Here is a 144,179-nt window from a genome sequence, read left to right on the forward strand (position 1 = left end):
ACAGCTAAACCAAACGTTTCCAATGTAAATTTCCACCTTTATATAGTGTAGAAAGGCATCCTGAAGCCTGGAAAGTCATTAATTTGATTGTCCAGTATTTCCTTCATGAGATATTGCAACACTTAGAAAAAGTGTACAGCGCCAGCAGACAATGAATTTTCAGCACTAAAAAAACGTAACTTCATTAACAGCTAAACCAAACGTTTCCAATGTAAATTTCCACATTTATAGAGTGTAAAAAGGCATCCTGAAGCCTGGGAAGTCATTAATTTGATTGTCCAGTATTTCCCTTATGAGATAATGCCTCACATAGCAAATGTGTACAGTGCGAGCTGAAAATGCATTTTCTGCACTAAAAAACCAAACTTTTATAACAGCTAAACCAAACGTTTCCAATGTAAATTTCCACCTTTATATAGTGTAAAAAGACATCCTGAAGCCTGGGCAGTCATTAATTTGATTGTCCAATATTTCCCTTATGAGATAATGCCTCTCATAGCAAATGTGTACAGCGCGAGCTGAAAATGCATTTACAGCACTAAAAAACCAAACTTTTATAACAGCTAAACCAAACGTTTCAAATGTAAATTTCCACCTTTATATAGTGTAGAAAGGCATCCTGAAGCCTGGAAAGTCATTAATTTGATTGTCCAGTATTTCCTTCATGAGATATTGCAACACTTAGAAAAAGTGTACAGCGCCAGCAGACAATGAATTTTCAGCACTAAAAAAAACGAAACTTCATTAACAGCTAAACTAAACGTTTCCAATGTAAATTTCCACCTTTATATAGTGTAAAAAGACATCCTGAAGCCTGGGCAGTCATTAATTTGATTGTCCAATATTTCCCTTATGAGATAATGCCTCTCATTGCAAATGTGTACAGCGCGAGCTGAAAATGCATTTACAGCACGAAAAAAACAAACTTTTATAACAGCTAAACCAAACGTTTCCAATGTAAATTTCCACCTTTATAGAGTGTAAAAAGGCATCCTGAAGCCTGGGAAGTCATTAATTTGATTGTCCAGTATTTCCCTTATGAGATAATGCCTCACATAGCAAATGTGTACAGTGCGAGCTGAAAATGCATTTTAAGCACTAAAAAACCAAACTTTTATAACAGCTAAACCAAACGTTTCCAATGTAGATTTCCACCTTTATATAGTGTAAAAAGACATCCTGAAGCCTGGGCAGTCATTAATTTGATTGTCCAATATTTCCCTTATGAGATAATGCCTCTCATAGCAAATGTGTACAGCGCGAGCTGAAAATGTATTTACAGCACTAAAAAAACAAACTTTTATAACAGCTAAACCAAACGTTTCCAATGTAAATTTCCACCTTTATATAGTGTAGAAAGGCATCCTGAAGCCTGGAAAGTCATAAATTTGATTGTCCAGTATTTCCTTCATGAGATATTGCAACACTTAGAAAAAGTGTACAGCGCCAGCAGACAATGAATTTTCAGCACTAAAAAAACGAAACTTCATTAACAGCTAAACTAAACGTTTCCAATGTATATTTCCACCTTTATATAGTGTAAAAAGACATCCTGAAGCCTGGGCAGTCATTAATTTGATTGTCCAATATTTCCCTTATGAGATAATGCCTCTCATAGCAAATGTGTACAGCGCGAGCTGAAAATGCATTTACAGCACTAAAAAACCAAACTTTTATAACAGCTAAACCAAACGTTTCAAATGTAAATTTCCACCTTTATATAGTGTAGAAAGGCATCCTGAAGCCTGGAAAGTCGTTAATTTGATTGTCCAGTATTTCCTTCATGAGATATTGCAACACTTAGAAAAAGTGTACAGCGCCAGCAGACAATGAATTTTCAGCACTAAAAAAACGAAACTTCATTAACAGCTAAACCAAACGTTTCCAATGTAAATTTCCACATTTATAGAGTGTAAAAAGGCATCCTGAAGCCTGGGAAGTCATTAATTTGATTGTCCAGTATTTCCCTTATGAGATAATGCCTCACATAGCAAATGTGTACAGTGCGAGCTGAAAATGCATTTTCAGCACTAAAAAACCAAACTTTTATAACAGCTAAACCAAACGTTTCCAATGTAAATTTCCACCTTTATATAGTGTAAAAAGACATCCTGAAGCCTGGGCAGTCATTAATTTGATTGTCCAGTATTTCCCTTATGAGATAATGCCTCACATAGCAAATGTGTACAGCGCGAGCTGAAAATGCATTTACAGCACTAAAAAAAACAAACTTTTATAACAGCTAAACTAAACGTTTCCAATGTAAATTTCGACCTTTATATAGTGTAAAAAGACATCCTGAAGCCTGGGCAGTCATTAATTTGATTGTCCAATATTTCCCTTATGAGATAATGCCTCTCATAGCAAATGTGTACAGCGCGAGCTGAAAATGCATTTACAGCACTAAAAAACCAAACTTTTATAACAGCTAAACCAAACGTTTCCAATGTAAATTCCCACCTTTATATAGTGTAGAAAGGCATCATGAAGCCTGGAAAGTCATTAATTTGATTGTCCAGTATTTCCTTCATGAGATATTGCAACACTTAGAAAAAGTGTACAGCGCCAGCAGACAATGAATTTTCAGCACTAAAAAAACGAAACTTCATTAACAGCTAAACCAAACGTTTCCAATGTAAATTTCCACATTTATAGAGTGTAAAAAGGCATCCTGAAGCCTGGGAAGTCATTAATTTGATTGTCCAGTATTTCCCTTATGAGATAATGCCTCACATAGCAAATGTGTACAGTGCGAGCTGAAAATGCATTTTCAGCACTAAAAAACCAAACTTTTATAACAGCTAAACCAAACGTTTCCAATGTAAATTTCCACCTTTATATAGTGTAAAAAGACATCCTGAAGCCTGGGCAGTCATTAATTTGATTGTCCAGTATTTCCCTTATGAGATAATGCCTCACATAGCAAATGTGTACAGTGCGAGCTGAAAATGCATTTTCAGCACTAAAAAAACCAAACTTTTATAACAGCTAAACCAAACGTTTCCAATGTAAATTTCCACCTTTATATAGTGTAAAAAGACATCCTGAAGCCTGGGCAGTCATTAATTTGATTGTCCAATATTTCCCTTATGAGATAATGCCTCTCATAGCAAATGTGTACAGCGCGAGCTGAAAATGCATTTACAGCACTAAAAAAACAAACTTTTATAACAGCTAAACCAAACGTTTCCAATGTACATTTCCACCTTTATATAGTGTAGAAAGGCATCCTGAAGCCTGGAAAGTCATTAATTTGATTGTCCAGTATTTCCTTCATGAGATATTGCAACACTTAGAAAAAGTGTACAGCGCCAGCAGACAATGAATTTTCAGCACTAAAAAAACGAAACTTCATTAACAGCTAAACCAAACGTTTCCAATGTAAATTTCCACATTTATAGAGTGTAAAAAGGCATCCTGAAGCCTGGGAAGTCATTAATTTGATTGTCCAGTATTTCCCTTATGAGATAATGCCTCACATAGCAAATGTGTACAGTGCGAGCTGAAAATGCATTTACAGCACTAAAAAACCAAACTTTTATAACAGCTAAACCAAACGTTTCCAATGTAAATTTCCACCTTTATCTAGTGTAGAAAGGCATCCTGAAGCCTGGAAAGTCATTGATTTGATTGTCCAGTATTTCCTTCATGAGATATTGCAACACTTAGAAAAAGTGTACAGCGCCAGCAGACAATGAATTTTCAGCACTAAAAAAACGAAACTTCATTAACAGCTAAACTAAACGTTTCCAATGTAAATTTCCACCTTTATATAGAGTAAAAAGACATCCTGAAGCCTGGGCAGTCATTAATTTGATTGTCCAATATTTCCCTTATGAGATAATGCCTCTCATAGCAAATGTGTACAGCGCGAGCTGAAAATGCATTTACAGCACTAAAAAACCAAACTTTTATAACAGCTAAACCAAACGTTTCCAATGTAAATTTCCACCTTTATATAGTGTAAAAGGACATCCTGAAGCCTGGGCAGTCATTAATTTGATTGTCCAGTATTTCCCTTATGAGATAATGCCTCACATAGCAAATGTGTACAGCGCGAGCTGAAAATGCATTTACAGCACTAAAAAACCAAACTTTTATAACAGCTAAACCAAACGTTTCCAATGTAAATTTCCACCTTTATATAGTGTAAAAAGACATCCTGAAGCCTGGGCAGTCATTAATTTGATTGTCCAATATTTCCCTTATGAGATAATGCCTCTCATAGCAAATGTGTACAGCGCGAGCTGAAAATGCATTTACAGCACTAAAAAACCAAACTTTTATAACAGCTAAACCAAACGTTTCAAATGTAAATTTCCACCTTTATATAGTGTAGAAAGGCATCCTGAAGCCTGGAAAGTCATTAATTTGATTGTCCAGTATTTCCTTCATGAGATATTGCAACACTTAGAAAAAGTGTACAGCGCCAGCAGACAATGAATTTTCAGCACTAAAAAAACGAAACTTCATTAACAGCTAAACTAAACGTTTCCAATGTATATTTCCACCTTTATACAGTGTAAAAAGACATCCTGAAGCCTGGGCAGTCATTAATTTGATTGTCCAATATTTCCCTTATGAGATAATGCCTCTCATAGCAAATGTGTACAGCGCGAGCTGAAAATGCATTTACAGCACTAAAAAACCAAACTTTTATAACAGCTAAACCAAACGTTTCAAATGTAAATTTCCACCTTTATATAGTGTAGAAAGGCATCCTGAAGCCTGGAAAGTCATTAATTTGATTGTCCAGTATTTCCTTCATGAGATATTGCAACACTTAGAAAAAGTGTACAGCGCCAGCAGACAATGAATTTTCAGCACTAAAAAAACGAAACTTCATTAACAGCTAAACCAAACGTTTCCAATGTAAATTTCCACATTTATAGAGTGTAAAAAGGCATCCTGAAGCCTGGGAAGTCATTAATTTGATTGTCCAGTATTTCCCTTATGAGATAATGCCTCACATAGCAAATGTGTACAGTGCGAGCTGAAAATACATTTTCAGCACTAAAAAAACGAAACTTCATTAACAGCTAAACTAAACGTTTCCAATGTAAATTTCCACCCTTATATAGTGTAAAAAGACATCCTGAAGCCTGGGCAGTCATTAATTTGATTGTCCAATATTTCCCTTATGAGATAATGCCTCTCATAGCAAATGTGTACAGCGCGAGCTGAAAATGCATTTACAGCACTAAAAAACCAAACTTTTATAACAGCTAAACCAAACGTTTCCAATGTAAATTTCCACCTTTATATAGTGTAGAAAGGCATCCTGAAGCCTGGAAAGTCATTAATTTGATTGTCCAATATTTCCCTTATGAGATAATGCCTCTCATAGCAAATGTGTACAGCGCGAGCTGAAAATGCATTTACAGCACTAAAAAACCAAACTTTTATAACAGCTAAACCAAACGTTTCCAATGTAAATTTCCACCTTTATATAGTGTAGAAAGGCATCCTGAAGCCTGGAAAGTCATTAATTTGATTGTCCAGTATTTCCTTCATGAGATATTGCAACACTTAGAAAAAGTGTACAGCGCCAGCAGACAATGAATTTTCAGCACTAAAAAAAACGAAACTTCATTAACAGCTAAACCAAACGTTTCCAATGTAAATTTCCACCTTTATATAGTGTAGAAAGGCATCCTGAAGCCTGGAAAGTCATTAATTTGATTGTCCAGTATTTCCTTCATGAGATATTGCAACACTTAGAAAAAGTGTACAGCGCCAGCAGACAATGAATTTTCAGCACTAAAAAAACGAAACTTCATTAACAGCTAAACCAAACGTTTCCAATGTAAATTTCCACATTTATAGAGTGTAAAAAGGCATCCTGAAGCCTGGGAAGTCATTAATTTGATTGTCCAGTATTTCCTTCATGAGATAATGCCTCACATAGCAAATGTGTACAGTGCGAGCTGAGAATGCATTTTCAGCACTAAAAAAACCAAACTTTTATAACAGCTAAACCAAACGTTTCCAATGTAAATTTCCATCTTTATATAGTGTAAAAAGACATCCTGAAGCCTGGGCAGTCATTAATTTGATTGTCCAATATTTCCCTTATGAGATAATGCCTCTCATAGCAAATGTGTACAGCGCGAGCTTAAAATGCATTTACAGCACTAAAAAACCAAACTTTTATAACAGCTAAACCAAACGTTTCAAATGTAAATTTCCACCTTTATATAGTGTAGAAAGGCATCCTGAAGCCTGGAAAGTCATTAATTTGATTGTCCAGTATTTCCTTCATGAGATATTGCAACACTTAGAAAAAGTGTACAGCGCCAGCAGACAATGAATTTTCAGCACTAAAAAAACGAAACTTCATTAACAGCTAAACCAAACGTTTCCAATGTAAATTTCCACATTTATAGAGTGTAAAAAGGCATCCTGAAGCCTGGGAAGTCATTAATTTGATTGTCCAGTATTTCCTTCATGAGATAATGCCTCACATAGCAAATGTGTACAGTGCGAGCTGAGAATGCATTTTCAGCACTAAAAAAACCAAACTTTTATAACAGCTAAACCAAACGTTTCCAATGTAAATTTCCATCTTTATATAGTGTAAAAAGACATCCTGAAGCCTGGGCAGTCATTAATTTGATTGTCCAATATTTCCCTTATGAGATAATGCCTCTCATAGCAAATGTGTACAGCGCGAGCTTAAAATGCATTTACAGCACTAAAAAACCAAACTTTTATAACAGCTAAACCAAACGTTTCAAATGTAAATTTCCACCTTTATATAGTGTAGAAAGGCATCCTGAAGCCTGGAAAGTCATTAATTTGATTGTCCAGTATTTCCTTCATGAGATATTGCAACACTTAGAAAAAGTGTACAGCGCCAGCAGACAATGAATTTTCAGCACTAAAAAAACGAAACTTCATTAACAGCTAAACTAAACGTTTCCAATGTAAATTTCCACCCTTATATAGTGTAAAAAGACATCCTGAAGCCTGGAAAGTCATTAATTTGATTGTCCAGTATTTCCTTCATGAGATATTGCAACACTTAGAAAAAGTGTACAGCGCCAGCAGACAATGAATTTTCAGCACTAAAAAAACGAAACTTCATTAACAGCTAAACTAAACGTTTCCAATGTAAATTTCCACCCTTATATAGTGTAAAAAGACATCCTGAAGCCTGGGCAGTCATTAATTTGATTGTCCAATATTTCCCTTATGAGATAATGCCTCTCATAGCAAATGTGTACAGTGCGAGCTGAAAATGCATTTACAGCACTAAAAAAACAAACTTTTATAACAGCTAAACCAAACGTTTCCAATGTAAATTTCCACTTTTATATAGTGTAAAAAGACATCCTGAAGCCTGGGCAGTCATTAATTTGATTGTCCAATATTTCCCTTATGAGATAATGCCTCTCATAGCAAATGTGTACAGCGCGAGCTGAAAATGCATTTACAGCACTAAAAAACCAAACTTTTATAACAGAGCTAAACCAAACGTTTCCAATGTAAATTTCCACCTTTATATAGTGTAGAAAGGCATCCTGAAGCCTGGAAAGTCATTAATTTGATTGTCCAGTATTTCCTTCATGAGATATTGCAACACTTAGAAAAAGTGTACAGCGCCAGCAGACAATGAATTTTCAGCACTAAAAAAACGAAACTTCATTAACAGCTAAACCAAACGTTTCCAATGTAAATTTCCACATTTATAGAGTGTAAAAAGGCATCCTGAAGCCTGGGAAGTCATTAATTTGATTGTCCAGTATTTCCCTTATGAGATAATGCCTCACATAGCAAATGTGTACAGTGCGAGCTGAAAATGCATTTACAGCACTAAAAAAACAAACTTTTATAACAGCTAAACCAAACGTTTCCAATGTAAATTCCCACCTTTATATAGTGTAGAAAGGCATCCTGAAGCCTGGAAAGTCATTAATTTGATTGTCCAGTATTTCCTTCATGAGATATTGCAACACTTAGAAAAAGTGTACAGCGCCAGCAGACAATGAATTTTCAGCACTAAAAAAACGAAACTTCATTTTAACAGCTAAACTAAACGTTTCCAATGTAAATTTCCACCTTTATATAGTGTAAAAAGACATCCTGAAGCCTGGGCAGCCATTAATTTGATTGTCCAATATTTCCCTTATGAGATAATGCCTCTCATAGCAAATGTGTACAGCGCGAGCTGAAAATGCATTTACAGCACTAAAAAAACAAACTTTTATAACAGCTAAACCAAACGTTTCCAATGTAAATTTCCACCTTTATATAGTGTAAAAAGACATCCTGAAGCCTGGGCAGTCATTAATTTGATTGTCCAATATTTCCCTTATGAGATAATGCCTCTCATAGCAAATGTGTACAGCGCGAGCTGAAAATGCATTTACAGCACTAAAAAACCAAACTTTTATAACAGCTAAACCAAACGTTTCCAATGTAAATTTCCACCTTTATATAGTGTAGAAAGGCATCCTGAAGCCTGGAAAGTCATTAATTTGATTGTCCAGTATTTCCTTCATGAGATATTGCAACACTTAGAAAAAGTGTACAGCGCCAGCAGACAATGAATTTTCAGCACTAAAAAAACGTAACTTCATTAACAGCTAAACCAAACGTTTCCAATGTAAATTTCCACATTTATAGAGTGTAAAAAGGCATCCTGAAGCCTGGGAAGTCATTAATTTGATTGTCCAGTATTTCCCTTATGAGATAATGCCTCACATAGCAAATGTGTACAGTGCGAGCTGAAAATGCATTTTCTGCACTAAAAAACCAAACTTTTATAACAGCTAAACCAAACGTTTCCAATGTAAATTTCCACCTTTATATAGTGTAAAAAGACATCCTGAAGCCTGGGCAGTCATTAATTTGATTGTCCAATATTTCCCTTATGAGATAATGCCTCTCATAGCAAATGTGTACAGCGCGAGCTGAAAATGCATTTACAGCACTAAAAAACCAAACTTTTATAACAGCTAAACCAAACGTTTCAAATGTAAATTTCCACCTTTATATAGTGTAGAAAGGCATCCTGAAGCCTGGAAAGTCATTAATTTGATTGTCCAGTATTTCCTTCATGAGATATTGCAACACTTAGAAAAAGTGTACAGCGCCAGCAGACAATGAATTTTCAGCACTAAAAAAAACGAAACTTCATTAACAGCTAAACTAAACGTTTCCAATGTAAATTTCCACCTTTATATAGTGTAAAAAGACATCCTGAAGCCTGGGCAGTCATTAATTTGATTGTCCAATATTTCCCTTATGAGATAATGCCTCTCATTGCAAATGTGTACAGCGCGAGCTGAAAATGCATTTACAGCACGAAAAAAACAAACTTTTATAACAGCTAAACCAAACGTTTCCAATGTAAATTTCCACCTTTATAGAGTGTAAAAAGGCATCCTGAAGCCTGGGAAGTCATTAATTTGATTGTCCAGTATTTCCCTTATGAGATAATGCCTCACATAGCAAATGTGTACAGTGCGAGCTGAAAATGCATTTTAAGCACTAAAAAACCAAACTTTTATAACAGCTAAACCAAACGTTTCCAATGTAGATTTCCACCTTTATATAGTGTAAAAAGACATCCTGAAGCCTGGGCAGTCATTAATTTGATTGTCCAATATTTCCCTTATGAGATAATGCCTCTCATAGCAAATGTGTACAGCGCGAGCTGAAAATGTATTTACAGCACTAAAAAAACAAACTTTTATAACAGCTAAACCAAACGTTTCCAATGTAAATTTCCACCTTTATATAGTGTAGAAAGGCATCCTGAAGCCTGGAAAGTCATAAATTTGATTGTCCAGTATTTCCTTCATGAGATATTGCAACACTTAGAAAAAGTGTACAGCGCCAGCAGACAATGAATTTTCAGCACTAAAAAAACGAAACTTCATTAACAGCTAAACTAAACGTTTCCAATGTATATTTCCACCTTTATATAGTGTAAAAAGACATCCTGAAGCCTGGGCAGTCATTAATTTGATTGTCCAATATTTCCCTTATGAGATAATGCCTCTCATAGCAAATGTGTACAGCGCGAGCTGAAAATGCATTTACAGCACTAAAAAACCAAACTTTTATAACAGCTAAACCAAACGTTTCAAATGTAAATTTCCACCTTTATATAGTGTAGAAAGGCATCCTGAAGCCTGGAAAGTCGTTAATTTGATTGTCCAGTATTTCCTTCATGAGATATTGCAACACTTAGAAAAAGTGTACAGCGCCAGCAGACAATGAATTTTCAGCACTAAAAAAACGAAACTTCATTAACAGCTAAACCAAACGTTTCCAATGTAAATTTCCACATTTATAGAGTGTAAAAAGGCATCCTGAAGCCTGGGAAGTCATTAATTTGATTGTCCAGTATTTCCCTTATGAGATAATGCCTCACATAGCAAATGTGTACAGTGCGAGCTGAAAATGCATTTTCAGCACTAAAAAACCAAACTTTTATAACAGCTAAACCAAACGTTTCCAATGTAAATTTCCACCTTTATATAGTGTAAAAAGACATCCTGAAGCCTGGGCAGTCATTAATTTGATTGTCCAGTATTTCCCTTATGAGATAATGCCTCACATAGCAAATGTGTACAGCGCGAGCTGAAAATGCATTTACAGCACTAAAAAAAACAAACTTTTATAACAGCTAAACTAAACGTTTCCAATGTAAATTTCGACCTTTATATAGTGTAAAAAGACATCCTGAAGCCTGGGCAGTCATTAATTTGATTGTCCAATATTTCCCTTATGAGATAATGCCTCTCATAGCAAATGTGTACAGCGCGAGCTGAAAATGCATTTACAGCACTAAAAAACCAAACTTTTATAACAGCTAAACCAAACGTTTCCAATGTAAATTCCCACCTTTATATAGTGTAGAAAGGCATCATGAAGCCTGGAAAGTCATTAATTTGATTGTCCAGTATTTCCTTCATGAGATATTGCAACACTTAGAAAAAGTGTACAGCGCCAGCAGACAATGAATTTTCAGCACTAAAAAAACGAAACTTCATTAACAGCTAAACCAAACGTTTCCAATGTAAATTTCCACATTTATAGAGTGTAAAAAGGCATCCTGAAGCCTGGGAAGTCATTAATTTGATTGTCCAGTATTTCCCTTATGAGATAATGCCTCACATAGCAAATGTGTACAGTGCGAGCTGAAAATGCATTTTCAGCACTAAAAAACCAAACTTTTATAACAGCTAAACCAAACGTTTCCAATGTAAATTTCCACCTTTATATAGTGTAAAAAGACATCCTGAAGCCTGGGCAGTCATTAATTTGATTGTCCAGTATTTCCCTTATGAGATAATGCCTCACATAGCAAATGTGTACAGTGCGAGCTGAAAATGCATTTTCAGCACTAAAAAAACCAAACTTTTATAACAGCTAAACCAAACGTTTCCAATGTAAATTTCCACCTTTATATAGTGTAAAAAGACATCCTGAAGCCTGGGCAGTCATTAATTTGATTGTCCAATATTTCCCTTATGAGATAATGCCTCTCATAGCAAATGTGTACAGCGCGAGCTGAAAATGCATTTACAGCACTAAAAAAACAAACTTTTATAACAGCTAAACCAAACGTTTCCAATGTACATTTCCACCTTTATATAGTGTAGAAAGGCATCCTGAAGCCTGGAAAGTCATTAATTTGATTGTCCAGTATTTCCTTCATGAGATATTGCAACACTTAGAAAAAGTGTACAGCGCCAGCAGACAATGAATTTTCAGCACTAAAAAAACGAAACTTCATTAACAGCTAAACCAAACGTTTCCAATGTAAATTTCCACATTTATAGAGTGTAAAAAGGCATCCTGAAGCCTGGGAAGTCATTAATTTGATTGTCCAGTATTTCCCTTATGAGATAATGCCTCACATAGCAAATGTGTACAGTGCGAGCTGAAAATGCATTTACAGCACTAAAAAACCAAACTTTTATAACTGCTAAACCAAACGTTTCCAATGTAAATTTCCACCTTTATCTAGTGTAGAAAGGCATCCTGAAGCCTGGAAAGTCATTGATTTGATTGTCCAGTATTTCCTTCATGAGATATTGCAACACTTAGAAAAAGTGTACAGCGCCAGCAGACAATGAATTTTCAGCACTAAAAAAACGAAACTTCATTAACAGCTAAACTAAACGTTTCCAATGTAAATTTCCACCTTTATATAGAGTAAAAAGACATCCTGAAGCCTGGGCAGTCATTAATTTGATTGTCCAATATTTCCCTTATGAGATAATGCCTCTCATAGCAAATGTGTACAGCGCGAGCTGAAAATGCATTTACAGCACTAAAAAACCAAACTTTTATAACAGCTAAACCAAACGTTTCCAATGTAAATTTCCACCTTTATATAGTGTAAAAAGACATCCTGAAGCCTGGGCAGTCATTAATTTGATTGTCCAATATTTCCCTTATGAGATAATGCCTCTCATAGCAAATGTGTACAGCGCGAGCTGAAAATGCATTTACAGCACTAAAAAACCAAACTTTTATAACAGCTAAACCAAACGTTTCCAATGTAAATTTTCCACCTTTATATAGTGTAGAAAGGCATCCTGAAGCCTGGAAAGTCATTAATTTGATTGTCCAGTATTTCCTTCATGAGATATTGCAACACTTAGAAAAAGTGTACAGCGCCAGCAGACAATGAATTTTCAGCACTAAAAAAACGAAACTTCATTAACAGCTAAACCAAACGTTTCCAATGTAAATTTCCACATTTATAGAGTGTAAAAAGGCATCCTGAAGCCTGCGAAGTCATTAATTTGATTGTCCAGTATTTCCCTTATGAGATAATGCCTCACATAGCAAATGTGTACAGTGCGAGCTGAAAATGCATTTTCAGCACTAAAAAAACAAACTTTTATAACAGCTAAACCAAACGTTTCCAATGTAAATTTCCACCTTAAAATAGTGTAAAAAGACATCCTGAAGCCTGGGCAGTCATTAATTTGATTGTCCAGTATTTCCCTTATGAGATAATGCCTCACATAGCAAATGTGTACAGCGCGAGCTGAAAATGCATTTACAGCACTAAAAAACCAAACTTTTATAACAGCTAAACCAAACGTTTCCAATGTAAATTTCCACCTTTATATAGTGTAAAAAGACATCCTGAAGCCTGGGCAGTCATTAATTTGATTGTCCAATATTTCCCTTATGAGATAATGCCTCTCATAGCAAATGTGTACAGCGCGAGCTGAAAATGCATTTACAGCACTAAAAAACCAAACTTTTATAACAGCTAAACCAAACGTTTCCAATGTAAGTTCCCACCTTTATATAGTGTAGAAAGGCATCATGAAGCCTGGAAAGTCATTAATTTGATTGTCCAGTATTTCCTTCATGAGATATTGCAACACTTAGAAAAAGTGTACAGCGCCAGCAGACAATGAATTTTCAGCACTAAAAAAACGAAACTTCATTAACAGCTAAACCAAACGTTTCCAATGTAAATTTCCACATTTATAGAGTGTAAAAAGGCATCCTGAAGCCTGGGAAGTCATTAATTTGATTGTCCAGTATTTCCCTTATGAGATAATGCCTCACATAGCAAATGTGTACAGTGCGAGCTGAAAATGCATTTTCAGCACTAAAAAACCAAACTTTTATAACAGCTAAACCAAACGTTTCCAATGTAAATTTCCACCTTTATATAGTGTAAAAAGACATCCTGAAGCCTGGGCAGTCATTAATTTGATTGTCCAGTATTTCCCTTATGAGATAATGCCTCACATAGCAAATGTGTACAGTGCGAGCTGAAAATGCATTTTCAGCACTAAAAAAACCAAACTTTTATAACAGCTAAACCAAACGTTTCCAATGTATATTTCCACCTTTATATAGTGTAAAAAGACATCCTGAAGCCTGGGCAGTCATTAATTTGATTGTCCAATATTTCCCTTATGAGATAATGCCTCTCATAGCAAATGTGTACAGCGCGAGCTGAAAATGCATTTACAGCACTAAAAAAAACAAACTTTTATAACAGCTAAACCAAACGTTTCCAATGTACATTTCCACCTTAATATAGTGTAGAAAGGCATCCTGAAGCCTGGAAAGTCATTAATTTGATTGTCCAGTATTTCCTTCATGAGATATTGCAACACTTAGAAAAAGTGTACAGCGCCAGCAGACAATGAATTTTCAGCACTAAAAAAACGAAACTTCATTAACAGCTAAACCAAACGTTTCCAATGTAAATTTCCACATTTATAGAGTGTAAAAAGGCATCCTGAAGCCTGGGAAGTCATTAATTTGATTGTCCAGTATTTCCCTTATGAGATAATGCCTCACATAGCAAATGTGTACAGTGCGAGCTGAAAATGCATTTACAGCACTAAAAAACCAAACTTTTATAACTGCTAAACCAAACGTTTCCAATGTAAATTTCCACCTTTATCTAGTGTAGAAAGGCATCCTGAAGCCTGGAAAGTCATTGATTTGATTGTCCAGTATTTCCTTCATGAGATATTGCAACACTTAGAAAAAGTGTACAGCGCCAGCAGACAATGAATTTTCAGCACTAAAAAAACGAAACTTCATTAACAGCTAAACTAAACGTTTCCAATGTAAATTTCCACCTTTATATAGAGTAAAAAGACATCCTGAAGCCTGGGCAGTCATTAATTTGATTGTCCAATATTTCCCTTATGAGATAATGCCTCTCATAGCAAATGTGTACAGCGCGAGCTGAAAATGCATTTACAGCACTAAAAAACCAAACTTTTATAACAGCTAAACCAAACGTTTCCAATGTAAATTTCCACCTTTATATAGTGTAAAAAGACATCCTTAAGCCTGGGCAGTCATTAATTTGATTGTCCAATATTTCCCTTATGAGATAATGCCTCTCATAGCAAATGTGTACAGCGCGAGCTGAAAATGCATTTACAGCACTAAAAAACCAAACTTTTATAACAGCTAAACCAAACGTTTCCAATGTACATTTCCACTTTATATAGTGTAGAAAGGCATCCTGAAGCCTGGAAAGTCATTAATTTGATTGTCCAGTATTTCCTTCATGAGATATTGCAACACTTAGAAAAAGTGTACAGCGCCAGCAGACAATGAATTTTCAGCACTAAAAAAACGAAACTTCATTAACAGCTAAACCAAACGTTTCCAATGTAAATTTCCACATTTATAGAGTGTAAAAAGGCATCCTGAAGCCTGCGAAGTCATTAATTTGATTGTCCAGTATTTCCCTTATGAGATAATGCCTCACATAGCAAATGTGTACAGTGCGAGCTGAAAATGCATTTTCAGCACTAAAAAAACAAACTTTTATAACAGCTAAACCAAACGTTTCCAATGTAAATTTCCACCTTTATATAGTGTAAAAAGACATCCTGAAGCCTGGGCAGTCATTAATTTGATTGTCCAGTATTTCCCTTATGAGATAATGCCTCACATAGCAAATGTGTACAGCGCGAGCTGAAAATGCATTTACAGCATTAAAAAACCAAACTTTTATAACAGCTAAACCAAACGTTTCCAATGTAAATTTCCACCTTTATATAGTGTAAAAAGACATCCTGAAGCCTGGGCAGTCATTAATTTGATTGTCCAATATTTCCCTTATGAGATAATGCCTCTCATAGCAAATGTGTACAGCGCGAGCTGAAAATGCATTTACAGCACTAAAAAACCAAACTTTTATAACAGCTAAACCAAACGTTTCCAATGTAAATTTCCACCTTTATATAGTGTAGAAAGGCATCCTGAAGCCTGGAAAGTCATTAATTTGATTGTCCAGTATTTCCTTCATGAGATATTGCAACACTTAGAAAAAGTGTACAGCGCCAGCAGACAATGAATTTTCAGCACTAAAAAAAACGAAACTTCATTAACAGCTAAACTAAACGTTTCCAATGTAAATTTCCACCTTTATATAGTGTAAAAAGACATCCTGAAGCCTGGGCAGTCATTAATTTGATTGTCCAATATTTCCCTTATGAGATAATGCCTCTCATTGCAAATGTGTACAGCGCGAGCTGAAAATGCATTTACAGCACGAAAAAAACAAACTTTTATAACAGCTAAACCAAACGTTTCCAATGTAAATTTCCACCTTTATAGAGTGTAAAAAGGCATCCTGAAGCCTGGGAAGTCATTAATTTGATTGTCCAATATTTCCCTTATGAGATAATGCCTCACATAGCAAATGTGTACAGTGCGAGCTGAAAATGCATTTTAAGCACTAAAAAACCAAACTTTTATAACAGCTAAACCAAACGTTTCCAATGTAAATTTCCACCTTTATATAGTGTAAAAAGACATCCTGAAGCCTGGGCAGTCATTAATTTGATTGTCCAATATTTCCCTTATGAGATAATGCCTCTCATAGCAAATGTGTACAGCGCGAGCTGAAAATGTATTTACAGCACTAAAAAAACAAACTTTTATAACAGCTAAACCAAACGTTTCCAATGTAAATTTCCACCTTTATATAGTGTAGAAAGGCATCCTGAAGCCTGGAAAGTCATAAATTTGATTGTCCAGTATTTCCTTCATGAGATATTGCAACACTTAGAAAAAGTGTACAGCGCCAGCAGACAATGAATTTTCAGCACTAAAAAAACGAAACTTCATTAACAGCTAAACTAAACGTTTCCAATGTATATTTCCACCTTTATATAGTGTAAAAAGACATCCTGAAGCCTGGGCAGTCATTAATTTGATTGTCCAGTATTTCCCTTATGAGATAATGCCTCACATAGCAAATGTGTACAGTGCGAGCTGAAAATGCATTTTCAGCACTAAAAAAACCAAACTTTTATAACAGCTAAACCAAACGTTTCCAATGTACATTTCCACCTTTATATAGTGTAGAAAGGCATCCTGAAGCCTGGAAAGTCATTAATTTGATTGTCCAGTATTTCCTTCATGAGATATTGCAACACTTAGAAAAAGTGTACAGCGCCAGCAGACAATGAATTTTCAGCACTAAAAAAACGAAACTTCATTAACAGCTAAACTAAACGTTTCCAATGTAAATTTCCACCCTTATATAGTGTAAAAAGACATCCTGAAGCCTGGGCAGTCATTAATTTGATTGTCCAATATTTCCCTTATGAGATAATGCCTCTCATAGAAAATGTGTACAGCGCGAGCTGAAAATGCATTTACAGCACTAAAAAACCAAACTTTTATAACAGCTAAACCAAACGTTTCCAATGTACATTTCCACCTTTATATAGTGTAGAAAGGCATCCTGAAGCCTGGAAAGTCATTAATTTGATTGTCCAGTATTTCCTTCATGAGATATTGCAACACTTAGAAAAAGTGTACAGCGCCAGCAGACAATGAATTTTCAGCACTAAAAAAACGAAACTTCATTAACAGCTAAACTAAAAGTTTCCAATGTAAATTTCCACCTTTATATAGTGTAAAAAGACATCCTGAAGCCTAGGCAGCCATTAATTTGATTGTCCAATATTTCCCTTATGAGATAATGCCTCTCATAGCAAATGTGTACAGCGCGAGCTGAAAATGCATTTACAGCACTAAAAAACCAAACTTTTATAACAGCTAAACCAAACGTTTCCAATGTAAATTTCCACCTTTATATAGTGTAAAAAGACATCCTGAGGCCTGGAAAGTCATTAATTTGATTGTCCAGTATTTCCTTCATGAGATATTGCAACACTTAGAAAAAGTGTACAGCGCCAGCAGACAATGAATTTTCAGCACTAAAAAAACGAAAGTTCATTAAAAGCTAAACTAAACGTTTCCAATGTAAATTTCCACCTTTATATAGTGTAAAAAGACATCCTGAAGCCTGGGCAGTCATTAATTTGATTGTCCAATATTTCCCTTATGAGATAATGCCTCTCATTGCAAATGTGTACAGCGCGAGCTGAAAATGCATTTACAGCACGAAAAAAACAAACTTTTATAACAGCTAAACCAAACGTTTCCAATGTAAATTTCCACCTTTATAGAGTGTAAAAAGGCATCCTGAAGCCTGGGAAGTCATTAATTTGATTGTCCAGTATTTCCCTTATGAGATAATGCCTCACATAGCAAATGTGTACAGTGCGAGCTGAAAATGCATTTTAAGCACTAAAAAACCAAACTTTTATAACAGCTAAACCAAACGTTTCCAATGTAAATTTCCACCTTTATATAGTGTAAAAAGACATCCTGAAGCCTGGGCAGTCATTAATTTGATTGTCCAATATTTCCCTTATGAGATAATGCCTCTCATAGCAAATGTGTACAGTGCGAGCTGAAAATGCATTTACAGCACTAAAAAACCAAACTTTTATAACAGCTAAACCAAACGTTTCAAATGTAAATTTCCACCTTTATATAGTGTAGAAAGGCATCCTGAAGCCTGGAAAGTCATTAATTTGATTGTCCAGTATTTCCTTCATGAGATATTGCAACACTTAGAAAAAGTGTACAGCGCCAGCAGACAATGAATTTTCAGCACTAAAAAAACGAAACTTCATTAACAGCTAAACCAAACGTTTCCAATGTAAATTTCCACATTTATAGAGTGTAAAAAGGCATCCTGAAGCCTGGGAAGTCATTAATTTGATTGTCCAGTATTTCCCTTATGAGATAATGCCTCACATAGCAAATGTGTACAGTGCGAGCTGAAAATGCATTTTCAGCACTAAAAAACCAAACTTTTATAACAGCTAAACCAAACGTTTCCAATGTAAATTTCCACCTTTATATAGTGTAAAAAGACATCCTGAAGCCTGGGCAGTCATTAATTTGATTGTCCAATATTTCCCTTATGAGATAATGCCTCTCATAGCAAATGTGTACAGCGCGAGCTGAAAATGCATTTACTGCACTAAAAAACCAAACTTTTATAACAGCTAAACCAAACGTTTCCAATGTAAATTTCTACCTTTATATAGTGTAGAAAGGCATCCTGAAGCCTGGAAAGTCATTAATTTGATTGTCCAGTATTTCCTTCATGAGATATTGCAACACTTAGAAAAAGTGTACAGCGCCAGCAGACAATGAATTTTCAGCACTAAAAAAACGAAACTTCATTAACAGCTAAACTAAACGTTTCCAATGTATATTTCCACCTTTATATAGTGTAAAAAGACATCCTGAAGCCTGGGCAGTCATTAATTTGATTGTCCAATATTTCCCTTATGAGATAATGCCTCTCATAGTAAATGTGTACAGCGCGAGCTGAAAATGCATTTACAGCACTAAAAAACCAAACTTTTATAACAGCTAAACCAAACGTTTCCAATGTACATTTCCACCTTTATATAGTGTAGAAAGGCATCCTGAAGCCTGGAAAGTCATTAATTTGATTGTCCAGTATTTCCCTTATGAGATAATGCCTCACATAGCAAATGTGTACAGTGCGAGCTGAAAATGCATTTTCAGCACTAAAAAACCAAACTTTTATAACAGCTAAACCAAACGTTTCCAATGTAAATTTCCACCCTTATATAGTGTAAAAAGACATCCTGAAGCCTGGGCAGTCATTAATTTGATTGTCCAATATTTCCCTTATGAGATAATGCCTCTCATAGCAAATGTGTACAGCGCGAGCTGAAAATGCATTTACAGCACTAAAAAACCAAACTTTTATAACAGCTAAACCAAACGTTTCCAATGTACATTTCCACCTTTATATAGTGTAGAAAGGCATCCTGAAGCCTGGAAAGTCATTAATTTGATTGTCCAGTATTTCCTTCATGAGATATTGCAACACTTAGAAAAAGTGTACAGCGCCAGCAGACAATGAATTTTCAGCACTAAAAAAACGAAACTTCATTAACAGCTAAACTAAAAGTTTCCAATGTATATTTCCACCTTTATATAGTGTAAAAAGACATCCTGAAGCCTGGGCAGTCATTAATTTGATTGTCCAGTATTTCCTTCATGAGATATTGCAACACTTAGAAAAAGTGTACAGCGCCAGCAGACAATGAATTTTCAGCACTAAAAAAACGAAACTTCATTAACAGCTAAACTAAAAGTTTCTAATGTATATTTCCACCTTTATATAGTGTAAAAAGACATCCTGAGGCCTGGAAAGTCATTAATTTGATTGTCCAGTATTTCCTTCATGAGATATTGCAACACTTAGAAAAAGTGTACAGCCCCAGCAGACAATGAATTTTCAGCACTAAAAAAACGAAACTTCATTAACAGCTAAACTAAAAGTTTCCAATGTAAATTTCCACCTTTATATAGTGTAAAAAGACATCCTGAAGCCTAGGCAGCCATTAATTTGATTGTCCAATATTTCCCTTATGAGATAATGCCTCTCATAGCAAATGTGTACAGCGCGAGCTGAAAATGCATTTACAGCACTAAAAAACCAAACTTTTATAACAGCTAAACCAAACGTTTCCAATGTAAATTTCCACCTTTATATAGTGTAAAAAGACATCCTGAGGCCTGGAAAGTCATTAATTTGATTGTCCAGTATTTCCTTCATGAGATATTGCAACACTTAGAAAAAGTGTACAGCGCCAGCAGACAATGAATTTTCAGCACTAAAAAAACGAAAGTTCATTAAAAGCTAAACTAAACGTTTCCAATGTAAATTTCCACCTTTATATAGTGTAAAAAGACATCCTGAAGCCTGGGCAGTCATTAATTTGATTTTCCAATATTTCCCTTATGAGATAATGCCTCTCATTGCAAATGTGTACAGCGCGAGCTGAAAATGCATTTACAGCACGAAAAAAACAAACTTTTATAACAGCTAAACCAAACGTTTCCAATGTAAATTTCCACCTTTATAGAGTGTAAAAAGGCATCCTGAAGCCTGGGAAGTCATTAATTTGATTGTCCAGTATTTCCCTTATGAGATAATGCCTCACATAGCAAATGTGTACAGTGCGAGCTGAAAATGCATTTTAAGCACTAAAAAAACAAACTTTTATAACAGCTAAACCAAACGTTTCCAATGTAAATTTCCACCTTTATATAGTGTAAAAAGACATCCTGAAGCCTGGGCAGTCATTAATTTGATTGTCCAATATTTCCCTTATGAGATAATGCCTCACATAGCAAATGTGTACAGTGCGAGCTGAAAATGCATTTTCAGCACTAAAAAAACAAACTTTTATAACAGCTAAACCAAACGTTTCCAATGTAAATTTCCACCTTTATATAGTGTAAAAAGACATCCTGAAGCCTGGGCAGTCATTAATTTGATTGTCCAGTATTTCCCTTATGAGATAATGCCTCACATAGCAAATGTGTACAGCGCGAGCTGAAAATGCATTTACAGCACTAAAAAAACAAACTTTTATAACAGCTAAACTAAACGTTTCCAATGTAAATTTCGACCTTTATATAGTGTAAAAAGACATCCTGAAGCCTGGGCAGTCATTAATTTGATTGTCCAATATTTCCCTTATGAGATAATGCCTCTCATAGCAAATGTGTACAGCGCGAGCTGAAAATGCATTTACAGCACTAAAAAACCAAACTTTTATAACAGCTAAACCAAACGTTTCCAATGTAAATTCCCACCTTTATATAGTGTAGAAAGGCATCATGAAGCCTGGAAAGTCATTAATTTGATTGTCCAGTATTTCCTTCATGAGATATTGCAACACTTAGAAAAAGTGTACAGCGCCAGCAGACAATGAATTTTCAGCACTAAAAAAACGAAACTTCATTAACAGCTAAACCAAACGTTTCCAATGTAAATTTCCACATTTATAGAGTGTAAAAAGGCATCCTGAAGCCTGGGAAGTCATTAATTTGATTGTCCAGTATTTCCCTTATGAGATAATGCCTCACATAGCAAATGTGTACAGTGCGAGCTGAAAATGCATTTTCAGCACTAAAAAACCAAACTTTTATAACAGCTAAACCAAACGTTTCCAATGTAAATTTCCACCTTTATATAGTGTAAAAAGACATCCTGAAGCCTGGGCAGTCATTAATTTGATTGTCCAGTATTTCCCTTATGAGATAATGCCTCACATAGCAAATGTGTACAGTGCGAGCTGAAAATGCATTTTCAGCACTAAAAAAACCAAACTTTTATAACAGCTAAACCAAACGTTTCCAATGTAAATTTCCACCTTTATATAGTGTAAAAAGACATCCTGAAGCCTGGGCAGTCATTAATTTGATTGTCCAATATTTCCCTTATGAGATAATGCCTCTCATAGAAAATGTGTACAGCGCGAGCTGAAAATGCATTTACAGCACTAAAAAAACAAACTTTTATAACAGCTAAACCAAACGTTTCCAATGTACATTTCCACCTTTATATAGTGTAGAAAGGCATCCTGAAGCCTGGAAAGTCATTAATTTGATTGTCCAGTATTTCCTTCATGAGATATTGCAACACTTAGAAAAAGTGTACAGCGCCAGCAGACAATGAATTTTCAGCACTAAAAAAACGAAACTTCATTAACAGCTAAACCAAACGTTTCCAATGTAAATTTCCACATTTATAGAGTGTAAAAAGGCATCCTGAAGCCTGGGAAGTCATTAATTTGATTGTCCAGTATTTCCCTTATGAGATAATGCCTCACATAGCAAATGTGTACAGTGCGAGCTGAAAATGCATTTACAGCACTAAAAAACCAAACTTTTATAACTGCTAAACCAAACGTTTCCAATGTAAATTTCCACCTTTATCTAAGTGTAGAAAGGCATCCTGAAGCCTGGAAAGTCATTGATTTGATTGTCCAGTATTTCCTTCATGAGATATTGCAACACTTAGAAAAAGTGTACAGCGCCAGCAGACAATGAATTTTCAGCACTAAAAAGACGAAACTTCATTAACAGCTAAACTAAACGTTTCCAATGTAAATTTCCACCTTTATATAGAGTAAAAAGACATCCTGAAGCCTGGGCAGTCATTAATTTGATTGTCCAATATTTCCCTTATGAGATAATGCCTCTCATAGCAAATGTGTACAGCGCGAGCTGAAAATGCATTTACAGCACTAAAAAACCAAACTTTTATAACAGCTAAACCAAACGTTTCCAATGTAAATTTCCACCTTTATATAGTGTAAAAAGACATCCTGAAGCCTGGGCAGTCATTAATTTGATTGTCCAATATTTCCCTTATGAGATAATGCCTCTCATAGCAAATGTGTACAGCGCGAGCTGAAAATGCATTTACAGCACTAAAAAACCAAACTTTTATAACAGCTAAACCAAACGTTTCCAATGTAAATGTTCCACCTTTATATAGTGTAGAAAGGCATCCTGAAGCCTGGAAAGTCATTAATTTGATTGTCCAGTATTTCCTTCATGAGATATTGCAACACTTAGAAAAAGTGTACAGCGCCAGCAGACAATGAATTTTCAGCACTAAAAAAACGAAACTTCATTAACAGCTAAACCAAACGTTTCCAATGTAAATTTCCACATTTATAGAGTGTAAAAAGGCATCCTGAAGCCTGCGAAGTCATTAATTTGATTGTCCAGTATTTCCCTTATGAGATAATGCCTCACATAGCAAATGTGTACAGTGCGAGCTGAAAATGCATTTTCACAGCACTAAAAAAACAAACTTTTATAACAGCTAAACCAAACGTTTCCAATGTAAATTTCCACCTTTATATAGTGTAAAAAGACATCCTGAAGCCTGGGCAGTCATTAATTTGATTGTCCAGTATTTCCCTTATGAGATAATGCCTCACATAGCAAATGTGTACAGCGCGAGCTGAAAATGCATTTACAGCACTAAAAAACCAAACTTTTATAACAGCTAAACCAAACGTTTCCAATGTAAATTTCCACCTTTATATAGTGTAAAAAGACATCCTGAAGCCTGGGCAGTCATTAATTTGATTCTCCAATATTTCCCTTATGAGATAATGCCTCTCATAGCAAATGTGTACAGCGCGAGCTGAAAATGCATTTACAGCACTAAAAAACCAAACTTTTATAACAGCTAAACCAAACGTTTCCAATGTAAATTTCCACCTTTATATAGTGTAGAAAGGCATCCTGAAGCCTGGAAAGTCATAAATTTGATTGTCCAGTATTTCCTTCATGAGATATTGCAACACTTAGAAAAAGTGTCCAGCGCCAGCAGACAATGAATTTTCAGCACTAAAAAAACGAAACTTCATTAACAGCTAAACTAAACGTTTCCAATGTATATTTCCACCTTTATATAGTGTAAAAAGACATCCTGAAGCCTGGGCAGTCATTAATTTGATTGTCCAATATTTCCCTTATGAGATAATGCCTCTCATAGCAAATGTGTACAGCGCGAGCTGAAAATGCATTTACAGCACTAAAAAACCAAACTTTTATAACAGCTAAACCAAACGTTTCCAATGTACATTTCCACCTTTATATAGTGTAGAAAGGCATCCTGAAGCCTGGAAAGTCATTAATTTGATTGTCCAGTATTTCCTTCATGAGATATTGCAACACTTAGAAAAAGTGTACAGCGCCAGCAGACAATGAATTTTCAGCACTAAAAAAACGAAACTTCATTAACAGCTAAACTAAACGTTTCCAGTGTAAATTTCCACCCTTATATAGTGTAAAAAGACATCCTGAAGCCTGGGCAGTCATTAATTTGATTGTCCAATATTTCCCTTATGAGATAATGCCTCTCATAGCAAATGTGTACAGCGCGAGCTGAAAATGCATTTACAGCACTAAAAAACCAAACTTTTATAACAGCTAAACCAAACGTTTCCAATGTACATTTCCACCTTTATATAGTGTAGAAAGGCATCCTGAAGCCTGGAAAGTCATTAATTTGATTGTCCAGTATTTCCTTCATGAGATATTGCAACACTTAGAAAAAGTGTACAGCGCCAGCAGACAATGAATTTTCAGCACTAAAAAAACGAAACTTCATTAACAGCTAAACTAAAAGTTTCCAATGTAAATTTCCACCTTTATATAGTGTAAAAAGACATCCTGAAGCCTAGGCAGCCATTAATTTGATTGTCCAATATTTCCCTTATGAGATAATGCCTCTCATAGCAAATGTGTACAGCGCGAGCTGAAAATGCATTTACAGCACTAAAAAACCAAACTTTTATAACAGCTAAACCAAACGTTTCCAATGTAAATTTCCACCTTTATATAGTGTAAAAAGACATCCTGAGGCCTGGAAAGTCATTAATTTGATTGTCCAGTATTTCCTTCATGAGATATTGCAACACTTAGAAAAAGTGTACAGCGCCAGCAGACAATGAATTTTCAGCACTAAAAAAACGAAAGTTCATTAAAAGCTAAACTAAACGTTTCCAATGTAAATTTCCACCTTTATATAGTGTAAAAAGACATCCTGAAGCCTGGGCAGTCATTAATTTGATTGTCCAATATTTCCCTTATGAGATAATGCCTCGCATAGCAAATGTGTACAGTGCGAGCTGAAAATGCATTTACAGCACTAAAAAACCAAACTTTTATAACAGCTAAACCAAACGTTTCCAATGTAAATTTCCACCTTTATATAGTGTAAAAAGACATCCTGAAGCCTGGGCAGTCATTAATTTGATTGTCCAATATTTCCCTTATGAGATAATGCCTCTCATAGAAAATGTGTACAGCGCGAGCTGAAAATGCATTTACAGCACTAAAAAAACAAACTTTTATAACAGCTAAACCAAACGTTTCCAATGTACATTTCCACCTTTATATAGTGTAGAAAGGCATCCTGAAGCCTGGAAAGTCATTAATTTGATTGTCCAGTATTTCCTTCATGAGATATTGCAACACTTAGAAAAAGTGTACAGCGCCAGCAGACAATGAATTTTCAGCACTAAAAAAACGAAACTTCATTAACAGCTAAACCAAACGTTTCCAATGTAAATTTCCACATTTATAGAGTGTAAAAAGGCATCCTGAAGCCTGGGAAGTCATTAATTTGATTGTCCAGTATTTCCCTTATGAGATAATGCCTCACATAGCAAATGTGTACAGTGCGAGCTGAAAATGCATTTACAGCACTAAAAAACCAAACTTTTATAACTGCTAAACCAAACGTTTCCAATGTAAATTTCCACCTTTATCTAAGTGTAGAAAGGCATCCTGAAGCCTGGAAAGTCATTGATTTGATTGTCCAGTATTTCCTTCATGAGATATTGCAACACTTAGAAAAAGTGTACAGCGCCAGCAGACAATGAATTTTCAGCACTAAAAAGACGAAACTTCATTAACAGCTAAACTAAACGTTTCCAATGTAAATTTCCACCTTTATATAGAGTAAAAAGACATCCTGAAGCCTGGGCAGTCATTAATTTGATTGTCCAATATTTCCCTTATGAGATAATGCCTCGCATAGCAAATGTGTACAGTGCGAGCTGAAAATGCATTTACAGCACTAAAAAACCAAACTTTTATAACAGCTAAACCAAACGTTTCCAATGTAAATTTCCACCTTTATATAGTGTAAAAAGACATCCTGAAGCCTGGGCAGTCATTAATTTGATTGTCCAATATTTCCCTTATGAGATAATGCCTCTCATAGAAAATGTGTACAGCGCGAGCTGAAAATGCATTTACAGCACTAAAAAAACAAACTTTTATAACAGCTAAACCAAACGTTTCCAATGTACATTTCCACCTTTATATAGTGTAGAAAGGCATCCTGAAGCCTGGAAAGTCATTAATTTGATTGTCCAGTATTTCCTTCATGAGATATTGCAACACTTAGAAAAAGTGTACAGCGCCAGCAGACAATGAATTTTCAGCACTAAAAAAACGAAACTTCATTAACAGCTAAACCAAACGTTTCCAATGTAAATTTCCACATTTATAGAGTGTAAAAAGGCATCCTGAAGCCTGGGAAGTCATTAATTTGATTGTCCAGTATTTCCCTTATGAGATAATGCCTCACATAGCAAATGTGTACAGTGCGAGCTGAAAATGCATTTACAGCACTAAAAAACCAAACTTTTATAACTGCTAAACCAAACGTTTCCAATGTAAATTTCCACCTTTATCTAAGTGTAGAAAGGCATCCTGAAGCCTGGAAAGTCATTGATTTGATTGTCCAGTATTTCCTTCATGAGATATTGCAACACTTAGAAAAAGTGTACAGCGCCAGCAGACAATGAATTTTCAGCACTAAAAAGACGAAACTTCATTAACAGCTAAACTAAACGTTTCCAATGTAAATTTCCACCTTTATATAGAGTAAAAAGACATCCTGAAGCCTGGGCAGTCATTAATTTGATTGTCCAATATTTCCCTTATGAGATAATGCCTCTCATAGCAAATGTGTACAGCGCGAGCTGAAAATGCATTTACAGCACTAAAAAACCAAACTTTTATAACAGCTAAACCAAACGTTTCCAATGTAAATTTCCACCTTTATATAGTGTAAAAAGACATCCTGAAGCCTGGGCAGTCATTAATTTGATTGTCCAATATTTCCCTTATGAGATAATGCCTCTCATAGCAAATGTGTACAGCGCGAGCTGAAAATGCATTTACAGCACTAAAAAACCAAACTTTTATAACAGCTAAACCAAACGTTTCCAATGTAAATGTTCCACCTTTATATAGTGTAGAAAGGCATCCTGAAGCCTGGAAAGTCATTAATTTGATTGTCCAGTATTTCCTTCATGAGATATTGCAACACTTAGAAAAAGTGTACAGCGCCAGCAGACAATGAATTTTCAGCACTAAAAAAACGAAACTTCATTAACAGCTAAACCAAACGTTTCCAATGTAAATTTCCACATTTATAGAGTGTAAAAAGGCATCCTGAAGCCTGCGAAGTCATTAATTTGATTGTCCAGTATTTCCCTTATGAGATAATGCCTCACATAGCAAATGTGTACAGTGCGAGCTGAAAATGCATTTTCACAGCACTAAAAAAACAAACTTTTATAACAGCTAAACCAAACGTTTCCAATGTAAATTTCCACCTTTATATAGTGTAAAAAGACATCCTGAAGCCTGGGCAGTCATTAATTTGATTGTCCAGTATTTCCCTTATGAGATAATGCCTCACATAGCAAATGTGTACAGCGCGAGCTGAAAATGCATTTACAGCACTAAAAAACCAAACTTTTATAACAGCTAAACCAAACGTTTCCAATGTAAATTTCCACCTTTATATAGTGTAAAAAGACATCCTGAAGCCTGGGCAGTCATTAATTTGATTGTCCAATATTTCCCTTATGAGATAATGCCTCTCATAGCAAATGTGTACAGCGCGAGCTGAAAATGCATTTACAGCACTAAAAAACCAAACTTTTATAACAGCTAAACCAAACGTTTCCAATGTAAATTTCCACCTTTATATAGTGTAGAAAGGCATCCTGAAGCCTGGAAAGTCATAAATTTGATTGTCCAGTATTTCCTTCATGAGATATTGCAACACTTAGAAAAAGTGTCCAGCGCCAGCAGACAATGAATTTTCAGCACTAAAAAAACGAAACTTCATTAACAGCTAAACTAAACGTTTCCAATGTATATTTCCACCTTTATATAGTGTAAAAAGACATCCTGAAGCCTGGGCAGTCATTAATTTGATTGTCCAATATTTCCCTTATGAGATAATGCCTCTCATAGCAAATGTGTACAGCGCGAGCTGAAAATGCATTTACAGCACTAAAAAACCAAACTTTTATAACAGCTAAACCAAACGTTTCCAATGTACATTTCCACCTTTATATAGTGTAGAAAGGCATCCTGAAGCCTGGAAAGTCATTAATTTGATTGTCCAGTATTTCCTTCATGAGATATTGCAACACTTAGAAAAAGTGTACAGCGCCAGCAGACAATGAATTTTCAGCACTAAAAAAACGAAACTTCATTAACAGCTAAACTAAACGTTTCCAATGTAAATTTCCACCCTTATATAGTGTAAAAAGACATCCTGAAGCCTGGGCAGTCATTAATTTGATTGTCCAATATTTCCCTTATGAGATAATGCCTCTCATAGCAAATGTGTACAGCGCGAGCTGAAAATGCATTTACAGCACTAAAAAACCAAACTTTTATAACAGCTAAACCAAACGTTTCCAATGTACATTTCCACCTTTATATAGTGTAGAAAGGCATCCTGAAGCCTGGAAAGTCATTAATTTGATTGTCCAGTATTTCCTTCATGAGATATTGCAACACTTAGAAAAAGTGTACAGCGCCAGCAGACAATGAATTTTCAGCACTAAAAAAACGAAACTTCATTAACAGCTAAACTAAAAGTTTCCAATGTAAATTTCCACCTTTATATAGTGTAAAAAGACATCCTGAAGCCTAGGCAGCCATTAATTTGATTGTCCAATATTTCCCTTATGAGATAATGCCTCTCATAGCAAATGTGTACAGCGCGAGCTGAAAATGCATTTACAGCACTAAAAAACCAAACTTTTATAACAGCTAAACCAAACGTTTCCAATGTAAATTTCCACCTTTATATAGTGTAAAAAGACATCCTGAGGCCTGGAAAGTCATTAATTTGATTGTCCAGTATTTCCTTCATGAGATATTGCAACACTTAGAAAAAGTGTACAGCGCCAGCAGACAATGAATTTTCAGCACTAAAAAAACGAAAGTTCATTAAAAGCTAAACTAAACGTTTCCAATGTAAATTTCCACCTTTATATAGTGTAAAAAGACATCCTGAAGCCTGGGCAGTCATTAATTTGATTGTCCAATATTCCCCTTATGAGATAATGCCTCGCATAGCAAATGTGTACAGTGCGAGCTGAAAATGCATTTACAGCACTAAAAAACCAAACTTTTATAACAGCTAAACCAAACGTTTCAAATGTAAATTTCCACCTTTATATAGTGTAGAAAGGCATCCTGAAGCCTGGAAAGTCATTAATTTGATTGTCCAGTATTTCCCTTATGAGATAATGCCTCTCATAGCAAATGTGTACAGCGCGAGCTGAAAATGCATTTACAGCACTAAAAAACCAAACTTTTATAACAGCTAAACCAAACGTTTCCAATGTAAATTTCCACCTTTATATAGTGTAAAAAGACATCCTGAAGCCTGGGCAGTCATTAATTTGATTGTCCAGTATTTCCCTTATGAGATAATGCCTCACATAGCAAATGTGTACAGCGCGAGCTGAAAATGCATTTACAGCACTAAAAAACCAAACTTTTATAACAGCTAAACCAAACGTTTCCAATGTAAATTTCCACCTTTATATAGTGTAAAAAGACATCCTGAAGCCTGGGCAGTCATTAATTTGATTGTCCAATATTTCCCTTATGAGATAATGCCTCTCATAGCAAATGTGTACAGCGCGAGCTGAAAATGCATTTACAGCACTAAAAAACCAAACTTTTATAACAGCTAAACCAAACGTTTCCAATGTAAATTTCCACCTTTATATAGTGTAGAAAGGCATCCTGAAGCCTGGAAAGTCATAAATTTGATTGTCCAGTATTTCCTTCATGAGATATTGCAACACTTAGAAAAAGTGTCCAGCGCCAGCAGACAATGAATTTTCAGCACTAAAAAAACGAAACTTCATTAACAGCTAAACTAAACGTTTCCAATGTATATTTCCACCTTTATATAGTGTAAAAAGACATCCTGAAGCCTGGGCAGTCATTAATTTGATTGTCCAATATTTCCCTTATGAGATAATGCCTCTCATAGCAAATGTGTACAGCGCGAGCTGAAAATGCATTTACAGCACTAAAAAACCAAACTTTTATAACAGCTAAACCAAACGTTTCCAATGTACATTTCCACCTTTATATAGTGTAGAAAGGCATCCTGAAGCCTGGAAAGTCATTAATTTGATTGTCCAGTATTTCCTTCATGAGATATTGCAACACTTAGAAAAAGTGTACAGCGCCAGCAGACAATGAATTTTCAGCACTAAAAAAACGAAACTTCATTAACAGCTAAACTAAACGTTTCCAATGTAAATTTCCACCCTTATATAGTGTAAAAAGACATCCTGAAGCCTGGGCAGTCATTAATTTGATTGTCCAATATTTCCCTTATGAGATAATGCCTCTCATAGCAAATGTGTACAGCGCGAGCTGAAAATGCATTTACAGCACTAAAAAACCAAACTTTTATAACAGCTAAACCAAACGTTTCCAATGTACATTTCCACCTTTATATAGTGTAGAAAGGCATCCTGAAGCCTGGAAAGTCATTAATTTGATTGTCCAGTATTTCCTTCATGAGATATTGCAACACTTAGAAAAAGTGTACAGCGCCAGCAGACAATGAATTTTCAGCACTAAAAAAACGAAACTTCATTAACAGCTAAACTAAAAGTTTCCAATGTAAATTTCCACCTTTATATAGTGTAAAAAGACATCCTGAAGCCTAGGCAGCCATTAATTTGATTGTCCAATATTTCCCTTATGAGATAATGCCTCTCATAGCAAATGTGTACAGCGCGAGCTGAAAATGCATTTACAGCACTAAAAAACCAAACTTTTATAACAGCTAAACCAAACGTTTCCAATGTAAATTTCCACCTTTATATAGTGTAAAAAGACATCCTGAGGCCTGGAAAGTCATTAATTTGATTGTCCAGTATTTCCTTCATGAGATATTGCAACACTTAGAAAAAGTGTACAGCGCCAGCAGACAATGAATTTTCAGCACTAAAAAAACGAAAGTTCATTAAAAGCTAAACTAAACGTTTCCAATGTAAATTTCCACCTTTATATAGTGTAAAAAGACATCCTGAAGCCTGGGCAGTCATTAATTTGATTGTCCAATATTTCCCTTATGAGATAATGCCTCGCATAGCAAATGTGTACAGTGCGAGCTGAAAATGCATTTACAGCACTAAAAAACCAAACTTTTATAACAGCTAAACCAAACGTTTCAAATGTAAATTTCCACCTTTATATAGTGTAGAAAGGCATCCTGAAGCCTGGAAAGTCATTAATTTGATTGTCCAGTATTTCCCTTATGAGATAATGCCTCTCATAGCAAATGTGTACAGCGCGAGCTGAAAATGCATTTACAGCACTAAAAAACCAAACTTTTATAACAGCTAAACCAAACGTTTCCAATGTAAATTTCCACCTTTATATAGTGTAAAAAGACATCCTGAAGCCTGGGCAGTCATTAATTTGATTGTCCAGTATTTCCCTTATGAGATAATGCCTCACATAGCAAATGTGTACAGCGCGAGCTGAAAATGCATTTACAGCGCTAAAAAAACAAACTTTAATAACAGCTAAACTAAACGTTTCCAATGTAAATTTCCACCTTTATATAGTGTAAAAAGACATCCTGAAGCCTGGGCAGTCATTAATTTGATTGTCCAATATTTCCCTTATGAGATAATGCCTCTCATAGCAAATGTGTACAGCGCGAGCTGAAAATGCATTTACTGCACTAAAAAACCAAACTTTTATAACAGCTAAACCAAACGTTTCCAATGTAAATTTCTACCTTTATATAGTGTAGAAAGGCATCCTGAAGCCTGGAAAGTCATTAATTTGATTGTCCAGTATTTCCTTCATGAGATATTGCAACACTTAGAAAAAGTGTACAGCGCCAGCAGACAATGAATTTTCAGCACTAAAAAAACGAAACTTCATTAACAGCTAAACTAAACGTTTCCAATGTATATTTCCACCTTTATATAGTGTAAAAAGACATCCTGAAGCCTGGGCAGTCATTAATTTGATTGTCCAATATTTCCCTTATGAGATAATGCCTCTCATAGTAAATGTGTACAGCGCGAGCTGAAAATGCATTTACAGCACTAAAAAACCAAACTTTTATAACAGCTAAACCAAACGTTTCCAATGTACATTTCCACCTTTATATAGTGTAGAAAGGCATCCTGAAGCCTGGAAAGTCATTAATTTGATTGTCCAGTATTTCCCTTATGAGATAATGCCTCACATAGCAAATGTGTACAGTGCGAGCTGAAAATGCATTTTCAGCACTAAAAAACCAAACTTTTATAACAGCTAAACCAAACGTTTCCAATGTAAATTTCCACCCTTATATAGTGTAAAAAGACATCCTGAAGCCTGGGCAGTCATTAATTTGATTGTCCAATATTTCCCTTATGAGATAATGCCTCTCATAGCAAATGTGTACAGCGCGAGCTGAAAATGCATTTACAGCACTAAAAAACCAAACTTTTATAACAGCTAAACCAAACGTTTCCAATGTACATTTCCACCTTTATATAGTGTAGAAAGGCATCCTGAAGCCTGGAAAGTCATTAATTTGATTGTCCAGTATTTCCTTCATGAGATATTGCAACACTTAGAAAAAGTGTACAGCGCCAGCAGACAATGAATTTTCAGCACTAAAAAAACGAAACTTCATTAACAGCTAAACTAAAAGTTTCCAATGTATATTTCCACCTTTATATAGTGTAAAAAGACATCCTGAAGCCTGGGCAGTCATTAATTTGATTGTCCAGTATTTCCTTCATGAGATATTGCAACACTTAGAAAAAGTGTACAGCGCCAGCAGACAATGAATTTTCAGCACTAAAAAAACGAAACTTCATTAACAGCTAAACTAAAAGTTTCCAATGTATATTTCCACCTTTAGATAGTGTAAAAAGACATCCTGAGGCCTGGAAAGTCATTAATTTGATTGTCCAGTATTTCCTTCATGAGATATTGCAACACTTAGAAAAAGTGTACAGCGCCAGCAGACAATGAATTTTCAAGCACTAAAAAAACGAAAGTTCATTAAAAGCTAAACTAAACGTTTCCAATGTAAATTTCCACCTTTATATAGTGTAAAAAGACATCCTGAAGCCTGGGCAGTCATTAATTTGATTGTCCAATATTTCCCTTATGAGATAATGCCTCTCATTGCAAATGTGTACAGCGCGAGCTGAAAATGCATTTACAGCACTAAAAAACCAAACTTTTATAACAGCTAAACCAAACGTTTCCAATGTAAATTTCCACCTTTATATAGTGTAAAAAGACATCCTGAGGCCTGGAAAGTCATTAATTTGATTGTCCAGTATTTCCTTCATGAGATATTGCAACACTTAGAAAAAGTGTACAGCGCCAGCAGACAATGAATTTTCAAGCACTAAAAAAACGAAAGTTCATTAAAAGCTAAACTAAACGTTTCCAATGTAAATTTCCACCTTTATATAGTGTAAAAAGACATCCTGAAGCCTGGGCAGTCATTAATTTGATTGTCCAATATTTCCCTTATGAGATAATGCCTCTCATTGCAAATGTGTACAGCGCGAGCTGAAAATGCATTTACAGCACTAAAAAACCAAACTTTTATAACAGCTAAACCAAACGTTTCCAATGTAAATTTCCACCTTTATATAGTGTAAAAAGACATCCTGAAGCCTGGGCAGTCATTAATTTGATTGTCCAATATTTCCCTTATGAGATAATGCCTCTCATAGCAAATGTGTACAGCGCGAGCTGAAAATGCATTTACAGCACTAAAAAACCAAACTTTTATAACAGCTAAACCAAACGTTTCCAATGTAAATTTTCCACCTTTATATAGTGTAGAAAGGCATCCTGAAGCCTGGAAAGTCATTAATTTGATTGTCCAGTATTTCCTTCATGAGATATTGCAACACTTAGAAAAAGTGTACAGCGCCAGCAGACAATGAATTTTCAGCACTAAAAAAACGAAACTTCATTAACAGCTAAACCAAACGTTTCCAATGTAAATTTCCACATATATAGAGTGTAAAAAGGCATCCTGAAGCCTGCGAAGTCATTAATTTGATTGTCCAGTATTTCCCTTATGAGATAATGCCTCACATAGCAAATGTGTACAGTGCGAGCTGAAAATGCATTTTCAGCACTAAAAAAACAAACTTTTATAACAGCTAAACCAAACGTTTCCAATGTAAATTTCCACCTTTATATAGTGTAAAAAGACATCCTGAAGCCTGGGCAGTCATTAATTTGATTGTCCAGTATTTCCCTTATGAGATAATGCCTCACATAGCAAATGTGTACAGCGCGAGCTGAAAATGCATTTACAGCACTAAAAAACCAAACTTTTATAACAGCTAAACCAAACGTTTCCAATGTAAATTTCCACCTTTATATAGTGTAAAAAGACATCCTGAAGCCTGGGCAGTCATTAATTTGATTGTCCAATATTTCCCTTATGAGATAATGCCTCTCATAGCAAATGTGTACAGCGCGAGCTGAAAATGCATTTACAGCACTAAAAAACCAAACTTTTATAACAGCTAAACCAAACGTTTCCAATGTAAATTTCCACCTTTATATAGTGTAGAAAGGCATCCTGAAGCCTGGAAAGTCATTAATTTGATTGTCCAGTATTTCCTTCATGAGATATTGCAACACTTAGAAAAAGTGTACAGCGCCAGCAGACAATGAATTTTCAGCACTAAAAAAAACGAAACTTCATTAACAGCTAAACTAAACGTTTCCAATGTAAATTTCCACCTTTATATAGTGTAAAAAGACATCCTGAAGCCTGGGCAGTCATTAATTTGATTGTCCAATATTTCCCTTATGAGATAATGCCTCTCATTGCAAATGTGTACAGCGCGAGCTGAAAATGCATTTACAGCACGAAAAAAACAAACTTTTATAACAGCTAAACCAAACGTTTCCAATGTAAATTTCCACCTTTATAGAGTGTAAAAAGGCATCCTGAAGCCTGGGAAGTCATTAATTTGATTGTCCAGTATTTCCCTTATGAGATAATGCCTCACATAGCAAATGTGTACAGTGCGAGCTGAAAATGCATTTTAAGCACTAAAACACCAAACTTTTATAACAGCTAAACCAAACGTTTCCAATGTAAATTTCCACCTTTATATAGTGTAAAAAGACATCCTGAAGCCTGGGCAGTCATTAATTTGATTGTCCAATATTTCCCTTATGAGATAATGCCTCTCATAGCAAATGTGTACAGCGCGAGCTGAAAATGTATTTACAGCACTAAAAAAACAAACTTTTATAACAGCTAAACCAAACGTTTCCAATGTAAATTTCCACCTTTATATAGTGTAGAAAGGCATCCTGAAGCCTGGAAAGTCATAAATTTGATTGTCCAGTATTTCCTTCATGAGATATTGCAACACTTAGAAAAAGTGTACAGCGCCAGCAGACAATGAATTTTCAGCACTAAAAAAACGAAACTTCATTAACAGCTAAACTAAACGTTTCCAATGTATATTTCCACCTTTATATAGTGTAAAAAGACATCCTGAAGCCTGGGCAGTCATTAATTTGGTTGTCCAATATTTCCCTTATGAGATAATGCCTCTCATAGCAAATGTGTACAGCGCGAGCTGAAAATGCATTTACAGCACTAAAAAACCAAACTTTTATAACAGCTAAACCAAACGTTTCCAATGTACATTTCCACCTTTATATAGTGTAGAAAGGCATCCTGAAGCCTGGAAAGTCATTAATTTGATTGTCCAGTATTTCCTTCATGAGATATTGCAACACTTAGAAAAAGTGTACAGCGCCAGCAGACAATGAATTTTCAGCACTAAAAAAACGAAACTTCATTAACAGCTAAACTAAACGTTTCCAATGTAAATTTCCACCCTTATATAGTGTAAAAAGACATCCTGAAGCCTGGGCAGTCATTAATTTGATTGTCCAATATTTCCCTTATGAGATAATGCCTCTCATAGCAAATGTGTACAGCGCGAGCTGAAAATGCATTTACAGCACTAAAAAACCAAACTTTTATAACAGCTAAATTAAACGTTTCCAATGTACATTTCCACCTTTATATAGTGTAGAAAGGCATCCTGAAGCCTGGAAAGTCATTAATTTGATTGTCCAGTATTTCCTTCATGAGATATTGCAACACTTAGAAAAAGTGTACAGCGCCAGCAGACAATGAATTTTCAGCACTAAAAAAACGAAACTTCATTAACAGCTAAACTAAAAGTTTCCAATGTAAATTTCCACCTTTATATAGTGTAAAAAGACATCCTGAAGCCTAGGCAGCCATTAATTTGATTGTCCAATATTTCCCTTATGAGATAATGCCTCTCATAGCAAATGTGTACAGCGCGAGCTGAAAATGCATTTACAGCACTAAAAAACCAAACTTTTATAACAGCTAAACCAAACGTTTCCAATGTAAATTTCCACCTTTATATAGTGTAAAAAGACATCCTGAGGCCTGGAAAGTCATTAATTTGATTGTCCAGTATTTCCTTCATGAGATATTGCAACACTTAGAAAAAGTGTACAGCGCCAGCAGACAATGAATTTTCAGCACTAAAAAAACGAAAGTTCATTAAAAGCTAAACTAAACGTTTCCAATGTAAATTTCCACCTTTATATAGTGTAAAAAGACATCCTGAAGCCTGGGCAGTCATTAATTTGATTGTCCAATATTTCCCTTATGAGATAATGCCTCTCATAGCAAATGTGTACAGTGCGAGCTGAAAATGCATTTACAGCACTAAAAAACCAAACTTTTATAACAGCTAAACCAAACGTTTCAAATGTAAATTTCCACCTTTATATAGTGTAGAAAGGCATCCTGAAGCCTGGAAAGTCATTAATTTGATTGTCCAGTATTTCCTTCATGAGATATTGCAACACTTAGAAAAAGTGTACAGCGCCAGCAGACAATGAATTTTCAGCACTAAAAAAACGAAACTTCATTAACAGCTAAACCAAACGTTTCCAATGTAAATTTCCACATTTATAGAGTGTAAAAAGGCATCCTGAAGCCTGGGAAGTCATTAATTTGATTGTCCAGTATTTCCCTTATGAGATAATGCCTCACATAGCAAATGTGTACAGTGCGAGCTGAAAATGCATTTTCAGCACTAAAAAACCAAACTTTTATAACAGCTAAACCAAACGTTTCCAATGTAAATTTCCACCTTTATATAGTGTAAAAAGACATCCTGAAGCCTGGGCAGTCATTAATTTGATTGTCCAGTATTTCCCTTATGAGATAATGCCTCACATAGCAAATGTGTACAGCGCGAGCTGAAAATGCATTTACAGCACTAAAAAAACAAACTTTAATAACAGCTAAACTAAACGTTTCCAATGTAAATTTCCACCTTTATATAGTGTAAAAAGACATCCTGAAGCCTGGGCAGTCATTAATTTGATTGTCCAATATTTCCCTTATGAGATAATGCCTCTCATAGCAAATGTGTACAGCGCGAGCTGAAAATGCATTTACTGCACTAAAAAACCAAACTTTTATAACAGCTAAACCAAACGTTTCCAATGTAAATTTCTACCTTTATATAGTGTAGAAAGGCATCCTGAAGCCTGGAAAGTCATTAATTTGATTGTCCAGTATTTCCTTCATGAGATATTGCAACACTTAGAAAAAGTGTACAGCGCCAGCAGACAATGAATTTTCAGCACTAAAAAAACGAAACTTCATTAACAGCTAAACTAAACGTTTCCAATGTATATTTCCACCTTTATATAGTGTAAAAAGACATCCTGAAGCCTGGGCAGTCATTAATTTGATTGTCCAATATTTCCCTTATGAGATAATGCCTCTCATAGTAAATGTGTACAGCGCGAGCTGAAAATGCATTTACAGCACTAAAAAACCAAACTTTTATAACAGCTAAACCAAACGTTTCCAATGTACATTTCCACCTTTATATAGTGTAGAAAGGCATCCTGAAGCCTGGAAAGTCATTAATTTGATTGTCAAGTATTTCCCTTATGAGATAATGCCTCACATAGCAAATGTGTACAGTGCGAGCTGAAAATGCATTTTCAGCACTAAAAAACCAAACTTTTTTAACAGCTAAACCAAACGTTTCCAATGTACATTTCCACCTTTATATAGTGTAGAAAGGCATCCTGAAGCCTGGAAAGTCATTAATTTGATTGTCCAGTATTTCCTTCATGAGATATTGCAACACTTAGAAAAAGTGTACAGCGCCAGCAGACAATGAATTTTCAGCACTAAAAAAACGAAACTTCATTAACAGCTAAACTAAAAGTTTCCAATGTATATTTCCACCTTTATATAGTGTAAAAAGACATCCTGAAGCCTGGGCAGTCATTAATTTGATTGTCCAGTATTTCCTTCATGAGATATTGCAACACTTAGAAAAAGTGTACAGCGCCAGCAGACAATGAATTTTCAGCACTAAAAAAACGAAACTTCATTAACAGCTAAACTAAAAGTTTCCAATGTATATTTCCACCTTTATATAGTGTAAAAAGACATCCTGAGGCCTGGAAAGTCATTAATTTGATTGTCCAGTATTTCCTTCATGAGATATTGCAACACTTAGAAAAAGTGTACAGCGCCAGCAGACAATGAATTTTCAGCACTAAAAAAACGAAACTTCATTAACAGCTAAACTAAAAGTTTCCAATGTAAATTTCCACCTTTATATAGTGTAAAAAGACATCCTGAAGCCTAGGCAGCCATTAATTTGATTGTCCAATATTTCCCTTATGAGATAATGCCTCTCATAGCAAATGTGTACAGCGCGAGCTGAAAATGCATTTACAGCACTAAAAAACCAAACTTTTATAACAGCTAAACCAAACGTTTCCAATGTAAATTTCCACCTTTATATAGTGTAAAAAGACATCCTGAGGCCTGGAAAGTCATTAATTTGATTGTCCAGTATTTCCTTCATGAGATATTGCAACACTTAGAAAAAGTGTACAGCGCCAGCAGACAATGAATTTTCAGCACTAAAAAAACGAAAGTTCATTAAAAGCTAAACTAAACGTTTCCAATGTAAATTTCCACCTTTATATAGTGTAAAAAGACATCCTGAAGCCTGGGCAGTCATTAATTTGATTGTCCAATATTTCCCTTATGAGATAATGCCTCTCATTGCAAATGTGTACAGCGCGAGCTGAAAATGCATTTACAGCACGAAAAAAACAAACTTTTATAACAGCTAAACCAAACGTTTCCAATGTAAATTTCCACCTTTATAGAGTGTAAAAAGGCATCCTGAAGCCTGGGAAGTCATTAATTTGATTGTCCAGTATTTCCCTTATGAGATAATGCCTCACATAGCAAATGTGTACAGTGCGAGCTGAAAATGCATTTTAAGCACTAAAAAACCAAACTTTTATAACAGCTAAACCAAACGTTTCCAATGTAAATTTCCACCTTTATATAGTGTAAAAAGACATCCTGAAGCCTGGGCAGTCATTAATTTGATTGTCCAATATTTCCCTTATGAGATAATGCCTCTCATAGCAAATGTGTACAGCGCGAGCTGAAAATGCATTTACAGCACTAAAAAAACAAACTTTTATAACAGCTAAACCAAACGTTTCAAATGTAAATTTCCACCTTTATATAGTGTAGAAAGGCATCCTGAAGCCTGGAAAGTCATTAATTTGATTGTCCAGTATTTCCTTCATGAGATATTGCAACACTTAGAAAAAGTGTACAGCGCCAGCAGACAATGAATTTTCAGCACTAAAAAAACGAAACTTCATTAACAGCTAAACCAAACGTTTCCAATGTAAATTTCCACATTTATAGAGTGTAAAAAGGCATCCTGAAGCCTGGGAAGTCATTAATTTGATTGTCCAGTATTTCCCTTATGAGATAATGCCTCACATAGCAAATGTGTACAGTGCGAGCTGAAAATGCATTTTCAGCACTAAAAAAACAAACTTTTATAACAGCTAAACCAAACGTTTCCAATGTAAATTTCCACCTTTATATAGTGTAAAAAGACATCCTGAAGCCTGGGCAGTCATTAATTTGATTGTCCAGTATTTCCCTTATGAGATAATGCCTCACATAGCAAATGTGTACAGCGCGAGCTGAAAATGCATTTACAGCACTAAAAAAACAAACTTTTATAACAGCTAAACTAAACGTTTCCAATGTAAATTTCGACCTTTATATAGTGTAAAAAGACATCCTGAAGCCTGGGCAGTCATTAATTTGATTGTCCAATATTTCCCTTATGAGATAATGCCTCTCATAGCAAATGTGTACAGCGCGAGCTGAAAATGCATTTACAGCACTAAAAAACCAAACTTTTATAACAGCTAAACCAAACGTTTCCAATGTAAATTCCCACCTTTATATAGTGTAGAAAGGCATCATGAAGCCTGGAAAGTCATTAATTTGATTGTCCAGTATTTCCTTCATGAGATATTGCAACACTTAGAAAAAGTGTACAGCGCCAGCAGACAATGAATTTTCAGCACTAAAAAAACGAAACTTCATTAACAGCTAAACCAAACCTTTCCAATGTAAATTTCCACATTTATAGAGTGTAAAAAGGCATCCTGAAGCCTGGGAAGTCATTAATTTGATTGTCCAGTATTTCCCTTATGAGATAATGCCTCACATAGCAAATGTGTACAGTGCGAGCTGAAAATGCATTTTCAGCACTAAAAAACCAAACTTTTATAACAGCTAAACCAAACGTTTCCAATGTAAATTTCCACCTTTATATAGTGTAAAAAGACATCCTGAAGCCTGGGCAGTCATTAATTTGATTGTCCAGTATTTCCCTTATGAGATAATGCCTCACATAGCAAATGTGTACAGTGCGAGCTGAAAATGCATTTTCAGCACTAAAAAAACCAAACTTTTATAACAGCTAAACCAAACGTTTCCAATGTACATTTCCACCTTTATATAGTGTAGAAAGGCATCCTGAAGCCTGGAAAGTCATTAATTTGATTGTCCAGTATTTCCTTCATGAGATATTGCAACACTTAGAAAAAGTGTACAGCGCCAGCAGACAATGAATTTTCAGCACTAAAAAAACGAAACATCATTAACAGCTAAACCAAACGTTTCCAATGTAAATTTCCACATTTATAGAGTGTAAAAAGGCATCCTGAAGCCTGGGAAGTCATTAATTTGATTGTCCAGTATTTCCCTTATGAGATAATGCCTCACATAGCAAATGTGTACAGTGCGAGCTGAAAATGCATTTACAGCACTAAAAAACCAAACTTTTATAACTGCTAAACCAAACGTTTCCAATGTAAATTTCCACCTTTATCTAGTGTAGAAAGGCATCCTGAAGCCTGGAAAGTCATTGATTTGATTGTCCAGTATTTCCTTCATGAGATATTGCAACACTTAGAAAAAGTGTACAGCGCCAGCAGACAATGAATTTTCAGCACTAAAAAAACGAAACTTCATTAACAGCTAAACTAAACGTTTCCAATGTAAATTTCCACCTTTATATAGAGTAAAAAGACATCCTGAAGCCTGGGCAGTCATTAATTTGATTGTCCAATATTTCCCTTATGAGATAATGCCTCTCATAGCAAATGTGTACAGCGCGAGCTGAAAATGCATTTACAGCACTAAAAAACCAAACTTTTATAACAGCTAAACCAAACGTTTCCAATGTAAATTTCCACCTTTATATAGTGTAAATAGACATCCTGAAGCCTGGGCAGTCATTAATTTGATTGTCCAATATTTCCCTTATGAGATAATGCCTCTCATAGCAAATGTGTACAGCGCGAGCTGAAAATGCATTTACAGCACTAAAAAACCAAACTTTTATAACAGCTAAACCAAACGTTTCCAATGTAAATTTTCCACCTTTATATAGTGTAGAAAGGCATCCTGAAGCCTGGAAAGTCATTAATTTGATTGTCCAGTATTTCCTTCATGAGATATTGCAACACTTAGAAAAAGTGTACAGCGCCAGCAGACAATGAATTTTCAGCTCTAAAAAAACGAAACTTCATTAACAGCTAAACCAAACGTTTCCAATGTAAATTTCCACATTTATAGAGTGTAAAAAGGCATCCTGAAGCCTGCGAAGTCATTAATTTGATTGTCCAGTATTTCCCTTATGAGATAATGCCTCACATAGCAAATGTGTACAGTGCGAGCTGAAAATGCATTTTCACAGCACTAAAAAAACAAACTTTTATAACAGCTAAACCAAACGTTTCCAATGTAAATTTCCACCTTTATATAGTGTAAAAAGACATCCTGAAGCCTGGGCAGTCATTAATTTGATTGTCCAGTATTTCCCTTATGAGATAATGCCTCACATAGCAAATGTGTACAGCGCGAGCTGAAAATGCATTTACAGCACTAAAAAACCAAACTTTTATAACAGCTAAACCAAACGTTTCCAATGTAAATTTCCACCTTTATATAGTGTAAAAAGACATCCTGAAGCCTGGGCAGTCATTAATTTGTTTGTCCAATATTTCCCTTATGAGATAATGCCTCTCATAGCAAATGTGTACAGCGCGAGCTGAAAATGCATTTACAGCACTAAAAAACCAAACTTTTATAACAGCTAAACCAAACGTTTCCAATGTAAATTTCCACCTTTATATAGTGTAGAAAGGCATCCTGAAGCCTGGAAAGTCATTAATTTGATTGTCCAGTATTTCCTTCATGAGATATTGCAACACTTAGAAAAAGTGTACAGCGCCAGCAGACAATGAATTTTCAGCACTAAAAAAAACGAAACTTCATTAACAGCTAAACTAAACGTTTCCAATGTAAATTTCCACCTTTATCTAGTGTAAAAAGACATCCTGAAGCCTGGGCAGTCATTAATTTGATTGTGTAATATTTCCCTTATGAGATAATGCCTCTCATTGCAAATGTGTACAGCGCGAGCTGAAAATGCATTTACAGCACGAAAAAAACAAACTTTTATAACAGCTAAACCAAACGTTTCCAATGTAAATTTCCACCTTTATAGAGTGTAAAAAGGCATCCTGAAGCCTGGGAAGTCATTAATTTGATTGTCCAGTATTTCCCTTATGAGATAATGCCTCACATAGCAAATGTGTACAGTGCGAGCTGAAAATGCATTTTAAGCACTAAAAAACCAAACTTTTATAACAGCTAAACCAAACGTTTCCAATGTAAATTTCCACCTTTATATAGTGTAAAAAGACATCCTGAAGCCTGGGCAGTCATTAATTTGATTGTCCAATATTTCCCTTATGAGATAATGCCTCTCATAGCAAATGTGTACAGCGCGAGCTGAAAATGTATTTACAGCACTAAAAAAACAAACTTTTATAACAGCTAAACCAAACGTTTCCAATGTAAATTTCAACCTTTATATAGTGTAGAAAGGCATCCTGAAGCCTGGAAAGTCATAAATTTGATTGTCCAGTATTTCCTTCATGAGATATTGCAACACTTAGAAAAAGTGTACAGCGCCAGCAGACAATGAATTTTCAGCACTAAAAAAACGAAACTTCATTAACAGCTAAACTAAACGTTTCCAATGTATATTTCCACCTTTATATAGTGTAAAAAGACATCCTGAAGCCTGGGCAGTCATTAATTTGATTGTCCAATATTTCCCTTATGAGATAATGCCTCTCATAGCAAATGTGTACAGCGCGAGCTGAAAATGCATTTACAGCACTAAAAAACCTAACTTTTATAACAGCTAAACCAAACGTTTCCAATGTACATTTCCACCTTTATATAGTGTAGAAAGGCATCCTGAAGCCTGGAAAGTCATTAATTTGATTGTCCAGTATTTCCTTCATGAGATATTGCAACACTTAGAAAAAGTGTACAGCGCCAGCAGACAATGAATTTTCAGCACTAAAAAAACGAAACTTCCTTAACAGCTAGACTAAACGTTTCCAATGTAAATTTCCACCCTTATATAGTGTAAAAAGACATCCTGAAGCCTGGGCAGTCATTAATTTGATTGTCCAATATTTCCCTTATGAGATAATGCCTCTCATAGCAAATGTGTACAGCGCGAGCTGAAAATGCATTTACAGCACTAAAAAACCAAACTTTTATAACAGCTAAACCAAACGTTTCCAATGTACATTTCCACCTTTATATAGTGTAGAAAGGCATGCTGAAGCCTGGAAAGTCATTAATTTGATTGTCCAGTATTTCCTTCATGAGATATTGCAACACTTAGAAAAAGTGTACAGCGCCAGCAGACAATGAATTTTCAGCACTAAAAAAACGAAACTTCATTAACAGCTAAACTAAAAGTTTCCAATGTAAATTTCCACCTTTATATAGTGTAAAAAGACATCCTGAAGCCTAGGCAGCCATTAATTTGATTGTCCAATATTTCCCTTATGAGATAATGCCTCTCATAGCAAATGTGTACAGCGCGAGCTGAAAATGCATTTACAGCACTAAAAAACCAAACTTTTATAACAGCTAAACCAAACGTTTCCAATGTAAATTTCCACCTTTATATAGTGTAAAAAGACATCCTGAGGCCTGGAAAGTCATTAATTTGATTGTCCAGTATTTCCTTCATGAGATATTGCAACACTTAGAAAAAGTGTACAGCGCCAGCAGACAATGAATTTTCAGCACTAAAAAAACGAAAGTTCATTAAAAGCTAAACTAAACGTTTCCAATGTAAATTTCCACCTTTATATAGTGTAAAAAGACATCCTGAAGCCTGGGCAGTCATTAATTTGATTGTCCAATATTTCCCTTATGAGATAATGCCTCTCATTGCAAATGTGTACAGCGCGAGCTGAAAATGCATTTACAGCACGAAAAAAACAAACTTTTATAACAGCTAAACCAAACGTTTCCAATGTAAATTTCCACCTTTATAGAGTGTAAAAAGGCATCCTGAAGCCTGGGAAGTCATTAATTTGATTGTCCAGTATTTCCCTTATGAGATAATGCCTCACATAGCAAATGTGTACAGTGCGAGCTGAAAATGCATTTTAAGCACTAAAAAACCAAACTTTTATAACAGCTAAACCAAACGTTTCCAATGTAAATTTCCACCTTTATATAGTGTAAAAAGACATCCTGAAGCCTGGGCAGTCATTAATTTGATTGTCCAATATTTCCCTTATGAGATAATGCCTCTCATAGCAAATGTGTACAGTGCGAGCTGAAAATGCATTTACAGCACTAAAAAACCAAACTTTTATAACAGCTAAACCAAACGTTTCCAATGTACATTTCCACCTTTATATAGTGTAGAAAGGCATCCTGAAGTCTGGAAAGTCATTAATTTGATTGTCCAGTATTTCCTTCATGAGATATTGCAACACTTAGAAAAAGTGTACAGCGCCAGCAGACAATGAATTTTCAGCACTAAAAAAAACGAAACTTCATTAACAGCTAAACTAAACGTTTCCAATGTAAATTTCCACCTTTATATAGTGTAAAAAGACATCCTGAAGCCTGGGCAGTCATTAATTTGATTGTCCAATATTTCCCTTATGAGATAATGCCTCTCATTGCAAATGTGTACAGCGCGAGCTGAAAATGCATTTACAGCACGAAAAAAACAAACTTTTATAACAGCTAAACCAAACGTTTCCAATGTAAATTTCCACCTTTATAGAGTGTAAAAAGGCATCCTGAAGCCTGGGAAGTCATTAATTTGATTGTCCAGTATTTCCCTTATGAGATAATGCCTCACATAGCAAATGTGTACAGTGCGAGCTGAAAATGCATTTTAAGCACTAAAAAACCAAACTTTTATAACAGCTAAACCAAACGTTTCCAATGTAAATTTCCACCTTTATATAGTGTAAAAAGACATCCTGAAGCCTGGGCAGTCATTAATTTGATTGTCCAATATTTCCCTTATGAGATAATGCCTCTCATAGCAAATGTGTACAGCGCGAGCTGAAAATGTATTTACAGCACTAAAAAAACAAACTTTTATAACAGCTAAACCAAACGTTTCCAATGTAAATTTCAACCTTTATATAGTGTAGAAAGGCATCCTGAAGCCTGGAAAGTCATAAATTTTATTGTCCAGTATTTCCTTCATGAGATATTGCAACACTTAGAAAAAGTGTACAGCGCCAGCAGACAATGAATTTTCAGCACTAAAAAAACGAAACTTCATTAACAGCTAAACTAAACGTTTCCAATGTATATTTCCACCTTTATATAGTGTAAAAAGACATCCTGAAGCCTGGGCAGTCATTAATTTGATTGTCCAATATTTCCCTTATGAGATAATGCCTCTCATAGCAAATGTGTACAGCGCGAGCTGAAAATGCATTTACAGCACTAAAAAACCAAACTTTTATAACAGCTAAACCAAACGTTTCCAATGTACATTTCCACCTTTATATAGTGTAGAAAGGCATCCTGAAGCCTGGAAAGTCATTAATTTGATTGTCCAGTATTTCCTTCATGAGATATTGCAACACTTAGAAAAAGTGTACAGCGCCAGCAGACAATGAATTTTCAGCACTAAAAAAACGAAACTTCATTAACAGCTAAACTAAACGTTTCCAATGTAAATTTCCACCCTTATATAGTGTAAAAAGACATCCTGAAGCCTGGGCAGTCATTAATTTGATTGTCCAATATTTCCCTTATGAGATAATGCCTCTCATAGCAAATGTGTACAGCGCGAGCTGAAAATGCATTTACAGCACTAAAAAACCAAACTTTTATAACAGCTAAACCAAACGTTTCCAATGTACATTTCCACCTTTATATAGTGTAGAAAGGCATCCTGAAGCCTGGAAAGACATTAATTTGATTGTCCAGTATTTCCTTCATGAGATATTGCAACACTTAGAAAAAGTGTACAGCGCCAGCAGACAATGAATTTTCAGCACTAAAAAAACGAAACTTCATTAACAGCTAAACTAAAAGTTTCCAATGTAAATTTCCACCTTTATATAGTGTAAAAAGACATCCTGAAGCCTAGGCAGCCATTAATTTGATTGTCCAATATTTCCCTTATGAGATAATGCCTCTCATAGCAAATGTGTACAGCGCGAGCTGAAAATGCATTTACAGCACTAAAAAACCAAACTTTTATAACAGCTAAACCAAACGTTTCCAATGTAAATTTCCACCTTTATATAGTGTAAAAAGACATCCTGAGGCCTGGAAAGTCATTAATTTGATTGTCCAGTATTTCCTTCATGAGATATTGCAACACTTAGAAAAAGTGTACAGCGCCAGCAGACAATGAATTTTCAGCACTAAAAAAACGAAAGTTCATTAAAAGCTAAACTAAACGTTTCCAATGTAAATTTCCACCTTTATATAGTGTAAAAAGACATCCTGAAGCCTGGGCAGTCATTAATTTGATTGTCCAATATTTCCCTTATGAGATAATGCCTCTCATTGCAAATGTGTACAGCGCGAGCTGAAAATGCATTTACAGCACGAAAAAAACAAACTTTTATAACAGCTAAACCAAACGTTTCCAATGTAAATTTCCACCTTTATAGAGTGTAAAAAGGCATCCTGAAGCCTGGGAAGTCATTAATTTGATTGTCCAGTATTTCCCTTATGAGATAATGCCTCACATAGCAAATGTGTACAGTGCGAGCTGAAAATGCATTTTAAGCACTAAAAAACCAAACTTTTATAACAGCTAAACCAAACGTTTCCAATGTAAATTTCCACCTTTATATAGTGTAAAAAGACATCCTGAAGCCTGGGCAGTCATTAATTTGATTGTCCAATATTTCCCTTATGAGATAATGCCTCTCATAGCAAATGTGTACAGTGCGAGCTGAAAATGCATTTACAGCACTAAAAAACCAAACTTTTATAACAGCTAAACCAAACGTTTCAAATGTAAATTTCCACCTTTATATAGTGTAGAAAGGCATCCTGAAGCCTGGAAAGTCATTAATTTGATTGTCCAGTATTTCCTTCATGAGATATTGCAACACTTAGAAAAAGTGTACAGCGCCAGCAGACAATGAATTTTCAGCACTAAAAAAACGAAACTTCATTAACAGCTAAACCAAACGTTTCCAATGTAAATTTCCACATTTATAGAGTGTAAAAAGGCATCCTGAAGCCTGGGAAGTCATTAATTTGATTGTCCAGTATTTCCCTTATGAGATAATGCCTCACATAGCAAATGTGTACAGTGCGAGCTGAAAATGCATTTTCAGCACTAAAAAACCAAACTTTTATAACAGCTAAACCAAACGTTTCCAATGTAAATTTCCACCTTTATATAGTGTAAAAAGACATCCTGAAGCCTGGGCAGTCATTAATTTGATTGTCCAGTATTTCCCTTATGAGATAATGCCTCACATAGCAAATGTGTACAGCGCGAGCTGAAAATGCATTTACAGCACTAAAAAAACAAACTTTAATAACAGCTAAACTAAACGTTTCCAATGTAAATTTCCACCTTTATATAGTGTAAAAAGACATCCTGAAGCCTGGGCAGTCATTAATTTGATTGTCCAATATTTCCCTTATGAGATAATGCCTCTCATAGCAAATGTGTACAGCGCGAGCTGAAAATGCATTTACTGCACTAAAAAACCAAACTTTTATAACAGCTAAACCAAACGTTTCCAATGTAAATTTCTACCTTTATATAGTGTAGAAAGGCATCCTGAAGCCTGGAAAGTCATTAATTTGATTGTCCAGTATTTCCTTCATGAGATATTGCAACACTTAGAAAAAGTGTACAGCGCCAGCAGACAATGAATTTTCAGCACTAAAAAAACGAAACTTCATTAACAGCTAAACCAAACGTTTCCAATGTAAATTTCCACATTTATAGAGTGTAAAAAGGCATCCTGAAGCCTGGGAAGTCATTAATTTGATTGTCCAGTATTTCCCTTATGAGATAATGCCTCACATAGCAAATGTGTACAGTGCGAGCTGAAAATGCATTTTCAGCACTAAAAAACCAAAATTTTTATAACAGCTAAACCAAACGTTTCCAATGTAAATTTCCACCTTTATATAGTGTAAAAAGACATCCTGAAGCCTGGGCAGTCATTAATTTGATTGTCCAGTATTTCCCTTATGAGATAATGCCTCACATAGCAAATGTGTACAGCGCCAGCAGACAATGAATTTTCAGCACTAAAAAAACGAAACTTCATTAACAGCTAAACTAAACGTTTCCAATGTAAATTTCCACCCTTATATAGTGTAAAAAGACATCCTGAAGCCTGGGCAGTCATTAATTTGATTGTCCAATATTTCCCTTATGAGATAATGCCTCTCATAGCAAATGTGTACAGCGCGAGCTGAAAATGCATTTACAGCACTAAAAAACCAAACTTTTATAACAGCTAAACCAAACGTTTCCAATGTACATTTCCACCTTTATATAGTGTAGAAAGGCATCCTGAAGCCTGGAAAGTCATTAATTTGATTGTCCAGTATTTCCTTCATGAGATATTGCAACACTTAGAAAAAGTGTACAGCGCCAGCAGACAATGAATTTTCAGCACTAAAAAAACGAAACTTCATTAACAGCTAAACTAAAAGTTTCCAATGTATATTTCCACCTTTATATAGTGTAAAAAGACATCCTGAAGCCTGGGCAGTCATTAATTTGATTGTCCAATATTTCCCTTATGAGATAATGCCTCTCATAGCAAATGTGTACAGCGCGAGCTGAAAATGCATTTACAGCACTAAAAAACCAAACTTTTATAACAGCTAAACCAAACGTTTCCAATGTACATTTCCACCTTTATATAGTGTAGAAAGGCATCCTGAAGCCTGGAAAGTCATTAATTTGATTGTCCAGTATTTCCTTCATGAGATATTGCAACACTTAGAAAAAGTGTACAGCGCCAGCAGACAATGAATTTTCAGCACTAAAAAAACGAAACTTCATTAACAGCTAAACTAAACGTTTCCAATGTAAATTTCCACCCTTATATAGTGTAAAAAGACATCCTGAAGCCTGGGCAGTCATTAATTTGATTGTCCAATATTTCCCTTATGAGATAATGCCTCTCATAGCAAATGTGTACAGCGCGAGCTGAAAATGCATTTACAGCACTAAAAAACCAAACTTTTATAACAGCTAAACCAAACGTTTCCAATGTACATTTCCACCTTTATATAGTGTAGAAAGGCATCCTGAAGCCTGGAAAGTCATTAATTTGATTGTCCAGTATTTCCTTCATGAGATATTGCAACACTTAGAAAAAGTGTACAGCGCCAGCAGACAATGAATTTTCAGCACTAAAAAAAACGAAACTTCATTAACAGCTAAACTAAACGTTTCCAATGTAAATTTCCACCCTTATATAGTGTAAAAGGACATCCTGAAGCCTGGGCAGTCATTAATTTTATTGTCCAATATTTCCCTTATGAGATAATGCCTCTCATAGCAAATGTGTACAGCGCGAGCTGAAAATGCATTTACAGCACTAAAAAACCAAACTTTTATAACAGCTAAACCAAACGTTTCCAATGTACATTTCCACCTTTATATAGTGTAGAAAGGCATCCTGAAGCCTGGAAAGTCATTAATTTGATTGTCCAGTATTTCCTTCATGAGATATTGCAACACTTAGAAAAAGTGTACAGCGCCAGCAGACAATGAATTTTCAGCACTAAAAAAACGAAACTTCATTAACAGCTAAACTAAACGTTTCCAATGTAAATTTCCACCCTTATATAGTGTAAAAAGACATCCTGAAGCCTGGGCAGTCATTAATTTGATTGTCCAATATTTCCCTTATGAGATAATGCCTCTCATAGCAAATGTGTACAGCGCGAGCTGAAAATGCATTTACAGCACTAAAAAACCAAACTTTTATAACAGCTAAACCAAACGTTTCCAATGTAAATTTCCACCTTTATATAGTGTAAAAAGACATCCTGAAGCCTGGGCAGTCATTAATTTGATTGTCCAATATTTCCCTTATGAGATAATGCCTCTCATAGCAAATGTGTACAGTGCGAGCTGAAAATGCATTTACAGCACTAAAAAACCAAACTTTTATAACAGCTAAACCAAACGTTTCAAATGTAAATTTCCACCTTTATATAGTGTAGAAAGGCATCCTGAAGCCTGGAAAGTCATTAATTTGATTGTCCAGTATTTCCTTCATGAGATATTGCAACACTTAGAAAAAGTGTACAGCGCCAGCAGACAATGAATTTTCAGCACTAAAAAAACGAAACTTCATTAACAGCTAAACCAAACGTTTCCAATGTAAATTTCCACATTTATAGAGTGTAAAAAGGCATCCTGAAGCCTGGGAAGTCATTAATTTGATTGTCCAGTATTTCCCTTATGAGATAATGCCTCACATAGCAAATGTGTACAGTGCGAGCTGAAAATGCATTTTCAGCACTAAAAAACCAAACTTTTATAACAGCTAAACCAAACGTTTCCAATGTAAATTTCCACCTTTATATAGTGTAAAAAGACATCCTGAAGCCTGGGCAGTCATTAATTTGATTGTCCAGTATTTCCCTTATGAGATAATGCCTCACATAGCAAATGTGTACAGCGCGAGCTGAAAATGCATTTACAGCACTAAAAAAACAAACTTTAATAACAGCTAAACTAAACGTTTCCAATGTAAATTTCCACCTTTATATAGTGTAAAAAGACATCCTGAAGCCTGGGCAGTCATTAATTTGATTGTCCAATATTTCCCTTATGAGATAATGCCTCTCATAGCAAATGTGTACAGCGCGAGCTGAAAATGCATTTACTGCACTAAAAAACCAAACTTTTATAACAGCTAAACCAAACGTTTCCAATGTAAATTTCTACCTTTGTATAGTGTAGAAAGGCATCCTGAAGCCTGGAAAGTCATTAATTTGATTGTCCAGTATTTCCTTCATGAGATATTGCAACACTTAGAAAAAGTGTACAGCGCCAGCAGACAATGAATTTTCAGCACTAAAAAAACGAAACTTCATTAACAGCTAAACCAAACGTTTCCAATGTAAATTTCCACATTTATAGAGTGTAAAAAGGCATCCTGAAGCCTGGGAAGTCATTAATTTGATTGTCCAGTATTTCCCTTATGAGATAATGCCTCACATAGCAAATGTGTACAGTGCGAGCTGAAAATGCATTTTCAGCACTAAAAAACCAAAATTTTTATAACAGCTAAACCAAACGTTTCCAATGTAAATTTCCACCTTTATATAGTGTAAAAAGACATCCTGAAGCCTGGGCAGTCATTAATTTGATTGTCCAGTATTTCCCTTATGAGATAATGCCTCACATAGCAAATGTGTACAGCGCACGGCAGACAATGAATTTTCAGCACTAAAAAAACGAAACTTCATTAACAGCTAAACTAAACGTTTCCAATGTAAATTTCCACCCTTATATAGTGTAAAAAGACATCCTGAAGCCTGGGCAGTCATTAATTTGATTGTCCAATATTTCCCTTATGAGATAATGCCTCTCATAGCAAATGTGTACAGCGCGAGCTGAAAATGCATTTACAGCACTAAAAAACCAAACTTTTATAACAGCTAAACCAAACGTTTCCAATGTACATTTCCACCTTTATATAGTGTAGAAAGGCATCCTGAAGCCTGGAAAGTCATTAATTTGATTGTCCAGTATTTCCTTCATGAGATATTGCAACACTTAGAAAAAGTGTACAGCGCCAGCAGACAATGAATTTTCAGCACTAAAAAAACGAAACTTCATTAACAGCTAAACTAAAAGTTTCCAATGTATATTTCCACCTTTATACAGTGTAAAAAGACATCCTGAAGCCTGGGCAGTCATTAATTTGATTGTCCAATATTTCCCTTATGAGATAATGCCTCTCATAGCAAATGTGTACAGCGCGAGCTGAAAATGCATTTACAGCACTAAAAAACCAAACTTTTATAACAGCTAAACCAAACGTTTCCAATGTACATTTCCACCTTTATATAGTGTAGAAAGGCATCCTGAAGCCTGGAAAGTCATTAATTTGATTGTCCAGTATTTCCTTCATGAGATATTGCAACACTTAGAAAAAGTGTACAGCGCCAGCAGACAATGAATTTTCAGCACTAAAAAAACGAAACTTCATTAACAGCTAAACTAAACGTTTCCAATGTAAATTTCCACCCTTATATAGTGTAAAAAGACATCCTGAAGCCTGGGCAGTCATTAATTTGATTGTCCAATATTTCCCTTATGAGATAATGCCTCTCATAGCAAATGTGTACAGCGCGAGCTGAAAATGCATTTACAGCACTAAAAAACCAAACTTTTATAACAGCTAAACCAAACGTTTCCAATGTACATTTCCACCTTTATATAGTGTAGAAAGGCATCCTGAAGCCTGGAAAGTCATTAATTTGATTGTCCAGTATTTCCTTCATGAGATATTGCAACACTTAGAAAAAGTGTACAGCGCCAGCAGACAATGAATTTTCAGCACTAAAAAAAACGAAACTTCATTAACAGCTAAACTAAACGTTTCCAATGTAAATTTCCACCCTTATATAGTGTAAAAGGACATCCTGAAGCCTGGGCAGTCATTAATTTTATTGTCCAATATTTCCCTTATGAGATAATGCCTCTCATAGCAAATGTGTACAGCGCGAGCTGAAAATGCATTTACAGCACTAAAAAACCAAACTTTTATAACAGCTAAACCAAACGTTTCCAATGTACATTTCCACCTTTATATAGTGTAGAAAGGCATCCTGAAGCCTGGAAAGTCATTAATTTGATTGTCCAGTATTTCCTTCATGAGATATTGCAACACTTAGAAAAAGTGTACAGCGCCAGCAGACAATGAATTTTCAGCACTAAAAAAACGAAACTTCATTAACAGCTAAACTAAACGTTTCCAATGTAAATTTCCACCCTTATATAGTGTAAAAAGACATCCTGAAGCCTGGGCAGTCATTAATTTGATTGTCCAATATTTCCCTTATGAGATAATGCCTCTCATAGCAAATGTGTACAGCGCGAGCTGAAAATGCATTTACAGCACTAAAAAACCAAACTTTTATAACAGCTAAACCAAACGTTTCCAATGTAAATTTCCACCTTTATAGAGTGTAAAAAGGCATCCTGAAGCCTGGGAAGTCATTAATTTGATTGTCCAGTATTTCCCTTATGAGATAATGCCTCACATAGCAAATGTGTACAGTGCGAGCTGAAAATGCATTTTAAGCACTAAAAAACCAAACCTTTATAACAGCTAAACCAAACGTTTCCAATGTAAATTTCCACCTTTATATAGTGTAAAAAGACATCCTGAAGCCTGGGCAGTCATTAATTTGATTGTCCAGTATTTCCTTCATGAGATATTGCAACACTTAGAAAAAGTGTACAGCGCCAGCAGACAATGAATTTTCAGCACTAAAAAAACGAAACTTCATTAACAGCTAAACCAAACGTTTCCAATGTAAATTTCCACATTTATAGAGTGTAAAAAGGCATCCTGAAGCCTGGGAAGTCATTAATTTGATTGTCCAGTATTTCCCTTATGAGATAATGCCTCACATAGCAAATGTGTACAGTGCGAGCTGAAAATGCATTTTAAGCACTAAAAAACCAAACTTTTATAACAGCTAAACCAAACGTTTCCAATGTAAATTTCCACCTTTATATAGTGTAAAAAGACATCCTGAAGCCTGGGCAGTCATTAATTTGATTGTCCAATATTTCCCTTATGAGATAATGCCTCTCATAGCAAATGTGTACAGCGCGAGCTGAAAATGTATTTACAGCACTAAAAAAACAAACTTTTATAACAGCTAAACCAAACGTTTCCAATGTAAATTTCCACCTTTATATAGTGTAAAAAGACATCCTGAAGCCTGGGCAGTCATTAATTTGATTGTCCAATATTTCCCTTATGAGATAATGCCTCTCATAGCAAATGTGTACAGCGCGAGCTGAAAATGCATTTACAGCACTAAAAAACCAAACTTTTATAACAGCTAAACCAAACGTTTCAAATGTAAATTTCCACCTTTATATAGTGTAGAAAGGCATCCTGAAGCCTGGAAAGTCATTAATTTGATTGTCCAGTATTTCCTTCATGAGATATTGCAACACTTAGAAAAAGTGTACAGCGCCAGCAGACAATGAATTTTCAGCACTAAAAAAACGAAACTTCATTAACAGCTAAACTAAACGTTTCCAATGTATATTTCCACCTTTATATAGTGTAAAAAGACATCCTGAAGCCTGGGCAGTCATTAATTTGATTGTCCAATATTTCCCTTATGAGATAATGCCTCTCATAGCAAATGTGTACAGCGCGAGCTGAAAATGCATTTACAGCACTAAAAAACCAAACTTTTATAACAGCTAAACCAAACGTTTCCAATGTACATTTCCACCTTTATATAGTGTAGAAAGGCATCCTGAAGCCTGGAAAGTCATTAATTTGATTGTCCAGTATTTCCTTCATGAGATATTGCAACACTTAGAAAAAGTGTACAGCGCCAGCAGACAATGAATTTTCAGCACTAAAAAAACGAAACTTCATTAACAGCTAAACTAAACGTTTCCAATGTAAATTTCCACCCTTATATAGTGTAAAAAGACATCCTGAAGCCTGGGCAGTCATTAATTTGATTGTCCAATATTTCCCTTATGAGATAATGCCTCTCATAGCAAATGTGTACAGCGCGAGCTGAAAATGCATTTACAGCACTAAAAAACCAAACTTTTATAACAGCTAAACCAAACGTTTCCAATGTACATTTCCACCTTTATATAGTGTAGAAAGGCATCCTGAAGCCTGGAAAGTCATTAATTTGATTGTCCAGTATTTCCTTCATGAGATATTGCAACACGTAGAAAAAGTGTACAGCGCCCGCAGACAATGAATTTTCAGCACTAAAAAAACGAAACTTCATTAACAGCTAAACTAAAAGTTTCCAATGTAAATTTCCACCTTTATATAGTGTAAAAAGACATCCAGAAGCCTAGGCAGCCATTAATTTGATTATCCAATATTTCCCTTATGAGATAATGCCTCTCATAGCAAATGTGTACAGCGCGAGCTGAAAATGCATTTACAGCACTAAAAAACCAAACTTTTATAACAGCTAAACCAAACGTTTCCAATGTAAATTTCCACCTTTATATAGTGTAAAAAGACATCCTGAGGCCTGGAAAGTCATTAATTTGATTGTCCAGTATTTCCTTCATGAGATATTGCAACACTTAGAAAAAGTGTACAGCGCCAGCAGACAATGAATTTTCAGCACTAAAAAAACGAAAGTTCATTAAAAGCTAAACTAAACGTTTGCAATGTAAATTTCCACCTTTATATAGTGTAAAAAGACATCCTGAAGCCTGGGCAGTCATTAATTTGATTGTCCAATATTTCCCTTATGAGATAATGCCTCTCATTGCAAATGTGTACAGCGCGAGCTGAAAATGCATTTACAGCACGAAAAAAACAAACTTTTATAACAGCTAAACCAAACGTTTCCAATGTAAATTTCCACCTTTATAGAGTGTAAAATGGCATCCTGAAGCCTGGGAAGTCATTAATTTGATTGTCCAGTATTTCCCTTATGAGATAATGCCTCACATAGCAAATGTGTACAGTGCGAGCTGAAAATGCATTTTAAGCACTAAAAAACCAAACTTTTATAACAGCTAAACCAAACGTTTCCAATGTAAATTTCCACCTTTATATAGTGTAAAAAGACATCCTGAAGCCTGGGCAGTCATTAATTTGATTGTCCAATATTTCCCTTATGAGATAATGCCTCTCATAGCAAATGTGTACAGTGCGAGCTGAAAATGCATTTACAGCACTAAAAAACCAAACTTTTATAACAGCTAAACCAAACGTTTCAAATGTAAATTTCCACCTTTATATAGTGTAGAAAGGCATCCTGAAGCCTGGAAAGTCATTAATTTGATTGTCCAGTATTTCCTTCATGAGATATTGCAACACTTAGAAAAAGTGTACAGCGCCAGCAGACAATGAATTTTCAGCACTAAAAAAACGAAACTTCATTAACAGCTAAACCAAACGTTTCCAATGTATATTTCCACCTTTATATAGTGTAAAAAGACATCCTGAAGCCTGGGCAGTCATTAATTTGATTGTCCAATATTTCCCTTATGAGATAATGCCTCTCATAGCAAATGTGTACAGCGCGAGCTGAAAATGCATTTACAGCACTAAAAAACCAAACTTTTATAACAGCTAAACCAAACGTTTCCAATGTACATTTCCACCTTTATATAGTGTAGAAAGGCATCCTGAAGCCTGGAAAGTCATTAATTTGATTGTCCAGTATTTCCTTCATGAGATATTGCAACACTTAGAAAAAGTGTACAGCGCCAGCAGACAATGAATTTTCAGCACTAAAAAAACGAAACTTCATTAACAGCTAAACTAAACGTTTCCAATGTAAATTTCCACCCTTATATAGTGTAAAAAGACATCCTGAAGCCTGGGCAGTCATTAATTTGATTGTCCATTATTTCCCTTATGAGATAATGCCTCTCATAGCAAATGTGTACAGCGCGAGCTGAAAATGCATTTACAGCACTAAAAAACCAAACTTTTATAACAGCTAAACCAAACGTTTCCAATGTACATTTCCACCTTTATATAGTGTAGAAAGGCATCCTGAAGCCTGGAAAGTCATTAATTTGATTGTCCAGTATTTCCTTCATGAGATATTGCAACACTTAGAAAAAGTGTACAGCGCCAGCAGACAATGAATTTTCAGCACTAAAAAAACGAAACTTCATTAACAGCTAAACTAAAAGTTTCCAATGTATATTTCCACCTTTATATAGTGTAAAAAGACATCCTGAAGCCTGGGCAGTCATTAATTTGATTGTCCAATATTTCCCTTATGAGATAATGCCTCTCATAGCAAATGTGTACAGCGCGAGCTGAAAATGCATTTACAGCACTAAAAAACCAAACTTTTATAACAGCTAAACCAAACGTTTCCAATGTACATTTCCACCTTTATACCTGAAGCCTGGAAAGTCATTAATTTGATTGTCCAGTATTTCCTTCATGAGATATTGCAACACTTAGAAAAAGTGTACAGCGCCAGCAGACAATGAATTTTCAGCACTAAAAAAAACGAAACTTCATTAACAGCTAAACTAAACGTTTCCAATGTAAATTTCCACCCTTATATAGTGTAAAAGGACATCCTGAAGCCTGGGCAGTCATTAATTTTATTGTCCAATATTTCCCTTATGAGATAATGCCTCTCATAGCAAATGTGTACAGCGCGAGCTGAAAATGCATTTACAGCACTAAAAAACCAAACTTTTATAACAGCTAAACCAAACGTTTCCAATGTACATTTCCACCTTTATATAGTGTAGAAAGGCATCCTGAAGCCTGGAAAGTCATTAATTTGATTGTCCAGTATTTCCTTCATGAGATATTGCAACACTTAGAAAAAGTGTACAGCGCCAGCAGACAATGAATTTTCAGCACTAAAAAAACGAAACTTCATTAACAGCTAAACTAAACGTTTCCAATGTATATTTCCACCTTTATATAGTGTAAAAAGACATCCTGAAGCCTGGGCAGTCATTAATTTGATTGTCCAATATTTCCCTTATGAGATAATGCCTCTCATAGCAAATGTGTACAGCGCGAGCTGAAAATGCATTTACAGCACTAAAAAACCAAACTTTTATAACAGCTAAACCAAACGTTTCCAATGTACATTTCCACCTTTATATAGTGTAGAAAGGCATCCTGAAGCCTGGAAAGTCATTAATTTGATTGTCCAGTATTTCCTTCATGAGATATTGCAACACTTAGAAAAAGTGTACAGCGCCAGCAGACAATGAATTTTCAGCACTAAAAAAACGAAACTTCATTAACAGCTAAACTAAACGTTTCCAATGTAAATTTCCACCCTTATATAGTGTAAAAAGACATCCTGAAGCCTGGGCAGTCATTAATTTGATTGTCCAATATTTCCCTTATGAGATAATGCCTCTCATAGCAAATGTGTACAGCGCGAGCTGAAAATGCATTTACAGCACTAAAAAACCAAACTTTTATAACAGCTAAACCAAACGTTTCCAATGTACATTTCCACCTTTATATAGTGTAGAAAGGCATCCTGAAGCCTGGAAAGTCATTAATTTGATTGTCCAGTATTTCCTTCATGAGATATTGCAACACTTAGAAAAAGTGTACAGCGCCAGCAGACAATGAATTTTCAGCACTAAAAAAAACGAAACTTCATTAACAGCTAAACTAAACGTTTCCAATGTAAATTTCCACCCTTATATAGTGTAAAAGGACATCCTGAAGCCTGGGCAGTCATTAATTTTATTGTCCAATATTTCCCTTATGAGATAATGCCTCTCATAGCAAATGTGTACAGCGCGAGCTGAAAATGCATTTACAGCACTAAAAAACCAAACTTTTATAACAGCTAAACCAAACGTTTCCAATGTACATTTCCACCTTTATATAGTGTAGAAAGGCATCCTGAAGCCTGGAAAGTCATTAATTTGATTGTCCAGTATTTCCTTCATGAGATATTGCAACACTTAGAAAAAGTGTACAGCGCCAGCAGACAATGAATTTTCAGCACTAAAAAAACGAAACTTCATTAACAGCTAAACTAAACGTTTCCAATGTAAATTTCCACCCTTATATAGTGTAAAAAGACATCCTGAAGCCTGGGCAGTCATTAATTTGATTGTCCAATATTTCCCTTATGAGATAATGCCTCTCATAGCAAATGTGTACAGCGCGAGCTGAAAATGCATTTACAGCACTAAAAAACCAAACTTTTATAACAGCTAAACCAAACGTTTCCAATGTAAATTTCCACCTTTATAGAGTGTAAAAAGGCATCCTGAAGCCTGGGAAGTCATTAATTTGATTGTCCAGTATTTCCCTTATGAGATAATGCCTCACATAGCAAATGTGTACAGTGCGAGCTGAAAATGCATTTTAAGCACTAAAAAACCAAACCTTTATAACAGCTAAACCAAACGTTTCCAATGTAAATTTCCACCTTTATATAGTGTAAAAAGACATCCTGAAGCCTGGGCAGTCATTAATTTGATTGTCCAGTATTTCCTTCATGAGATATTGCAACACTTAGAAAAAGTGTACAGCGCCAGCAGACAATGAATTTTCAGCACTAAAAAAACGAAACTTCATTAACAGCTAAACCAAACGTTTCCAATGTAAATTTCCACATTTATAGAGTGTAAAAAGGCATCCTGAAGCCTGGGAAGTCATTAATTTGATTGTCCAGTATTTCCCTTATGAGATAATGCCTCACATAGCAAATGTGTACAGTGCGAGCTGAAAATGCATTTTAAGCACTAAAAAACCAAACTTTTATAACAGCTAAACCAAACGTTTCCAATGTAAATTTCCACCTTTATATAGTGTAAAAAGACATCCTGAAGCCTGGGCAGTCATTAATTTGATTGTCCAATATTTCCCTTATGAGATAATGCCTCTCATAGCAAATGTGTACAGCGCGAGCTGAAAATGTATTTACAGCACTAAAAAAACAAACTTTTATAACAGCTAAACCAAACGTTTCCAATGTAAATTTCCACCTTTATATAGTGTAAAAAGACATCCTGAAGCCTGGGCAGTCATTAATTTGATTGTCCAATATTTCCCTTATGAGATAATGCCTCTCATAGCAAATGTGTACAGCGCGAGCTGAAAATGCATTTACAGCACTAAAAAACCAAACTTTTATAACAGCTAAACCAAACGTTTCAAATGTAAATTTCCACCTTTATATAGTGTAGAAAGGCATCCTGAAGCCTGGAAAGTCATTAATTTGATTGTCCAGTATTTCCTTCATGAGATATTGCAACACTTAGAAAAAGTGTACAGCGCCAGCAGACAATGAATTTTCAGCACTAAAAAAACGAAACTTCATTAACAGCTAAACTAAACGTTTCCAATGTATATTTCCACCTTTATATAGTGTAAAAAGACATCCTGAAGCCTGGGCAGTCATTAATTTGATTGTCCAATATTTCCCTTATGAGATAATGCCTCTCATAGCAAATGTGTACAGCGCGAGCTGAAAATGCATTTACAGCACTAAAAAACCAAACTTTTATAACAGCTAAACCAAACGTTTCCAATGTACATTTCCACCTTTATATAGTGTAGAAAGGCATCCTGAAGCCTGGAAAGTCATTAATTTGATTGTCCAGTATTTCCTTCATGAGATATTGCAACACTTAGAAAAAGTGTACAGCGCCAGCAGACAATGAATTTTCAGCACTAAAAAAACGAAACTTCATTAACAGCTAAACTAAACGTTTCCAATGTAAATTTCCACCCTTATATAGTGTAAAAAGACATCCTGAAGCCTGGGCAGTCATTAATTTGATTGTCCAATATTTCCCTTATGAGATAATGCCTCTCATAGCAAATGTGTACAGCGCGAGCTGAAAATGCATTTACAGCACTAAAAAACCAAACTTTTATAACAGCTAAACCAAACGTTTCCAATGTACATTTCCACCTTTATATAGTGTAGAAAGGCATCCTGAAGCCTGGAAAGTCATTAATTTGATTGTCCAGTATTTCCTTCATGAGATATTGCAACACGTAGAAAAAGTGTACAGCGCCCGCAGACAATGAATTTTCAGCACTAAAAAAACGAAACTTCATTAACAGCTAAACTAAAAGTTTCCAATGTAAATTTCCACCTTTATATAGTGTAAAAAGACATCCAGAAGCCTAGGCAGCCATTAATTTGATTATCCAATATTTCCCTTATGAGATAATGCCTCTCATAGCAAATGTGTACAGCGCGAGCTGAAAATGCATTTACAGCACTAAAAAACCAAACTTTTATAACAGCTAAACCAAACGTTTCCAATGTAAATTTCCACCTTTATATAGTGTAAAAAGACATCCTGAGGCCTGGAAAGTCATTAATTTGATTGTCCAGTATTTCCTTCATGAGATATTGCAACACTTAGAAAAAGTGTACAGCGCCAGCAGACAATGAATTTTCAGCACTAAAAAAACGAAAGTTCATTAAAAGCTAAACTAAACGTTTGCAATGTAAATTTCCACCTTTATATAGTGTAAAAAGACATCCTGAAGCCTGGGCAGTCATTAATTTGATTGTCCAATATTTCCCTTATGAGATAATGCCTCTCATTGCAAATGTGTACAGCGCGAGCTGAAAATGCATTTACAGCACGAAAAAAACAAACTTTTATAACAGCTAAACCAAACGTTTCCAATGTAAATTTCCACCTTTATAGAGTGTAAAATGGCATCCTGAAGCCTGGGAAGTCATTAATTTGATTGTCCAGTATTTCCCTTATGAGATAATGCCTCACATAGCAAATGTGTACAGTGCGAGCTGAAAATGCATTTTAAGCACTAAAAAACCAAACTTTTATAACAGCTAAACCAAACGTTTCCAATGTAAATTTCCACCTTTATATAGTGTAAAAAGACATCCTGAAGCCTGGGCAGTCATTAATTTGATTGTCCAATATTTCCCTTATGAGATAATGCCTCTCATAGCAAATGTGTACAGTGCGAGCTGAAAATGCATTTACAGCACTAAAAAACCAAACTTTTATAACAGCTAAACCAAACGTTTCAAATGTAAATTTCCACCTTTATATAGTGTAGAAAGGCATCCTGAAGCCTGGAAAGTCATTAATTTGATTGTCCAGTATTTCCTTCATGAGATATTGCAACACTTAGAAAAAGTGTACAGCGCCAGCAGACAATGAATTTTCAGCACTAAAAAAACGAAACTTCATTAACAGCTAAACCAAACGTTTCCAATGTATATTTCCACCTTTATATAGTGTAAAAAGACATCCTGAAGCCTGGGCAGTCATTAATTTGATTGTCCAATATTTCCCTTATGAGATAATGCCTCTCATAGCAAATGTGTACAGCGCGAGCTGAAAATGCATTTACAGCACTAAAAAACCAAACTTTTATAACAGCTAAACCAAACGTTTCCAATGTACATTTCCACCTTTATATAGTGTAGAAAGGCATCCTGAAGCCTGGAAAGTCATTAATTTGATTGTCCAGTATTTCCTTCATGAGATATTGCAACACTTAGAAAAAGTGTACAGCGCCAGCAGACAATGAATTTTCAGCACTAAAAAAACGAAACTTCATTAACAGCTAAACTAAACGTTTCCAATGTAAATTTCCACCCTTATATAGTGTAAAAAGACATCCTGAAGCCTGGGCAGTCATTAATTTGATTGTCCATTATTTCCCTTATGAGATAATGCCTCTCATAGCAAATGTGTACAGCGCGAGCTGAAAATGCATTTACAGCACTAAAAAACCAAACTTTTATAACAGCTAAACCAAACGTTTCCAATGTACATTTCCACCTTTATATAGTGTAGAAAGGCATCCTGAAGCCTGGAAAGTCATTAATTTGATTGTCCAGTATTTCCTTCATGAGATATTGCAACACTTAGAAAAAGTGTACAGCGCCAGCAGACAATGAATTTTCAGCACTAAAAAAACGAAACTTCATTAACAGCTAAACTAAAAGTTTCCAATGTATATTTCCACCTTTATATAGTGTAAAAAGACATCCTGAAGCCTGGGCAGTCATTAATTTGATTGTCCAATATTTCCCTTATGAGATAATGCCTCTCATAGCAAATGTGTACAGCGCGAGCTGAAAATGCATTTACAGCACTAAAAAACCAAACTTTTATAACAGCTAAACCAAACGTTTCCAATGTACATTTCCACCTTTATACCTGAAGCCTGGAAAGTCATTAATTTGATTGTCCAGTATTTCCTTCATGAGATATTGCAACACTTAGAAAAAGTGTACAGCGCCAGCAGACAATGAATTTTCAGCACTAAAAAAAACGAAACTTCATTAACAGCTAAACTAAACGTTTCCAATGTAAATTTCCACCCTTATATAGTGTAAAAGGACATCCTGAAGCCTGGGCAGTCATTAATTTTATTGTCCAATATTTCCCTTATGAGATAATGCCTCTCATAGCAAATGTGTACAGCGCGAGCTGAAAATGCATTTACAGCACTAAAAAACCAAACTTTTATAACAGCTAAACCAAACGTTTCCAATGTACATTTCCACCTTTATATAGTGTAGAAAGGCATCCTGAAGCCTGGAAAGTCATTAATTTGATTGTCCAGTATTTCCTTCATGAGATATTGCAACACTTAGAAAAAGTGTACAGCGCCAGCAGACAATGAATTTTCAGCACTAAAAAAACGAAACTTCATTAACAGCTAAACTAAACGTTTCCAATGTAAATTTCCACCCTTATATAGTGTAAAAAGACATCCTGAAGCCTGGGCAGTCATTAATTTGATTGTCCAATATTTCCCTTATGAGATAATGCCTCTCATAGCAAATGTGTACAGCGCGAGCTGAAAATGCATTTACAGCACTAAAAAACCAAACTTTTATAACAGCTAAACCAAACGTTTCCAATGTAAATTTCCACCTTTATAGAGTGTAAAAAGGCATCCTGAAGCCTGGGAAGTCATTAATTTGATTGTCCAGTATTTCCCTTATGAGATAATGCCTCACATAGCAAATGTGTACAGTGCGAGCTGAAAATGCATTTTAAGCACTAAAAAACCAAACCTTTATAACAGCTAAACCAAACGTTTCCAATGTAAATTTCCACCTTTATATAGTGTAAAAAGACATCCTGAAGCCTGGGCAGTCATTAATTTGATTGTCCAGTATTTCCTTCATGAGATATTGCAACACTTAGAAAAAGTGTACAGCGCCAGCAGACAATGAATTTTCAGCACTAAAAAAACGAAACTTCATTAACAGCTAAACCAAACGTTTCCAATGTAAATTTCCACCTTTATAGAGTGTAAAAAGGCATCCTGAAGCCTGGGAAGTCATTAATTTGATTGTCCAGTATTTCCCTTATGAGATAATGCCTCACATAGCAAATGTGTACAGTGCGAGCTGAAAATGCATTTTAAGCACTAAAAAACCAAACTTTTATAACAGCTAAACCAAACGTTTCCAATGTAAATTTCCACCTTTATATAGTGTAAAAAGACATCCTGAAGCCTGGGCAGTCATTAATTTGATTGTCCAGTATTTCCTTCATGAGATATTGCAACACTTAGAAAAAGTGTACAGCGCCAGCAGACAATGAATTTTCAGCACTAAAAAAACGAAACTTCATTAACAGCTAAACCAAACGTTTCCAATGTAAATTTCCACCTTTATATAGTGTAAAAAGGCATCCTGAAGCCTGGGAAGTCATTAATTTGATTGTCCAGTATTTCCCTTATGAGATAATGCCTCACATAGCAAATGTGTACAGTGCGAGCTGAAAATGCATTTTAAGCACTAAAAAACCAAACTTTTATAACAGCTAAACCAAACGTTTCCAATGTAAATTTCCACCTTTATATAGTGTAAAAAGACATCCTGAAGCCTGGGCAGTCATTAATTTGATTGTCCAATATTTCCCTTCTGAGATAATGCCTCTCATAGCAAATGTGTACAGTGCGAGCTGAAAATGCATTTACAGCACTAAAAAACCAAACTTTTATAACAGCTAAACCAAACGTTTCAAATGTAAATTTCCACCTTTATATAGTGTAGAAAGGCATCCTGAAGCCTGGAAAGTCATTAATTTGATTGTCCAGTATTTCCTTCATGAGATATTGCAACACTTAGAAAAAGTGTACAGCGCCAGCAGACAATGAATTTTCAGCACTAAAAAAACGAAACTTCATTAACAGCTAAACCAAACGTTTCCAATGTAAATTTCCACATTTATAGAGTGTAAAAAGGCATCCTGAAGCCTGGGAAGTCATTAATTTGATTGTCCAGTATTTCCCTTATGAGATAATGCCTCACATAGCAAATGTGTACAGTGCGAGCTGAAAATGCATTTTCAGCACTAAAAAACCAAACTTTTATAACAGCTAAACCAAACGTTTCCAATGTAAATTTCCTCCTTTATATAGTGTAAAAAGACATCCTGAAGCCTGGGCAGTCATTAATTTGATTGTCCAGTATTTCCCTTATGAGATAATGCCTCACATAGCAAATGTGTACAGTGCGAGCTGAAAATGCATTTTCATCACTAAAAAAACCAAACTTTTATAACAGCTAAACCAAACGTTTCCAATGTAAATTTCCACCTTTATATAGTGTAAAAAGACATCCTGAAGCCTGGGCAGTCATTAATTTGATTGTCCAATATTTCCCTTATGAGATAATGCCTCTCATAGCAAATGTGTACAGCGCGAGCTGAAAATGCATTTACAGCACTAAAAAAACTAACTTTTATAACAGCTAAACCAAACGTTTCCAATGTACATTTCCACCTTTATATAGTGTAGAAAGGCATCCTGAAGCCTGGAAAGTCATTAATTTGATTGTCCAGTATTTCCTTCATGAGATATTGCAACACTTAGAAAAAGTGTACAGCGCCAGCAGACAATGAATTTTCAGCACTAAAAAAACGAAACTTCATTAACAGCTAAACCAAACGTTTCCAATGTAAATTTCCACATTTATAGAGTGTAAAAAGGCATCCTGAAGCCTGGGAAGTCATTAATTTGATTGTCCAGTATTTCCCTTATGAGATAATGCCTCACATAGCAAATGTGTACAGTGCGAGCTGAAAATGCATTTACAGCACTAAAAAACCAAACTTTTATAACAGCTAAACCAAACGTTTCCAATGTAAATTTCCACCTTTATATAGTGTAGAAAGGCATCCTGAAGCCTGGAAAGTCATTGATTTGATTGTCCAGTATTTCCTTCATGAGATATTGCAACACTTAGAAAAAGTGTACAGCGCCAGCAGACAATGAATTTTCAGCACTAAAAAAACGAAACTTCATTAACAGCTAAACTAAACGTTTCCAATGTAAATTTCCACCTTTATATAGAGTAAAAAGACATCCTGAAGCCTGGGCAGCCATTAATTTGATTGTCCAATATTTCCCTTATGAGATAATGCCTCTCATAGCAAATGTGTACAGCGCGAGCTGAAAATGCATTTACAGCACTAAAAAACCAAACTTTTATAACAGCTAAACCAAACGTTTCCAATGTAAATTTCCACCTTTATATAGTGTAAAAAGACATCCTGAAGCCTGGACAGTCATTAATTTGATTGTCCAATATTTCCCTTATGAGATAATGCCTCTCATAGCAAATGTGTACAGCGCGTGCTGAAAATGCATTTACAGCACTAAAAAACCAAACTTTTATAACAGCTAAACCAAACGTTTCCAATGTAAATTTCCACCTTTATATAGTGTAGAAAGGCATCCTGAAGCCTGGAAAGTCATTAATTTGATTGTCCAGTATTTCCTTCATGAGATATTGCAACACTTAGAAAAAGTGTACAGCGCCAGCAGACAATGAATTTTCAGCACTAAAAAAAACGAAACTTCATTAACAGCTAAACCAAACGTTTCCAATGTAAATTTCCACATTTATAGAGTGTAAAAAGGCATCCTGAAGCCTGGGAAGTCATTAATTTGATTGTCCAGTATTTCCCTTATGAGATAATGCCTCACATAGCAAATGTGTACAGTGTGAGTTGAAAATGCATTTTCAGCACTAAAAAAACAAACTTTTATAACAGCTAAACCAAACGTTTCCAATGTAAATTTCCACCTTTATATAGTGTAAAAAGACATCCTGAAGCCTGGGCAGTCATTAATTTGATTGTCCAGTATTTCCCTTATGAGATAATGCCTCACATAGCAAATGTGTACAGCGCGAGCTGAAAATGCATTTACAGCACTAAAAAACCAAACTTTTATAACAGCTAAACCAAACGTTTCCAATGTAAATTTCCACCTTTATATTGTGTAAAAAGACATCCTGAAGCCTGGGCAGTCATTAATTTGATTGTCCAATATTTCCCTTATGAGATAATGCCTCTCATAGCAAATGTGTACAGCGCGAGCTGAAAATGCTTTTACAGCACTAAAAAACCAAACTTTTATAACAGCAAAACCAAACGTTTCCAATGTAAATTTCCACCTTTATATAGTGTAGAAAGGCATCCTGAAGCCTGGAAAGTCATTAATTTGATTGTCCAGTATTTCCTTCATGAGATATTGCAACACTTAGAAAAAGTGTACAGCGCCAGCAGACAATGAATTTTCAGCACTAAAAAAAACGAAACTTCATTAACAGCTAAACTAAACGTTTCCAATGTAAATTTCCACCTTTATATAGTGTAAAAAGACATCCTGAAGCCTGGGCAGTCATTAATTTGATTGTCCAATATTTCCCTTATGAGATAATGCCTCTCATTGCAAATGTGTACAGCGCGAGCTGAAAATGCCTTTACAGCACGAAAAAAACAAACTTTTATAACAGCTAAACCAAACGTTTCCAATGTAAATTTCCACCTTTATAGAGTGTAAAAAGGCATCCTGAAGCCTGGGAAGTCATTAATTTGATTGTCCAGTATTTCCCTTATGAGATAATGCCTCACATAGCAAATGTGTACAGTGCGAGCTGAAAATGCATTTTAAGCACTAAAAAACCAAACTTTTATAACAGCTAAACCAAACGTTTCCAATATAAATTTCCACCTTTATATAGTGTAAAAAGACATCCTGAAGCCTGGGCAGTCATTAATTTGATTGTCCAATATTTCCCTTATGAGATAATGCCTCTCATAGCAAATGTGTACAGCGCGAGCTGAAAATGTATTTACAGCACTAAAAAAACAAACTTTTATAACAGCTAAACCAAACGTTTCCAATGTAAATTTCCACCTTTATATAGTGTAGAAAGGCATCCTGAAGCCTGGAAAGTCATAAATTTGATTGTCCAGTATTTCCTTCATGAGATATTGCAACACTTAGAAAAAGTGTACAGCGCCAGCAGACAATGAATTTTCAGCACTAAAAAACGAAACTTCATTAACAGCTAAACTAAACGTTTCCAATGTAAATTTCCACCTTTATATAGTGTAAAAAGACATCCTGAAGCCTGGGCAGTCATTAATTTGATTGTCCAATATTTCCCTTATGAGATAATGCCTCTCATTGCAAATGTGTACAGCGCGAGCTGAAAATGCCTTTACAGCACGAAAAAAACAAACTTTTATAACAGCTAAACCAAACGTTTCCAATGTAAATTTCCACCTTTATAGAGTGTAAAAAGGCATCCTGAAGCCTGGGAAGTCATTAATTTGATTGTCCAGTATTTCCCTTATGAGATAATGCCTCACATAGCAAATGTGTACAGTGCGAGCTGAAAATGCATTTTAAGCACTAAAAAACCAAACTTTTATAACAGCTAAACCAAACGTTTCCAATATAAATTTCCACCTTTATATAGTGTAAAAAGACATCCTGAAGCCTGGGCAGTCATTAATTTGATTGTCCAATATTTCCCTTATGAGATAATGCCTCTCATAGCAAATGTGTACAGCGCGAGCTGAAAATGTATTTACAGCACTAAAAAAACAAACTTTTATAACAGCTAAACCAAACGTTTCCAATGTAAATTTCCACCTTTATATAGTGTAGAAAGGCATCCTGAAGCCTGGAAAGTCATAAATTTGATTGTCCAGTATTTCCTTCATGAGATATTGCAACACTTAGAAAAAGTGTACAGCGCCAGCAGACAATGAATTTTCAGCACTAAAAAACGAAACTTCATTAACAGCTAAACTAAACGTTTCCAATGTAAATTTCCACCCTTATATAGTGTAAAAAGACATCCTGAAGCCTGGGCAGTCATTAATTTGATTGTCCAATATTTCCCTTATGAGATAATGCCTCTCATAGCAAATGTGTACAGCGCGAGCTGAAAATGCATTTACAGCACTAAAAAACCAAACTTTTATAACAGCTAAACCAAACGTTTCCAATGTACATTTCCACCTTTATATAGTGTAGAAAGGCATCCTGAAGCCTGGAAAGTCATTAATTTGATTGTCCAGTATTTCCTTCATGAGATATTGCAACACTTAGAAAAAGTGTACAGCGCCAGCAGACAATGAATTTTCAGCACTAAAAAAACGAACCTTCATTAACAGCTAAACTAAAAGTTTCCAATGTAAATTTCCACCTTTATATTGTGTAAAAAGACATCCTGAAGCCTAGGCAGCCATTAATTTGATTGTCCAATATTTCCCTTATGAGATAATGCCTCTCATAGCAAATGTGTACAGCGCGAGCTGAAAATGCATTTACAGCAATAAAAAACCAAACTTTTATAACAACTAAACCAAACGTTTCCAATGTAAATTTCCACCTTTATATAGTGTAAAAAGACATCCTGAAGCCTGGGCAGTCATTAATTTGATTGTCCAATATTTCCCTTATGAGATAATGCCTCTCATAGCAAATGTGTACAGCGCGAGCTGAAAATGCATTTATTACAGCACTAAAAAACCAAACTTTTATAACAGCTAAACCAAACGTTTCCAATGTAAATTTCCACCTTTATATAGTGTAGAAAGGCATCCTGAAGCCTGGAAAGTCATTAATTTGATTGTCCAGTATTTCCTTCATGAGATATTGCAACACTTAGAAAAAGTGTACAGCGCCAGCAGACAATGAATTTTCAGCACTAAAAAAAACGAAACTTCATTAACAGCTAAACTAAACGTTTCCAATGTAAATTTCCACCTTTATATAGTGTAAAAAGACATCCTGAAGCCTGGGCAGTCATTAATTTGATTGTCCAATATTTCCCTTATGAGATAATGCCTCTCATTACAAATGTGTACAGCGCTAGCTGAAAATGCATTTACAGCACGAAAAAAACAAACTTTTATAACAGCTAAACCAAACGTTTCCAATGTAAATTTCCACCTTTATAGAGTGTAAAAAGGCATCCTGAAGCCTGGGAAGTCATTAATTTGATTGTCCAGTATTTCCCTTATGAGATAATGCCTCACATAGCAAATGTGTACAGTGCGAGCTGAAAATGCATTTTAAGCACTAAAAAACCAAACTTTTATAACAGCTAAACCAAACGTTTCCAATGTAAATTTCCACCTTTATATAGTGTAAAAAGACATCCTGAAGCCTGGGCAGTCATTAATTTGATTGTCCAATATTTCCCTTATGAGATAAATCCTCTCATAGCAAATGTGTACAGCGCGAGCTGAAAATGCATTTACAGCACTAAAAAAACAAACTTTTATAACAGCTAAACCAAACGTTTCAAATGTAAATTTCCACCTTTATATAGTGTAAAAAGACATCCTGAAGCCTGGGCAGTCATTAATTTGATTGTCCAGTATTTCCTTCATGATATATTGCAACACTTAGAAAGAGTGTACAGCGCCAGCAGACAATGAATTTTCAGCACTAAAAAAACGAAACTTCATTAACAGCTAAACCAAACGTTTCCAATGTAAATTTCCACATTTATAGAGTGTAAAAAGGCATCCTGAAGCCTGGGAAGTCATTAATTTGATTGTCCAGTATTTCCCTTATGAGATAATGCCTCTCATAGCAAATGTGTACAGCGCGAGCTGAAAATGCATTTACAGCACTAAAAAACCAAACTTTTATAACAGCTAAACCAAACGTTTCCAATGTACATTTCCACCTTTATATAGTGTAGAAAGTCATCCTGAAGCCTGGAAAGTCATTAATTTGATTGTCCAGTATTTCCTTCATGAGATATTGCAACACTTAGAAAAAGTGTACAGCGCCAGCAGACAATGAATTTTCAGCACTAAAAAACGAAACTTCATTAACAGCTAAACTAAACGTTTCCAATGTAAATTTCCACCTTTATATAGTGTAAAAAGACATCCTGAAGCCTGGGCAGTCATTAATTTGATTGTCCAATATTTCCCTTATGAGATAATGCCTCTCATTGCAAATGTGTACAGCGCGAGCTGAAAATGCCTTTACAGCACGAAAAAAACAAACTTTTATAACAGCTAAACCAAACGTTTCCAATGTAAATTTCCACCTTTATAGAGTGTAAAAAGGCATCCTGAAGCCTGGGAAGTCATTAATTTGATTGTCCAGTATTTCCCTTATGAGATAATGCCTCACATAGCAAATGTGTACAGTGCGAGCTGAAAATGCATTTTAAGCACTAAAAAACCAAACTTTTATAACAGCTAAACCAAACGTTTCCAATATAAATTTCCACCTTTATATAGTGTAAAAAGACATCCTGAAGCCTGGGCAGTCATTAATTTGATTGTCCAATATTTCCCTTATGAGATAATGCCTCTCATAGCAAATGTGTACAGCGCGAGCTGAAAATGTATTTACAGCACTAAAAAAACAAACTTTTATAACAGCTAAACCAAACGTTTCCAATGTAAATTTCCACCTTTATATAGTGTAGAAAGGCATCCTGAAGCCTGGAAAGTCATAAATTTGATTGTCCAGTATTTCCTTCATGAGATATTGCAACACTTAGAAAAAGTGTACAGCGCCAGCAGACAATGAATTTTCAGCACTAAAAAACGAAACTTCATTAACAGCTAAACTAAACGTTTCCAATGTAAATTTCCACCCTTATATAGTGTAAAAAGACATCCTGAAGCCTGGGCAGTCATTAATTTGATTGTCCAATATTTCCCTTATGAGATAATGCCTCTCATAGCAAATGTGTACAGCGCGAGCTGAAAATGCATTTACAGCACTAAAAAACCAAACTTTTATAACAGCTAAACCAAACGTTTCCAATGTACATTTCCACCTTTATATAGTGTAGAAAGGCATCCTGAAGCCTGGAAAGTCATTAATTTGATTGTCCAGTATTTCCTTCATGAGATATTGCAACACTTAGAAAAAGTGTACAGCGCCAGCAGACAATGAATTTTCAGCACTAAAAAAACGAACCTTCATTAACAGCTAAACTAAAAGTTTCCAATGTAAATTTCCACCTTTATATTGTGTAAAAAGACATCCTGAAGCCTAGGCAGCCATTAATTTGATTGTCCAATATTTCCCTTATGAGATAATGCCTCTCATAGCAAATGTGTACAGCGCGAGCTGAAAATGCATTTACAGCAATAAAAAACCAAACTTTTATAACAACTAAACCAAACGTTTCCAATGTAAATTTCCACCTTTATATAGTGTAAAAAGACATCCTGAAGCCTGGGCAGTCATTAATTTGATTGTCCAATATTTCCCTTATGAGATAATGCCTCTCATAGCAAATGTGTACAGCGCGAGCTGAAAATGCATTTATTACAGCACTAAAAAACCAAACTTTTATAACAGCTAAACCAAACGTTTCCAATGTAAATTTCCACCTTTATATAGTGTAGAAAGGCATCCTGAAGCCTGGAAAGTCATTAATTTGATTGTCCAGTATTTCCTTCATGAGATATTGCAACACTTAGAAAAAGTGTACAGCGCCAGCAGACAATGAATTTTCAGCACTAAAAAAACGAAACTTCATTAACAGCTAAACTAAACGTTTCCAATGTAAATTTCCACCTTTATAGAGTGTAAAAAGGCATCCTGAAGCCTGGGAAGTCATTAATTTGATTGTCCAGTATTTCCCTTATGAGATAATGCCTCACATAGCAAATGTGTACAGTGCGAGCTGAAAATGCATTTTCAGCACTAAAAAACCAAACTTTTATAACAGCTAAACCAAACGTTTCCAATGTAAATTTCCTCCTTTATATAGTGTAAAAAGACATCCTGAAGCCTGGGCAGTCATTAATTTGATTGTCCAGTATTTCCCTTATGAGATAATGCCTCACATAGCAAATGTGTACAGTGCGAGCTGAAAATGCATTTTCATCACTAAAAAAACCAAACTTTTATAACAGCTAAACCAAACGTTTCCAATGTAAATTTCCACCTTTATATAGTGTAAAAAGACATCCTGAAGCCTGGGCAGTCATTAATTTGATTGTCCAATATTTCCCTTATGAGATAATGCCTCTCATAGCAAATGTGTACAGCGCGAGCTGAAAATGCATTTACAGCACTAAAAAAACTAACTTTTATAACAGCTAAACCAAACGTTTCCAATGTACATTTCCACCTTTATATAGTGTAGAAAGGCATCCTGAAGCCTGGAAAGTCATTAATTTGATTGTCCAGTATTTCCTTCATGAGATATTGCAACACTTAGAAAAAGTGTACAGCGCCAGCAGACAATGAATTTTCAGCACTAAAAAAACGAAACTTCATTAACAGCTAAACCAAACGTTTCCAATGTAAATTTCCACATTTATAGAGTGTAAAAAGGCATCCTGAAGCCTGGGAAGTCATTAATTTGATTGTCCAGTATTTCCCTTATGAGATAATGCCTCACATAGCAAATGTGTACAGTGCGAGCTGAAAATGCATTTACAGCACTAAAAAACCAAACTTTTATAACAGCTAAACCAAACGTTTCCAATGTAAATTTCCACCTTTATATAGTGTAGAAAGGCATCCTGAAGCCTGGAAAGTCATTGATTTGATTGTCCAGTATTTCCTTCATGAGATATTGCAACACTTAGAAAAAGTGTACAGCGCCAGCAGACAATGAATTTTCAGCACTAAAAAAACGAAACTTCATTAACAGCTAAACTAAACGTTTCCAATGTAAATTTCCACCTTTATATAGAGTAAAAAGACATCCTGAAGCCTGGGCAGCCATTAATTTGATTGTCCAATATTTCCCTTATGAGATAATGCCTCTCATAGCAAATGTGTACAGCGCGAGCTGAAAATGCATTTACAGCACTAAAAAACCAAACTTTTATAACAGCTAAACCAAACGTTTCCAATGTAAATTTCCACCTTTATATAGTGTAAAAAGACATCCTGAAGCCTGGACAGTCATTAATTTGATTGTCCAATATTTCCCTTATGAGATAATGCCTCTCATAGCAAATGTGTACAGCGCGTGCTGAAAATGCATTTACAGCACTAAAAAACCAAACTTTTATAACAGCTAAACCAAACGTTTCCAATGTAAATTTCCACCTTTATATAGTGTAGAAAGGCATCCTGAAGCCTGGAAAGTCATTAATTTGATTGTCCAGTATTTCCTTCATGAGATATTGCAACACTTAGAAAAAGTGTACAGCGCCAGCAGACAATGAATTTTCAGCACTAAAAAAAACGAAACTTCATTAACAGCTAAACCAAACGTTTCCAATGTAAATTTCCACATTTATAGAGTGTAAAAAGGCATCCTGAAGCCTGGGAAGTCATTAATTTGATTGTCCAGTATTTCCCTTATGAGATAATGCCTCACATAGCAAATGTGTACAGTGTGAGTTGAAAATGCATTTTCAGCACTAAAAAAACAAACTTTTATAACAGCTAAACCAAACGTTTCCAATGTAAATTTCCACCTTTATATAGTGTAAAAAGACATCCTGAAGCCTGGGCAGTCATTAATTTGATTGTCCAGTATTTCCCTTATGAGATAATGCCTCACATAGCAAATGTGTACAGCGCGAGCTGAAAATGCATTTACAGCACTAAAAAACCAAACTTTTATAACAGCTAAACCAAACGTTTCCAATGTACATTTCCACCTTTATATAGTGTAGAAAGGCATCCTGAAGCCTGGAAAGTCATTAATTTGATTGTCCAGTATTTCCTTCATGAGATATTGCAACACTTAGAAAAAGTGTACAGCGCCAGCAGACAATGAATTTTCAGCACTAAAAAAACGAACCTTCATTAACAGCTAAACTAAAAGTTTCCAATGTAAATTTCCACCTTTATATTGTGTAAAAAGACATCCTGAAGCCTAGGCAGCCATTAATTTGATTGTCCAATATTTCCCTTATGAGATAATGCCTCTCATAGCAAATGTGTACAGCGCGAGCTGAAAATGCATTTACAGCAATAAAAAACCAAACTTTTATAACAACTAAACCAAACGTTTCCAATGTAAATTTCCACCTTTATATAGTGTAAAAAGACATCCTGAAGCCTGGGCAGTCATTAATTTGATTGTCCAATATTTCCCTTATGAGATAATGCCTCTCATAGCAAATGTGTACAGCGCGAGCTGAAAATGCATTTATTACAGCACTAAAAAACCAAACTTTTATAACAGCTAAACCAAACGTTTCCAATGTAAATTTCCACCTTTATATAGTGTAAAAAGACATCCTGAAGCCTGGGCAGTCATTAATTTGATTGTCCAATATTTCCCTTATGAGATAATGCCTCTCATAGCAAATGTGTACAGCGCGAGCTGAAAATGCATTTACAGCACTAAAAAAACTAACTTTTATAACAGCTAAACCAAACGTTTCCAATGTACATTTCCACCTTTATATAGTGTAGAAAGGCATCCTGAAGCCTGGAAAGTCATTAATTTGATTGTCCAGTATTTCCTTCATGAGATATTGCAACACTTAGAAAAAGTGTACAGCGCCAGCAGACAATGAATTTTCAGCACTAAAAAAACGAAACTTCATTAACAGCTAAACCAAACGTTTCCAATGTAAATTTCCACATTTATAGAGTGTAAAAAGGCATCCTGAAGCCTGGGAAGTCATTAATTTGATTGTCCAGTATTTCCCTTATGAGATAATGCCTCACATAGCAAATGTGTACAGTGCGAGCTGAAAATGCATTTACAGCACTAAAAAACCAAACTTTTATAACAGCTAAACCAAACGTTTCCAATGTAAATTTCCACCTTTATATAGTGTAGAAAGGCATCCTGAAGCCTGGAAAGTCATTGATTTGATTGTCCAGTATTTCCTTCATGAGATATTGCAACACTTAGAAAAAGTGTACAGCGCCAGCAGACAATGAATTTTCAGCACTAAAAAAACGAAACTTCATTAACAGCTAAACTAAACGTTTCCAATGTAAATTTCCACCTTTATATAGAGTAAAAAGACATCCTGAAGCCTGGGCAGCCATTAATTTGATTGTCCAATATTTCCCTTATGAGATAATGCCTCTCATAGCAAATGTGTACAGCGCGAGCTGAAAATGCATTTACAGCACTAAAAAACCAAACTTTTATAATAGCTAAACCAAACGTTTCCAATGTAAATTTCCACCTTTATATAGTGTAAAAAGACATCCTGAAGCCTGGACAGTCATTAATTTGATTGTCCAATATTTCCCTTATGAGATAATGCCTCTCATAGCAAATGTGTACAGCGCGTGCTGAAAATGCATTTACAGCACTAAAAAACCAAACTTTTATAACAGCTAAACCAAACGTTTCCAATGTAAATTTCCACCTTTATATAGTGTAGAAAGGCATCCTGAAGCCTGGAAAGTCATTAATTTGATTGTCCAGTATTTCCTTCATGAGATATTGCAACACTTAGAAAAAGTGTACAGCGCCAGCAGACAATGAATTTTCAGCACTAAAAAAAACGAAACTTCATTAACAGCTAAACCAAACGTTTCCAATGTAAATTTCCACATTTATAGAGTGTAAAAAGGCATCCTGAAGCCTGGGAAGTCATTAATTTGATTGTCCAGTATTTCCCTTATGAGATAATGCCTCACATAGCAAATGTGTACAGTGTGAGTTGAAAATGCATTTTCAGCACTAAAAAAACAAACTTTTATAACAGCTAAACCAAACGTTTCCAATGTAAATTTCCACCTTTATATAGTGTAAAAAGACATCCTGAAGCCTGGGCAGTCATTAATTTGATTGTCCAGTATTTCCCTTATGAGATAATGCCTCACATAGCAAATGTGTACAGCGCGAGCTGAAAATGCATTTACAGCACTAAAAAACCAAACTTTTATAACAGCTAAACCAAACGTTTCCAATGTACATTTCCACCTTTATATAGTGTAGAAAGGCATCCTGAAGCCTGGAAAGTCATTAATTTGATTGTCCAGTATTTCCTTCATGAGATATTGCAACACTTAGAAAAAGTGTACAGCGCCAGCAGACAATGAATTTTCAGCACTAAAAAAACGAACCTTCATTAACAGCTAAACTAAAAGTTTCCAATGTAAATTTCCACCTTTATATTGTGTAAAAAGACATCCTGAAGCCTAGGCAGCCATTAATTTGATTGTCCAATATTTCCCTTATGAGATAATGCCTCTCATAGCAAATGTGTACAGCGCGAGCTGAAAATGCATTTACAGCAATAAAAAACCAAACTTTTATAACAACTAAACCAAACGTTTCCAATGTAAATTTCCACCTTTATATAGTGTAAAAAGACATCCTGAAGCCTGGGCAGTCATTAATTTGATTGTCCAATATTTCCCTTATGAGATAATGCCTCTCATAGCAAATGTGTACAGCGCGAGCTGAAAATGCATTTATTACAGCACTAAAAAACCAAACTTTTATAACAGCTAAACCAAACGTTTCCAATGTAAATTTCCACCTTTATATAGTGTAAAAAGACATCCTGAAGCCTGGGCAGTCATTAATTTGATTGTCCAATATTTCCCTTATGAGATAATGCCTCTCATAGCAAATGTGTACAGCGCGAGCTGAAAATGCATTTACAGCACTAAAAAAACTAACTTTTATAACAGCTAAACCAAACGTTTCCAATGTACATTTCCACCTTTATATAGTGTAGAAAGGCATCCTGAAGCCTGGAAAGTCATTAATTTGATTGTCCAGTATTTCCTTCATGAGATATTGCAACACTTAGAAAAAGTGTACAGCGCCAGCAGACAATGAATTTTCAGCACTAAAAAAACGAAACTTCATTAACAGCTAAACCAAACGTTTCCAATGTAAATTTCCACATTTATAGAGTGTAAAAAGGCATCCTGAAGCCTGGGAAGTCATTAATTTGATTGTCCAGTATTTCCCTTATGAGATAATGCCTCACATAGCAAATGTGTACAGTGCGAGCTGAAAATGCATTTACAGCACTAAAAAACCAAACTTTTATAACAGCTAAACCAAACGTTTCCAATGTAAATTTCCACCTTTATATAGTGTAGAAAGGCATCCTGAAGCCTGGAAAGTCATTGATTTGATTGTCCAGTATTTCCTTCATGAGATATTGCAACACTTAGAAAAAGTGTACAGCGCCAGCAGACAATGAATTTTCAGCACTAAAAAAACGAAACTTCATTAACAGCTAAACTAAACGTTTCCAATGTAAATTTCCACCTTTATATAGAGTAAAAAGACATCCTGAAGCCTGGGCAGCCATTAATTTGATTGTCCAATATTTCCCTTATGAGATAATGCCTCTCATAGCAAATGTGTACAGCGCGAGCTGAAAATGCATTTACAGCACTAAAAAACCAAACTTTTATAACAGCTAAACCAAACGTTTCCAATGTAAATTTCCACCTTTATATAGTGTAAAAAGACATCCTGAAGCCTGGACAGTCATTAATTTGATTGTCCAATATTTCCCTTATGAGATAATGCCTCTCATAGCAAATGTGTACAGCGCGTGCTGAAAATGCATTTACAGCACTAAAAAACCAAACTTTTATAACAGCTAAACCAAACGTTTCCAATGTAAATTTCCACCTTTATATAGTGTAGAAAGGCATCCTGAAGCCTGGAAAGTCATTAATTTGATTGTCCAGTATTTCCTTCATGAGATATTGCAACACTTAGAAAAAGTGTACAGCGCCAGCAGACAATGAATTTTCAGCACTAAAAAAAACGAAACTTCATTAACAGCTAAACCAAACGTTTCCAATGTAAATTTCCACATTTATAGAGTGTAAAAAGGCATCCTGAAGCCTGGGAAGTCATTAATTTGATTGTCCAGTATTTCCCTTATGAGATAATGCCTCACATAGCAAATGTGTACAGTGTGAGTTGAAAATGCATTTTCAGCACTAAAAAAACAAACTTTTATAACAGCTAAACCAAACGTTTCCAATGTAAATTTCCACCTTTATATAGTGTAAAAAGACATCCTGAAGCCTGGGCAGTCATTAATTTGATTGTCCAGTATTTCCCTTATGAGATAATGCCTCACATAGCAAATGTGTACAGCGCGAGCTGAAAATGCATTTACAGCACTAAAAAACCAAACTTTTATAACAGCTAAACCAAACGTTTCCAATGTAAATTTCCACCTTTATATTGTGTAAAAAGACATCCTGAAGCCTGGGCAGTCATTAATTTGATTGTCCAGTATTTCCTTCATGAGATATTGCAACACTTAGAAAAAGTGTACAGCGCCAGCAGACAATGAATTTTCAGCACTAAAAAAAACGAAACTTCATTAACAGCTAAACTAAACGTTTCCAATGTAAATTTCCACCTTTATATAGTGTAAAAAGACATCCTGAAGCCTGGGCAGTCATTAATTTGATTGTCCAGTATTTCCCTTATGAGATAATGCCTCTCATTGCAAATGTGTACAGCGCGAGCTGAAAATGCATTTACAGCACGAAAAAAAAATACTTTTATAACAGCTAAACCAAACGTTTCCAATGTAAATTTCCACCTTTATAGAGTGTAAAAAGGCATCCTGAAGCCTGGGAAGTCATTTATTTGATTGTCCAGTATTTCCCTTATGAGATAATGCCTCACATAGAAAATGTGTACAGTGCGAGCTGAAAATGCATTTTAAGCACTAAAAAACCAAACTTTTATAACAGCTAAACCAAACGTTTCCAATGTAAATTTCCACCTTTATATAGTGTAAAAAGACATCCTGAAGCCTGGGCAGTCATTAATTTGATTGTCCAATATTTCCCTTATGAGATAATGCCTCTCATAGCAAATGTGTACAGCGCGAGCTGAAAATGCATTTACAGCACTAAAAAACCAAACTTTTATAACAGCTAAACCAAACGTTTCAAATGTAAATTTCCACCTTTATATAGTGTAGAAAGGCATCCTGAAGCCTGGAAAGTCATTAATTTGATTGTCCAGTATTTCCTTCATGAGATATTGCAACACTTAGAAAAAGTGTACAGCGCCAGCAGACAATGAATTTTCAGCACTAAAAAAACGAAACTTCATTACAGCTAAACCAAACGTTTCCAATGTAAATTTCCACATTTATAGAGTGTAAAAAGGCATCCTGAAGCCTGGGAAGTCATTAATTTGATTGTCCAGTATTTCCCTTATGAGATAATGCCTCACATAGCAAATGTGTACAGTGCGAGCTGAAAATGCATTTTCAGCACTAAAAAACCAAACTTTTATAACAGCTAAACCAAACGTTTCCAATGTAAATTTCCACCTTTATATAGTGTAAAAAGACATCCTGAAGCCTGGGCAGTCATTAATTTGATTGTCCAATATTTCCCTTTTGAGATAATGCCTCTCATAGCAAATGTGTACAGCGCGAGCTGAAAATGCATTTACAGCACTAAAAAACCAAACTTTTATAACAGCTAAACCAAACGTTTCCAATGTAAATTTCCACCTTTATATAGTGTAAAAAGACATCCTGAAGCCTGGGCAGTCATTAATTTGATTGTCCAGTATTTCCCTTATGAGATAATGCCTCACATAGCAAATGTGTACAGCGCGAGCTGAAAATGCATTTACAGCACTAAAAAACCAAACTTTTATAACAGCTAAACCAAACGTTTCCAATGTAAATTTCCACCTTTATATAGTGTAAAAAGACATCCTGAAGCCTGGGCAGTCATTAATTTGATTGTCCAATATTTCCCTTATGAGATAATGCCTCTCATAGCAAATGTGTACAGCGCGAGCTGAAAATGCATTTACAGCACTAAAAAAACAAACTTTTATAACAGCTAAACCAAACGTTTCCAATGTAAATTTCCACCTTTATATAGTGTAGAAAGGCATCCTGAAGCCTGGAAAGTCATTAATTTGATTGTCCAGTATTTCCTTCATGAGATATTGCAACACTTAGAAAAAGTGTACAGCGCCAGCAGACAATGAATTTTCAGCACTAAAAAAACGAAACTTCATTAACAGCTAAACTAAACGTTTCCAATGTATATTTCCACCTTTATATAGTGTAAAAAGACATCCTGAAGCCTGGGCAGTCATTAATTTGATTGTCCAATATTTCCCTTATGAGATAATGCCTCTCATAGCAAATGTGTACAGCGCGAGCTGAAAATGCATTTACAGCACTAAAAAACCAAACTTTTATAACAGCTAAACCAAACGTTTCAAATGTAAATTTCCACCTTTATATAGTGTAGAAAGGCATCCTGAAGCCTGGAAAGTCATTAATTTGATTGTCCAGTATTTCCTTCATGAGATTTTGCAACACTTAGAAAAAGTGTACAGCGCCAGCAGACAATGAATTTTCAGCACTAAAAAAACGAAACTTCATTAACAGCTAAACCAAACGTTTCCAATGTAAATTTCCACATTTATAGAGTGTAAAAAGGCATCCTCAAGCCTGGGAAGTCATTAATTTGATTGTCCAGTATTTCCCTTATGAGATAATGCCTCACATAGCAAATGTGTACAGCGCGAGCTGAAAATGCATTTACAGCACTAAAAAAACTAACTTTTATAACAGCTAAACCAAACGTTTCCAATGTACATTTCCACCTTTATATAGTGTAGAAAGGCATCCTGAAGCCTGGAAAGTCATTAATTTGATTGTCCAGTATTTCCTTCATGAGATATTGCAACACTTAGAAAAAGTGTACAGCGCCAGCAGACAATGAATTTTCAGCACTAAAAAAACGAAACTTCATTAACAGCTAAACTAAACGTTTCCAATGTAAATTTCCACCCTTATATAGTGTAAAAAGACATCCTGAAGCCTGGGCAGTCATTAATTTGATTGTCCAATATTTCCCTTATGAGATAATGCCTCTCATAGCAAATGTGTACAGCGCGAGCTGAAAATGCATTTACAGCACTAAAAAACCAAACTTTTATAACAGCTAAACCAAACGTTTCCAATGTACATTTCCACCTTTATATAGTGTAGAAAGGCATCCTGAAGCCTGGAAAGTCATTAATTTGATTGTCCAGTATTTCCTTCATGAGATATTGCAACACTTAGAAAAAGTGTACAGCGCCAGCAGACAATGAATTTTCAGCACTAAAAAAAACGAAACTTCATTAACAGCTAAACTAAACGTTTCCAATGTAAATTTCCACCCTTATATAGTGTAAAAGGACATCCTGAAGCCTGGGCAGTCATTAATTTTATTGTCCAATATTTCCCTTATGAGATAATGCCTCTCATAGCAAATGTGTACAGCGCGAGCTGAAAATGCATTTACAGCACTAAAAAACCAAACTTTTATAACAGCTAAACCAAACGTTTCCAATGTACATTTCCACCTTTATATAGTGTAGAAAGGCATCCTGAAGCCTGGAAAGTCATTAATTTGATTGTCCAGTATTTCCTTCATGAGATATTGCAACACTTAGAAAAAGTGTACAGCGCCAGCAGACAATGAATTTTCAGCACTAAAAAAACGAAACTTCATTAACAGCTAAACTAAACGTTTCCAATGTAAATTTCCACCCTTATATAGTGTAAAAAGACATCCTGAAGCCTGGGCAGTCATTAATTTGATTGTCCAATATTTCCCTTATGAGATAATGCCTCTCATAGCAAATGTGTACAGCGCGAGCTGAAAATGCATTTACAGCACTAAAAAACCAAACTTTTATAACAGCTAAACCAAACGTTTCCAATGTAAATTTCCACCTTTATATAGTGTAAAAAGACATCCTGAAGCCTGGGCAGTCATTAATTTGATTGTCCAATATTTCCCTTATGAGATAATGCCTCTCATAGCAAATGTGTACAGTGCGAGCTGAAAATGCATTTACAGCACTAAAAAACCAAACTTTTATAACAGCTAAACCAAACGTTTCAAATGTAAATTTCCACCTTTATATAGTGTAGAAAGGCATCCTGAAGCCTGGAAAGTCATTAATTTGATTGTCCAGTATTTCCTTCATGAGATATTGCAACACTTAGAAAAAGTGTACAGCGCCAGCAGACAATGAATTTTCAGCACTAAAAAAACGAAACTTCATTAACAGCTAAACCAAACGTTTCCAATGTAAATTTCCACATTTATAGAGTGTAAAAAGGCATCCTGAAGCCTGGGAAGTCATTAATTTGATTGTCCAGTATTTCCCTTATGAGATAATGCCTCACATAGCAAATGTGTACAGTGCGAGCTGAAAATGCATTTTCAGCACTAAAAAACCAAACTTTTATAACAGCTAAACCAAACGTTTCCAATGTAAATTTCCACCTTTATATAGTGTAAAAAGACATCCTGAAGCCTGGGCAGTCATTAATTTGATTGTCCAGTATTTCCCTTATGAGATAATGCCTCACATAGCAAATGTGTACAGCGCGAGCTGAAAATGCATTTACAGCACTAAAAAAACAAACTTTAATAACAGCTAAACTAAACGTTTCCAATGTAAATTTCCACCTTTATATAGTGTAAAAAGACATCCTGAAGCCTGGGCAGTCATTAATTTGATTGTCCAATATTTCCCTTATGAGATAATGCCTCTCATAGCAAATGTGTACAGCGCGAGCTGAAAATGCATTTACTGCACTAAAAAACCAAACTTTTATAACAGCTAAACCAAACGTTTCCAATGTAAATTTCTACCTTTGTATAGTGTAGAAAGGCATCCTGAAGCCTGGAAAGTCATTAATTTGATTGTCCAGTATTTCCTTCATGAGATATTGCAACACTTAGAAAAAGTGTACAGCGCCAGCAGACAATGAATTTTCAGCACTAAAAAAACGAAACTTCATTAACAGCTAAACCAAACGTTTCCAATGTAAATTTCCACATTTATAGAGTGTAAAAAGGCATCCTGAAGCCTGGGAAGTCATTAATTTGATTGTCCAGTATTTCCCTTATGAGATAATGCCTCACATAGCAAATGTGTACAGTGCGAGCTGAAAATGCATTTTCAGCACTAAAAAACCAAAATTTTTATAACAGCTAAACCAAACGTTTCCAATGTAAATTTCCACCTTTATATAGTGTAAAAAGACATCCTGAAGCCTGGGCAGTCATTAATTTGATTGTCCAGTATTTCCCTTATGAGATAATGCCTCACATAGCAAATGTGTACAGCGCACGGCAGACAATGAATTTTCAGCACTAAAAAAACGAAACTTCATTAACAGCTAAACTAAACGTTTCCAATGTAAATTTCCACCCTTATATAGTGTAAAAAGACATCCTGAAGCCTGGGCAGTCATTAATTTGATTGTCCAATATTTCCCTTATGAGATAATGCCTCTCATAGCAAATGTGTACAGCGCGAGCTGAAAATGCATTTACAGCACTAAAAAACCAAACTTTTATAACAGCTAAACCAAACGTTTCCAATGTACATTTCCACCTTTATATAGTGTAGAAAGGCATCCTGAAGCCTGGAAAGTCATTAATTTGATTGTCCAGTATTTCCTTCATGAGATATTGCAACACTTAGAAAAAGTGTACAGCGCCAGCAGACAATGAATTTTCAGCACTAAAAAAACGAAACTTCATTAACAGCTAAACTAAAAGTTTCCAATGTATATTTCCACCTTTATACAGTGTAAAAAGACATCCTGAAGCCTGGGCAGTCATTAATTTGATTGTCCAATATTTCCCTTATGAGATAATGCCTCTCATAGCAAATGTGTACAGCGCGAGCTGAAAATGCATTTACAGCACTAAAAAACCAAACTTTTATAACAGCTAAACCAAACGTTTCCAATGTACATTTCCACCTTTATATAGTGTAGAAAGGCATCCTGAAGCCTGGAAAGTCATTAATTTGATTGTCCAGTATTTCCTTCATGAGATATTGCAACACTTAGAAAAAGTGTACAGCGCCAGCAGACAATGAATTTTCAGCACTAAAAAAACGAAACTTCATTAACAGCTAAACTAAACGTTTCCAATGTAAATTTCCACCCTTATATAGTGTAAAAAGACATCCTGAAGCCTGGGCAGTCATTAATTTGATTGTCCAATATTTCCCTTATGAGATAATGCCTCTCATAGCAAATGTGTACAGCGCGAGCTGAAAATGCATTTACAGCACTAAAAAACCAAACTTTTATAACAGCTAAACCAAACGTTTCCAATGTACATTTCCACCTTTATATAGTGTAGAAAGGCATCCTGAAGCCTGGAAAGTCATTAATTTGATTGTCCAGTATTTCCTTCATGAGATATTGCAACACTTAGAAAAAGTGTACAGCGCCAGCAGACAATGAATTTTCAGCACTAAAAAAAACGAAACTTCATTAACAGCTAAACTAAACGTTTCCAATGTAAATTTCCACCCTTATATAGTGTAAAAGGACATCCTGAAGCCTGGGCAGTCATTAATTTTATTGTCCAATATTTCCCTTATGAGATAATGCCTCTCATAGCAAATGTGTACAGCGCGAGCTGAAAATGCATTTACAGCACTAAAAAACCAAACTTTTATAACAGCTAAACCAAACGTTTCCAATGTACATTTCCACCTTTATATAGTGTAGAAAGGCATCCTGAAGCCTGGAAAGTCATTAATTTGATTGTCCAGTATTTCCTTCATGAGATATTGCAACACTTAGAAAAAGTGTACAGCGCCAGCAGACAATGAATTTTCAGCACTAAAAAAACGAAACTTCATTAACAGCTAAACTAAACGTTTCCAATGTAAATTTCCACCCTTATATAGTGTAAAAAGACATCCTGAAGCCTGGGCAGTCATTAATTTGATTGTCCAATATTTCCCTTATGAGATAATGCCTCTCATAGCAAATGTGTACAGCGCGAGCTGAAAATGCATTTACAGCACTAAAAAACCAAACTTTTATAACAGCTAAACCAAACGTTTCCAATGTAAATTTCCACCTTTATAGAGTGTAAAAAGGCATCCTGAAGCCTGGGAAGTCATTAATTTGATTGTCCAGTATTTCCCTTATGAGATAATGCCTCACATAGCAAATGTGTACAGTGCGAGCTGAAAATGCATTTTAAGCACTAAAAAACCAAACCTTTATAACAGCTAAACCAAACGTTTCCAATGTAAATTTCCACCTTTATATAGTGTAAAAAGACATCCTGAAGCCTGGGCAGTCATTAATTTGATTGTCCAGTATTTCCTTCATGAGATATTGCAACACTTAGAAAAAGTGTACAGCGCCAGCAGACAATGAATTTTCAGCACTAAAAAAACGAAACTTCATTAACAGCTAAACCAAACGTTTCCAATGTAAATTTCCACATTTATAGAGTGTAAAAAGGCATCCTGAAGCCTGGGAAGTCATTAATTTGATTGTCCAGTATTTCCCTTATGAGATAATGCCTCACATAGCAAATGTGTACAGTGCGAGCTGAAAATGCATTTTAAGCACTAAAAAACCAAACTTTTATAACAGCTAAACCAAACGTTTCCAATGTAAATTTCCACCTTTATATAGTGTAAAAAGACATCCTGAAGCCTGGGCAGTCATTAATTTGATTGTCCAATATTTCCCTTATGAGATAATGCCTCTCATAGCAAATGTGTACAGCGCGAGCTGAAAATGTATTTACAGCACTAAAAAAACAAACTTTTATAACAGCTAAACCAAACGTTTCCAATGTAAATTTCCACCTTTATATAGTGTAAAAAGACATCCTGAAGCCTGGGCAGTCATTAATTTGATTGTCCAATATTTCCCTTATGAGATAATGCCTCTCATAGCAAATGTGTACAGCGCGAGCTGAAAATGCATTTACAGCACTAAAAAACCAAACTTTTATAACAGCTAAACCAAACGTTTCAAATGTAAATTTCCACCTTTATATAGTGTAGAAAGGCATCCTGAAGCCTGGAAAGTCATTAATTTGATTGTCCAGTATTTCCTTCATGAGATATTGCAACACTTAGAAAAAGTGTACAGCGCCAGCAGACAATGAATTTTCAGCACTAAAAAAACGAAACTTCATTAACAGCTAAACTAAACGTTTCCAATGTATATTTCCACCTTTATATAGTGTAAAAAGACATCCTGAAGCCTGGGCAGTCATTAATTTGATTGTCCAATATTTCCCTTATGAGATAATGCCTCTCATAGCAAATGTGTACAGCGCGAGCTGAAAATGCATTTACAGCACTAAAAAACCAAACTTTTATAACAGCTAAACCAAACGTTTCCAATGTACATTTCCACCTTTATATAGTGTAGAAAGGCATCCTGAAGCCTGGAAAGTCATTAATTTGATTGTCCAGTATTTCCTTCATGAGATATTGCAACACTTAGAAAAAGTGTACAGCGCCAGCAGACAATGAATTTTCAGCACTAAAAAAACGAAACTTCATTAACAGCTAAACTAAACGTTTCCAATGTAAATTTCCACCCTTATATAGTGTAAAAAGACATCCTGAAGCCTGGGCAGTCATTAATTTGATTGTCCAATATTTCCCTTATGAGATAATGCCTCTCATAGCAAATGTGTACAGCGCGAGCTGAAAATGCATTTACAGCACTAAAAAACCAAACTTTTATAACAGCTAAACCAAACGTTTCCAATGTACATTTCCACCTTTATATAGTGTAGAAAGGCATCCTGAAGCCTGGAAAGTCATTAATTTGATTGTCCAGTATTTCCTTCATGAGATATTGCAACACGTAGAAAAAGTGTACAGCGCCCGCAGACAATGAATTTTCAGCACTAAAAAAACGAAACTTCATTAACAGCTAAACTAAAAGTTTCCAATGTAAATTTCCACCTTTATATAGTGTAAAAAGACATCCAGAAGCCTAGGCAGCCATTAATTTGATTATCCAATATTTCCCTTATGAGATAATGCCTCTCATAGCAAATGTGTACAGCGCGAGCTGAAAATGCATTTACAGCACTAAAAAACCAAACTTTTATAACAGCTAAACCAAACGTTTCCAATGTAAATTTCCACCTTTATATAGTGTAAAAAGACATCCTGAGGCCTGGAAAGTCATTAATTTGATTGTCCAGTATTTCCTTCATGAGATATTGCAACACTTAGAAAAAGTGTACAGCGCCAGCAGACAATGAATTTTCAGCACTAAAAAAACGAAAGTTCATTAAAAGCTAAACTAAACGTTTCCAATGTAAATTTCCACCTTTATATAGTGTAAAAAGACATCCTGAAGCCTGGGCAGTCATTAATTTGATTGTCCAATATTTCCCTTATGAGATAATGCCTCTCATTGCAAATGTGTACAGCGCGAGCTGAAAATGCATTTACAGCACGAAAAAAACAAACTTTTATAACAGCTAAACCAAACGTTTCCAATGTAAATTTCCACCTTTATAGAGTGTAAAATGGCATCCTGAAGCCTGGGAAGTCATTAATTTGATTGTCCAGTATTTCCCTTATGAGATAATGCCTCACATAGCAAATGTGTACAGTGCGAGCTGAAAATGCATTTTAAGCACTAAAAAACCAAACTTTTATAACAGCTAAACCAAACGTTTCCAATGTAAATTTCCACCTTTATATAGTGTAAAAAGACATCCTGAAGCCTGGGCAGTCATTAATTTGATTGTCCAATATTTCCCTTATGAGATAATGCCTCTCATAGCAAATGTGTACAGTGCGAGCTGAAAATGCATTTACAGCACTAAAAAACCAAACTTTTATAACAGCTAAACCAAACGTTTCAAATGTAAATTTCCACCTTTATATAGTGTAGAAAGGCATCCTGAAGCCTGGAAAGTCATTAATTTGATTGTCCAGTATTTCCTTCATGAGATATTGCAACACTTAGAAAAAGTGTACAGCGCCAGCAGACAATGAATTTTCAGCACTAAAAAAACGAAACTTCATTAACAGCTAAACCAAACGTTTCCAATGTATATTTCCACCTTTATATAGTGTAAAAAGACATCCTGAAGCCTGGGCAGTCATTAATTTGATTGTCCAATATTTCCCTTATGAGATAATGCCTCTCATAGCAAATGTGTACAGCGCGAGCTGAAAATGCATTTACAGCACTAAAAAACCAAACTTTTATAACAGCTAAACCAAACGTTTCCAATGTACATTTCCACCTTTATATAGTGTAGAAAGGCATCCTGAAGCCTGGAAAGTCATTAATTTGATTGTCCAGTATTTCCTTCATGAGATATTGCAACACTTAGAAAAAGTGTACAGCGCCAGCAGACAATGAATTTTCAGCACTAAAAAAACGAAACTTCATTAACAGCTAAACTAAACGTTTCCAATGTAAATTTCCACCCTTATATAGTGTAAAAAGACATCCTGAAGCCTGGGCAGTCATTAATTTGATTGTCCATTATTTCCCTTATGAGATAATGCCTCTCATAGCAAATGTGTACAGCGCGAGCTGAAAATGCATTTACAGCACTAAAAAACCAAACTTTTATAACAGCTAAACCAAACGTTTCCAATGTACATTTCCACCTTTATATAGTGTAGAAAGGCATCCTGAAGCCTGGAAAGTCATTAATTTGATTGTCCAGTATTTCCTTCATGAGATATTGCAACACTTAGAAAAAGTGTACAGCGCCAGCAGACAATGAATTTTCAGCACTAAAAAAACGAAACTTCATTAACAGCTAAACTAAAAGTTTCCAATGTATATTTCCACCTTTATATAGTGTAAAAAGACATCCTGAAGCCTGGGCAGTCATTAATTTGATTGTCCAATATTTCCCTTATGAGATAATGCCTCTCATAGCAAATGTGTACAGCGCGAGCTGAAAATGCATTTACAGCACTAAAAAACCAAACTTTTATAACAGCTAAACCAAACGTTTCCAATGTACATTTCCACCTTTATACCTGAAGCCTGGAAAGTCATTAATTTGATTGTCCAGTATTTCCTTCATGAGATATTGCAACACTTAGAAAAAGTGTACAGCGCCAGCAGACAATGAATTTTCAGCACTAAAAAAAACGAAACTTCATTAACAGCTAAACTAAACGTTTCCAATGTAAATTTCCACCCTTATATAGTGTAAAAGGACATCCTGAAGCCTGGGCAGTCATTAATTTTATTGTCCAATATTTCCCTTATGAGATAATGCCTCTCATAGCAAATGTGTACAGCGCGAGCTGAAAATGCATTTACAGCACTAAAAAACCAAACTTTTATAACAGCTAAACCAAACGTTTCCAATGTACATTTCCACCTTTATATAGTGTAGAAAGGCATCCTGAAGCCTGGAAAGTCATTAATTTGATTGTCCAGTATTTCCTTCATGAGATATTGCAACACTTAGAAAAAGTGTACAGCGCCAGCAGACAATGAATTTTCAGCACTAAAAAAACGAAACTTCATTAACAGCTAAACTAAACGTTTCCAATGTAAATTTCCACCCTTATATAGTGTAAAAAGACATCCTGAAGCCTGGGCAGTCATTAATTTGATTGTCCAATATTTCCCTTATGAGATAATGCCTCTCATAGCAAATGTGTACAGCGCGAGCTGAAAATGCATTTACAGCACTAAAAAACCAAACTTTTATAACAGCTAAACCAAACGTTTCCAATGTAAATTTCCACCTTTATAGAGTGTAAAAAGGCATCCTGAAGCCTGGGAAGTCATTAATTTGATTGTCCAGTATTTCCCTTATGAGATAATGCCTCACATAGCAAATGTGTACAGTGCGAGCTGAAAATGCATTTTAAGCACTAAAAAACCAAACCTTTATAACAGCTAAACCAAACGTTTCCAATGTAAATTTCCACCTTTATATAGTGTAAAAAGACATCCTGAAGCCTGGGCAGTCATTAATTTGATTGTCCAGTATTTCCTTCATGAGATATTGCAACACTTAGAAAAAGTGTACAGCGCCAGCAGACAATGAATTTTCAGCACTAAAAAAACGAAACTTCATTAACAGCTAAACCAAACGTTTCCAATGTAAATTTCCACCTTTATAGAGTGTAAAAAGGCATCCTGAAGCCTGGGAAGTCATTAATTTGATTGTCCAGTATTTCCCTTATGAGATAATGCCTCACATAGCAAATGTGTACAGTGCGAGCTGAAAATGCATTTTAAGCACTAAAAAACCAAACTTTTATAACAGCTAAACCAAACGTTTCCAATGTAAATTTCCACCTTTATATAGTGTAAAAAGACATCCTGAAGCCTGGGCAGTCATTAATTTGATTGTCCAGTATTTCCTTCATGAGATATTGCAACACTTAGAAAAAGTGTACAGCGCCAGCAGACAATGAATTTTCAGCACTAAAAAAACGAAACTTCATTAACAGCTAAACCAAACGTTTCCAATGTAAATTTCCACCTTTATATAGTGTAAAAAGGCATCCTGAAGCCTGGGAAGTCATTAATTTGATTGTCCAGTATTTCCCTTATGAGATAATGCCTCACATAGCAAATGTGTACAGTGCGAGCTGAAAATGCATTTTAAGCACTAAAAAACCAAACTTTTATAACAGCTAAACCAAACGTTTCCAATGTAAATTTCCACCTTTATATAGTGTAAAAAGACATCCTGAAGCCTGGGCAGTCATTAATTTGATTGTCCAATATTTCCCTTCTGAGATAATGCCTCTCATAGCAAATGTGTACAGTGCGAGCTGAAAATGCATTTACAGCACTAAAAAACCAAACTTTTATAACAGCTAAACCAAACGTTTCAAATGTAAATTTCCACCTTTATATAGTGTAGAAAGGCATCCTGAAGCCTGGAAAGTCATTAATTTGATTGTCCAGTATTTCCTTCATGAGATATTGCAACACTTAGAAAAAGTGTACAGCGCCAGCAGACAATGAATTTTCAGCACTAAAAAAACGAAACTTCATTAACAGCTAAACCAAACGTTTCCAATGTAAATTTCCACATTTATAGAGTGTAAAAAGGCATCCTGAAGCCTGGGAAGTCATTAATTTGATTGTCCAGTATTTCCCTTATGAGATAATGCCTCACATAGCAAATGTGTACAGTGCGAGCTGAAAATGCATTTTCAGCACTAAAAAACCAAACTTTTATAACAGCTAAACCAAACGTTTCCAATGTAAATTTCCTCCTTTATATAGTGTAAAAAGACATCCTGAAGCCTGGGCAGTCATTAATTTGATTGTCCAGTATTTCCCTTATGAGATAATGCCTCACATAGCAAATGTGTACAGTGCGAGCTGAAAATGCATTTTCATCACTAAAAAAACCAAACTTTTATAACAGCTAAACCAAACGTTTCCAATGTAAATTTCCACCTTTATATAGTGTAAAAAGACATCCTGAAGCCTGGGCAGTCATTAATTTGATTGTCCAATATTTCCCTTATGAGATAATGCCTCTCATAGCAAATGTGTACAGCGCGAGCTGAAAATGCATTTACAGCACTAAAAAAACTAACTTTTATAACAGCTAAACCAAACGTTTCCAATGTACATTTCCACCTTTATATAGTGTAGAAAGGCATCCTGAAGCCTGGAAAGTCATTAATTTGATTGTCCAGTATTTCCTTCATGAGATATTGCAACACTTAGAAAAAGTGTACAGCGCCAGCAGACAATGAATTTTCAGCACTAAAAAAACGAAACTTCATTAACAGCTAAACCAAACGTTTCCAATGTAAATTTCCACATTTATAGAGTGTAAAAAGGCATCCTGAAGCCTGGGAAGTCATTAATTTGATTGTCCAGTATTTCCCTTATGAGATAATGCCTCACATAGCAAATGTGTACAGTGCGAGCTGAAAATGCATTTACAGCACTAAAAAACCAAACTTTTATAACAGCTAAACCAAACGTTTCCAATGTAAATTTCCACCTTTATATAGTGTAGAAAGGCATCCTGAAGCCTGGAAAGTCATTGATTTGATTGTCCAGTATTTCCTTCATGAGATATTGCAACACTTAGAAAAAGTGTACAGCGCCAGCAGACAATGAATTTTCAGCACTAAAAAAACGAAACTTCATTAACAGCTAAACTAAACGTTTCCAATGTAAATTTCCACCTTTATATAGAGTAAAAAGACATCCTGAAGCCTGGGCAGCCATTAATTTGATTGTCCAATATTTCCCTTATGAGATAATGCCTCTCATAGCAAATGTGTACAGCGCGAGCTGAAAATGCATTTACAGCACTAAAAAACCAAACTTTTATAACAGCTAAACCAAACGTTTCCAATGTAAATTTCCACCTTTATATAGTGTAAAAAGACATCCTGAAGCCTGGACAGTCATTAATTTGATTGTCCAATATTTCCCTTATGAGATAATGCCTCTCATAGCAAATGTGTACAGCGCGTGCTGAAAATGCATTTACAGCACTAAAAAACCAAACTTTTATAACAGCTAAACCAAACGTTTCCAATGTAAATTTCCACCTTTATATAGTGTAGAAAGGCATCCTGAAGCCTGGAAAGTCATTAATTTGATTGTCCAGTATTTCCTTCATGAGATATTGCAACACTTAGAAAAAGTGTACAGCGCCAGCAGACAATGAATTTTCAGCACTAAAAAAAACGAAACTTCATTAACAGCTAAACCAAACGTTTCCAATGTAAATTTCCACATTTATAGAGTGTAAAAAGGCATCCTGAAGCCTGGGAAGTCATTAATTTGATTGTCCAGTATTTCCCTTATGAGATAATGCCTCACATAGCAAATGTGTACAGTGTGAGTTGAAAATGCATTTTCAGCACTAAAAAAACTAACTTTTATAACAGCTAAACCAAACGTTTCCAATGTAAATTTCCACCTTTATATAGTGTAAAAAGACATCCTGAAGCCTGGGCAGTCATTAATTTGATTGTCCAGTATTTCCCTTATGAGATAATGCCTCACATAGCAAATGTGTACAGCGCGAGCTGAAAATGCATTTACAGCACTAAAAAACCAAACTTTTATAACAGCTAAACCAAACGTTTCCAATGTAAATTTCCACCTTTATATTGTGTAAAAAGACATCCTGAAGCCTGGGCAGTCATTAATTTGATTGTCCAATATTTCCCTTATGAGATAATGCCTCTCATAGCAAATGTGTACAGCGCGAGCTGAAAATGCTTTTACAGCACTAAAAAACCAAACTTTTATAACAGCAAAACCAAACGTTTCCAATGTAAATTTCCACCTTTATATAGTGTAGAAAGGCATCCTGAAGCCTGGAAAGTCATTAATTTGATTGTCCAGTATTTCCTTCATGAGATATTGCAACACTTAGAAAAAGTGTACAGCGCCAGCAGACAATGAATTTTCAGCACTAAAAAAAACGAAACTTCATTAACAGCTAAACTAAACGTTTCCAATGTAAATTTCCACCTTTATATAGTGTAAAAAGACATCCTGAAGCCTGGGCAGTCATTAATTTGATTGTCCAATATTTCCCTTATGAGATAATGCCTCTCATTGCAAATGTGTACAGCGCGAGCTGAAAATGCCTTTACAGCACGAAAAAAACAAACTTTTATAACAGCTAAACCAAACGTTTCCAATGTAAATTTCCACCTTTATAGAGTGTAAAAAGGCATCCTGAAGCCTGGGAAGTCATTAATTTGATTGTCCAGTATTTCCCTTATGAGATAATGCCTCACATAGCAAATGTGTACAGTGCGAGCTGAAAATGCATTTTAAGCACTAAAAAACCAAACTTTTATAACAGCTAAACCAAACGTTTCCAATATAAATTTCCACCTTTATATAGTGTAAAAAGACATCCTGAAGCCTGGGCAGTCATTAATTTGATTGTCCAATATTTCCCTTATGAGATAATGCCTCTCATAGCAAATGTGTACAGCGCGAGCTGAAAATGTATTTACAGCACTAAAAAAACAAACTTTTATAACAGCTAAACCAAACGTTTCCAATGTAAATTTCCACCTTTATATAGTGTAGAAAGGCATCCTGAAGCCTGGAAAGTCATAAATTTGATTGTCCAGTATTTCCTTCATGAGATATTGCAACACTTAGAAAAAGTGTACAGCGCCAGCAGACAATGAATTTTCAGCACTAAAAAACGAAACTTCATTAACAGCTAAACTAAACGTTTCCAATGTAAATTTCCACCTTTATATAGTGTAAAAAGACATCCTGAAGCCTGGGCAGTCATTAATTTGATTGTCCAATATTTCCCTTATGAGATAATGCCTCTCATTGCAAATGTGTACAGCGCGAGCTGAAAATGCCTTTACAGCACGAAAAAAACAAACTTTTATAACAGCTAAACCAAACGTTTCCAATGTAAATTTCCACCTTTATAGAGTGTAAAAAGGCATCCTGAAGCCTGGGAAGTCATTAATTTGATTGTCCAGTATTTCCCTTATGAGATAATGCCTCACATAGCAAATGTGTACAGTGCGAGCTGAAAATGCATTTTAAGCACTAAAAAACCAAACTTTTATAACAGCTAAACCAAACGTTTCCAATATAAATTTCCACCTTTATATAGTGTAAAAAGACATCCTGAAGCCTGGGCAGTCATTAATTTGATTGTCCAATATTTCCCTTATGAGATAATGCCTCTCATAGCAAATGTGTACAGCGCGAGCTGAAAATGTATTTACAGCACTAAAAAAACAAACTTTTATAACAGCTAAACCAAACGTTTCCAATGTAAATTTCCACCTTTATATAGTGTAGAAAGGCATCCTGAAGCCTGGAAAGTCATAAATTTGATTGTCCAGTATTTCCTTCATGAGATATTGCAACACTTAGAAAAAGTGTACAGCGCCAGCAGACAATGAATTTTCAGCACTAAAAAACGAAACTTCATTAACAGCTAAACTAAACGTTTCCAATGTAAATTTCCACCCTTATATAGTGTAAAAAGACATCCTGAAGCCTGGGCAGTCATTAATTTGATTGTCCAATATTTCCCTTATGAGATAATGCCTCTCATAGCAAATGTGTACAGCGCGAGCTGAAAATGCATTTACAGCACTAAAAAACCAAACTTTTATAACAGCTAAACCAAACGTTTCCAATGTACATTTCCACCTTTATATAGTGTAGAAAGGCATCCTGAAGCCTGGAAAGTCATTAATTTGATTGTCCAGTATTTCCTTCATGAGATATTGCAACACTTAGAAAAAGTGTACAGCGCCAGCAGACAATGAATTTTCAGCACTAAAAAAACGAACCTTCATTAACAGCTAAACTAAAAGTTTCCAATGTAAATTTCCACCTTTATATTGTGTAAAAAGACATCCTGAAGCCTAGGCAGCCATTAATTTGATTGTCCAATATTTCCCTTATGAGATAATGCCTCTCATAGCAAATGTGTACAGCGCGAGCTGAAAATGCATTTACAGCAATAAAAAACCAAACTTTTATAACAACTAAACCAAACGTTTCCAATGTAAATTTCCACCTTTATATAGTGTAAAAAGACATCCTGAAGCCTGGGCAGTCATTAATTTGATTGTCCAATATTTCCCTTATGAGATAATGCCTCTCATAGCAAATGTGTACAGCGCGAGCTGAAAATGCATTTATTACAGCACTAAAAAACCAAACTTTTATAACAGCTAAACCAAACGTTTCCAATGTAAATTTCCACCTTTATATAGTGTAGAAAGGCATCCTGAAGCCTGGAAAGTCATTAATTTGATTGTCCAGTATTTCCTTCATGAGATATTGCAACACTTAGAAAAAGTGTACAGCGCCAGCAGACAATGAATTTTCAGCACTAAAAAAAACGAAACTTCATTAACAGCTAAACTAAACGTTTCCAATGTAAATTTCCACCTTTATATAGTGTAAAAAGACATCCTGAAGCCTGGGCAGTCATTAATTTGATTGTCCAATATTTCCCTTATGAGATAATGCCTCTCATTACAAATGTGTACAGCGCTAGCTGAAAATGCATTTACAGCACGAAAAAAACAAACTTTTATAACAGCTAAACCAAACGTTTCCAATGTAAATTTCCACCTTTATAGAGTGTAAAAAGGCATCCTGAAGCCTGGGAAGTCATTAATTTGATTGTCCAGTATTTCCCTTATGAGATAATGCCTCACATAGCAAATGTGTACAGTGCGAGCTGAAAATGCATTTTAAGCACTAAAAAACCAAACTTTTATAACAGCTAAACCAAACGTTTCCAATGTAAATTTCCACCTTTATATAGTGTAAAAAGACATCCTGAAGCCTGGGCAGTCATTAATTTGATTGTCCAATATTTCCCTTATGAGATAAATCCTCTCATAGCAAATGTGTACAGCGCGAGCTGAAAATGCATTTACAGCACTAAAAAAACAAACTTTTATAACAGCTAAACCAAACGTTTCAAATGTAAATTTCCACCTTTATATAGTGTAAAAAGACATCCTGAAGCCTGGGCAGTCATTAATTTGATTGTCCAGTATTTCCTTCATGATATATTGCAACACTTAGAAAGAGTGTACAGCGCCAGCAGACAATGAATTTTCAGCACTAAAAAAACGAAACTTCATTAACAGCTAAACCAAACGTTTCCAATGTAAATTTCCACATTTATAGAGTGTAAAAAGGCATCCTGAAGCCTGGGAAGTCATTAATTTGATTGTCCAGTATTTCCCTTATGAGATAATGCCTCTCATAGCAAATGTGTACAGCGCGAGCTGAAAATGCATTTACAGCACTAAAAAACCAAACTTTTATAACAGCTAAACCAAACGTTTCCAATGTACATTTCCACCTTTATATAGTGTAGAAAGTCATCCTGAAGCCTGGAAAGTCATTAATTTGATTGTCCAGTATTTCCTTCATGAGATATTGCAACACTTAGAAAAAGTGTACAGCGCCAGCAGACAATGAATTTTCAGCACTAAAAAACGAAACTTCATTAACAGCTAAACTAAACGTTTCCAATGTAAATTTCCACCTTTATATAGTGTAAAAAGACATCCTGAAGCCTGGGCAGTCATTAATTTGATTGTCCAATATTTCCCTTATGAGATAATGCCTCTCATTGCAAATGTGTACAGCGCGAGCTGAAAATGCCTTTACAGCACGAAAAAAACAAACTTTTATAACAGCTAAACCAAACGTTTCCAATGTAAATTTCCACCTTTATAGAGTGTAAAAAGGCATCCTGAAGCCTGGGAAGTCATTAATTTGATTGTCCAGTATTTCCCTTATGAGATAATGCCTCACATAGCAAATGTGTACAGTGCGAGCTGAAAATGCATTTTAAGCACTAAAAAACCAAACTTTTATAACAGCTAAACCAAACGTTTCCAATATAAATTTCCACCTTTATATAGTGTAAAAAGACATCCTGAAGCCTGGGCAGTCATTAATTTGATTGTCCAATATTTCCCTTATGAGATAATGCCTCTCATAGCAAATGTGTACAGCGCGAGCTGAAAATGTATTTACAGCACTAAAAAAACAAACTTTTATAACAGCTAAACCAAACGTTTCCAATGTAAATTTCCACCTTTATATAGTGTAGAAAGGCATCCTGAAGCCTGGAAAGTCATAAATTTGATTGTCCAGTATTTCCTTCATGAGATATTGCAACACTTAGAAAAAGTGTACAGCGCCAGCAGACAATGAATTTTCAGCACTAAAAAACGAAACTTCATTAACAGCTAAACTAAACGTTTCCAATGTAAATTTCCACCCTTATATAGTGTAAAAAGACATCCTGAAGCCTGGGCAGTCATTAATTTGATTGTCCAATATTTCCCTTATGAGATAATGCCTCTCATAGCAAATGTGTACAGCGCGAGCTGAAAATGCATTTACAGCACTAAAAAACCAAACTTTTATAACAGCTAAACCAAACGTTTCCAATGTACATTTCCACCTTTATATAGTGTAGAAAGGCATCCTGAAGCCTGGAAAGTCATTAATTTGATTGTCCAGTATTTCCTTCATGAGATATTGCAACACTTAGAAAAAGTGTACAGCGCCAGCAGACAATGAATTTTCAGCACTAAAAAAACGAACCTTCATTAACAGCTAAACTAAAAGTTTCCAATGTAAATTTCCACCTTTATATTGTGTAAAAAGACATCCTGAAGCCTAGGCAGCCATTAATTTGATTGTCCAATATTTCCCTTATGAGATAATGCCTCTCATAGCAAATGTGTACAGCGCGAGCTGAAAATGCATTTACAGCAATAAAAAACCAAACTTTTATAACAACTAAACCAAACGTTTCCAATGTAAATTTCCACCTTTATATAGTGTAAAAAGACATCCTGAAGCCTGGGCAGTCATTAATTTGATTGTCCAATATTTCCCTTATGAGATAATGCCTCTCATAGCAAATGTGTACAGCGCGAGCTGAAAATGCATTTATTACAGCACTAAAAAACCAAACTTTTATAACAGCTAAACCAAACGTTTCCAATGTAAATTTCCACCTTTATATAGTGTAGAAAGGCATCCTGAAGCCTGGAAAGTCATTAATTTGATTGTCCAGTATTTCCTTCATGAGATATTGCAACACTTAGAAAAAGTGTACAGCGCCAGCAGACAATGAATTTTCAGCACTAAAAAAAACGAAACTTCATTAACAGCTAAACTAAACGTTTCCAATGTAAATTTCCACCTTTATAGAGTGTAAAAAGGCATCCTGAAGCCTGGGAAGTCATTAATTTGATTGTCCAGTATTTCCCTTATGAGATAATGCCTCACATAGCAAATGTGTACAGTGCGAGCTGAAAATGCATTTTCAGCACTAAAAAACCAAACTTTTATAACAGCTAAACCAAACGTTTCCAATGTAAATTTCCTCCTTTATATAGTGTAAAAAGACATCCTGAAGCCTGGGCAGTCATTAATTTGATTGTCCAGTATTTCCCTTATGAGATAATGCCTCACATAGCAAATGTGTACAGTGCGAGCTGAAAATGCATTTTCATCACTAAAAAAACCAAACTTTTATAACAGCTAAACCAAACGTTTCCAATGTAAATTTCCACCTTTATATAGTGTAAAAAGACATCCTGAAGCCTGGGCAGTCATTAATTTGATTGTCCAATATTTCCCTTATGAGATAATGCCTCTCATAGCAAATGTGTACAGCGCGAGCTGAAAATGCATTTACAGCACTAAAAAAACTAACTTTTATAACAGCTAAACCAAACGTTTCCAATGTACATTTCCACCTTTATATAGTGTAGAAAGGCATCCTGAAGCCTGGAAAGTCATTAATTTGATTGTCCAGTATTTCCTTCATGAGATATTGCAACACTTAGAAAAAGTGTACAGCGCCAGCAGACAATGAATTTTCAGCACTAAAAAAACGAAACTTCATTAACAGCTAAACCAAACGTTTCCAATGTAAATTTCCACATTTATAGAGTGTAAAAAGGCATCCTGAAGCCTGGGAAGTCATTAATTTGATTGTCCAGTATTTCCCTTATGAGATAATGCCTCACATAGCAAATGTGTACAGTGCGAGCTGAAAATGCATTTACAGCACTAAAAAACCAAACTTTTATAACAGCTAAACCAAACGTTTCCAATGTAAATTTCCACCTTTATATAGTGTAGAAAGGCATCCTGAAGCCTGGAAAGTCATTGATTTGATTGTCCAGTATTTCCTTCATGAGATATTGCAACACTTAGAAAAAGTGTACAGCGCCAGCAGACAATGAATTTTCAGCACTAAAAAAACGAAACTTCATTAACAGCTAAACTAAACGTTTCCAATGTAAATTTCCACCTTTATATAGAGTAAAAAGACATCCTGAAGCCTGGGCAGCCATTAATTTGATTGTCCAATATTTCCCTTATGAGATAATGCCTCTCATAGCAAATGTGTACAGCGCGAGCTGAAAATGCATTTACAGCACTAAAAAACCAAACTTTTATAACAGCTAAACCAAACGTTTCCAATGTAAATTTCCACCTTTATATAGTGTAAAAAGACATCCTGAAGCCTGGACAGTCATTAATTTGATTGTCCAATATTTCCCTTATGAGATAATGCCTCTCATAGCAAATGTGTACAGCGCGTGCTGAAAATGCATTTACAGCACTAAAAAACCAAACTTTTATAACAGCTAAACCAAACGTTTCCAATGTAAATTTCCACCTTTATATAGTGTAGAAAGGCATCCTGAAGCCTGGAAAGTCATTAATTTGATTGTCCAGTATTTCCTTCATGAGATATTGCAACACTTAGAAAAAGTGTACAGCGCCAGCAGACAATGAATTTTCAGCACTAAAAAAAACGAAACTTCATTAACAGCTAAACCAAACGTTTCCAATGTAAATTTCCACATTTATAGAGTGTAAAAAGGCATCCTGAAGCCTGGGAAGTCATTAATTTGATTGTCCAGTATTTCCCTTATGAGATAATGCCTCACATAGCAAATGTGTACAGTGTGAGTTGAAAATGCATTTTCAGCACTAAAAAAACAAACTTTTATAACAGCTAAACCAAACGTTTCCAATGTAAATTTCCACCTTTATATAGTGTAAAAAGACATCCTGAAGCCTGGGCAGTCATTAATTTGATTGTCCAGTATTTCCCTTATGAGATAATGCCTCACATAGCAAATGTGTACAGCGCGAGCTGAAAATGCATTTACAGCACTAAAAAACCAAACTTTTATAACAGCTAAACCAAACGTTTCCAATGTACATTTCCACCTTTATATAGTGTAGAAAGGCATCCTGAAGCCTGGAAAGTCATTAATTTGATTGTCCAGTATTTCCTTCATGAGATATTGCAACACTTAGAAAAAGTGTACAGCGCCAGCAGACAATGAATTTTCAGCACTAAAAAAACGAACCTTCATTAACAGCTAAACTAAAAGTTTCCAATGTAAATTTCCACCTTTATATTGTGTAAAAAGACATCCTGAAGCCTAGGCAGCCATTAATTTGATTGTCCAATATTTCCCTTATGAGATAATGCCTCTCATAGCAAATGTGTACAGCGCGAGCTGAAAATGCATTTACAGCAATAAAAAACCAAACTTTTATAACAACTAAACCAAACGTTTCCAATGTAAATTTCCACCTTTATATAGTGTAAAAAGACATCCTGAAGCCTGGGCAGTCATTAATTTGATTGTCCAATATTTCCCTTATGAGATAATGCCTCTCATAGCAAATGTGTACAGCGCGAGCTGAAAATGCATTTATTACAGCACTAAAAAACCAAACTTTTATAACAGCTAAACCAAACGTTTCCAATGTAAATTTCCACCTTTATATAGTGTAAAAAGACATCCTGAAGCCTGGGCAGTCATTAATTTGATTGTCCAATATTTCCCTTATGAGATAATGCCTCTCATAGCAAATGTGTACAGCGCGAGCTGAAAATGCATTTACAGCACTAAAAAAACTAACTTTTATAACAGCTAAACCAAACGTTTCCAATGTACATTTCCACCTTTATATAGTGTAGAAAGGCATCCTGAAGCCTGGAAAGTCATTAATTTGATTGTCCAGTATTTCCTTCATGAGATATTGCAACACTTAGAAAAAGTGTACAGCGCCAGCAGACAATGAATTTTCAGCACTAAAAAAACGAAACTTCATTAACAGCTAAACCAAACGTTTCCAATGTAAATTTCCACATTTATAGAGTGTAAAAAGGCATCCTGAAGCCTGGGAAGTCATTAATTTGATTGTCCAGTATTTCCCTTATGAGATAATGCCTCACATAGCAAATGTGTACAGTGCGAGCTGAAAATGCATTTACAGCACTAAAAAACCAAACTTTTATAACAGCTAAACCAAACGTTTCCAATGTAAATTTCCACCTTTATATAGTGTAGAAAGGCATCCTGAAGCCTGGAAAGTCATTGATTTGATTGTCCAGTATTTCCTTCATGAGATATTGCAACACTTAGAAAAAGTGTACAGCGCCAGCAGACAATGAATTTTCAGCACTAAAAAAACGAAACTTCATTAACAGCTAAACTAAACGTTTCCAATGTAAATTTCCACCTTTATATAGAGTAAAAAGACATCCTGAAGCCTGGGCAGCCATTAATTTGATTGTCCAATATTTCCCTTATGAGATAATGCCTCTCATAGCAAATGTGTACAGCGCGAGCTGAAAATGCATTTACAGCACTAAAAAACCAAACTTTTATAATAGCTAAACCAAACGTTTCCAATGTAAATTTCCACCTTTATATAGTGTAAAAAGACATCCTGAAGCCTGGACAGTCATTAATTTGATTGTCCAATATTTCCCTTATGAGATAATGCCTCTCATAGCAAATGTGTACAGCGCGTGCTGAAAATGCATTTACAGCACTAAAAAACCAAACTTTTATAACAGCTAAACCAAACGTTTCCAATGTAAATTTCCACCTTTATATAGTGTAGAAAGGCATCCTGAAGCCTGGAAAGTCATTAATTTGATTGTCCAGTATTTCCTTCATGAGATATTGCAACACTTAGAAAAAGTGTACAGCGCCAGCAGACAATGAATTTTCAGCACTAAAAAAAACGAAACTTCATTAACAGCTAAACCAAACGTTTCCAATGTAAATTTCCACATTTATAGAGTGTAAAAAGGCATCCTGAAGCCTGGGAAGTCATTAATTTGATTGTCCAGTATTTCCCTTATGAGATAATGCCTCACATAGCAAATGTGTACAGTGTGAGTTGAAAATGCATTTTCAGCACTAAAAAAACAAACTTTTATAACAGCTAAACCAAACGTTTCCAATGTAAATTTCCACCTTTATATAGTGTAAAAAGACATCCTGAAGCCTGGGCAGTCATTAATTTGATTGTCCAGTATTTCCCTTATGAGATAATGCCTCACATAGCAAATGTGTACAGCGCGAGCTGAAAATGCATTTACAGCACTAAAAAACCAAACTTTTATAACAGCTAAACCAAACGTTTCCAATGTACATTTCCACCTTTATATAGTGTAGAAAGGCATCCTGAAGCCTGGAAAGTCATTAATTTGATTGTCCAGTATTTCCTTCATGAGATATTGCAACACTTAGAAAAAGTGTACAGCGCCAGCAGACAATGAATTTTCAGCACTAAAAAAACGAACCTTCATTAACAGCTAAACTAAAAGTTTCCAATGTAAATTTCCACCTTTATATTGTGTAAAAAGACATCCTGAAGCCTAGGCAGCCATTAATTTGATTGTCCAATATTTCCCTTATGAGATAATGCCTCTCATAGCAAATGTGTACAGCGCGAGCTGAAAATGCATTTACAGCAATAAAAAACCAAACTTTTATAACAACTAAACCAAACGTTTCCAATGTAAATTTCCACCTTTATATAGTGTAAAAAGACATCCTGAAGCCTGGGCAGTCATTAATTTGATTGTCCAATATTTCCCTTATGAGATAATGCCTCTCATAGCAAATGTGTACAGCGCGAGCTGAAAATGCATTTATTACAGCACTAAAAAACCAAACTTTTATAACAGCTAAACCAAACGTTTCCAATGTAAATTTCCACCTTTATATAGTGTAAAAAGACATCCTGAAGCCTGGGCAGTCATTAATTTGATTGTCCAATATTTCCCTTATGAGATAATGCCTCTCATAGCAAATGTGTACAGCGCGAGCTGAAAATGCATTTACAGCACTAAAAAAACTAACTTTTATAACAGCTAAACCAAACGTTTCCAATGTACATTTCCACCTTTATATAGTGTAGAAAGGCATCCTGAAGCCTGGAAAGTCATTAATTTGATTGTCCAGTATTTCCTTCATGAGATATTGCAACACTTAGAAAAAGTGTACAGCGCCAGCAGACAATGAATTTTCAGCACTAAAAAAACGAAACTTCATTAACAGCTAAACCAAACGTTTCCAATGTAAATTTCCACATTTATAGAGTGTAAAAAGGCATCCTGAAGCCTGGGAAGTCATTAATTTGATTGTCCAGTATTTCCCTTATGAGATAATGCCTCACATAGCAAATGTGTACAGTGCGAGCTGAAAATGCATTTACAGCACTAAAAAACCAAACTTTTATAACAGCTAAACCAAACGTTTCCAATGTAAATTTCCACCTTTATATAGTGTAGAAAGGCATCCTGAAGCCTGGAAAGTCATTGATTTGATTGTCCAGTATTTCCTTCATGAGATATTGCAACACTTAGAAAAAGTGTACAGCGCCAGCAGACAATGAATTTTCAGCACTAAAAAAACGAAACTTCATTAACAGCTAAACCAAACGTTTCCAATGTAAATTTCCACATTTATAGAGTGTAAAAAGGCATCCTGAAGCCTGGGAAGTCATTAATTTGATTGTCCAGTATTTCCCTTATGAGATAATGCCTCACATAGCAAATGTGTACAGTGTGAGTTGAAAATGCATTTTCAGCACTAAAAAAACAAACTTTTATAACAGCTAAACCAAACGTTTCCAATGTAAATTTCCACCTTTATATAGTGTAAAAAGACATCCTGAAGCCTGGGCAGTCATTAATTTGATTGTCCAGTATTTCCCTTATGAGATAATGCCTCACATAGCAAATGTGTACAGCGCGAGCTGAAAATGCATTTACAGCACTAAAAAACCAAACTTTTATAACAGCTAAACCAAACGTTTCCAATGTAAATTTCCACCTTTATATTGTGTAAAAAGACATCCTGAAGCCTGGGCAGTCATTAATTTGATTGTCCAGTATTTCCTTCATGAGATATTGCAACACTTAGAAAAAGTGTACAGCGCCAGCAGACAATGAATTTTCAGCACTAAAAAAAACGAAACTTCATTAACAGCTAAACTAAACGTTTCCAATGTAAATTTCCACCTTTATATAGTGTAAAAAGACATCCTGAAGCCTGGGCAGTCATTAATTTGATTGTCCAGTATTTCCCTTATGAGATAATGCCTCTCATTGCAAATGTGTACAGCGCGAGCTGAAAATGCATTTACAGCACGAAAAAAAAATACTTTTATAACAGCTAAACCAAACGTTTCCAATGTAAATTTCCACCTTTATAGAGTGTAAAAAGGCATCCTGAAGCCTGGGAAGTCATTTATTTGATTGTCCAGTATTTCCCTTATGAGATAATGCCTCACATAGAAAATGTGTACAGTGCGAGCTGAAAATGCATTTTAAGCACTAAAAAACCAAACTTTTATAACAGCTAAACCAAACGTTTCCAATGTAAATTTCCACCTTTATATAGTGTAAAAAGACATCCTGAAGCCTGGGCAGTCATTAATTTGATTGTCCAATATTTCCCTTATGAGATAATGCCTCTCATAGCAAATGTGTACAGCGCGAGCTGAAAATGCATTTACAGCACTAAAAAACCAAACTTTTATAACAGCTAAACCAAACGTTTCAAATGTAAATTTCCACCTTTATATAGTGTAGAAAGGCATCCTGAAGCCTGGAAAGTCATTAATTTGATTGTCCAGTATTTCCTTCATGAGATATTGCAACACTTAGAAAAAGTGTACAGCGCCAGCAGACAATGAATTTTCAGCACTAAAAAAACGAAACTTCATTACAGCTAAACCAAACGTTTCCAATGTAAATTTCCACATTTATAGAGTGTAAAAAGGCATCCTGAAGCCTGGGAAGTCATTAATTTGATTGTCCAGTATTTCCCTTATGAGATAATGCCTCACATAGCAAATGTGTACAGTGCGAGCTGAAAATGCATTTTCAGCACTAAAAAACCAAACTTTTATAACAGCTAAACCAAACGTTTCCAATGTAAATTTCCACCTTTATATAGTGTAAAAAGACATCCTGAAGCCTGGGCAGTCATTAATTTGATTGTCCAATATTTCCCTTTTGAGATAATGCCTCTCATAGCAAATGTGTACAGCGCGAGCTGAAAATGCATTTACAGCACTAAAAAACCAAACTTTTATAACAGCTAAACCAAACGTTTCCAATGTAAATTTCCACCTTTATATAGTGTAAAAAGACATCCTGAAGCCTGGGCAGTCATTAATTTGATTGTCCAGTATTTCCCTTATGAGATAATGCCTCACATAGCAAATGTGTACAGCGCGAGCTGAAAATGCATTTACAGCACTAAAAAACCAAACTTTTATAACAGCTAAACCAAACGTTTCCAATGTAAATTTCCACCTTTATATAGTGTAAAAAGACATCCTGAAGCCTGGGCAGTCATTAATTTGATTGTCCAATATTTCCCTTATGAGATAATGCCTCTCATAGCAAATGTGTACAGCGCGAGCTGAAAATGCATTTACAGCACTAAAAAAACAAACTTTTATAACAGCTAAACCAAACGTTTCCAATGTAAATTTCCACCTTTATATAGTGTAGAAAGGCATCCTGAAGCCTGGAAAGTCATTAATTTGATTGTCCAGTATTTCCTTCATGAGATATTGCAACACTTAGAAAAAGTGTACAGCGCCAGCAGACAATGAATTTTCAGCACTAAAAAAACGAAACTTCATTAACAGCTAAACTAAACGTTTCCAATGTATATTTCCACCTTTATATAGTGTAAAAAGACATCCTGAAGCCTGGGCAGTCATTAATTTGATTGTCCAATATTTCCCTTATGAGATAATGCCTCTCATAGCAAATGTGTACAGCGCGAGCTGAAAATGCATTTACAGCACTAAAAAACCAAACTTTTATAACAGCTAAACCAAACGTTTCAAATGTAAATTTCCACCTTTATATAGTGTAGAAAGGCATCCTGAAGCCTGGAAAGTCATTAATTTGATTGTCCAGTATTTCCTTCATGAGATTTTGCAACACTTAGAAAAAGTGTACAGCGCCAGCAGACAATGAATTTTCAGCACTAAAAAAACGAAACTTCATTAACAGCTAAACCAAACGTTTCCAATGTAAATTTCCACATTTATAGAGTGTAAAAAGGCATCCTCAAGCCTGGGAAGTCATTAATTTGATTGTCCAGTATTTCCCTTATGAGATAATGCCTCACATAGCAAATGTGTACAGTGCGAGCTGAAAATGCATTTTCAGCACTAAAAAACCAAACTTTTATAACAGCTAAACCAAACGTTTCCAATGTAAATTTCCACCTTTATATAGTGTAAAAAGACATCCTGAAGCCTGGGCAGTCATTAATTTGATTGTCCAGTATTTCCCTTATGAGATAATGCCTCACATAACAAATGTGGACAGTGCGAGCTGAAAATGCATTTTCAGCACTAAAAAAACCAAACTTTTATCACAGCTAAACCAAACGTTTCCAATGTAAATTTCCACCTTTATATAGTGTAAAAAGACACCCTGAAGCCTGGGCAGTCATTAATTTGATTGTCCAGTATTTCCCTTATGAGATAATGCCTCACATAGCAAATGTGTACAGCGCCAGCAGACAATGAATTTTCAGCACTAAAAAAACGAAACTTCATTAACAGCTAAACTAAACGTTTCCAATGTAAATTTCCACCCTTATATAGTGTAAAAAGACATCCTGAAGCCTGGGCAGTCATTAATTTGATTGTCCAATATTTCCCTTATGAGATAATGCCTCTCATAGCAAATGTGTACAGCGCGAGCTGAAAATGCATTTACAGCACTAAAAAACCAAACTTTTATAACAGCTAAACCAAACGTTTCCAATGTACATTTCCACCTTTATATAGTGTAGAAAGGCATCCTGAAGCCTGGAAAGTCATTAATTTGATTGTCCAGTATTTCCTTCATGAGATATTGCAACACTTAGAAAAAGTGTACAGCGCCAGCAGACAATGAATTTTCAGCACTAAAAAAACGAAACTTCATTAACAGCTAAACTAAAAGTTTCCAATGTATATTTCCACCTTTATATAGTGTAAAAAGACATCCTGAAGCCTGGGCAGTCATTAATTTGATTGTCCAATATTTCCCTTATGAGATAATGCCTCTCATAGCAAATGTGTACAGCGCGAGCTGAAAATGCATTTACAGCACTAAAAAACCAAACTTTTATAACAGCTAAACCAAACGTTTCCAATGTACATTTCCACCTTTATATAGTGTAGAAAGGCATCCTGAAGCCTGGAAAGTCATTAATTTGATTGTCCAGTATTTCCTTCATGAGATATTGCAACACTTAGAAAAAGTGTACAGCGCCAGCAGACAATGAATTTTCAGCACTAAAAAAACGAAACTTCATTAACAGCTAAACTAAACGTTTCCAATGTAAATTTCCACCCTTATATAGTGTAAAAAGACATCCTGAAGCCTGGGCAGTCATTAATTTGATTGTCCATTATTTCCCTTATGAGATAATGCCTCTCATAGCAAATGTGTACAGCGCGAGCTGAAAATGCATTTACAGCACTAAAAAAACAAACTTTTATAACAGCTAAACCAAACGTTTCCAATGTACATTTCCACCTTTATATAGTGTAGAAAGGCATCCTGAAGCCTGGAAAGTCATTAATTTGATTGTCCAGTATTTCCTTCATGAGATATTGCAACACTTAGAAAAAGTGTACAGCGCCAGCAGACAATGAATTTTCAGCACTAAAAAAACGAAACTTCATTAACAGCTAAACTAAAAGTTTCCAATGTATATTTCCACCTTTATATAGTGTAAAAAGACATCCTGAAGCCTGGGCAGTCATTAATTTGATTGTCCAATATTTCCCTTATGAGATAATGCCTCTCATAGCAAATGTGTACAGCGCGAGCTGAAAATGCATTTACAGCACTAAAAAACCAAACTTTTATAACAGCTAAACCAAACGTTTCCAATGTACATTTCCACCTTTATACCTGAAGCCTGGAAAGTCATTAATTTGATTGTCCAGTATTTCCTTCATGAGATATTGCAACACTTAGAAAAAGTGTACAGCGCCAGCAGACAATGAATTTTCAGCACTAAAAAAAACGAAACTTCATTAACAGCTAAACTAAACGTTTCCAATGTAAATTTCCACCCTTATATAGTGTAAAAGGACATCCTGAAGCCTGGGCAGTCATTAATTTTATTGTCCAATATTTCCCTTATGAGATAATGCCTCTCATAGCAAATGTGTACAGCGCGAGCTGAAAATGCATTTACAGCACTAAAAAACCAAACTTTTATAACAGCTAAACCAAACGTTTCCAATGTACATTTCCACCTTTATATAGTGTAGAAAGGCATCCTGAAGCCTGGAAAGTCATTAATTTGATTGTCCAGTATTTCCTTCATGAGATATTGCAACACTTAGAAAAAGTGTACAGCGCCAGCAGACAATGAATTTTCAGCACTAAAAAAACGAAACTTCATTAACAGCTAAACTAAACGTTTCCAATGTAAATTTCCACCCTTATATAGTGTAAAAAGACATCCTGAAGCCTGGGCAGTCATTAATTTGATTGTCCAATATTTCCCTTATGAGATAATGCCTCTCATAGCAAATGTGTACAGCGCGAGCTGAAAATGCATTTACAGCACTAAAAAACCAAACTTTTATAACAGCTAAACCAAACGTTTCCAATGTAAATTTCCACCTTTATAGAGTGTAAAAAGGCATCCTGAAGCCTGGGAAGTCATTAATTTGATTGTCCAGTATTTCCCTTATGAGATAATGCCTCACATAGCAAATGTGTACAGTGCGAGCTGAAAATGCATTTTAAGCACTAAAAAACCAAACCTTTATAACAGCTAAACCAAACGTTTCCAATGTAAATTTCCACCTTTATATAGTGTAAAAAGACATCCTGAAGCCTGGGCAGTCATTAATTTGATTGTCCAGTATTTCCTTCATGAGATATTGCAACACTTAGAAAAAGTGTACAGCGCCAGCAGACAATGAATTTTCAGCACTAAAAAAACGAAACTTCATTAACAGCTAAACCAAACGTTTCCAATGTAAATTTCCACCTTTATAGAGTGTAAAAAGGCATCCTGAAGCCTGGGAAGTCATTAATTTGATTGTCCAGTATTTCCCTTATGAGATAATGCCTCACATAGCAAATGTGTACAGTGCGAGCTGAAAATGCATTTTAAGCACTAAAAAACCAAACTTTTATAACAGCTAAACCAAACGTTTCCAATGTAAATTTCCACCTTTATATAGTGTAAAAAGACATCCTGAAGCCTGGGCAGTCATTAATTTGATTGTCCAGTATTTCCTTCATGAGATATTGCAACACTTAGAAAAAGTGTACAGCGCCAGCAGACAATGAATTTTCAGCACTAAAAAAACGAAACTTCATTAACAGCTAAACCAAACGTTTCCAATGTAAATTTCCACCTTTATATAGTGTAAAAAGGCATCCTGAAGCCTGGGAAGTCATTAATTTGATTGTCCAGTATTTCCCTTATGAGATAATGCCTCACATAGCAAATGTGTACAGTGCGAGCTGAAAATGCATTTTAAGCACTAAAAAACCAAACTTTTATAACAGCTAAACCAAACGTTTCCAATGTAAATTTCCACCTTTATATAGTGTAAAAAGACATCCTGAAGCCTGGGCAGTCATTAATTTGATTGTCCAATATTTCCCTTCTGAGATAATGCCTCTCATAGCAAATGTGTACAGTGCGAGCTGAAAATGCATTTACAGCACTAAAAAACCAAACTTTTATAACAGCTAAACCAAACGTTTCAAATGTAAATTTCCACCTTTATATAGTGTAGAAAGGCATCCTGAAGCCTGGAAAGTCATTAATTTGATTGTCCAGTATTTCCTTCATGAGATATTGCAACACTTAGAAAAAGTGTACAGCGCCAGCAGACAATGAATTTTCAGCACTAAAAAAACGAAACTTCATTAACAGCTAAACCAAACGTTTCCAATGTAAATTTCCACATTTATAGAGTGTAAAAAGGCATCCTGAAGCCTGGGAAGTCATTAATTTGATTGTCCAGTATTTCCCTTATGAGATAATGCCTCACATAGCAAATGTGTACAGTGCGAGCTGAAAATGCATTTTCAGCACTAAAAAACCAAACTTTTATAACAGCTAAACCAAACGTTTCCAATGTAAATTTCCTCCTTTATATAGTGTAAAAAGACATCCTGAAGCCTGGGCAGTCATTAATTTGATTGTCCAGTATTTCCCTTATGAGATAATGCCTCACATAGCAAATGTGTACAGTGCGAGCTGAAAATGCATTTTCATCACTAAAAAAACCAAACTTTTATAACAGCTAAACCAAACGTTTCCAATGTAAATTTCCACCTTTATATAGTGTAAAAAGACATCCTGAAGCCTGGGCAGTCATTAATTTGATTGTCCAATATTTCCCTTATGAGATAATGCCTCTCATAGCAAATGTGTACAGCGCGAGCTGAAAATGCATTTACAGCACTAAAAAAACAAACTTTTATAACAGCTAAACCAAACGTTTCCAATGTACATTTCCACCTTTATATAGTGTAGAAAGGCATCCTGAAGCCTGGAAAGTCATTAATTTGATTGTCCAGTATTTCCTTCATGAGATATTGCAACACTTAGAAAAAGTGTACAGCGCCAGCAGACAATGAATTTTCAGCACTAAAAAAACGAAACTTCATTAACAGCTAAACCAAACGTTTCCAATGTAAATTTCCACATTTATAGAGTGTAAAAAGGCATCCTGAAGCCTGGGAAGTCATTAATTTGATTGTCCAGTATTTCCCTTATGAGATAATGCCTCACATAGCAAATGTGTACAGTGCGAGCTGAAAATGCATTTACAGCACTAAAAAACCAAACTTTTATAACAGCTAAACCAAACGTTTCCAATGTAAATTTCCACCTTTATATAGTGTAGAAAGGCATCCTGAAGCCTGGAAAGTCATTGATTTGATTGTCCAGTATTTCCTTCATGAGATATTGCAACACTTAGAAAAAGTGTACAGCGCCAGCAGACAATGAATTTTCAGCACTAAAAAAACGAAACTTCATTAACAGCTAAACTAAACGTTTCCAATGTAAATTTCCACCTTTATATAGAGTAAAAAGACATCCTGAAGCCTGGGCAGCCATTAATTTGATTGTCCAATATTTCCCTTATGAGATAATGCCTCTCATAGCAAATGTGTACAGCGCGAGCTGAAAATGCATTTACAGCACTAAAAAACCAAACTTTTATAACAGCTAAACCAAACGTTTCCAATGTAAATTTCCACCTTTATATAGTGTAAAAAGACATCCTGAAGCCTGGACAGTCATTAATTTGATTGTCCAATATTTCCCTTATGAGATAATGCCTCTCATAGCAAATGTGTACAGCGCGTGCTGAAAATGCATTTACAGCACTAAAAAACCAAACTTTTATAACAGCTAAACCAAACGTTTCCAATGTAAATTTCCACCTTTATATAGTGTAGAAAGGCATCCTGAAGCCTGGAAAGTCATTAATTTGATTGTCCAGTATTTCCTTCATGAGATATTGCAACACTTAGAAAAAGTGTACAGCGCCAGCAGACAATGAATTTTCAGCACTAAAAAAAACGAAACTTCATTAACAGCTAAACCAAACGTTTCCAATGTAAATTTCCACATTTATAGAGTGTAAAAAGGCATCCTGAAGCCTGGGAAGTCATTAATTTGATTGTCCAGTATTTCCCTTATGAGATAATGCCTCACATAGCAAATGTGTACAGTGTGAGTTGAAAATGCATTTTCAGCACTAAAAAAACAAACTTTTATAACAGCTAAACCAAACGTTTCCAATGTAAATTTCCACCTTTATATAGTGTAAAAAGACATCCTGAAGCCTGGGCAGTCATTAATTTGATTGTCCAGTATTTCCCTTATGAGATAATGCCTCACATAGCAAATGTGTACAGCGCGAGCTGAAAATGCATTTACAGCACTAAAAAACCAAACTTTTATAACAGCTAAACCAAACGTTTCCAATGTAAATTTCCACCTTTATATTGTGTAAAAAGACATCCTGAAGCCTGGGCAGTCATTAATTTGATTGTCCAGTATTTCCTTCATGAGATATTGCAACACTTAGAAAAAGTGTACAGCGCCAGCAGACAATGAATTTTCAGCACTAAAAAAAACGAAACTTCATTAACAGCTAAACTAAACGTTTCCAATGTAAATTTCCACCTTTATATAGTGTAAAAAGACATCCTGAAGCCTGGGCAGTCATTAATTTGATTGTCCAGTATTTCCCTTATGAGATAATGCCTCTCATTGCAAATGTGTACAGCGCGAGCTGAAAATGCATTTACAGCACGAAAAAAAAATACTTTTATAACAGCTAAACCAAACGTTTCCAATGTAAATTTCCACCTTTATAGAGTGTAAAAAGGCATCCTGAAGCCTGGGAAGTCATTTATTTGATTGTCCAGTATTTCCCTTATGAGATAATGCCTCACATAGAAAATGTGTACAGTGCGAGCTGAAAATGCATTTTAAGCACTAAAAAACCAAACTTTTATAACAGCTAAACCAAACGTTTCCAATGTAAATTTCCACCTTTATATAGTGTAAAAAGACATCCTGAAGCCTGGGCAGTCATTAATTTGATTGTCCAATATTTCCCTTATGAGATAATGCCTCTCATAGCAAATGTGTACAGCGCGAGCTGAAAATGCATTTACAGCACTAAAAAACCAAACTTTTATAACAGCTAAACCAAACGTTTCAAATGTAAATTTCCACCTTTATATAGTGTAGAAAGGCATCCTGAAGCCTGGAAAGTCATTAATTTGATTGTCCAGTATTTCCTTCATGAGATATTGCAACACTTAGAAAAAGTGTACAGCGCCAGCAGACAATGAATTTTCAGCACTAAAAAAACGAAACTTCATTACAGCTAAACCAAACGTTTCCAATGTAAATTTCCACATTTATAGAGTGTAAAAAGGCATCCTGAAGCCTGGGAAGTCATTAATTTGATTGTCCAGTATTTCCCTTATGAGATAATGCCTCACATAGCAAATGTGTACAGTGCGAGCTGAAAATGCATTTTCAGCACTAAAAAACCAAACTTTTATAACAGCTAAACCAAACGTTTCCAATGTAAATTTCCACCTTTATATAGTGTAAAAAGACATCCTGAAGCCTGGGCAGTCATTAATTTGATTGTCCAATATTTCCCTTTTGAGATAATGCCTCTCATAGCAAATGTGTACAGCGCGAGCTGAAAATGCATTTACAGCACTAAAAAACCAAACTTTTATAACAGCTAAACCAAACGTTTCCAATGTAAATTTCCACCTTTATATAGTGTAAAAAGACATCCTGAAGCCTGGGCAGTCATTAATTTGATTGTCCAGTATTTCCCTTATGAGATAATGCCTCACATAGCAAATGTGTACAGCGCGAGCTGAAAATGCATTTACAGCACTAAAAAACCAAACTTTTATAACAGCTAAACCAAACGTTTCCAATGTAAATTTCCACCTTTATATAGTGTAAAAAGACATCCTGAAGCCTGGGCAGTCATTAATTTGATTGTCCAATATTTCCCTTATGAGATAATGCCTCTCATAGCAAATGTGTACAGCGCGAGCTGAAAATGCATTTACAGCACTAAAAAAACAAACTTTTATAACAGCTAAACCAAACGTTTCCAATGTAAATTTCCACCTTTATATAGTGTAGAAAGGCATCCTGAAGCCTGGAAAGTCATTAATTTGATTGTCCAGTATTTCCTTCATGAGATATTGCAACACTTAGAAAAAGTGTACAGCGCCAGCAGACAATGAATTTTCAGCACTAAAAAAACGAAACTTCATTAACAGCTAAACTAAACGTTTCCAATGTATATTTCCACCTTTATATAGTGTAAAAAGACATCCTGAAGCCTGGGCAGTCATTAATTTGATTGTCCAATATTTCCCTTATGAGATAATGCCTCTCATAGCAAATGTGTACAGCGCGAGCTGAAAATGCATTTACAGCACTAAAAAACCAAACTTTTATAACAGCTAAACCAAACGTTTCAAATGTAAATTTCCACCTTTATATAGTGTAGAAAGGCATCCTGAAGCCTGGAAAGTCATTAATTTGATTGTCCAGTATTTCCTTCATGAGATTTTGCAACACTTAGAAAAAGTGTACAGCGCCAGCAGACAATGAATTTTCAGCACTAAAAAAACGAAACTTCATTAACAGCTAAACCAAACGTTTCCAATGTAAATTTCCACATTTATAGAGTGTAAAAAGGCATCCTCAAGCCTGGGAAGTCATTAATTTGATTGTCCAGTATTTCCCTTATGAGATAATGCCTCACATAGCAAATGTGTACAGTGCGAGCTGAAAATGCATTTTCAGCACTAAAAAACCAAACTTTTATAACAGCTAAACCAAACGTTTCCAATGTAAATTTCCACCTTTATATAGTGTAAAAAGACATCCTGAAGCCTGGGCAGTCATTAATTTGATTGTCCAGTATTTCCCTTATGAGATAATGCCTCACATAACAAATGTGGACAGTGCGAGCTGAAAATGCATTTTCAGCACTAAAAAAACCAAACTTTTATCACAGCTAAACCAAACGTTTCCAATGTAAATTTCCACCTTTATATAGTGTAAAAAGACACCCTGAAGCCTGGGCAGTCATTAATTTGATTGTCCAGTATTTCCCTTATGAGATAATGCCTCACATAGCAAATGTGTACAGCGCCAGCAGACAATGAATTTTCAGCACTAAAAAAACGAAACTTCATTAACAGCTAAACTAAACGTTTCCAATGTAAATTTCCACCCTTATATAGTGTAAAAAGACATCCTGAAGCCTGGGCAGTCATTAATTTGATTGTCCAATATTTCCCTTATGAGATAATGCCTCTCATAAAAAATGTGTACAGCGCGAGCTGAAAATGCATTTACAGCACTAAAAAACCAAACTTTTATAACAGCTAAACCAAACGTTTCCAATGTACATTTCCACCTTTATATAGTGTAGAAAGGCATCCTGAAGCCTGGAAAGTCATTAATTTGATTGTCCAGTATTTCCTTCATGAGATATTGCAACACTTAGAAAAAGTGTACAGCGCCAGCAGACAATGAATTTTCAGCACTAAAAAAACGAAACTTCATTAACAGCTAAACTAAAAGTTTCCAATGTATATTTCCACCTTTATATAGTGTAAAAAGACATCCTGAAGCCTGGGCAGTCATTAATTTGATTGTCCAATATTTCCCTTATGAGATAATGCCTCTCATAGCAAATGTGTACAGCGCGAGCTGAAAATGCATTTACAGCACTAAAAAACCAAACTTTTATAACAGCTAAACCAAACGTTTCCAATGTACATTTCCACCTTTATATAGTGTAGAAAGGCATCCTGAAGCCTGGAAAGTCATTAATTTGATTGTCCAGTATTTCCTTCATGAGATATTGCAACACTTAGAAAAAGTGTACAGCGCCAGCAGACAATGAATTTTCAGCACTAAAAAAACGAAACTTCATTAACAGCTAAACTAAACGTTTCCAATGTAAATTTCCACCCTTATATAGTGTAAAAAGACATCCTGAAGCCTGGGCAGTCATTAATTTGATTGTCCATTATTTCCCTTATGAGATAATGCCTCTCATAGCAAATGTGTACAGCGCGAGCTGAAAATGCATTTACAGCACTAAAAAAACAAACTTTTATAACAGCTAAACCAAACGTTTCCAATGTACATTTCCACCTTTATATAGTGTAGAAAGGCATCCTGAAGCCTGGAAAGTCATTAATTTGATTGTCCAGTATTTCCTTCATGAGATATTGCAACACTTAGAAAAAGTGTACAGCGCCAGCAGACAATGAATTTTCAGCACTAAAAAAACGAAACTTCATTAACAGCTAAACTAAAAGTTTCCAATGTATATTTCCACCTTTATATAGTGTAAAAAGACATCCTGAAGCCTGGGCAGTCATTAATTTGATTGTCCAATATTTCCCTTATGAGATAATGCCTCTCATAGCAAATGTGTACAGCGCGAGCTGAAAATGCATTTACAGCACTAAAAAACCAAACTTTTATAACAGCTAAACCAAACGTTTCCAATGTACATTTCCACCTTTATACCTGAAGCCTGGAAAGTCATTAATTTGATTGTCCAGTATTTCCTTCATGAGATATTGCAACACTTAGAAAAAGTGTACAGCGCCAGCAGACAATGAATTTTCAGCACTAAAAAAAACGAAACTTCATTAACAGCTAAACTAAACGTTTCCAATGTAAATTTCCACCCTTATATAGTGTAAAAGGACATCCTGAAGCCTGGGCAGTCATTAATTTTATTGTCCAATATTTCCCTTATGAGATAATGCCTCTCATAGCAAATGTGTACAGCGCGAGCTGAAAATGCATTTACAGCACTAAAAAACCAAACTTTTATAACAGCTAAACCAAACGTTTCCAATGTACATTTCCACCTTTATATAGTGTAGAAAGGCATCCTGAAGCCTGGAAAGTCATTAATTTGATTGTCCAGTATTTCCTTCATGAGATATTGCAACACTTAGAAAAAGTGTACAGCGCCAGCAGACAATGAATTTTCAGCACTAAAAAAACGAAACTTCATTAACAGCTAAACTAAACGTTTCCAATGTAAATTTCCACCCTTATATAGTGTAAAAAGACATCCTGAAGCCTGGGCAGTCATTAATTTGATTGTCCAATATTTCCCTTATGAGATAATGCCTCTCATAGCAAATGTGTACAGCGCGAGCTGAAAATGCATTTACAGCACTAAAAAACCAAACTTTTATAACAGCTAAACCAAACGTTTCCAATGTAAATTTCCACCTTTATAGAGTGTAAAAAGGCATCCTGAAGCCTGGGAAGTCATTAATTTGATTGTCCAGTATTTCCCTTATGAGATAATGCCTCACATAGCAAATGTGTACAGTGCGAGCTGAAAATGCATTTTAAGCACTAAAAAACCAAACCTTTATAACAGCTAAACCAAACGTTTCCAATGTAAATTTCCACCTTTATATAGTGTAAAAAGACATCCTGAAGCCTGGGCAGTCATTAATTTGATTGTCCAGTATTTCCTTCATGAGATATTGCAACACTTAGAAAAAGTGTACAGCGCCAGCAGACAATGAATTTTCAGCACTAAAAAAACGAAACTTCATTAACAGCTAAACCAAACGTTTCCAATGTAAATTTCCACCTTTATAGAGTGTAAAAAGGCATCCTGAAGCCTGGGAAGTCATTAATTTGATTGTCCAGTATTTCCCTTATGAGATAATGCCTCACATAGCAAATGTGTACAGTGCGAGCTGAAAATGCATTTTAAGCACTAAAAAACCAAACTTTTATAACAGCTAAACCAAACGTTTCCAATGTAAATTTCCACCTTTATATAGTGTAAAAAGACATCCTGAAGCCTGGGCAGTCATTAATTTGATTGTCCAGTATTTCCTTCATGAGATATTGCAACACTTAGAAAAAGTGTACAGCGCCAGCAGACAATGAATTTTCAGCACTAAAAAAACGAAACTTCATTAACAGCTAAACCAAACGTTTCCAATGTAAATTTCCACCTTTATATAGTGTAAAAAGGCATCCTGAAGCCTGGGAAGTCATTAATTTGATTGTCCAGTATTTCCCTTATGAGATAATGCCTCACATAGCAAATGTGTACAGTGCGAGCTGAAAATGCATTTTAAGCACTAAAAAACCAAACTTTTATAACAGCTAAACCAAACGTTTCCAATGTAAATTTCCACCTTTATATAGTGTAAAAAGACATCCTGAAGCCTGGGCAGTCATTAATTTGATTGTCCAATATTTCCCTTCTGAGATAATGCCTCTCATAGCAAATGTGTACAGTGCGAGCTGAAAATGCATTTACAGCACTAAAAAACCAAACTTTTATAACAGCTAAACCAAACGTTTCAAATGTAAATTTCCACCTTTATATAGTGTAGAAAGGCATCCTGAAGCCTGGAAAGTCATTAATTTGATTGTCCAGTATTTCCTTCATGAGATATTGCAACACTTAGAAAAAGTGTACAGCGCCAGCAGACAATGAATTTTCAGCACTAAAAAAACGAAACTTCATTAACAGCTAAACCAAACGTTTCCAATGTAAATTTCCACATTTATAGAGTGTAAAAAGGCATCCTGAAGCCTGGGAAGTCATTAATTTGATTGTCCAGTATTTCCCTTATGAGATAATGCCTCACATAGCAAATGTGTACAGTGCGAGCTGAAAATGCATTTTCAGCACTAAAAAACCAAACTTTTATAACAGCTAAACCAAACGTTTCCAATGTAAATTTCCTCCTTTATATAGTGTAAAAAGACATCCTGAAGCCTGGGCAGTCATTAATTTGATTGTCCAGTATTTCCCTTATGAGATAATGCCTCACATAGCAAATGTGTACAGTGCGAGCTGAAAATGCATTTTCATCACTAAAAAAACCAAACTTTTATAACAGCTAAACCAAACGTTTCCAATGTAAATTTCCACCTTTATATAGTGTAAAAAGACATCCTGAAGCCTGGGCAGTCATTAATTTGATTGTCCAATATTTCCCTTATGAGATAATGCCTCTCATAGCAAATGTGTACAGCGCGAGCTGAAAATGCATTTACAGCACTAAAAAAACAAACTTTTATAACAGCTAAACCAAACGTTTCCAATGTACATTTCCACCTTTATATAGTGTAGAAAGGCATCCTGAAGCCTGGAAAGTCATTAATTTGATTGTCCAGTATTTCCTTCATGAGATATTGCAACACTTAGAAAAAGTGTACAGCGCCAGCAGACAATGAATTTTCAGCACTAAAAAAACGAAACTTCATTAACAGCTAAACCAAACGTTTCCAATGTAAATTTCCACATTTATAGAGTGTAAAAAGGCATCCTGAAGCCTGGGAAGTCATTAATTTGATTGTCCAGTATTTCCCTTATGAGATAATGCCTCACATAGCAAATGTGTACAGTGCGAGCTGAAAATGCATTTACAGCACTAAAAAACCAAACTTTTATAACAGCTAAACCAAACGTTTCCAATGTAAATTTCCACCTTTATATAGTGTAGAAAGGCATCCTGAAGCCTGGAAAGTCATTGATTTGATTGTCCAGTATTTCCTTCATGAGATATTGCAACACTTAGAAAAAGTGTACAGCGCCAGCAGACAATGAATTTTCAGCACTAAAAAAACGAAACTTCATTAACAGCTAAACTAAACGTTTCCAATGTAAATTTCCACCTTTATATAGAGTAAAAAGACATCCTGAAGCCTGGGCAGCCATTAATTTGATTGTCCAATATTTCCCTTATGAGATAATGCCTCTCATAGCAAATGTGTACAGCGCGAGCTGAAAATGCATTTACAGCACTAAAAAACCAAACTTTTATAACAGCTAAACCAAACGTTTCCAATGTAAATTTCCACCTTTATATAGTGTAAAAAGACATCCTGAAGCCTGGACAGTCATTAATTTGATTGTCCAATATTTCCCTTATGAGATAATGCCTCTCATAGCAAATGTGTACAGCGCGTGCTGAAAATGCATTTACAGCACTAAAAAACCAAACTTTTATAACAGCTAAACCAAACGTTTCCAATGTAAATTTCCACCTTTATATAGTGTAGAAAGGCATCCTGAAGCCTGGAAAGTCATTAATTTGATTGTCCAGTATTTCCTTCATGAGATATTGCAACACTTAGAAAAAGTGTACAGCGCCAGCAGACAATGAATTTTCAGCACTAAAAAAAACGAAACTTCATTAACAGCTAAACCAAACGTTTCCAATGTAAATTTCCACATTTATAGAGTGTAAAAAGGCATCCTGAAGCCTGGGAAGTCATTAATTTGATTGTCCAGTATTTCCCTTATGAGATAATGCCTCACATAGCAAATGTGTACAGTGTGAGTTGAAAATGCATTTTCAGCACTAAAAAAACAAACTTTTATAACAGCTAAACCAAACGTTTCCAATGTAAATTTCCACCTTTATATAGTGTAAAAAGACATCCTGAAGCCTGGGCAGTCATTAATTTGATTGTCCAGTATTTCCCTTATGAGATAATGCCTCACATAGCAAATGTGTACAGCGCGAGCTGAAAATGCATTTACAGCACTAAAAAACCAAACTTTTATAACAGCTAAACCAAACGTTTCCAATGTAAATTTCCACCTTTATATTGTGTAAAAAGACATCCTGAAGCCTGGGCAGTCATTAATTTGATTGTCCAATATTTCCCTTATGAGATAATGCCTCTCATAGCAAATGTGTACAGCGCGAGCTGAAAATGCTTTTACAGCACTAAAAAACCAAACTTTTATAACAGCAAAACCAAACGTTTCCAATGTAAATTTCCACCTTTATATAGTGTAGAAAGGCATCCTGAAGCCTGGAAAGTCATTAATTTGATTGTCCAGTATTTCCTTCATGAGATATTGCAACACTTAGAAAAAGTGTACAGCGCCAGCAGACAATGAATTTTCAGCACTAAAAAAAACGAAACTTCATTAACAGCTAAACTAAACGTTTCCAATGTAAATTTCCACCTTTATATAGTGTAAAAAGACATCCTGAAGCCTGGGCAGTCATTAATTTGATTGTCCAATATTTCCCTTATGAGATAATGCCTCTCATTGCAAATGTGTACAGCGCGAGCTGAAAATGCCTTTACAGCACGAAAAAAACAAACTTTTATAACAGCTAAACCAAACGTTTCCAATGTAAATTTCCACCTTTATAGAGTGTAAAAAGGCATCCTGAAGCCTGGGAAGTCATTAATTTGATTGTCCAGTATTTCCCTTATGAGATAATGCCTCACATAGCAAATGTGTACAGTGCGAGCTGAAAATGCATTTTAAGCACTAAAAAACCAAACTTTTATAACAGCTAAACCAAACGTTTCCAATATAAATTTCCACCTTTATATAGTGTAAAAAGACATCCTGAAGCCTGGGCAGTCATTAATTTGATTGTCCAATATTTCCCTTATGAGATAATGCCTCTCATAGCAAATGTGTACAGCGCGAGCTGAAAATGTATTTACAGCACTAAAAAAACAAACTTTTATAACAGCTAAACCAAACGTTTCCAATGTAAATTTCCACCTTTATATAGTGTAGAAAGGCATCCTGAAGCCTGGAAAGTCATAAATTTGATTGTCCAGTATTTCCTTCATGAGATATTGCAACACTTAGAAAAAGTGTACAGCGCCAGCAGACAATGAATTTTCAGCACTAAAAAACGAAACTTCATTAACAGCTAAACTAAACGTTTCCAATGTAAATTTCCACCTTTATATAGTGTAAAAAGACATCCTGAAGCCTGGGCAGTCATTAATTTGATTGTCCAATATTTCCCTTATGAGATAATGCCTCTCATTGCAAATGTGTACAGCGCGAGCTGAAAATGCCTTTACAGCACGAAAAAAACAAACTTTTATAACAGCTAAACCAAACGTTTCCAATGTAAATTTCCACCTTTATAGAGTGTAAAAAGGCATCCTGAAGCCTGGGAAGTCATTAATTTGATTGTCCAGTATTTCCCTTATGAGATAATGCCTCACATAGCAAATGTGTACAGTGCGAGCTGAAAATGCATTTTAAGCACTAAAAAACCAAACTTTTATAACAGCTAAACCAAACGTTTCCAATATAAATTTCCACCTTTATATAGTGTAAAAAGACATCCTGAAGCCTGGGCAGTCATTAATTTGATTGTCCAATATTTCCCTTATGAGATAATGCCTCTCATAGCAAATGTGTACAGCGCGAGCTGAAAATGTATTTACAGCACTAAAAAAACAAACTTTTATAACAGCTAAACCAAACGTTTCCAATGTAAATTTCCACCTTTATATAGTGTAGAAAGGCATCCTGAAGCCTGGAAAGTCATAAATTTGATTGTCCAGTATTTCCTTCATGAGATATTGCAACACTTAGAAAAAGTGTACAGCGCCAGCAGACAATGAATTTTCAGCACTAAAAAACGAAACTTCATTAACAGCTAAACTAAACGTTTCCAATGTAAATTTCCACCCTTATATAGTGTAAAAAGACATCCTGAAGCCTGGGCAGTCATTAATTTGATTGTCCAATATTTCCCTTATGAGATAATGCCTCTCATAGCAAATGTGTACAGCGCGAGCTGAAAATGCATTTACAGCACTAAAAAACCAAACTTTTATAACAGCTAAACCAAACGTTTCCAATGTACATTTCCACCTTTATATAGTGTAGAAAGGCATCCTGAAGCCTGGAAAGTCATTAATTTGATTGTCCAGTATTTCCTTCATGAGATATTGCAACACTTAGAAAAAGTGTACAGCGCCAGCAGACAATGAATTTTCAGCACTAAAAAAACGAACCTTCATTAACAGCTAAACTAAAAGTTTCCAATGTAAATTTCCACCTTTATATTGTGTAAAAAGACATCCTGAAGCCTAGGCAGCCATTAATTTGATTGTCCAATATTTCCCTTATGAGATAATGCCTCTCATAGCAAATGTGTACAGCGCGAGCTGAAAATGCATTTACAGCAATAAAAAACCAAACTTTTATAACAACTAAACCAAACGTTTCCAATGTAAATTTCCACCTTTATATAGTGTAAAAAGACATCCTGAAGCCTGGGCAGTCATTAATTTGATTGTCCAATATTTCCCTTATGAGATAATGCCTCTCATAGCAAATGTGTACAGCGCGAGCTGAAAATGCATTTATTACAGCACTAAAAAACCAAACTTTTATAACAGCTAAACCAAACGTTTCCAATGTAAATTTCCACCTTTATATAGTGTAGAAAGGCATCCTGAAGCCTGGAAAGTCATTAATTTGATTGTCCAGTATTTCCTTCATGAGATATTGCAACACTTAGAAAAAGTGTACAGCGCCAGCAGACAATGAATTTTCAGCACTAAAAAAAACGAAACTTCATTAACAGCTAAACTAAACGTTTCCAATGTAAATTTCCACCTTTATATAGTGTAAAAAGACATCCTGAAGCCTGGGCAGTCATTAATTTGATTGTCCAATATTTCCCTTATGAGATAATGCCTCTCATTGCAAATGTGTACAGCGCGAGCTGAAAATGCATTTACAGCACGAAAAAAACAAACTTTTATAACAGCTAAACCAAACGTTTCCAATGTAAATTTCCACCTTTATAGAGTGTAAAAAGGCATCCTGAAGCCTGGGAAGTCATTAATTTGATTGTCCAGTATTTCCCTTATGAGATAATGCCTCACATAGCAAATGTGTACAGTGCGAGCTGAAAATGCATTTTAAGCACTAAAAAACCAAACTTTTATAACAGCTAAACCAAACGTTTCCAATGTAAATTTCCACCTTTATATAGTGTAAAAAGACATCCTGAAGCCTGGGCAGTCATTAATTTGATTGTCCAATATTTCCCTTATGAGATAAATCCTCTCATAGCAAATGTGTACAGCGCGAGCTGAAAATGCATTTACAGCACTAAAAAAACAAACTTTTATAACAGCTAAACCAAACGTTTCAAATGTAAATTTCCACCTTTATATAGTGTAAAAAGACATCCTGAAGCCTGGGCAGTCATTAATTTGATTGTCCAGTATTTCCTTCATGATATATTGCAACACTTAGAAAGAGTGTACAGCGCCAGCAGACAATGAATTTTCAGCACTAAAAAAACGAAACTTCATTAACAGCTAAACCAAACGTTTCCAATGTAAATTTCCACATTTATAGAGTGTAAAAAGGCATCCTGAAGCCTGGGAAGTCATTAATTTGATTGTCCAGTATTTCCCTTATGAGATAATGCCTCTCATAGCAAATGTGTACAGCGCGAGCTGAAAATGCATTTACAGCACTAAAAAACCAAACTTTTATAACAGCTAAACCAAACGTTTCCAATGTACATTTCCACCTTTATATAGTGTAGAAAGTCATCCTGAAGCCTGGAAAGTCATTAATTTGATTGTCCAGTATTTCCTTCATGAGATATTGCAACACTTAGAAAAAGTGTACAGCGCCAGCAGACAATGAATTTTCAGCACTAAAAAAACGAAACTTCATTAACAGCTAAACCAAACGTTTCCAATGTAAATTTCCACATTTATAGAGTGTAAAAAGGCATCCTGAAGCCTGGGAAGTCATTAATTTGATTGTCCAGTATTTCCCTTATGAGATAATGCCTCACATAGCAAATGTGTACAGTGCGAGCTGAAAATGCATTTTCAGCACTAAAAAACCAAACTTTTATAACAGCTAAACCAAACGTTTCCAATGTAAATTTCCACCTTTATATAGTGTAAAAACACATCCTGAAGCCTGGGCAGTCATTAATTTGATTGTCCAGTATTTCCCTTATGAGATAATGCCTCACATAGCAAATGTGTACAGTGCGAGCTGAAAATGCATTTTCAGCACTAAAAAAACCAAACTTTTATAACAGCTAAACCAAACGTTTCCAATGTAAATTTCCACCTTTATATAGTGTAAAAAGACATCCTGAAGCCTGGGCAGTCATTAATTTGATTGTCCAATATTTCCCTTCTGAGATAATGCCTCTCATAGCAAATGTGTACAGCGCGAGCTGAAAATGCATTTACAGCACTAAAAAACCAAACTTTTATAACAGCTAAACCAAACGTTTCCAATGTACATTTCCACCTTTATATAGTGTAGAAAGGCATCCTGAAGCCTGGAAAGTCATTAATTTGATTGTCCAGTATTTCCTTCATGAGATATTGCAACACTTAGAAAAAGTGTACAGCGCCAGCAGACAATGAATTTTCAGCACTAAAAAAAACGAAACTTCATTAACAGCTAAACTAAACGTTTCCAATGTAAATTTCCACCTTTATATAGTGTAAAAAGACATCCTGAAGCCTGGGCAGTCATTAATTTGATTGTCCAGTATTTCCCTCATGAGATAATGCCTCTCATTGCAAATGTGTACAGCGCGAGCTGAAAATGCATTTACAGCACGAAAAAAAAATACTTTTATAACAGCTAAACCAAACGTTTCCAATGTAAATTTCCACCTTTATAGAGTGTAAAAAGGCATCCTGAAGCCTGGGAAGTCATTTATTTGATTGTCCAGTATTTCCCTTATGAGATAATGCCTCACATAGAAAATGTGTACAGTGCGAGCTGAAAATGCATTTTAAGCACTAAAAAACCAAACTTTTATAACAGCTAAACCAAACGTTTCCAATGTAAATTTCCACCTTTATATAGTGTAAAAAGACATCCTGAAGCCTGGGCAGTCATTAATTTGATTGTCCAATATTTCCCTTATGAGATAATGCCTCTCATAGCAAATGTGTACAGCGCGAGCTGAAAATGCATTTACAGCACTAAAAAACCAAACTTTTATAACAGCTAAACCAAACGTTTCAAATGTAAATTTCCACCTTTATATAGTGTAGAAAGGCATCCTGAAGCCTGGAAAGTCATTAATTTGATTGTCCAGTATTTCCTTCATGAGATATTGCAACACTTAGAAAAAGTGTACAGCGCCAGCAGACAATGAATTTTCAGCACTAAAAAAACGAAACTTCATTACAGCTAAACCAAACGTTTCCAATGTAAATTTCCACATTTATAGAGTGTAAAAAGGCATCCTGAAGCCTGGGAAGTCATTAATTTGATTGTCCAGTATTTCCCTTATGAGATAATGCCTCACATAGCAAATGTGTACAGTGCGAGCTGAAAATGCATTTTCAGCACTAAAAAACCAAACTTTTATAACAGCTAAACCAAACGTTTCCAATGTAAATTTCCACCTTTATATAGTGTAAAAAGACATCCTGAAGCCTGGGCAGTCATTAATTTGATTGTCCAATATTTCCCTTTTGAGATAATGCCTCTCATAGCAAATGTGTACAGCGCGAGCTGAAAATGCATTTACAGCACTAAAAAACCAAACTTTTATAACAGCTAAACCAAACGTTTCCAATGTAAATTTCCACCTTTATATAGTGTAAAAAGACATCCTGAAGCCTGGGCAGTCATTAATTTGATTGTCCAGTATTTCCCTTATGAGATAATGCCTCACATAGCAAATGTGTACAGCGCGAGCTGAAAATGCATTTACAGCACTAAAAAACCAAACTTTTATAACAGCTAAACCAAACGTTTCCAATGTAAATTTCCACCTTTATATAGTGTAAAAAGACATCCTGAAGCCTGGGCAGTCATTAATTTGATTGTCCAATATTTCCCTTATGAGATAATGCCTCTCATAGCAAATGTGTACAGCGCGAGCTGAAAATGCATTTACAGCACTAAAAAAACAAACTTTTATAACAGCTAAACCAAACGTTTCCAATGTAAATTTCCACCTTTATATAGTGTAGAAAGGCATCCTGAAGCCTGGAAAGTCATTAATTTGATTGTCCAGTATTTCCTTCATGAGATATTGCAACACTTAGAAAAAGTGTACAGCGCCAGCAGACAATGAATTTTCAGCACTAAAAAAACGAAACTTCATTAACAGCTAAACTAAACGTTTCCAATGTATATTTCCACCTTTATATAGTGTAAAAAGACATCCTGAAGCCTGGGCAGTCATTAATTTGATTGTCCAATATTTCCCTTATGAGATAATGCCTCTCATAGCAAATGTGTACAGCGCGAGCTGAAAATGCATTTACAGCACTAAAAAACCAAACTTTTATAACAGCTAAACCAAACGTTTCAAATGTAAATTTCCACCTTTATATAGTGTAGAAAGGCATCCTGAAGCCTGGAAAGTCATTAATTTGATTGTCCAGTATTTCCTTCATGAGATTTTGCAACACTTAGAAAAAGTGTACAGCGCCAGCAGACAATGAATTTTCAGCACTAAAAAAACGAAACTTCATTAACAGCTAAACCAAACGTTTCCAATGTAAATTTCCACATTTATAGAGTGTAAAAAGGCATCCTCAAGCCTGGGAAGTCATTAATTTGATTGTCCAGTATTTCCCTTATGAGATAATGCCTCACATAGCAAATGTGTACAGTGCGAGCTGAAAATGCATTTTCAGCACTAAAAAACCAAACTTTTATAACAGCTAAACCAAACGTTTCCAATGTAAATTTCCACCTTTATATAGTGTAAAAAGACATCCTGAAGCCTGGGCAGTCATTAATTTGATTGTCCAGTATTTCCCTTATGAGATAATGCCTCACATAACAAATGTGGACAGTGCGAGCTGAAAATGCATTTTCAGCACTAAAAAAACCAAACTTTTATCACAGCTAAACCAAACGTTTCCAATGTAAATTTCCACCTTTATATAGTGTAAAAAGACACCCTGAAGCCTGGGCAGTCATTAATTTGATTGTCCAGTATTTCCCTTATGAGATAATGCCTCACATAGCAAATGTGTACAGCGCCAGCAGACAATGAATTTTCAGCACTAAAAAAACGAAACTTCATTAACAGCTAAACTAAACGTTTCCAATGTAAATTTCCACCCTTATATAGTGTAAAAAGACATCCTGAAGCCTGGGCAGTCATTAATTTGATTGTCCAATATTTCCCTTATGAGATAATGCCTCTCATAGCAAATGTGTACAGCGCGAGCTGAAAATGCATTTACAGCACTAAAAAACCAAACTTTTATAACAGCTAAACCAAACGTTTCCAATGTACATTTCCACCTTTATATAGTGTAGAAAGGCATCCTGAAGCCTGGAAAGTCATTAATTTGATTGTCCAGTATTTCCTTCATGAGATATTGCAACACTTAGAAAAAGTGTACAGCGCCAGCAGACAATGAATTTTCAGCACTAAAAAAACGAAACTTCATTAACAGCTAAACTAAAAGTTTCCAATGTATATTTCCACCTTTATATAGTGTAAAAAGACATCCTGAAGCCTGGGCAGTCATTAATTTGATTGTCCAATATTTCCCTTATGAGATAATGCCTCTCATAGCAAATGTGTACAGCGCGAGCTGAAAATGCATTTACAGTACTAAAAAACCAAACTTTTATAACAGCTAAACCAAACGTTTCCAATGTACATTTCCACCTTTATATAGTGTAGAAAGGCATCCTGAAGCCTGGAAAGTCATTAATTTGATTGTCCAGTATTTCCTTCATGAGATATTGCAACACTTAGAAAAAGTGTACAGCGCCAGCAGACAATGAATTTTCAGCACTAAAAAAATGAAACTTCATTAACAGCTAAACTAAACGTTTCCAATGTAAATTTCCACCCTTATATAGTGTAAAAAGACATCCTGAAGCCTGGGCAGTCATTAATTTGATTGTCCAATATTTCCCTTATGAGATAATGCCTCTCATAGCAAATGTGTACAGCGCGAGCTGAAAATGCATTTACAGCACTAAAAAACCAAACTTTTATAACAGCTAAACCAAACGTTTCCAATGTACATTTCCACCTTTATATAGTGTAGAAAGGCATCCTGAAGCCTGGAAAGTCATTAATTTGATTGTCCAGTATTTCCTTCATGAGATATTGCAACACTTAGAAAAAGTGTACAGCGCCAGCAGACAATGAATTTTCAGCACTAAAAAAAACGAAACTTCATTAACAGCTAAACTAAACGTTTCCAATGTAAATTTCCACCCTTATATAGTGTAAAAGGACATCCTGAAGCCTGGGCAGTCATTAATTTTATTGTCCAATATTTCCCTTATGAGATAATGCCTCTCATAGCAAATGTGTACAGCGCGAGCTGAAAATGCATTTACAGCACTAAAAAACCAAACTTTTATAACAGCTAAACCAAACGTTTCCAATGTACATTTCCACCTTTATATAGTGTAGAAAGGCATCCTGAAGCCTGGAAAGTCATTAATTTGATTGTCCAGTATTTCCTTCATGAGATATTGCAACACTTAGAAAAAGTGTACAGCGCCAGCAGACAATGAATTTTCAGCACTAAAAAAACGAAACTTCATTAACAGCTAAACTAAACGTTTCCAATGTAAATTTCCACCCTTATATAGTGTAAAAAGACATCCTGAAGCCTGGGCAGTCATTAATTTGATTGTCCAATATTTCCCTTATGAGATAATGCCTCTCATAGCAAATGTGTACAGCGCGAGCTGAAAATGCATTTACAGCACTAAAAAACCAAACTTTTATAACAGCTAAACCAAACGTTTCCAATGTAAATTTCCACCTTTATAGAGTGTAAAAAGGCATCCTGAAGCCTGGGAAGTCATTAATTTGATTGTCCAGTATTTCCCTTATTAGATAATGCCTCACATAGCAAATGTGTACAGTGCGAGCTGAAAATGCATTTTAAGCACTAAAAAACCAAACCTTTATAACAGCTAAACCAAACGTTTTCAATGTAAATTTCCACCTTTATATAGTGTAAAAAGACATCCTGAAGCCTGGGCAGTCATTAATTTGATTGTCCAGTATTTCCTTCATGAGATATTGCAACACTTAGAAAAAGTGTACAGCGCCAGCAGACAATGAATTTTCAGCACTAAAAAAACGAAACTTCATTAACAGCTAAACCAAACGTTTCCAATGTAAATTTCCACATTTATAGAGTGTAAAAAGGCATCCTGAAGCCTGGGAAGTCATTAATTTGATTGTCCAGTATTTCCCTTATGAGATAATGCCTCACATAGCAAATGTGTACAGTGCGAGCTGAAAATGCATTTTAAGCACTAAAAAACCAAACTTTTATAACAGCTAAACCAAACGTTTCCAATGTAAATTTCCACCTTTATATAGTGTAAAAAGACATCCTGAAGCCTGGGCAGTCATTAATTTGATTGTCCAATATTTCCCTTATGAGATAATGCCTCTCATAGCAAATGTGTACAGCGCGAGCTGAAAATGTATTTACAGCACTAAAAAAACAAACTTTTATAACAGCTAAACCAAACGTTTCCAATGTAAATTTCCACCTTTATATAGTGTAGAAAGGCATCCTGAAGCCTGGAAAGTCATAAATTTGATTGTCCAGTATTTCCTTCATGAGATATTGCAACACTTAGAAAAAGTGTACAGCGCCAGCAGACAATGAATTTTCAGCACTAAAAAAACGAAACTTCATTAACAGCTAAACTAAACGTTTCCAATGTATATTTCCACCTTTATATAGTGTAAAAAGACATCCTGAAGCCTGGGCAGTCATTAATTTGATTGTCCAATATTTCCCTTATGAGATAATGCCTCTCATAGCAAATGTGTACAGCGCGAGCTGAAAATGCATTTACAGCACTAAAAAACCAAACTTTTATAACAGCTAAACCAAACGTTTCCAATGTACATTTCCACCTTTATATAGTGTAGAAAGGCATCCTGAAGCCTGGAAAGTCATTAATTTGATTGTCCAGTATTTCCTTCATGAGATATTGCAACACTTAGAAAAAGTGTACAGCGCCAGCAGACAATGAATTTTCAGCACTAAAAAAACGAAACTTCATTAACAGCTAAACTAAACGTTTCCAATGTAAATTTCCACCCTTATATAGTGTAAAAAGACATCCTGAAGCCTGGGCAGTCATTAATTTGATTGTCCAATATTTCCCTTAAGAGATAATGCCTCTCATAGCAAATGTGTACAGCGCGAGCTGAAAATGCATTTACAGCACTAAAAAACCAAACTTTTATAACAGCTAAACCAAACGTTTCCAATGTACATTTCCACCTTTATATAGTGTAGAAAGGCATCCTGAAGCCTGGAAAGTCATTAATTTGATTGTCCAGTATTTCCTTCATGAGATATTGCAACACTTAGAAAAAGTGTACAGCGCCCGCAGACAATGAATTTTCAGCACTAAAAAAACGAAACTTCATTAACAGCTAAACTAAAAGTTTCCAATGTAAATTTCCACCTTTATATAGTGTAAAAAGACATCCAGAAGCCTAGGCAGCCATTAATTTGATTATCCAATATTTCCCTTATGAGATAATGCCTCTCATAGCAAATGTGTACAGCGCGAGCTGAAAATGCATTTACAGCACTAAAAAACCAAACTTTTATAACAGCTAAACCAAACGTTTCCAATGTAAATTTCCACCTTTATATAGTGTAAAAAGACATCCTGAGGCCTGGAAAGTCATTAATTTGATTGTCCAGTATTTCCTTCATGAATATTGCAACACTTAGAAAAAGTGTACAGCGCCAGCAGACAATGAATTTTCAGCACTAAAAAAACGAAAGTTCATTAAAAGCTAAACTAAACGTTTCCAATGTAAATTTCCACCTTTATATAGTGTAAAAAGACATCCTGAAGCCTGGGCAGTCATTAATTTGATTGTCCAATATTTCCCTTATGAGATAATGCCTCTCATTGCAAATGTGTACAGCGCGAGCTGAAAATGCATTTTCAGCACGAAAAAAACAAACTTTTATAACAGCTAAACCAAACGTTTCCAATGTAAATTTCCACCTTTATAGAGTGTAAAAAGGCATCCTGAAGCCTGGGAAGTCATTAATTTGATTGTCCAGTATTTCCCTTATGAGATAATGCCTCACATAGCAAATGTGTACAGTGCGAGCTGAAAATGCATTTTAAGCACTAAAAAACCAAACTTTTATAACAGCTAAACCAAACGTTTCCAATGTAAATTTCCACCTTTATATAGTGTAAAAAGACATCCTGAAGCCTGGGCAGTCATTAATTTGATTGTCCAATATTTCCCTTATGAGATAATGCCTCTCATAGCAAATGTGTACAGTGCGAGCTGAAAATGCATTTACAGCACTAAAAAACCAAACTTTTATAACAGCTAAACCAAACGTTTCAAATGTAAATTTCCACCTTTATATAGTGTAGAAAGGCATCCTGAAGCCTGGAATGTCATTAATTTGATTGTCCAGTATTTCCTTCATGAGATATTGCAACACTTAGAAAAAGTGTACAGCGCCAGCAGACAATGAATTTTCAGCACTAAAAAAACGAAACTTCATTAACAGCTAAACCAAACGTTTCCAATGTATATTTCCACCTTTATATAGTGTAAAAAGACATCCTGAAGCCTGGGCAGTCATTAATTTGATTGTCCAATATTTCCCTTATGAGATAATGCCTCTCATAGCAAATGTGTACAGCGCGAGCTGAAAATGCATTTACAGCACTAAAAAACCAAACTTTTATAACAGCTAAACCAAACGTTTCCAATGTACATTTCCACCTTTATATAGTGTAGAAAGGCATCCTGAAGCCTGGAAAGTCATTAATTTGATTGTCCAGTATTTCCTTCATGAGATATTGCAACACTTAGAAAAAGTGTACAGCGCCAGCAGACAATGAATTTTCAGCACTAAAAAAACGAAACTTCATTAACAGCTAAACTAAACGTTTCCAATGTAAATTTCCACCCTTATATAGTGTAAAAAGACATCCTGAAGCCTGGGCAGTCATTAATTTGATTGTCCAATATTTCCCTTATGAGATAATGCCTCTCATAGCACATGTGTACAGCGCGAGCTGAAAATGCATTTACAGCACTAAAAAACCAAACTTTTATAACAGCTAAACCAAACGTTTCCAATGTACATTTCCACCTTTATATAGTGTAGAAAGGCATCCTGAAGCCTGGAAAGTCATTAATTTGATTGTCCAGTATTTCCTTCATGAGATATTGCAACACTTAGAAAAAGTGTACAGCGCCAGCAGACAATGAATTTTCAGCACTAAAAAAACGAAACTTCATTAACAGCTAAACTAAAAGTTTCCAATGTATATTTCCACCTTTATATAGTGTAAAAAGACATCCTGAAGCCTGGGCAGTCATTAATTTGATTGTCCAATATTTCCCTTATGAGATAATGCCTCTCATAGCAAATGTGTACAGCGCGAGCTGAAAATGCATTTACAGCACTAAAAAACCAAACTTTTATAACAGCTAAACCAAACGTTTCCAATGTACATTTCCACCTTTATATAGTGTAGAAAGGCATCCTGAAGCCTGGAAAGTCATTAATTTGATTGTCCAGTGTTTCCTTCATGCGATATTGCAACACTTAGAAAAAGTGTACAGCGCCAGCAGACAATGAATTTTCAGCACTAAAAAAAACGAAACTTCATTAACAGCTAAACTAAACGTTTCCAATGTAAATTTCCACCCTTATATAGTGTAAAAGGACATCCTGAAGCCTGGGCAGTCATTAATTTTATTGTCCAATATTTCCCTTATGAGATAATGCCTCTCATAGCAAATGTGTACAGCGCGAGCTGAAAATGCATTTACAGCACTAAAAAACCAAACTTTTATAACAGCTAAACCAAACGTTTCCAATGTACATTTCCACCTTTATATAGTGTAGAAAGGCATCCTGAAGCCTGGAAAGTCATTAATTTGATTGTCCAGTATTTCCTTCATGAGATATTGCAACACTTAGAAAAAGTGTACAGCGCCAGCAGACAATGAATTTTCAGCACTAAAAAAACGAAACTTCATTAACAGCTAAACTAAACGTTTCCAATGTAAATTTCCACCCTTATATAGTGTAAAAAGACATCCTGAAGCCTGGGCAGTCATTAATTTGATTGTCCAATATTTCCCTTATGAGATAATGCCTCTCATAGCAAATGTGTACAGCGCGAGCTGAAAATGCATTTACAGCACTAAAAAACCAAACTTTTATAACAGCTAAACCAAACGTTTCCAATGTAAATTTCCACCTTTATAGAGTGTAAAAAGGCATCCTGAAGCCTGGGAAGTCATTAATTTGATTGTCCAGTATTTCCCTTATGAGATAATGCCTCACATAGCAAATGTGTACAGTGCGAGCTGAAAATGCATTTTAAGCACTAAAAAACCAAACCTTTATAACAGCTAAACCAAACGTTTCCAATGTAAATTTCCACCTTTATATAGTGTAAAAAGACATCCTGAAGCCTGGGCAGTCATTAATTTGATTGTCCAGTATTTCCTTCATGAGATATTGCAACACTTAGAAAAAGTGTACAGCGCCAGCAGACAATGAATTTTCAGCACTAAAAAAACGAAACTTCATTAACAGCTAAACCAAACGTTTCCAATGTAAATTTCCACCTTTATAGAGTGTAAAAAGGCATCCTGAAGCCTGGGAAGTCATTAATTTGATTGTCCAGTATTTCCCTTATGAGATAATGCCTCACATAGCAAATGTGTACAGTGCGAGCTGAAAATGCATTTTAAGCACTAAAAAACCAAACTTTTATAACAGCTAAACCAAACGTTTCCAATGTAAATTTCCACCTTTATATAGTGTAAAAAGACATCCTGAAGCCTGGGCAGTCATTAATTTGATTGTCCAGTATTTCCTTCATGAGATATTGCAACACTTAGAAAAAGTGTACAGCGCCAGCAGACAATGAATTTTCAGCACTAAAAAAACGAAACTTCATTAACAGCTAAACCAAACGTTTCCAATGTAAATTTCCACCTTTATATAGTGTAAAAAGGCATCCTGAAGCCTGGGAAGTCATTAATTTGATTGTCCAGTATTTCCCTTATGAGATAATGCCTCACATAGCAAATGTGTACAGTGCGAGCTGAAAATGCATTTTAAGCATTAAAAAACCAAACTTTTATAACAGCTAAACCAAACGTTTCCAATGTAAATTTCCACCTTTATATAGTGTAAAAAGACATCCTGAAGCCTGGGCAGTCATTAATTTGATTGTCCAATATTTCCCTTCTGAGATAATGCCTCTCATAGCAAATGTGTACAGTGCGAGCTGAAAATGCATTTACAGCACTAAAAAACCAAACTTTTATAACAGCTAAACCAAACGTTTCAAATGTAAATTTCCACCTTTATATAGTGTAGAAAGGCATCCTGAAGCCTGGAAAGTCATTAATTTGATTGTCCAGTATTTCCTTCATGAGATATTGCAACACTTAGAAAAAGTGTACAGCGCCAGCAGACAATTAATTTTCAGCACTAAAAAAACGAAACTTCATTAACAGCTAAACCAAACGTTTCCAATGTAAATTTCCACATTTATAGAGTGTAAAAAGGCATCCTGAAGCCTGGGAAGTCATTAATTTGATTGTCCAATATTTCCCTTATGAGATAATGCCTCACATAGCAAATGTGTACATTGCGAGCTGAAAATGCATTTTCAGCACTAAAAAACCAAACTTTTATAACAGCTAAACCAAACGTTTCCAATGTAAATTTCCACCTTTATATAGTGTAAAAAGACATCCTGAAGCCTGGGCAGTCATTAATTTGATTGTCCAGTATTTCCCTTATGAGATAATGCCTCACATAGCAAATGTGTACAGTGCGAGCTGAAAATGCATTTTCATCACTAAAAAAACCAAACTTTTATAACAGCTAAACCAAACGTTTCCAATGTAAATTTCCACCTTTATATAGTGTAAAAAGACATCCTGAAGCCTGGGCAGTCATTAATTTGATTGTCCAATATTTCCCTTATGAGATAATGCCTCTCATAGCAAATGTGTACAGCGCGAGCTGAAAATGCATTTACAGCACTAAAAAAACAAACTTTTATAACAGCTAAACCAAACGTTTCCAATGTACATTTCCACCTTTATATAGTGTAGAAAGGCATCCTGAAGCCTGGAAAGTCATTAATTTGATTGTCCAGTATTTCCTTCATGAGATATTGCAACACTTAGAAAAAGTGTACAGCGCCAGCAGACAATGAATTTTCAGCACTAAAAAAACGAAACTTCATTAACAGCTAAACCAAACGTTTCCAATGTAAATTTCCACATTTATAGAGTGTAAAAAGGCATCCTGAAGCCTGGGAAGTCATTAATTTGATTGTCCAGTATTTCCCTTATGAGATAATGCCTCACATAGCAAATGTGTACAGTGCGAGCTGAAAATGCATTTACAGCACTAAAAAACCAAACTTTTATAACAGCTAAACCAAACGTTTCCAATGTAAATTTCCACCTTTATATAGTGTAGAAAGGCATCCTGAAGCCTGGAAAGTCATTGATTTGATTGTCCAGTATTTCCTTCATGAGATATTGCAACACTTAGAAAAAGTGTACAGCGCCAGCAGACAATGAATTTTCAGCACTAAAAAAACGAAACTTCATTAACAGCTAAACTAAACGTTTCCAATGTAAATTTCCACCTTTATATAGAGTAAAAAGACATCCTGAAGCCTGGGCAGCCATTAATTTGATTGTCCAATATTTCCCTTATGAGATAATGCCTCTCATATCAAATGTGTACAGCGCGAGCTGAAAATGCATTTACAGCACTAAAAAACCAAACTTTTATAACAGCTAAACCAAACGTTTCCAATGTAAATTTCCACCTTTATATAGTGTAAAAAGACATCCTGAAGCCTGGGCAGTCATTAATTTGATTGTCCAATATTTCCCTTATGAGATAATGCCTCTCATAGCAAATGTGTACAGCGCGAGCTGAAAATGCATTTACAGCACTAAAAAACCAAACTTTTATAACAGCTAAACCAAACGTTTCCAATGTAAATTTCCACCTTTATATAGTGTAGAAAGGCATCCTGAAGCCTGGAAAGTCATTAATTTGATTGTCCAGTATTTCCTTCATGAGATATTGCAACACTTAGAAAAAGTGTACAGCGCCAGCAGACAATGAATTTTCAGCACTAAAAAAAACGAAACTTCATTAACAGCTAAACCAAACGTTTCCAATGTAAATTTCCACATTTATAGAGTGTAAAAAGGCATCCTGAAGCCTGGGAAGTCATTAATTTGATTGTCCAGTATTTCCCTTATGAGATAATGCCTCACATAGCAAATGTGTACAGTGCGAGTTGAAAATGCATTTTCAGCACTAAAAAAACAAACTTTTATAACAGCTAAACCAAACGTTTCCAATGTAAATTTCCACCTTTATATAGTGTAAAAAGACATCCTGAAGCCTGGGCAGTCATTAATTTGATTGTCCAATATTTCCCTTATGAGATAATGCCTCTCATAGCAAATGTGTACAGCGCGAGCTGAAAATGCTTTTACAGCACTAAAAAACCAAACTTTTATAACAGCTAAACCAAACGTTTCCAATGTAAATTTCCACCTTTATATAGTGTAGAAAGGCATCCTGAAGCCTGGAAAGTCATTAATTTGATTGTCCAGTATTTCCTTCATGAGATATTGCAACACTTAGAAAAAGTGTACAGCGCCAGCAGACAATGAATTTTCAGCACTAAAAAAAACGAAACTTCATTAACAGCTAAACTAAACGTTTCCAATGTAAATTTCCACCTTTATATAGTGTAAAAAGACATCCTGAAGCCTGGGCAGTCATTAATTTGATTGTCCAATATTTCCCTTATGAGATAATGCCTCTCATTGCAAATGTGTACAGCGCGAGCTGAAAATGCCTTTACAGCACGAAAAAAACAAACTTTTATAACAGCTAAACCAAACGTTTCCAATGTAAATTTCCACCTTTATAGAGTGTAAAAAGGCATCCTGAAGCCTGGGAAGTCATTAATTTGATTGTCCAGTATTTCCCTTATGAGATAATGCCTCACATAGCAAATGTGTACAGTGCGAGCTGAAAATGCATTTTAAGCACTAAAAAACCAAACTTTTATAACAGCTAAACCAAACGTTTCCAATATAAATTTCCACCTTTATATAGTGTAAAAAGACATCCTGAAGCCTGGGCAGTCATTAATTTGATTGTCCAATATTTCCCTTATGAGATAATGCCTCTCATAGCAAATGTGTACAGCGCGAGCTGAAAATGTATTTACAGCACTAAAAAAACAAACTTTTATAACAGCTAAACCAAACGTTTCCAATGTAAATTTCCACCTTTATATAGTGTAGAAAGGCATCCTGAAGCCTGGAAAGTCATAAATTTGATTGTCCAGTATTTCCTTCATGAGATATTGCAACACTTAGAAAAAGTGTACAGCGCCAGCAGACAATGAATTTTCAGCACTAAAAAACGAAACTTCATTAACAGCTAAACTAAACGTTTCCAATGTAAATTTCCACCCTTATATAGTGTAAAAAGACATCCTGAAGCCTGGGCAGTCATTAATTTGATTGTCCAATATTTCCCTTATGAGATAATGCCTCTCATAGCAAATGTGTACAGCGCGAGCTGAAAATGCATTTACAGCAATAAAAAACCAAACTTTTATAACAACTAAACCAAACGTTTTCAATGTAAATTTCCACCTTTATATAGTGTAAAAAGACATCCTGAAGCCTGGGCAGTCATTAATTTGATTGTCCAATATTTCCCTTATGAGATAATGCCTCTCATAGCAAATGTGTACAGCGCGAGCTGAAAATGCATTTACAGCACTAAAAAACCAAACTTTTATAACAGCTAAACCAAACGTTTCCAATGTAAATTTCCACCTTTATATAGTGTAGAAAGGCATCCTGAAGCCTGGAAAGTCATTAATTTGATTGTCCAGTATTTCCTTCATGAGATATTGCAACACTTAGAAAAAGTGTACAGCGCCAGCAGACAATGAATTTTCAGCACTAAAAAAAACGAAACTTCATTAACAGCTAAACTAAACGTTTCCAATGTAAATTTCCACCTTTATATAGTGTAAAAAGACATCCTGAAGCCTGGGCAGTCATTAATTTGATTGTCCAATATTTCCCTTATGAGATAATGCCTCTAATTGCAAATGTGTACAGCGCGAGCTGAAAATGCATTTACAGCACGAAAAAAACAAACTTTTATAACAGCTAAACCAAACGTTTCCAATGTAAATTTCCACCTTTATAGAGTGTAAAAAGGCATCCTGAAGCCTGGGAAGTCATTAATTTGATTGTCCAGTATTTCCCTTATGAGATAATGCCTCACATAGCAAATGTGTACAGTGCGAGCTGAAAATGCATTTTAAGCACTAAAAAACCAAACTTTTATAACAGCTAAACCAAACGTTTCCAATATAAATTTCCACCTTTATATAGTGTAAAAAGACATCCTGAAGCCTGGGCAGTCATTAATTTGATTGTCCAATATTTCCCTTATGAGATAATGCCTCTCATAGCAAATGTGTACAGCGCGAGCTGAAAATGTATTTACAGCACTAAAAAAACAAACTTTTATAACAGCTAAACCAAACGTTTCCAATGTAAATTTCCACCTTTATATAGTGTAGAAAGGCATCCTGAAGCCTGGAAAGTCATAAATTTGATTGTCCAGTATTTCCTTCATGAGATATTGCAACACTTAGAAAAAGTGTACAGCGCCAGCAGACAATGAATTTTCAGCACTAAAAAACGAAACTTCATTAACAGCTAAACTAAACGTTTCCAATGTAAATTTCCACCCTTATATAGTGTAAAAAGACATCCTGAAGCCTGGGCAGTCATTAATTTGATTGTCCAATATTTCCCTTATGAGATAATGCCTCTCATAGCAAATGTGTACAGCGCGAGCTGAAAATGCATTTACAGCAATAAAAAACCAAACTTTTATAACAACTAAACCAAACGTTTTCAATGTAAATTTCCACCTTTATATAGTGTAAAAAGACATCCTGAAGCCTGGGCAGTCATTAATTTGATTGTCCAATATTTCCCTTATGAGATAATGCCTCTCATAGCAAATGTGTACAGCGCGAGCTGAAAATGCATTTACAGCACTAAAAAACCAAACTTTTATAACAGCTAAACCAAACGTTTCCAATGTAAATTTCCACCTTTATATAGTGTAGAAAGGCATCCTGAAGCCTGGAAAGTCATTAATTTGATTGTCCAGTATTTCCTTCATGAGATATTGCAACACTTAGAAAAAGTGTACAGCGCCAGCAGACAATGAATTTTCAGCACTAAAAAAAACGAAACTTCATTAACAGCTAAACTAAACGTTTCCAATGTAAATTTCCACCTTTATATAGTGTAAAAAGACATCCTGAAGCCTGGGCAGTCATTAATTTGATTGTCCAATATTTCCCTTATGAGATAATGCCTCTAATTGCAAATGTGTACAGCGCGAGCTGAAAATGCATTTACAGCACGAAAAAAACAAACTTTTATAACAGCTAAACCAAACGTTTCCAATGTAAATTTCCACCTTTATAGAGTGTAAAAAGGCATCCTGAAGCCTGGGAAGTCATTAATTTGATTGTCCAGTATTTCCCTTATGAGATAATGCCTCACATAGCAAATGTGTACAGTGCGAGCTGAAAATGCATTTTAAGCACTAAAAAACCAAACTTTTATAACAGCTAAACCAAACGTTTCCAATGTAAATTTCCACCTTTATATAGTGTAAAAAGACATCCTGAAGCCTGGGCAGTCATTAATTTGATTGTCCAATATTTCCCTTATGAGATAATGCCTCTCATAGCAAATGTGTACAGCGCGAGCTGAAAATGCATTTACAGCACTAAAAAAACAAACTTTTATAACAGCTAAACCAAACGTTTCAAATGTAAATTTCCACCTTTATATAGTGTAGAAAGGCATCCTGAAGCCTGGAAAGTCATTAATTTGATTGTCCAGTATTTCCTTCATGAGATATTGCAACACTTAGAAAGAGTGTACAGCGCCAGCAGACAATGAATTTTCAGCACTAAAAAAACGAAACTTCATTAACAGCTAAACCAAACGTTTCCAATGTAAATTTCCAAATTTATAGAGTGTAAAAAGGCATCCTGAAGCCTGGGAAGTCATTAATTTGATTGTCCAGTATTTCCCTTATGAGATAATGCCTCTCATAGCAAATGTGTACAGCGCGAGCTGAAAATGCATTTACAGCACTAAAAAACCAAACTTTTATAACAGCTAAACCAAACGTTTCCAATGTACATTTCCACCTTTATATAGTGTAGAAAGTCATCCTGAAGCCTGGAAAGTCATTAATTTGATTGTCCAGTATTTCCTTCATGAGATATTGCAACACTTAGAAAAAGTGTACAGCGCCAGCAGACAATGAATTTTCAGCACTAAAAAAACGAAACTTCATTAACAGCTAAACCAAACGTTTCCAATGTAAATTTCCACATTTATAGAGTGTAAAAAGGCATCCTGAAGCCTGGGAAGTCATTAATTTGATTGTCCAGTATTTCCCTTATGAGATAATGCCTCACATAGCAAATGTGTACAGTGCGAGCTGAAAATGCATTTTCAGCACTAAAAAACCAAACTTTTATAACAGCTAAACCAAACGTTTCCAATGTAAATTTCCACCTTTATATAGTGTAAAAAGACATCCTGAAGCCTGGGCAGTCATTAATTTGATTGTCCAGTATTTCCCTTATGAGATAATGCCTCACATAGCAAATGTGTACAGTGCGAGCTGAAAATGCATTTTCAGCACTAAAAAAACCAAACTTTTATAACAGCTAAACCAAACGTTTCCAATGTAAATTTCCACCTTTATATAGTGTAAAAAGACATCCTGAAGCCTGGGCAGTCATTAATTTGATTGTCCAATATTTCCC

Source organism: Idiotropiscis lumnitzeri, unplaced genomic scaffold (genome assembly GCF_059441095.1).
Source record: "Idiotropiscis lumnitzeri isolate Australia: NSW breed Sydney's pygmy pipehorse unplaced genomic scaffold, RoL_Ilum_1.0 HiC_scaffold_25, whole genome shotgun sequence".
In the NCBI taxonomy this organism is placed as follows: Eukaryota; Metazoa; Chordata; class Actinopteri; order Syngnathiformes; family Syngnathidae; genus Idiotropiscis; species Idiotropiscis lumnitzeri.